Consider the following 112942-nt stretch of genomic DNA (forward strand, 5'->3'; position numbering starts at 1 on the left):
GTGGGTCATGCCTGTAATCCCAGCACTTTGGGAGGCTGAGGCGGGTAGATCACCTGAGGTCAGGAGTTGGAAACCAGGATGATGAAACCCCATCTCTATTAAAAATACAAAAGTTAGGCCAGGCACGGTGACTCACACCTATAATCCCAGCACTTTGGGAGGCCAAGGCGGGTGGATCATGAGGTCAGGAGATCAACTCCATCCTGGCCAACATGGTGAAACCCCGTCCCTACTAAAAATACAAAAATTAGCCAAGCATGGTGGCAGGTGCCTGTAGTCCCAGCTACTTGGGAGGCTGAGGCAGGAGAATAGCTTGAACCAGGGAGTCGGAGGTTGCAGTGAGCCGAGATGGTGCCACCACACTCCAGCCTGGTGACAGAGCGAGACTCCATCTCTTTTTTTTTTTTTTTTTTTTGAGGCGGAGTCTCGCTCTGTCACCCGGACTGGAGTGCAGTGGCCGGATCTCAGCTCACTGCAAGCTCCGCCTCCCGGGTTTACGCCATTCTCCTGCCTCAGCCTCCCGAGTAGCTGGGACTACAGGCGCCCGCCGCCTCGCCTGGCTAGTTTTTGTATTTTTAGTAGAGACGGGGTTTCACTGTGTTAGCCAGGATGGTCTCGATCTCCTGACCTCGTGATCCGCCCGTCTCGGCCTCCCAAAGTGCTGGGATTACAGGCTTGAGCCACCGCGCCCGGCCGAGACTCCATCTCAAAACAAAACAAAACAAAATACAGAAATTAGCTAGGCGCAGTGGTGAGTGCCTATAATCCCAGCTGCTTGGGAGGCTGAGGCAGGAGAATTGCTTGAACCCAGGAGGTGGAGGTTGCAGTGATCCTAGATGACGCCATTGCACTCCAGCCTTGGCAACAGAGTGAGACTCTGTCTCAAAAAAAAAAAAAACTCAATGAATGTTTTGCATCATCATTATTAATCACTCTACCTCCTGCCAGGCACAAAACCTGACACACAGTAGGTGCTCAATTAATGTTAGAGAATGTGGATATATTAATGAAAGAAAAGAGGAATGAAGAAAGGAAGGTATAGCGTATCTCCCTCTCTGTCTGTGACTCCCTATAGAACTCTAGGGAGTTCATCAGTAGATCATCAATAGAATTCTGTATTCGCTGAGAACAGAGGTTGTAGCTCAGATCATCAATAGAACTATGTGTTCGCTAAGAACAGAGATTGCTTCTCCCCTATCAGTCCCCATTTTTGAGGGGAGGAGAACATGTCTCCCTCTCAGACAGAGTTTATCCATGGTTTCTGGCTCTAGCAGTCATTGGATTTGTCTGTTCTCTCTGCCTCAGTTTCCTCCTTTTAAAATGGTTGTGACAAATCAAACCAATTCCCAGACTGAGCCCTGCCAAAGTCTTCCAGGGGCTCCACATTGCTTGTAAGACAAAACGCAGTCTCCCTGGCATGATGAGCTGAACATGCTTACAGCTTTTGCATATCTCGGCCCTCTGTTGAAGGAAACCTTCCCTCCTGTGTCCCATGTGGTCCTGATGGGGCTGTCCAATTTGTCCCCCTCACAATTACTCCCCAGGAGCAGAGAGGCCATGAGCTGGGTCATACACACCATTGCAAGTTCAAGGCCCAGTGATTGGTCCAGGCAGTGGTAAGTGACCTAAGTAGCCAGTCACCCCTTCTACATGATTTGACATATGTACTCTGAGATTTGGGAATATGTAGACCACGGGACTGGCACTCTGGGACTCTGGGAGGAGCACCTCTCCTTTTGGATCAGAAGACAAGCACGCAGGCTTAGCTGTCAGAAGCCATCTCCCTGCCACATGGAGAGTGCTGTTTTGACATCAAAGCCCACACACAGAGGAAAATAGCCTAGAGAGAGAGAGAGAGAGAGAGAGAGAGAGACTTAATAGTGTTTGAGTCCCTGGTTGCAGCTCTGCCTGAAACTAGAACCCCTAGACTTTCCAGACATTCAAAAAGGAAGAAATCTCCCCTTTTGCTAAGCTAAGTTGAGATGGATGTCTGCTAGTTGAGTTGAATTTCACAAATAGCAGAGCCACAAAAGAGAAGAATCCTGGGTCTCTGAGACCACTGAACTGCCATACCATCCTGAGCTGCCTGCACTGACTGTTACGTAAAAGGGAAATAAACTTTAGTCTTGTTTAAACCACTGATGTGGGACTGGGGGAGGGGGGCCAGTCTGTCATTCACAACTGAACCTAACCCTGCTTAATGCATGAAGATTTGAGAAAATGTCCTATAAACACGAAAGAAAGGTCTGAGGTAGTTAGCCTGGAGAATAAAGGCTTAACACAGCCAGCATCTCCAGATCTCCACAGGGCTGATCTGGGACAGAGAGACCAAGGCAAAAGAGAGCCAGAAAGGGGTAAAAAGCCTCACTTTCTGTGTCTCCATGCAAGGAGAACATTCTAACAGGGCTATCTCTGAGATGTAATAGGTTACTTTGGTGGCTCTGAGCTCCTTGTCACTGGAAGTGCTAGAGTGGGGGCTGGGTAATCACTGAGTATGAATCATAGAGGCACCCAGATGTAGCAAGAAGAGTTCAGGTCTTAGAGCTGGGTTCAAATTATGCTCTTATCACTTATTAGTCTCCGATAATTAATCTCTCTAAGCCTGCATTTCCTCATTTGTAAAGTATCCAGATAGCTGGGTTGGAAATGGACCAGGGAAATTTCTTAGCCTGCCACCTCATGGGGACTCCTGAGACCTAGTGCTCTAGCTGGAGCCTGTTATGGATCAGAATGTCTCAGTGAGGTTCCTTGCCCTCCTCTCCAACCTTGACATGTTCAGGGACACCTCCATCCTGCCATGAGAATGCATTACCCACTAGTTTGTTCCTGCAACTGCAGAGGAACAGTGGGGCCTAAGCCAAGAGGCCTGGGCCCTACTCTCTGTCTTCTCCCTGCCTTCCTATGTGACCTCAGGCATGCCCCTGCCTCTTCCAGGGCCTCAGTTTCCTCATCCAGCTTATGAGAAGTGTATCCCCATCACAGACAATCTGGGTCTAGAATCAGGGCTCTTAACTATTGTGCTATACCTATCACAACAATAATAATCATGTTACTGCCTGGCCTTGCCCTGCCCAGCCCCCTCAGGGTCTGCTGGAACAGGCTCCTTCTCATCCCCTGCCTAGGTCAGCCCCAAATGGTGACAACTGCTACACGAGCTGACATCACAGGCCTGGGCAACCCAGAGGTTCCCAGTCTGCCAAGGGCCTCATTTCCAGCCTTGAAGTTTGACTCCCGTTAGTTACATGAACACCTCTCACAGGGGCTCTGTGTTATCTTCCCTCATCCACGCCTTCCTTCAAAGTTGGGGCCAGTCGTATCTGGGGGACTAGAGGCGATGAAATGGGAAATCTGAAATAGTAGAGGAGCAGGTCTTACAGCATTATCCTATGGTCAGAAGAAAGGAGTCACAACTGGGGGCCCAGATGGGGAGACAGCACCATTTGGCAGGAAGCCTGAATGATGGAGGTCCAGAAAGCCAGTTCCCTACACCTGCCATGGATACCCAAGATTTGGGAGCTAAAAGGGAAAAGGAGCCATCACCCTGGATGGATTGACAGCCAGGGCACAGCATACCCCAGGGTGGGCGTGGCAAGTACCCACGCTTTCCAAATCCAGAGGCCAGGATACCTTGTGAAGGGACTCTGGTGGCACACTGATGGGAAGGCCCTGGAGAAGAAGACAGTGGGATTTGAGCAGGTGAAAATCTGACTGTTGTCACCAAGGGTCCCTTTGAGAAATAAAAGGGGACTGCTGTTGAAAGGAACCAGTGTGACCACACAGGGGGTGTGGTGCCTTGACAAAGGCTACATGGAAATCCACTTCCAGGGATTTCTCCTGCAGGTGTACCTGCACACATATGGTATGACATATGTACAAAGTCACATTGCAGTGCTGTTTGGAATGTCAAAAGGTTGGAAACAACATAAGTGTCTATCAAGGACAGGTTAAGCAAATAATGCAACATCTAAAAAAGGGACTAGTATATTGTAAAAGTAGAATATAGAAGTTCTTTATGTACTCATCTGGGGAAAGCTCGAAGATACATTGTTTGTTTGTTTTTCATTTTGTTTTTGTTTTTGAGATGGAGTCTTGCTCTGTCGCCCAGGTTGCAGTGCAGTGATGTGATTTTGACTCACTGTAACCTCCACTCCCCGCATTCAAGTGATTCTTCTGCCTCAGCCTCCCGAGTAACTGGGATTACAGGCAAGTGCCACCACACCTGGTTAATTTTGTCTTTTTTGCAGAGACTGGGTTTCACTATGTTGGCCAGTCTGGTTTCAAACTCCTGACCTCAAGTGATCCACCCATCTTGGCCTCCCAAAGTGCTGGGATTACATGCATGAGCCACTGCACCCAGCCAAGATACATTGTTGAGTGAAAAAAAAAAAAATTCAAGATGTATAGAACAGTGTAAACATCCATCCAATTGTGTTTTTCAAGGAGAAAATAATGTATACTTGTATTGGTTTTCATATGCAACAAAAATCTCTAGAAGGATGAATAAAAATCTAGTAACTGATTATCCACTACGGCAAATTGGAAACAAATGGGAGACTTCATGGACAACTTTTTTATATTTGTAAAGCCAAGTGAAGTGAATGTATTACTTATTCAACAATTAAATAATAAAACTTTATTTTATTTTATTAAATAAATAAAAATAAATAATATAAAATAAAAACTTTAAAAGAAGCAGTTGGATTATTTCAATAAATAAGACTGAGTGTGCAGAACATAAGAATAAAAACTGTTACTGTGTGCTGAACACTTTTTATGGGCTCCAACTTGAAAATATGGTTGGTGGCTATGAATGTTGGAAGCAAGGGACGTGAAGCCAGACATGTGAGGTGCCTGTGAGTGTCACCTGCCTGCCCATCAGACAGGGAAGCAGTTGAGTCTGCTAGCCAGGACCCCAGGTTTTCCACCTTTCCTCCTTCCTGTTCTGTTCCCATCCCTCTGTCTTTGGCTCCCTTCCTCTGTTGGTCCCATCTAAATTACTTTGAAAGTAGTCAGTTTTTTTCAGTCTGCCAGCTGGACAGGGGTTAGGATGGATAGAGGAAGAAGGGATTTCATAGGAACAGGAGCAGCAGGCCCTCCCCTCCCTCCTTTCAGAACTCCAACCCACCACCTTCAGAAAGCCTTCCTTTGTGAAGCCCACAAAGGAAGCCCTTTCATAACTCAAGGGAGACAGACTGATGCCCAGGGTGGGGCCTGTGTCTCCCTCAGGCAGGGTCCAGGCCTCTTGTCTCTAAGTCTCATCAACTCCCTAAACCCCAAGTCCAGCCTCCAGATAAGGGCAGTTCAAACCAAAGCTGCAGTATGCTCAGCTCTGGCCAGGCTGCCCATACAGTGGAGCAGAGAAGACACAGGCCCTGTCTGGGAAGCCCCAGTCAGGCAGGGTAGAAAATCCTCACCCATCATCACAATGCTTTAGCAGTCACAAAGGCCGTCCCTACCCAGGCAGAGAGGATAGGGCACATTCTCTATTTTCAGAGGTAGACTGAGGCTGAGTCAGGATAGAGGCGGGAATTGGTGAGTGACCAAGGAAACCTAGCAACTCCTTATCTCATAAAGCATTCTGCATACTATATTGTCATCTGCCAACATTTGAGCTCTCTGAGTGGGGATAGTGTCTGATCCATCTCTGAGTCCTCAGCTGGGAAAGAGCACAGGGCCTGGCACAATCAAGGGGCTTGGGGAGAGGCACTAATTGCTATGAAGGGCAGAGAAAGGAAAAGACTTGCCTAAGTGTTTGACCTGAGACTAGACCCCAGGTTTTCTGCCCCCAGCCCAGCCCCCCCTTTCCTCTGTCTCCCTCTTAGAGTAGATAAATTGTCTGCACCTAGGGCCACCCAACCCATTCCAATTCCATTTGCCGTGGAGCAACTACCAAAGCCTGCCAAGAGGAAGCGGGGAGGATGATTTTCCAGAGGAGGTGGGAACTGCAGTTAGTTTTCCTCTTGTGCACCAATTGATTTCCCTGCTGGAGCAAGTGCCTTTCAGCCACCAGGGGCTCCTGCCAGCCCAAAATAGCATCCAAATGGATCCTGACTTCATTCCAGTGATTTCCTGCTCAAATCAGGTGCACATGAGGTGGCCAACAGGTGGCGCTTTTATCTCCAAAAATTGATGGGAGAAAGGAGATTAGAAAGAGGGAAAGGGGAGAGAGGGGATTATAGGGGTGTGGGGAGGGGGTGGGGAGTGAAAAAGACAAAAAAAGAGGAAACCAAAGACCTGTCATCACGGCTGGAAAGGCTCTTCAAGATTTGGACTGTGGGTTTGGGTGTAGGGGAGGGGGATATTAGGGTGAACTGAAGAATTTTATTAGTGCCTGGGGCTTTTCATCCAAGTTTCCACCTTCACTTGTTTCTTCCTGAGAGAAAGGAGAATGACTTTGAAGTCAGGCCGACCTGGAAGCAAGTCCTGAATAATTTACTTTGCAGCTTGACCTGGGTAAGTCACTTAACCTTTATGAGCCCGGTTTTCATCATCTATAAAGGTGATGATGCACAGCTCCTACAATATGGAGCAAATAATTCTAAAAATGACATCTTTGCATTCCAGGAATAAACTGCACAACTGTGTGTATGTGTGGTTTTTTTTTTTTTTTTTAACTAAGTTTAATTTGCTGATACATTGCTGACAAGTTTTGCATCATCTTTCATATGTGAGATTAGGCTATATTTTGTGTATTCCTTTATCAGGTTTTGATAGCATAATTAGATAACATAGTAGGTAGAATTGGGATGACTTCCATTTTTTCTGTGTTCTGGAGCAATTTATTTAACTAGAGAAATAGGTTCCTCAGTGGTTTGACAGAATTCACAGGAAAAAACAGCTAACCTAGGTGCCCTCTGGGGGGAGCAGTGGAGGAACCATCTCTGACAATGTTGTCTGTTCCTTCTGAGCTAATAGGTCTATTGAAATTAGTTACTCCTTAAATTAGGCAAGCCAGACCAGGGGTGACTACCAGTGATATGACCACTCCAACCTTTCAGGATTGGCCTGAGGCTATGATTAAATGGGAAAGTGTTTGGCTTTGGTGGATTAGGATGATGTTAGCCAATGGCTGATTCTATAGCTTTGCATATCTACTTTTTTCCACTTGCACCTCCACCTCTACCAAACCACCACCCTTTCCTGCCTGGATGCTGCAGTAGCCTTGTAACTGGTATCCCTACCCCACCCCAGGGCTCCTCTAACTCTGTCTCCATGACATATTTGGGGCTATGAAATTCCTCTGAGCACAAATTTGACTACTTCCTTTAGATTTTAATATGTACTATTCTTACCTTTATTAATTTATAAATAGTCTGTAATGGCAACTTTCTTCTAACCAAAGAGTTATTTATTTAGATAAATGTTTTAAAATGTTTAATTGCTTAGTTTGAAGTATGGTCCAAGAATACATACTTTTTTTTTTTTTTTTTTGATACGGAATTTTACCCTTATTGCGTAGGCTGGAGTGCAATGGTGCAATCTCGGCTCACCGCAACCTCTGCCTCCTGGGTTCAAGTGATTCTCCTGTCTAGGGCTCCCGAGTAGCTGGGATTACAGGCATGCACCACCATGCCCAGCTAATTTGTATTTTTAGTAGAGACGGGGTTTCTCCATGTTGGTCAGGCTGGTCTCGAACTCCCGACCTCAGGTGATCCGCCCACCTCCGCCAAAGTTCTGGGATTAGGGGTGTGAGCCACCGTGCCTGGCCCAATAATATATTCTTATTCATGTGGGAATTTATAAAAATTTTTGAATTTTTTTTTCACGATAGTAAGCACATTCGTGTAAGCATATTCCGGATCACATAGGTGACTTCCTTGTAAGAAATACCTAATACTTGAAGTCTTTATTTCCATTTATTATCAGGTAGTGCTACTTTAATCTTGAGATGAGGCAAAAAAAAAAAATGTAGATTTCATAAATATATGCTATATTTGGGCCTGTTGGTATCATGGCCTGCTACATGAAGGAATCCCTGCAGTTCATTCAAAAGAAAAAAATGGTGTTAGCCAGGCATGGTGGTGCATGTCTATAGTCCCAGCTACTCAAGAGGCCGAGGCAGGAGGATCGATTGAACCCAGGAAGTCATGGTTGCAGTGTGGTATGATTGTACCACTGAACTCCACCCTGGGTGACAGAGTGAGACTCTGTCTCAATCAATCAATCAATAAAATTAAAAGTGGTGACTTTAGTCATCACATGGCCCAAGGAATGACAAACCCAGAAAACCTGCTATGGAGAAGTCAGAGCCATATTCGTGGTGCAAGTGATGTAGTCTCAGCAAAACTCTTTCTTTCTCTCTCTCTCTCTCTCTCTCTCTCTCTCTCTCTCTCTCCTCTCTCTCTCTCTATATATATATATATATATATATATGGTTTTGTTTTTTGGTTTTTTTTGTAGACAGAGTCTCACTCTGTCGCCCAGGCTGGAGTGCAGTGGAATGATCTAGGCTCGCTGCAACTTTTTGCCTCCTGGGTTCAAGTGATTCCCCCGCCTCAGCCTGCCGAGTAGCTGGGACTACAGGCGCATGTCACCACACCTGGCTGATTTTTTCTATTTTCAGTAGAGATGGGATTTCACCGTGTTAGCCAGGATGGTGTCGATCTCCTGACCTCGTGATCTGCCCACCTCAGCCTCCCAAAGTGCTGAGGATTATAGGCGTCAGCTACCGCGCCCAGCCACAATATATTATTTTACATTTGACTAATATTATCAACTTGAATTTTTATTTCATTGTTTGAATGTAATTTATAAACCATTTTAACAATCACATAAGAAATACAAGTCTAAGGAATTTATAACTGCAAATACTGACATTATAATAAAAAAAATTAAAGTCAATACTGAAGTCCACAGAATTCTTTCCCTTTAAGAGTAAACCACAATAACCTGTATCATGCAAAATCCCCTCAACCCCTACTTCTAGGATCTCCCAGAGAGGTAATACACTTGGGCTCAAAACCAATCCAATCACTATAGTGGAGGGCTCTCTTGAAGGAGCCTCTCTGTTGTCATGTTTGCCAGTGTCCCTGCCAAGGGTGTCACTTTCCTATGTACTCAGTTTTCCATGTGCCAGGGTAATGTTGGCTTCCTTCTTAAATGGATCCAGGAGGCCCTCAAACCAGTTCAGCACCATCCTGGGCCCAAAGCGACCCTCCCTGTGTTCCAAGTCCCCCTAAGTCAGGAAGTCACCCCTCTCAGGGCTTCTCCTCTCAGGTTTCCTTCTCCTATAAGGAAATCTCCAGAGTTCTCCTGCCCTGTCCTCCTGCCAAAACTCTAACCCCTCATTTCCATAATACTCCACCACCTTCCCTGCTTCCCTATAGGTAAAGCACACTAAGCTGAGAAACTATCTCCCATTCTCTGATTCCCTCAAAAAAAAAAAGGTCTACAGAGAAGCACAGCATTGACGCAAATATTTCATTGTCACATGCATGCTTAGCTTTTCATGCTAAAACAATTTCAGAAGTACAAAGTTGCCAAAAATTTTACCTCGACAGAAACAAGAGAATAAACTAAGAAAAAAGGGAAAATAGGGACATCAGGAAGTAGAAGATCCAAAACAGGACACAGAATTCCCAAGGTAATGGTGAAGGGAATTTTCAGATCCAGCTCTCTTCAGCTGACCCGGAGTACCATCAGTCCAGATGAGCTGAAGGATGGAGGGCTCTGGGAGAGATGCCCCAGGAAGGGAAAAGCACAACCACCAAAAGCAGTTATAGGTTTCCTGGTAAGTTTGACCTCACCTCATGAAAAGCTGTACCACAGTGTTACTGGAAGGTATGGGAAGATCTAGCTTCCCATAGATTTAGCTTTGTACTTTTTAGGTACAAAGGAAGTTGAGCAAATGAAAAAATAAGGCATTATTAAGTCCAGGTAAAATAAAAGGTTGCACACACACACAAAAGGAATTATAATCGTAGTACACTAGTAGCTTATCACAGAACAATATTTACATAGTAACAATCTAAATGCTAAAACTTTATTTAACCAAAAGTTGCTAATTTGAGGGGGAATGGAAGGAGATAAGAGATTTTAGAGGTAAATGTTCATCTATCATAATAGGAAGTTAATCATTACTGTTTCGAGAGAGGAGTATAAGCATGAAAATATGGAAGTATATTTTGAGAGAAAAATATGAACTGAAAGCGGATTCTTGTATGGAACAAAGTAGAGATCCTGAGAGTGGTGCAAGATACCACTATAAGCCTTTGATTGCTATTTGACTTGTCAAATTATGTGCTTGTTTCGATTTTTTTTTTTTTTTTTTGAGACGGAGTCTTGTTTTGTCGCCCAGGCTGGAGTGCAGTGGTGTGATCTCGGCTCACTACAACCTCCACCTCCCAGGTTCAAGCGATTCTCCTGCCTCAGCCTCCCAAGTAGCTGGGATTATAGGCATGTGCCACCACACCCGGCTACTTTCTGTATTTTTAGTAGAGACAGGGTTTTACCATGTTGACCAGGCTGGTCTCAAACTCCTGACCTCAGGTGATCCACCCGCCTCGGCCTTCCAAAGTGCTGGGATCACAGACATGAGCCACCATGCCCAGCCTGAATAAAGGAAAATTAAGGAAGCATTTAAAAAATAAAAATCTGATTTTCCAGTTCAAAGGTGACCCTCCTAGTATTTCCCTACAGATATTTTCTACCTGTCCTCAAAGTGTTCCAAGATCCGAGGACTGAGACCTGCAGGGTAGTAGCAATAATTGAATTCAGAGCTCAGGAAGCAGTTCCTGGCTTCAGGAGAGCGAGAAGAGGCCTTTCCTTCCCTGGGATTTCTTAGACTAGGAAGGAATTTATCAACAGATGCTCTGAGGCAGGGGGAGGGGCTATAATACCATTTGGAGCAAAAGCAAGTTTGCATTTTGACCTTTACAGAGCTCTGCTTCCTAGAGAACGGAGAGCTGGATCTTTCACTACCTGCTGGACCTAGGGAGGGGTAGTTTGCTAAACTTACAAGTGGGGAAAGAGCCTCTACTTTCACCTCTTTCACCCTTTCTATAGGTCACTATGAGGATTGTGAGTGAGAATGGATAAGAAGGTGCCAAAGTCAAAGTACTGTCCACTCAGTCATTGTTCTGTAAGTCAGGCACAGTATCAGACAGCAGGGATTCATGCCCTCGAGCAGTCAAAATAAGTGAAGGACTGCTGTGCATCAGGCAAATCTGATCTGACCCTCGCTCAAAGGGGCTAATAGCTGGTGGAGGGGGTTTATCCAGGTCACTTCCTACCATACTGTGTAAACCTACTCCCCTACCCTCAGAGGGCCTTCCTGGCTTTCTCAGATTTTCGTATTTTCTCCTCTATGGGCGGCCCATTGTCCACCCTCATCTTCCCTCACCACCCCAGAGCTTCAAACTCTAGTATCCAAGAGAGGCACATCCTGCGTGTCCTGCATGCAAATCACACTCACCCTGGGTTCAAGACACACTGACTCCCTCCCCTATCTTCACCTACCCCTAATTCAGTCTCAACTAGACCGGGAGCCCTGGGGTGGGGGAGCTTGCAAAAGCCTGATGCTTAGCATTTGGGTCAGCACCAGACAGCAGGACAGGGTCAAAGGCCAACTCCCTCCCTCACACCTCTGAGTCTCTGTTCAGTGCTACCCTGTCCTTGGTGCTGGGGACAGTCAGGAATCAGCTCAGGTCCCTTCTGCCCCTTATTACAATCCAGCAGGGGAGGTAAGACAGGGGGCATAGCCAATGGTGCAGTGCCTGGAAGTTCAGAGTGGGTGGGGTATGGTTCTGTGGCCTGGCCTCACTCTTTATAGTAGGGAGCTCTAATCCTTTAGGCTGAGCCTCTTGCCTGAGGCCAGTGCCTTTACTCCATAATACTATGCATACTAGTCACCTGGGAATTTTGCTAAAATGCAAAATCTGATGATTCAGTGAGTCTGAGTGGGGCCGAGATCCTGCATTTCTATTTATTTATTTATTTATTTATTTATTTAAATGAGGTCTCCCTATGTTAGGCCAGGCTGATCCTGAACTCCTGGCCTCAACCGATCCTCCTGCCTTGGCCTCCCAAAATGCCGGGACTACAGGCATGAGCCAGCACATCCTGCCAGATGCTGCATTTCTAACAAGCTCCCAGGTGGTGTTGTAGGTCTGCAGACCACACTTTGAGTGCAAGGCTGTAGAGCACTTATCATTTCTCTGGGTGTTGACAGTTGGATTAATGACTCTCCCCACTGGCCCACAACCTCCATAAAGCAGGGATTTTGCCCATTCATTCAGTAATATTTCCCCAGTGCCTAACACAGGCTCGGCACATTAACTAACTGGAACAGTGAATCAATGGCCAGTGCTCCTTTATCCATGGGAGCTGGGAATAATCCCAGACAGCAGGCAACCTGCTGCTCAGATACATTAACACAAGTGTGTACACACACATGCCCAGCCCATCTCGTCTCTACCGGGCTGAGATGCAGGAGATGGCATTTGACTAGTCCTACTATGTGCACAGCTATGGCTGAATCACTTCCTTTTTAAAACAAATTCGTGTTAGCCACTAATCCTGCTGGAGAATCACTTCCTAATCCCATTTAATGAACTTCTGATTGATGTCTCACAAGGAGGTTCACCCCATATGGCAACCCAAGATCTAGAACAAAGCTCACCCGGTCTCCCCAGACTACTCCCCCAAGTCACCAGCCAGAACACCAAGCCCAGAAAAAGGTTTCTTTCTTTTTAATTAAACCAACTTTAATTAAAAATAATAATAACCCAGTAAGTCCTAAGTTTTCCAGGGAGTGGGGCAGACCTAAAGGCCCACCAACTCTCCTTTCAGTCATGAGCCCTGGTACTGCCTGTCTCTGAAATCTCCAAGAAGTGTCCTCAGGGCGTGAAGAAGGCAGCCAGGTGTGTCTACGTGAAAGGGGTGCTCTTACCCAGGAAGAAGCTGAGGGCAGACAGGTAAGTGGAGGTGGGGGGCAAACTTGTGGGGAAATGAAGGGACTCTAGCGAGTAAGTCATGAACCCAGGAGTCTGACCTCTAACGTGTCGGCAAAACATGGGAGAAGACTGATGAAGTACAGTCGGTGGAGGAGACGGCTTGGGATCAGAGATCTGGCTTGCAAAAGCTTGGAACTCACCAGGAAACCTGGGGTAGGGGGCGCCGCAAAGCTGGGGGCACTCACAAGTGGAGGGAGAAGAAATGAGAGACTGGCAGGTCACAGGGGACGCTTCTGTCCGGTGGCGAGATGGTGGGAGCCTCCCCAGGGATGGGGGACGGAGAAGGGTGTAGCAGGAGTCTGAGTCCAGGAGGCCAAGACGAGAGGAGCTGGGTGTGCCCCAAGCCAGGGTGGGGGCAGAGGTGGGGCGCTCGCGTGCGGCGCCGCAGGCCTGGGGCGGGACAGGTCGCACAGGTGCCTTCCCGTGCGGCGCAGGCTCACAGGTAGCGCTCCAGCCCCTGCGCGAAGCCCGGCTGCCTCAGGTAGGCCTCTCCTGGGGTGAGCGGGCCCAGTGCGGCTGCCGGCCCGGCCAAGGCCAGGAGGGGCTCAGCGGGCAGCGGGCCAGGGCCGGGACGCGTCGCGGGCAGCACCAGGCGGTCGGGGGCCTGCGAGTAGAGTGGCGGGGAGGCGGCGGTCGCGCAGGGCGGGAAGGCGGCGGCGGCGTCGGGCGCGGCGCAGCAGGGCGGCTCCGGGGCGCCCAGCCCCGCCAGCTCCGGCTGCAGGCTCACCAGGCTGTCGACGCTGAACAGGCGCGCGGGCGGCGCAGGGCCCGGGCCGGCAGGGGGCGGGGGCGCCAGCAGCGCTGGGCCGGGCGCTGGCGCGTAGGGCGCGTAGGGGAAGGGTAGCGGCGGCCCCGGCGGCGCGGCCGCGTGAGCTGGCAGCTCCGCGCGCTTGAAGCGCTTGCGGCGCCGCAGGAAACTGCCGTTGTCGAACATGTCGGCTGCCGCGGGGTCCAGCGTCCAGTAGTTGCCCTTGCCCGGATTGCCCGGCTCGCGGGGCACCTTGACGAAGCAGTCGTTGAGCGTGAGGTTGTGGCGGATGCTGTTCTGCCACTTGCGCGGGCTGTCACGGTAGAAGGCAAAGCGCTCGGTGATGAAGCGGTAGATGGCGGCCAGCGTGAGGCGGCGGCCCGGGGCGTGCGCCAGGGCCATGGCGATGAGAGCGATGTACGAGTAGGGCGGCTTCCCGCGCTGTAGGGGCCGCCGCCGCCGCCGCCCCGGGCCGGGCGCGGGCGTGGGGGCCGCCTCCCCGCGGCCAGCCGCCGCCGCTTCCTCGGGCTCCCGCCCTGGCTCGGCTCCTGCGAGGGGCGACGGCGGCGGCCCCGACGGCGCGACCGCTGGCAGGGCCGGGAAGCCCGAGAACGCGGCGGGCGGATCCATGTCGCTGCGCCCCGCTATCGGCTGCGGCAGCCCCTGCCCGCGCGGCTCCGGGACGGCAGGGGCCGTCGACCCGCTTTATATGGACAGTGCCACCCCCCCACCCCCACCGCCGGGGGAGAGGGCTCAGACCTTCCCTGCTGGCCAGCGCCTCCCCTCTAATTTCCTCTCCCAGCCCCCTTACTCTGTTCACGGTACCCTCCTCCATTTCGCCCCTCCCTTTCTGCCTTTGGATCAGTTTTTCCCAGACCCAGACTCACCCCTTCCCCATCTCGGTTAGGTCAGCCCCTGGCCCTGGCCCCATCCCACTGTATTTGGTCAGTCCCCTTCCCTTTCCACCCCTCCCGCTACCCCCTCTCCTTTGGATCATTCCCAATCACAAATCCACCCATTCACTCTCCCAGCCCCCTCCCCATTTTGCTCCTCCCAGTAGTCGGTCCCCCCATCCTCCTCCTGGTCCTTCCATCCCCAGCTGGGACAGAAATGAAGGCTGCCTTGCCAGCCCTCAGTATCCTGATGGGGAGGCGTCAGGCCCACTCGCAGACATTAGGGAACCTGGGCCAAGCAAGGTAATGAAGCAGCGGGGCAGGACAGAGCCAGGCCGGTTTTGTCTGTGGGAGGATGTTTGGCTGCTTCAGATCAGGGTCACCATCTCGCCTCTCTGCGACCCTCCTCCCCTATACCCCTGTCCTGCCCTCCCTCCAGGCCTTGAGAGCATTCTCTGAAAAAACAGAATCGTGGAAAGTGGTGCAGCCGCTTTAAATCAAGAGCCCCCAGGAAATCCACAACTTGGAGTTGCCTTTCTGGCTGCCTCCTCTCCACACCCCTCCTGTTGGAGAAAACAGCTTCTACTCGCGCGCGCCCGCGCGCCCACACACGCACACACACACATACACACACACACACACACACACCCACGAGTACAAAATGTAGGCTTCCACAGGCTGGGGGTCTGAAAGAGCCGCATTCTGACCCAGAAACACCACACATCTCACTGGGGATGGGGGTCTTTGGCAGTGTTTGTTAAAAACTCAGTCTGAGAAATTCCACCCACAACTACCATCCAGAGGGATGCAGCACCCAGCCTATTTTGGGAAACCTCTTCTCCAAAGAGACAGGAGAGACCCATCCCCACCTCAGAGGGAACCACAGGGTGAAGGAGGCTTGTCTTAAAGTGCGTTGTCCTGGGGACAGGCAGATCAAGGGACTTGGACATGGAGCAGGGCTGGAAGGACAGTGAGCCCACTGAGGTACCTGACTGAGTTTAAGGGGAGTTCAGTCTCAGGGCCTTGCAAGTGCAGTCAGCACTGAGAGTCAGGGCCTCCTTACATTTGGGGTCATGGGCGTCTCACTTGCCACATCCTAATCCCCCAGCCATGGTATAGAGTGTCCCTAGGTATAGGTGACCAAAGCTAGTTACAGCAGGCCTGTAAACTCCAAACTCAAAATCCAGTTCAAAATCCAAATGCAAAGCATGGAGCTCAAGGGCCCCTCTCTCAGCTCCAATCTCAGCTGATGACATCACAGCCACCATTACTGAGCATTTTGTATTTGGTAAACACTTTATGTACATTATTGCACTTAAGTTTGGGCACCCCATGAAGTGAGTACTGTTATTATTCCTGTTTTGCAAATGAAGAAACTAAGGTTCTGAGAGGTTAAGTGGTTTCCCTGACTTCACACAGCTAGTAGTAAGTGGTAGAGCTGGAATTAAATGTGAAGTTCAAAGTTCTAGCAGCCCACTCTTCTGAGAATGCCATCCTTTAAAGCTGAGCTGAGACATTAGAAAATTTAGAGTATTTCCAGCTCCAACACCTTCAGCTACCAAAGTAAATTCTTAGCTTCTCTCCTCACCTCCTGGTCAGCATATCCAGGTGCCCATTGGGCATAACCACATGGATATTTCAAGGTATCTCAAACCCAAATGTCCTAAATGAAATGCATCTCTTCCTCTACCCAGTACATCCTCCAGCCCTGGCCGGCTCTCCTTCCAGCATTCTATATCTCAGCAAATGGACCTCTCCCGTTTCCTTCCCACCACCACCAGATCAAAGTGTGATTATCATCATCTCGGGCTCCTTCCTCCCCACTCACTCTCCACATTCAGGCAACCGCAAGTCCTGTCAATTCCACATGAATCCCGGATCCATCCCTCCTTCAGTTCTCCTGGCCTCAGTTCAGCCTTCATCACTCACCAAGTACTTCTGGACCAGTCCCTTAGCGAGTGCTCCGGGCAAGACAGAGATGAAGACAAAATCTGATGGAGAGATAAACAATTGCCAGTTACAGTAGAGGTGGTCAGAGGGGCTACAGAAGCAGAGAGGAAAGAGATGACATTTGGAGATCTAGAGACAATCCCTCACCCACAACAATGAAGAGTCAGCTCAGTTTATATTCTAGCAGGTCCTGCCTCAGAACCCTCTTCAACCTCCCCACCCTGCATTCTTTTTTCTTTTTTCTTTTTTTTTTTTGAGACGTAGTCTTGCTGTGCCACCCAGGCTGGAGTGCAGTGGGGCTATCTTGGCTCACTGCAACCTCTGACTCCCAGGTTCAAGCGATTCTCCTACCTCAGCCTTCCAAGTAGCTAGGACTACAGGCGCCCGCCACCATGCCCAGCTAATTTTTGTATTTTTAGTAGAGACGGAGTTGCGTCATGTGGCCAGGCTGCTCTTGAACTTGTGACCTCAGGTGATCCGCCTCGGCCTCCCAAAGTGCTGGGATTACAGGCATGAGCCACCGCACCTGGCCCCACCCTGCATTCTACCACCTGAAGGTAGGCCATATGGAACATAAGATGGTGCAGTCACAATGCCCAGCTCACCAAAGAAGAAAAGACAAGCCACTGCAGCATCAGGAAATCTAGCTTCAGGAGCAGAGTGACTTGGAGCCACTTCTCATTTGAGCCTCAGTGAGCCTCAGTTTCCTCAAACAGAATAATGGAAGCAATCATGCCCCCTCTCAGCATTTTGAGAGCCAAATGAGATCATGTATGAAAGTGCCTGGCCCACAATGGCACTTAGCAAGAGGTGCTTTCTTTTCCTACTACACAATTGGCATAATCAGTATTAACCCAGGGGAAGGAGAGAGGCAGGGCCAGAGAAGTTATTTCAGCGCCTGCATATTTTCAACCAGGTGCAACATAATCCTGCAGCTAGACTCAAGTGCAGACCAGAGCTGACAAGGTTCATACACCACCTTTCCCACCTTCCCTTAGGGATGAAGCCCCTCTGAAGCACCCACCACAGCCTCCATCTCACACCTCCAGGGAGTGAGGGGGTTGAGGGAAAAATGGCTTTTATTACCACCCGTAGCTACGTGCAGTTTCCTTGTACTTTCAGTTTTCTGGTCAATGTGTAGAGCCTAGGACATAGTACATGTTCAATAAATGAAACTGAATGTGTGGTTGGCTATGCTAATCCTGGGAAGGGTGGGGGTGGGGAGCTAGGCCAAAGGGGTGAGAACCCAGACTTTTCCAGTTCTTTGTGCCTGTCTGGCCCCCTCCATTGGGCCTGCTTCCCGGAGCTGGAGCCGAGCAGGCCGGTGTCAGGGGGCGGCCCAAGGGCTAATCCGTGTTTTCAGCGTGGCTGGGCCCTCTTTTCACAGGCCCTGGGCCGGACGTGATGCGGCTGAGCATCCGGGCATAAGATGGCCAGTGAAGGCGGCCCCTTTCTCATGGGCCTGGATTCCAGGCGGCCCAGCGTCTGAGTGGAGCCCCTGGGGCGGGAGGAACACAGTGGCTGGGCTGGGCAGTCCTTTGTCTGACCACACTGGGTGGATATTCGGGCTGGCAGGAGGGATTAATGGCCAGGGATTGGCCCTGGGGCCGGCCTTCCCACTGCCCTTTGGAGGCCAAAGGCCCAGGTCAGGGCACACAGCGTCGATGACTCTCTAGATAGGAGTGGAAATTCCCACCCTTGTCCAAAGCTGTTAGCACTAACCCCCAAGACTCCCTGCCCCCAGCTCCAGTTCTGCAAAGGCACCACTAGCCAAGACAGACCTTGAGGCAAGGAACATGGGGTGGGGGCCAGGGCTTCCCAACTACTCTGCCTAGGAGAAGGGGCTGAGGCAGAAAGCCCTTTCAGGTCCTTGGCCCAAGACACCCATCCTCATGATTGCCCTTCAGAGCCCTGGAAAGAAAGAGCCATGTTAACTCAGTGAGTACCCAAGGGACCAGCCTGAGGCTCCTGAAGGCTTCCTGGAATGTTCCTCAAACACTTCTAGTTTGAGGCTATCCCAGAGTCATTTATTTCTAAAGCCCTCCATCACAGCTTCCACCAGTCTCAGAGCCCAGAGGCTGCAGAAGGGGCTCTGGAGCCAAGGAAATCTCAGAGATTCCCCAACACCATCTCTTGCCACTCAGAGGTCCTGAAGGCTGCTGCAGGGCTTCCTCCCTCTTACACCCAAAACTAGAGCTGCCCAGGATACTACTTGTTCCTCAGAAGCCCGAGGCAGGCAGTTTCCCGCTGGCTGGGGGGCATCCTGAGACCACCCTCTGGCAAGGCCTTTTCTAACCAGACTGCTCCTGAACTAGGGATGACAGCCACAGCCCCATCCTTACTAGCAGGGTGTGACTCCAGAGGGCCTGAGCCAGGCTCAGGAAAGGTAGCAGGTACAGGCCTGACTCTGGAGAGAGCGTCAGGGAGTAACCCAGGAGGAGGATGCCCCCTTTGTGATTCTTTATTCTTCATGCTCTTTCATTTAGCAAATTCCAGTCATCTGTGTCCAGATCTGGGTGCTGGATCCTATGGTGAGTCAGACTGTTCTCTGCCTTCACTGTGCTCAGGAGGAAGCAGCCCCTGAACTTCCCCCATAAAAGGTAGTTGGTGTATGGTGTGGGTAGAGTAAGGACTGCAGAAAGAAGAGACCTTACCTTGTCTGGCAAAGTGGGGAATGCATCCCAGAAGGGGTAAAGCTGCAGACAGCCAAGTGAGGAAGGCCCCAGATTGGATTAGGGGCTCAATCTCTGTGGCTCCGTAACATCTCCATCACTGCGCTTACCTTATCATGTTACAATTGTTCCTTCGAGTGTCTGTCTGCCCCATTCAACTTTGTATGCGTTGAGGGCACATACTATGTCTCACTCAACTTTGGATCCCTGGTACTTAGTATAGTGCCTAGGAGAAGTTGATGAGCAATAAATATGTATCAGATGGGTGGAAGGTTGATGGCCGAATACCAGGTGGAGACAACTTTGGATGCAAAATCTGAAGGCAAGTGTGTATTGTCTATTTTGGGATGTGCAAGATTTTTTGGGAAGTATTTTTCTTAGAGTTACACAAGTTATATGTGTAAAGTTCTTAGAACACTGCCTGGTACATATCAGTGCTGTGTAACTGTTAGCTGTTGTTGCTACTGGTGTTCACTGTGGCTGGTGTAGACTGCCAAGGGACTGAGACAGGAAAGTAAACGGGCTCAGATTGGAGATGACTTTATGTGCTGGACCAAGTAGGACCTTTCTAGAGATAGGGAGTCTGAAATGTTTCCAGCCGGGGAGTGACATGATCAGATGTCTCATTTAGGTCACTCAGTCTACCAGGGGATGGGCTAGAGAGGGAAGAGGCTAGAGGCTAAGAGACCAGGTAGAAGGCTGACCATGTGATGAGGTGTGAACCAAGGCTGTGGCTCTGAGCCACATCAGACATTTGGCTCCCCTTCACTCAAGATGGGGATGGAGAGAGAACCTTCAGCCGTCCATCTCAGATGGTGGCTTAAACATCGACTTGTCACACAGTCCAGAAACTGGCCATCATCCTCTCCTTTCTCTCCCTCTCCAGCCACCTCCAGTCTCAAGACCTGCTGGTTCTCAGAAAGTTCTGTTGAATCCATTCTCTTCACTGCAGACTGCGGCAGCCTCCTGGCTGGTCTCCCTGCCTCCTCCTTGGATTCCTTCACTCAGCAGCTAGAGCGATGCTTCATCTGTGGCCCCTGCTTAAACACCTCCAGTGGCTCCCTGTTGCTCTCAGTGCTCAGGCCCCATCATCAGCATGGCTGGCAGGCACCACACAACTGGCCAGTGGACCCCTCCTTCCTCATTTATCACCGCCCTCCCCATTCCCTGATTCCCTGCAACACACAAATTCTATACTGAGCCAAATAAGTGCCAAGTCTCCTCCCACTCTGCGTTTTTGCTAATCAAAATTACAACAACCTGACTGGCCAGCTTTAGATACAAATACAGTCTCATGTATTTGTCTAACTAGCCCTTCCATCTCTAAGACCTTTATAGCAACAAGTCTCATCTTTCCCTGTGAAAAAGTCCATTTCCACATTGTCAAATAAGCAAATGAAAACCCAGAGAGTTTTCCCATCCAAAGGTAGAGAGGGAACTAATTACTTTTCCCACTGGCCGCTCTGCCAGGAGGGCCCTTTCTTCCCTGTCCTGCCTGGTGTACTCCTGCTTGTCCCTTGAGAACCACTCACAGAAGATAACCATTTCATCTGCTAGAAAACATTTCCCAATTCCTTGCTCCTTCTCCAGGCAAAAGCCCCACTGGCACCTCTGGCCTGACCGTACCCAGAGAGACTGGATCACATGCTCTATGCCTGCCTCCCCAGAGGAATGGGAGCAATTCCTCCTTGAACCCTATGATAGGCTGTAGAGGGGCACGGCTCAGTGAGCATCTGTTGAGTGCCTGACTGACTACCTTGCTGAATGAATAAGTGAATGAATGAATGACCACACCTGTCTGGAAAGGTAAAAGGTCCGTGTGCTGGCTTCCAGCTAGGAATCTGCCTCCTGCCCTCACTGCCACTGCTCAGCTCTGTGGTCCTGGGCCAAGACCCCCCATGTGGGCCTTGCTTCAGCAGGGTCCAGGCTCAGCTCTGGCTCCAACAATGCTGGCTCAGCCCTGAGGGTGTAATTCCAGCCGCTCCTAAACCACACACAAGGCATCTGAAGTATGTTCCGTGTCATTTCGAGCTGTCAGCGTTCTGACATCCACCTCACCCCCACACCCTAGGCGATCTCCGTGCTCTCAGGCCTCGCTGCTTCTCATTTCCAGGGAAGCTGAAGGGGAGTGGTGCTGTCAGCAGGCTGCCAGAGCAAAGGGAGCCCAAGGTGGAGAAGACTGAGTTTGAATCCACCATTCATGTACTGTGTGACCCAATGCAAGTTGCACACCTCCTGTGACCCACGTTAGGCACATAAGTCCCTCTTACTTGAAGGACTCTGAGATGATCTGGGCCCCTTAGCTAAAGGCATCTGGAAGCCATGTGGCACCCAGTGCTGTCTGTAAACTGCATGCACAGTGTGTCTCTCACACACAGTCTGAATGTTTTTCAAATGGATGTAGATGCTGCTGTGATTGATAAATGCAGCCACATTTAAAAGTTTGGCAGTTGTTTCTATTTTTGTCATGATTTTTGGTCCATCAATGGATACTAAAAGCATAACTACAATCACATGAGGTAGCTGGGAGGTATTTTTAAAATCCCCATTCTTAAACTATTGCTAGAATCCAATATGTCTTCTTTACAGTTTTGGACATGGAGGTCCAGAAAGGGGAGAGGCTTGTCTAAAGTCCTGAAGCAAGTCAGTTCATAGCCTAGAACTGTAACCACACTGTACTCACCCCTTCCCCCAGCCCCCACCCAGCTCCTTCTTCTCTGCACTTATTCAACAGTATTTATTCAGTACCTGATTTGTGGCAGACTCTATGTTAGGCACCAGGGAGCCAAAAATGAAGACCAAGGATTCTTACTCTTAGGAGCTGACATTTGGGGGAGGGTGGTGGTTATGCAGGGAGGGACACATTAAACAGATTTGTCCTAAGTGTTAAGAGAAGCCATTGAAGAACCTCAGTGAGAAAGTGGTGTAAAGCTCCTATTGATTGAAGAACTTGAGTGAGAAAGTGGTAATAATTTGGCAATCTGCTCATATGTGTCTGGCCTCTCCGGTTGCTCTTAGCTCCTGAGGGCAAAGCCTGGGCCTCATCCTCTTGTGGATCCAGGAGAGCAGTCGCTGAAGAGAAAGAGGAAGAAAAGGAATGGCTAGAAAAGAAAGTTTATTTCCACTGCAGGAAGCACTGCCTCTCACCTGAGAAATGTCCCAAGCAGGAATCAGGTAAATAAGACTCCGTGAAAAATCATCTGGCTGGGTGACCTGGGACAATCATCTTGACCATCATGAGCATCAGTTTCTCCTTTCGAGGACTGGGAGAGGATGTTTTTGTTCTTTAGCAACATTCACCTTCCACAAAATGTTAAGTCTCTATCACCTTAGAAAAGCCCCAGTGTGGGGGCTAAATGGGGAGGGGTTAAGAAGAGAGAGGGAGGAAAGGGAGATTTCGGTGGCTACAAAAACAGGGACTGGTGATCTGGAGCCAGTTCCAACTAGCTTGTGAGACTATGCATCTCATCCCAACACTGCTTTTGGTGACATCATGGCCGTAGTTTGAAATCGGCCACAGTGGGAGTATTTACACCACAGAAATTGATGAACACTACCAATCAGAGTGCCCCCCACCAGCCAGAAATCTAGCTGTTTAAACACTCACCAGCCCACCACTTGGCAAGACTGCAATGATTAAAATAATAAAGATCAGAGAAGACTGAGAGTTCCATCTGGCTCAGTCAGCAAGCTTCAGGAAGGGAAGGTCTAGCGGGTGGAGCCACCAGGGAGAAGGGGCATACACATTTACCTCTCCTCTCCCTGGGACCCCTTAGGCTCACACTCACAGAACTTGGTGTCTGTGCCAAGCACTAGACCAGAGTCTTACATAATTTCTTTAATCCTTTAAGCAGCTCCGTGAATCAGGCCTGACTCTCCCTATTATATCCTGACTTCTAAAGGAGACATACGATTTGATTCAGTAATTCCCCTTCTAGGAATTCATCCTGAGGAGATGTGCCGAGTGATGTATGTTCAGAGATGCTCATCACTGTGTTATTTATCACAGAGGAAAACTTGAACAATATCCTGAGGTAAGTTTGGATCCATTCCTTGGAACATTAGGAAAACATTAAAAGAGCTGTTTTTGAGGAATTTTTAATGAAGTGAGAAAATGTTCATAATATAATATTAACTATAAAAAGGATATCAGTTATACAGCATGATTCCAATGTTTATATATGTATATATACACACACATACACACATATATACATCAAAAAAGAAAATATACCAAAATATCAACAGTTTTATCTCTGGGTGATAGATTTGGGGTGATTTTTATTGTTTCTTTATCTTCTTAGGAATTTTTTTTTTTTAATCCAAAATGTGTTTATTGAGATGGTTTCCCACTCGTCTTGATTCAGAGTGCCTTTAGTGCTGCTTCCTCCTAAAGGAACATCCTTCTGTAAGCCTTGCTTTTCCTCCTGTAGGCTGGCAGAGGACAGTGGAGCAGCCAACACACAAAACTACCGTTTGTGCATGGCTAAAGACCATGGTGATTTTATAGCATCCTGGGCATTTCACATCCATGAAGTAGGAATTGGGGCTCTGCACCAGGCGTTTCTTCTTGTGTTTCCTCTTCTCCTCTTCTGGGGAGGGATGAAGGAGATCCTTTGCGAGAGGCATGTTCTCGTGTGGGTAGGTCGTCACCGCTGGAAAGGCTCTTCTTAGGAATTTAAACTATGAACATTATTCACCATGTTGTGCTCTTGCGACACATGCATTTTGCTATATATATGTTAATACTTCAACAGATTTTAAAAATATATCCATAGTTAATATACAAAAAGGCAATAACAATGGTTGCTTCAGGCGAGGCACGGTGGCTCATGCCTATAATCTCAGCACTTTGGGAGGCCGAGGAGGACAGATCATAAGGTCAGGAGTTCAAGACCAGCCTGGCCAACATAGTGAACCCTCATCTCTACTAAAAATACAAAAATTAGCCGGGCATGGTGACACGCGCCTGCAGTCCAAGCTACACGAGAGGCTGAGGCGGGAGAATCACTTGAACCCAGCAGGCACAGGTTGCAGTGAGCCGAGATCGCGCCACTGCATTCCAGCTTGGGCAACAGAGCGAGACTTTGTCTCAAAAAAAACAAAAAACAAAAAACAGTGGTTGCTTCATGAGGAGAGAACTGTGTGGCTATGAAACAGGAAGGAGAGGGAGACTTTAACTCTTTACTATTTGCGTCTTTTGAATTTGGAATCATGTGAGTTACGTAACCTACTCAAAAATTATTTAATTACGTTTTCAAAAAAAATAAGCTACAAGAATGCATATATTCTTTAGGAAAAAATGTTAATTTCAAAAACCATCCCCAATTTATGGATGAGAGAACAGAAGGTCATAACTGTGGAAGGAGCCCAGTTACCCAGCTAGAAGATGGCTCCAATGCCAGTGCACATCCAGAAATAGCAATTCCTGAGTGTGTTTGAAGAATTGAGTTTGCAAATTACTGCCTCCCTACAGACTCATTACTATTTCATAGATGCAAAAACTGAAAACACTCAAATTTAGAACCCACCTCCCTCACCACTTTCCCCACTCCCAGCCTAGCACCTCTTCTCTCACCACCCCACCAGGCCAACAGGCATAGTCTCTACAACAGTCTGTTAAGGAAAGGATAACCTAGACTGTCCCTGTGAGGCCCAGGGAGGACAGTCACTCACCCCAAGCCCCTCAGCGGGCCATATATCTCTCAAAAGACTGTAACTCTAGAAACAGTCCAGAACCTTGGGCGGGAGGAAGGAAGGGCCCTCCCAGAGCCAGGGAGCAACATCTGGAACAGTTTGTGCCTTTGGAGCAGGCATGCAGTCATTAGTAGGGCTTTGGCATGTTAGGGGCAATAACTGCATATTTTCTCTAGGGTGCATTGTGAGCCTCCTTTGCTCAAAATGTAATGAGTATGTCTCTATAAGGGGAGGAGGGATGTTTATACTCCTCCCTGGACTGCCTGGGCTGCTCTTCTGCCTTCTGGTTGGCCTTAGGCTCACCTGCCTTCCTATTTTTAGAAGCATCAGACAGCCCTAGACCAGCCGCTAGATGTCACAGCCAGCTTGGCTTCCCTGATAGGACATGGGACCAGTGGGGCACACTGATGGAGAAAGAATCATTTGCTGCAGTGCTCCTCTGTGGTCAAGATCCACTTCTTTTCATCTATCTGCACTCAAAGACTCTACCCAGGAGATTTTCCAAACTTAAAAAATGGAGAGGTATTTTGTTGTTATTGTTGTTCCCTAGAAGTTTCATGGGGGAAAAATACAAATAAGCTCAAGAAGAGTAGAGATGAACCTGTAGCCTCATCTCTTGTGTCCCCTCCCCTCCCACCCAGGCTGTTGCTTTCTGTCATTCTCTTTTGGGCCCTTACAAAGGTAGGTTCTTCCACTTGTAGTACCTTTCCTTTTCTCTCTGCGCTCACCCCTGTCTGAAAAACTCAGCCATCTTCTCCAGGAAGCCTTCCAAGCAGCGATAAGTCCTCTGATTTCCCCATAGTGCCTGTGCTTCTCTGTCACAGCCACCATCACCCATGGTACTGAATCCTTTCTTACCTTTCTCTCCAACCTAACTATATGTGTCTTGAGAACTGGAGAAGTGATTGTTTCTCTAGCAAGATTGCCAGTGTCCAGTATAGGACCAGGGACAGAATAACATGCACAGTAAATGCCAAGTAACTGATTGGCTAATTGACTGAATGAATAAGTGAATAAATACAGTAATAAAGTGTCAGAGATGAAAGAGGAGAGGATGGGACCCCATCATTTTACAGCTAAGGAAACCGAAGCTTAGGGAAAGGAAGAAGGTATCATCAGGAAGGAAGTGACAGAATACCAACTCAAACTAACTTAAGAAAAATGTTGGCTGGGCACAGTAGCTCACACCTATAATCCCAGCACTTTGGGAGGCCAAGGCGGGCAGATCACCTGAGGTCAGGAGTTCCAGACTAGCCTGACCAACATGGAGAAACCCCATCTCTACTAAAAATACAAAATTAGCTGAGCGTGGTGACATGCACCTGTAATCCCAGCTACTCGGGAGGCTGAGGCAGGAGAATCGCTTGAACCTGGGAGGCAGAGGTTGCAGTGAGCCAGGATCACGCCATTGCACTCCAGCCTGGGTGACAGAGCAAAACTCCGTCTAAAACAACAACAACAACAAAAAGAAACAAAAAAAGAAAGAAAGAAAAGAAAAGAAAAGAAAAATGTAGTGAGGAAATGTATTGGCTCATAAATCAGGGCAAGGATGAAACTGGACTTCAAAATATCTGAAACTGAATGTTCGAAAGTCCTCTTCATGTCAGGTTCACTCTCAGAGGCCACTTTCTTTACAAGGTTGGGGTCTGGCTATTGGCAGCAACATGCCCCTCTCCTTAGAGTTCTGCAAATGAAGATACAAGAGCTGCAATTGAAACAAGACCCCAGAGAAGGATTCTGAGTGGCCCAATGTGGACCCATGCTCACCCCTTGACAATTCACTGTGGAGTATGGCAGCTCCCAACTAGAGGAGAGGCAATTCTCCCAAACACGTGGGGAATCATAGCTACAACCCTTGGGGGAAACCATTGTGAGAGGGACAGCCACTCAATTTAAATCTACTAGGGTCACCAGCATTTCTTGAATAACTCTGTACTCAACCCATGTTAGATATTTTCATACCCATTGTCTTACAATAACTCTGTGAGGTAGATATCATTACTCCCATTTTACAGATGAGAAAACTGAAGTTCAGAGAGGGTAAGTAATTGGAGAGTTATGGCATCCAATAGGACGCTTAGTCTCATCCTCCTCTGTGTACAGATGAAGAAACTGCAGCCCCAAGATGGTAGAGACTTGCCTGAAGTCACAGAGTAGGTCAGTAGGATAGTCTAGGAACTAGAAGTCATATGAGCATTTTGTCACACTATATTATAGGTGTGTAATGGGCATCTTTGGGATATCAGCTCTGCTCCCTTCTTTCAGAACAGCCCACTCACCAATCCACATGACTATGAGAAATGACCCCCAGAGGTGTAGCCTAGCAGCCGTGTTTGTTTTATGTGACCCCATGCCACTACCCAAAGCTGATTGGGCCAGGGTTGGACATGTGGTTCTGTTACACCAGTCGCCTCCTCTTGGGAATTTGGAGATTGTTTTTACATCGCTGGACCTGTCAGGTACTGTCAGCAGGCATGTTTTCCTCCATGTGATCTGATTGGTGGAGAAGGTCAGTCCGGGAAGAGAAAAGAGCACAGAGGCAGGGAGAAACTCCTGAGAGCTTTCCCAAGTCTGGGCCAAGTCCTTTTCGTGTTTGGTTCCTTTAGACTTCCAGTTCCCTTGTAATCACTTCCCCTTTCTTTGTCTAAACTGACTGTAGTGGATTTCTTATGAAAATAGCATCCTAAGATAGCATATAGCAAAGTACCTTTACTAGAAAGGGTACAGTTGTGTGAAATCATCTCGGCACTTCAGCCGTTTGAGATGATCAGATGACAAGGCCAGTGTGGGCCAGAGTGCAGCACTGCTGTGTCCTTGAGGTGATGCAAGGGAGGCTGATTTGAAGGAGCTGAATGTGCGGCCAGGCAGGGAGATGAAGCAATGAAGCAGTAAACAAGAAAGAGTTCTTCTGGTCAAAACCATCCAAGGTGTCAAGTGGGTATAGGGAGGGACTGGGAGGCATTAACTCGTGGAGGGGTTTCCCAGGGGTGGTTACAAACCAAATCATTACAGTGAAAGCAGTTATGTCCCCATCCTATGCTCTAGCCTGACCCTGACATCAGAGGCTTTGTCATTTCCTGAACTTGTACCACACTATCCCACCTTTGTGCCTTTCTTCATGCAGTTCTATCTGCCTAGGAGCCCTTCCATCCTACCTCAGCCCAGCTCAAAGGCTGCCTAATCCCTACAGCCTTGCCCTAGCCCAAAGGGAAAATAAGCTCTCTTCTTGTAGGTTCCCACTTGGACCCACTACTGTGTACTTTATATTATAATTACCTGTGCAAGTACCTGTCTCCCCCACTAGAATGTGAGCCCTGAGGCCAGGACTCTGATCTGATTCATCTGCTTCTCTATTGCCTAATGCTAGGGCTGGCCCCTGCAAAGGTGAAAATTTGCTCAATGCCTGAGTGTGCCCACTGTCCATGCTAACCATGGGAAAAAGTAATATGCTTGCTGCCTCCTTATCAACCTCCTACTCCACCTACCAATAAGAGAGAAAGATTTGAGGGGCCGGGAGTCCATCCTCCCATGGTGTGGGGTGGAGTTGGGAGCTGTGTGTGGCTCTGCATATGCATTGCATGTGTGTATGTGTATGTATGGGTATGTGCAGGAGCTCTCTCTAGGTTGTAGTCAAGGAGGGCTTCCCCCAGAGGAAGGCCATGGGGAAGAACCACAGGGCCTAGCTGTGTGTGCCACCCCCTGCTCCAACTCTTCATTCTAGTGGCATGGTCTTATAGGCCAACAGGCATCAGGCCGGGAGGCTGATGGGAGATTTAGTTAATTGCAACAAAGCCAAGCATCCTGGGGCACAGTAGAGATCGGTCTAATCTGTCAAATTCTGCCCCTGAAAGATCCTGTTAACCTTTGTTAACCTGCAGTTGTACATTTATGATGATTAGATGCTTCCCTTTTTCATACAACTCTTCATGCTTACACAGGGCCAGGAGAGAGAACGGAGTGACCAGGTAAAAGGAGGCTGGATGTTAAAAGGTTTGACAAAGAAGAAGGGAGCAGAAAATGAGCTAGCATTTATTGAATATCTGCAGGTTCCAGCTCTAACAAACATTTCACTTGTACCTCCCAACCAGCCTAACAGCTAGTTATCCCATCTTCATCTTAGAGATAAGGAAGCAAGTACTCCAGCGCCAGGGTGGCTTGCTCCAGAGCACATGTCTTGGACACGGCAGAGTGGGCACTTGAACACCGTTTGCAGATGGTGCCCCCTGCCTGGAGTCCCATCACCTTTAAAGGGCCTAAAAGTGACAATCTGAGCTTCTCCAGCATCTTTTCCTCCCAGAGCTTTGTGGCTCCAAACCCTCATCACCCTGAACTCCAATCCTCTCACAAACAGCTTTTTGGAGTAACTCACAACAGTGTTCCTGGCTACAGTCAGACCACTGTCATTACACCTGCTACTTCCCTACCTAGCATTTATCCACACGCATCATTCAGTTGCTCAGTCCTGGGGGTGACTGTCTGGTATCTGCTTCTACTGTTAGACCTTAAGTTCCTTGAGGGCGTGGGCTTTATCTTTTTCACTGCTCTATCCCCATTAGTTCATTCACTGAACAAATACTTATTGCCCACTATGTGACAGGCACTGTGCTAGGTGTTTGGGATACAACAGAGAGAGAAACAGAGAGAGAGAGAGAGGATAGAAAACCCCTGCCCTCTGGAGTTTGACCCCTAGAAGAGAGAAATAGACATTAAGCAAGATAAATAAGCAAATTTTGCAGTGTATTGTTTTGGATGTTCATAAGCAATATGGACAGAAATAAAGTAGGATAGTATAATAGAGAAGGAGGGGGGTCCAATTTTATGTAAGAAAGTCAGGAAGGGCCTTGGAGGAGGCTAGAGAGGGAGCCATGTAGATACACGAAAAAAGCATTCCAGGCAGTGGGAATACAGTGGGCTAGTACTAAGGTTTGGAGGCAGGAGAGGATCTGGTGTTTTCCAGGAACAGCAAGGAGACCCGTGTGGCTTAAGCAGAGTGAGCAAAGGGCAGGACACGAGAGTCCTGCAGGGCACTGTAAGGTTGTGCCTTTACTCTGATTTGGAAAGGCACTGGAGAGTGACAGTGGAGTAACATGATCTGGTTTAGGTTTTCAAAGAATCATTCTGCCTACTGTGTTAAGAATTGATAGTCAAGCTGGGTACAGTGGCTCATGCCTATAATCCCAGCACTTTGGGAGGCTAAAACTGGAAGAGCACTTGAGCTTAGGAACAGCCTGGGCAACAGTGAAACCCCATCTCTACAAAGAATTTAAAAATTATCCGGGCATGAGAGGCTGAGGCGGGAGGATCGCTTGAGCGTAGAGGTTCAAGGCTGCAGTGAACTATGATCATGCCACTGCACTCAGCCTGGGCGACAGAGTGAGACCCCATCTCTTTTAAAAAATGGAAAAAAAAATAATTGATAGTCTCTGATGCACATTAGGTATTTAATAGTTTTGAATAAATGAAGGAATTGCACATAGGAGACTGAGAGGAAAGAAAGAAAGAAATTGCTATGGAGGGAAGATAAACCCAGAGGACACTTACAACCTTGATGCCCAGTGATCTGAGTCTAGTTATAAGGAGCTGAAAGAGGACAGATTTCTGCTGAGCAGAGTGTGAATCTTCTAGCTGTCTGTGTATCTCAGTAAATATCCCGGGAGATCTAGACTCCTCGTCATGGGAGATGTACAAGTCAGGACTGGATGGCCTCAGGAAAACCTATGAGCTATGACTTTCCACAGCTAGGAACAGCCTGTGTCCCTCAACCTCCCCTCCAGTCTTTTAGCTCAGATTATAAGTGACAGGACTCAGAGATGTTCCTGTCTCCTCCTAAAGGACCTCCACCTGACCTTCAGAATTGTGAGTCTTCTTGGTACATCATGACAGAGGAGACCCAGGAAGCAGGCCTGCAAGGACACCTTAGCTGTGGACCATTAGGAACAATATTTGGCTGGGACCAGGAGGCTATCCAGGGTAGCGGGCACTCTGTGGCCAGAGTTCTGGATTCCAGGGAGCCAAGGCCAAGGCAGGCCAGAAATTCCTTGCCTTGATTTTTGCCTCTAATTCCTCCCAGAAATGAGGCGTGTCCATCTTCAAACACTCGGGTTTTTATGAGGCGATTATGGTGATTACTATAAATCTCCTGTGTGTTGTTTTCAAAGAGGTAATTAAGTGGAGGAACCAGGCACCATTTTCATTTCTCATTAAGTGATTAGGGTTTGTTTGGTAAATCCCGGCATCTGTGGCTAGAGGCAGGCTTTGCTGAGCTTGACTTGGACCATTCACAACCTACACACAAGCTAAGCATCCAGCACCTCCCTTCTGCCTTGGCTTCTCCTAACCTGAAGGAATTAGAAGGAATCCTTTCATTGTGCAGATGAGGAAACTGAGGCACAAAATGGGAAACTGACTCAGCAATATTATACCACCCTAGAGCCAGATTCTGCCTCCCAGAGCAGAACTCTAGTCAGCACACCCTGCTATCTATCTAAAGAAGGAGCTTTCAATAGACTTGTTGCCACTGAGGCAGCTTTGCTTCTGGAAATAGGGAAGGCTCCTTCTTCAGCCTTGGATCATTTTCCCACCTGACTCTTCTTTCTCCTAGAGCCACCACATCAACAAGTATGGCAGACACTGTTGGTTGTCTACCCGACAATCATTTCCCTCTTCCTTTTCCTTTGCCCATTTCTCTCTTCGTTAGGAGAGGGTACAGCCCAATTCTGGCCAATGAGATATGCAGAGATAATACTGGGGGACTTCTGGGTTAAGATTTTCCTCCCTCTTAAAGTCACTCAAGGAGAAAGCCTTTGCTCTGTACTCACTTCTGCTTTTAGATATGGTTGTTTGAAGTGCTGCTTGGAGGCCAGGTGCAGTGGCCTATGCTTGTAATCCCAGCACTTTGGGAGGCCGAGACAGGTGGATCACCTGAGGTCAGGCATTCAAGACCAGCCTGACCAACATGGTGAAACCCCATCTCTACTAAAAATACAAAATTAGCCGGGTGTGGTGGCAGGTGCCTGTAGTCCCAGCTACTTGGGAGGCTGAGATAGGAGAATCACTTGAACCTGGGAGGTGGCGTTTGCAGTGAGCTGAGATCACACCACTGCACTCCAGCCTGGGCAACAGAGTGAGACACCGTCTCAAAAAACAAAAAAAGAAAAATAAGAATGATGCTTGGAGCTGAAGCAGTCATCTTGTAACTTGAGGCAACAGGCTAGAAGAAAGCCAGTTGCTTTAATTATCTATTACTGCTTTACAAATCACCCCCCAAATTTGGTACCTTAAAACAATTTATTATTATCTTTCACTATTCTGTAGGTTGACTGGGCTGAACTGAACAGGTCCTACATGAGGGCTCTCACATTTTTGCAGTCTGACCAAGACTCATTTAAAGACTACTGGACTGAATGTCCAAGATGGCTCACCCACATTGCTGGCAGTTGATGCTGGATATTCCCTGGGAATTCATCCGGAGCTCTTGACCTGGTCACATTCTTGACCAGGGCACCTCCTTATGGCTCAGGTGTCTCACAGCATGGCAGCTGGTTTTCAAGGGCACGTGTTTTAAGACTAAGACTTCTAAGAAGCCCAGACAGATGCTACAAGACTTATGACCTAACCTTGAAAGTTCAAAATGTCATTCCCTCCACATTGTATTGGTTAAGCTAGTCACTAAGGCTAGCCCAGATTCAAAGGGAAGAGAATTAGACTGTACCTGTTGATGAGGGAATGGCAAGATCACACTGCAGAAGAGCAAGTGGTGTGGTAGATATTGTTGTGTCCAGGTATTATATTGGGTAAGTACAATCTGCCATGCCTATACCCTTGCGATGATATAGTAAGATGGAAACAGCTGTGGTCCTTGTTATATCTAAGTTACTGTACCATCCCTAGAAGGACTTCTTGTTAAGTAAACAAATAATGTCCTAAAAGTTTAAGCCAGCCGGGCGCGGTGGCTCACGCCTGTAATCCCAGCACTTTGGGAAGCCGAGGCAAGCGGATCACGAGGTCAGGAGATCAAGACTGTCCTGGCTAACACGGTGAAACCCTATCTCTACTAAAAATACAAAAAATTAGCCGGCCGTGGCAGTGGGCACCTGTAGTCCCAGCTACTTGGGAGCCTGAGGCAGGAGAATGGCGTGAACCCGGGAGGCAGAGCTTGCAGTGAGCCGAGATCACGCCACTGTACTCCAGCCTGAGCGACAGAGTGAGACTCCACCTAAAAAAAAAAAAAAAGAAAGAAAAAGAAAAAAAGATTTAAGCCATTGGAGTTGGGTTTTCTGTGAAAGTTTGGTGCAGGGGGCAAACATGATTGGAGAAGGCCTTCTGGAGGAGGCGGGACTTAAACTGGACATTTCAAGACCATTTCACATTCTTAGACTTGGGCATCAGATACTCCTAGGTTTGAGCTCTATTTCTGCAATTATGACTATCTGTGTGGCTCTAAGTAAGTTAGCCTCTCTGAGCTTCAGTTTCCTCGTTTGTAAAATAAGGATAATAGTACCTGCCTGTGATGTCATTCAGATGATTAAATGAGGTGATACACAGTAAAAGCTTAGCATGAGGTCTGACATATAAGTGATCTGCAAATGTCATTTATCATTATTTTATAGCATTATTAATTGAGATGAGGAAGAGGAGTCCAATGAGGTCATTGTTGGAATATTGAGGGGAGGTGTCAGGAAAGCCCTTTGTGAGGGACACAGCAACCCCAGCTCCCATTTCTGGGGCTACAGGCAGAGCTGGGGGACCGGTGAAGGAGGCTGTAGAAGGGCTTGTGCCCTGGGAGAAGCTGGACTGTCCTTTACAGCTCAGTAATGGAGAAGAGGTGGGAGTGAGCCTATAATTTGGGGGTTGGGCAGAGGGGTCTAGTTGGGACCCTGGCAAGTTAGCTTAGAGCAGCCAGCAAGGCCCTAAACCTTCCTCTATGGAAACAGCCTGAAGTTGAAGGGAGGGAGAGGCCAGCAGGGAACCCCTCTGCAGGAAGGTTGCCCAACTCATCCCCATATCCCTACAACTTTCTGGGTTTAGCACTGAAGATCTTATGTCCTGGGAAACCCCTCAGTCCTGCACAAACCAGGCTGGTTGGTCAGATCCTGTCTGCTGGAGATCCTCTAGGTAGGGGCCTCTAGGAGGCCTGGTGTCTCAGTCTTGGGGATATCACCTAGGGCCATGGGTCTGCCCCATGGAGCTACCACCAGGGCAACCAGGCTTTACATCTCATTGGTCAGGGACCGCAAAAGCCCCTCAGTGATCACAGGCTGCATGTCAGGGTCTGAGGACACAGTGTAGTGCTGAGTAGAACAAGCTCTTTCCAGAAACTGTCTCAGTCCTTTGGGAGAGTCAGTCTTGTGTTATCACCAGCGAGTAACATGGTACAAATTTAGGTGCTCAAAACATATAAGGACTGCATTCATGCCTGAGATCTGTCTTCACCACACCAAGCCTAGTACTGAAATTGCACCATTCACACTTCATTTGTTAGGTTTGAACCAATACAGACGGTGTTCCCAGAAGCTTTCACCTGTCATGCATCCTCAGGATAAAGGAATCCACAGTGCTTTCCTGAGGAGGAGAGAACTTTGGGAACCCCCTAACCCTGGGGTTAAGGGAGGAAGGAGCCATAATGGGAGGCCTGAGACACTTTGAGGACCTCACAATTGGGCCGGTGTGGTACTGAGTGGGGGCAAGAGTGAGCTTGAGCTGGCATGTCATGACTGGAGATGATAAACTGATCACTTGTTTTATCCCCTTATCCTTTAAGGGCCTTCTAAAATGATTGTTAAGGAATAAAATAAATAAATAAATAAATAAACCCACAACAATAAAGATAATGGGTGAGGTAACCTCAGTTGACAAGATATTTCAACAAATTTCAGGACACTAAAAAGCAAATGGGCCAGGTGCAGTGGCTCACACCTGTAATCCCAACACTTTGGGAGGCTGAGGTGGGAGGATCACTTGAGTCCACAAGGCAGAGGCTGCAGTGAGCCAAGATTGTGCCACTAAACCCCAGCCAGACCCTATCTCAAAAAAAAAAAAAAAAAAAAGCAAATGGAGGTAACAGATGAAGCAGGCCAGAGAAAACCTCAGTAGAGTGTGTGCAGAGACGACAGAGGGAGCACCTGGGCAGAACCAGCAAGACGCAGAGCTTAAAGAGGGGATTGATTGGAAGTCTGTACATTGGACAGTCTCTCCCCACCACTGTGTGCAGAGCACTGGGAAAGTTGGCATCTGTGCTCCAGGTGGGAGATCAGGGGGTTTCTGGAGAAATCTAATGTCTCCAGAAGACATGCTCTGGCACTGGGGTGGGAGTGGAGAGAAGAAGTCCTCTGCTCTAGTGACTGACTGACTGGTTGCCACTGGCAGCCTAAGGCATACCAGCTAGTCAATGGGCTTTTTAGTTCTTCATTTCTAAATATGAATGGACAATCAAAGATGACCACACATTTGAGGAAAGTCTCCAAACTCAGAGAAAGACAAATGAATAAAATGGGCTCAGAGGAAATAGGAATAACACAAGAAACAAAAAAGAACTAAAAAATAGTTTTTTTTCCTCTATTTACACCTTCCCAGGGATTCAAGGGGGCATTGTATGCATCAAATACAACTGGATGGTATGAGGAAAAAAGAAACAGAGACCAAGAGAGCGCTTTTGAAAATTCAAGAAATATATATGCTTTTAAGTTTAATAGAATGTTGGCTGGGCACGGTGGCTCACGCCTGTAATCCTAGCATTTTGGGAGGCCAAGGTGGGCGGATCACCTGAGGTCAGGAGTTCAAGACCAGCCTGGCCAACATAGTGAAACCCAGTCTCTACTAAAAATACAAAAATTAGCTAGGCATGGTGGCACATGCCTGTAGTTCCAGCTACTCAGGAAGCTGAGGCAGGAGAATTGCTTGAACCCGGGAGGCGGGGGTGGCAGTGAGCTGAGATCGTGCCACTGTACTCCAGCTTGGGCGACAGAGCAAGACTCTGCCTCAAAACAAAACAAAAAACTTTTTTAATAGAATGTTTTAAAATTAAGGAAATTTATCAGAGTGAAATAAAAATATGAGGAGGTAGAAAACATAAGACATAAAGAATCCAAGAAATAAAAAATCCAACAAACGGGAATTCCTGCAAAAACAGAAATAGAGAAGATGAATTATTTAAAGTTACAATAAAACATTTCTCATAAAGTTCAAAGATGTCCATATTAAAAGAGCTGTGTGCCTAGAAAATGAATGAAAAAATGATCTACCCTCAGGTACAGCATCTTAACATTTTTGAACACAGGGATAAAGAGATCTAAAGCTTTCAGATGGGAGAAAAATGAAAAGAAAGAAAGAGGTCAAAAAGGAATGAGAATCAGAATGACTTCAGAATTCTCAGCAGCAATACTAGACGCTAGAGGACAATGGAGAAATGTTTCAACTGCTGAGAGAACTGAACTTTCCATCTAGAATTCTATATAGGCTGAACTATCAATTTTAAGGATATAATAAAGATATATGGAGACACATAGGAGTCAGAATACCTTCATCATCTGCGCTGTTCCTTAGGTAGTTACCTGGAGAGTGTGCCCCAGAAAAACAAGGAAATACACCATTAAAGAGGAGTTTCAAAGAGACTGGACTTCATGCAGAAAGTCATGAAAGGAAGTCAGACGACAGATGTCCAGCAGGCTTGGACACTAGCCGACCACACTGGAGTAGGACAGTAGAGGGCCTTGAAAGGAAGTCTCTGGGGAAAGGAGGAGACCAGGTGAGAGAGAGACTAGATAAACATTAGGGAAGGATAAAGGCAGTTAGAAACTTGAGGAAAAGAAAAGGTGAGGCCAGGAGTGGTGGCTCACGCCTGTAATTCCAGCACTTTGGGAGGCCACAGCGGGCGGATCACCTGAGGTCAGGAGATCAAGACCAACCTGGGCAACATGGTGAAACCCTGTCTCTACTGAAAATACAAAAATTAGCCAGGTGTGGTGGCGAGCATCTGTAACCCAGCTAACTCGGGAGGCTGAGGCAGGAGAATCGCTTGAACCTGGGAGTCAGAGGTTGTAGTGAGCTGAGATGGCACCACTGCACTCCAGCCTGGGCGACAGAGTGAGACCCTGTCAAAAAAAAAAAAAAAGAAAAAAAGAGGGAGTCCATATGTGTCACCATTGTGCAAAAAGCAAAGGAGCTGTGCTGCTCTGTCTATGGAGTAGCCTTTCTTTTCTTTCTCTACTTTCTTAATAAACTTGCTTTCACTTCACTCTATGGATTCATCCCAAATTCTTGCTTGTGCAAGATCCGAGAACTCTCTCTGGGGGTCTGGATTGGGACTCCTTTCCGGTAACATCTTCCTGGCAAACCATGAAGGGAGTAAACTGAAGAGACCCCCAATTCAAAGGAAAATTGCATGGCACCAATTGGCTGACTTTGGGACACAGTTGGAGATGCTGGTTATTTTGTCAAGGCTTTGACTGGAATGGCATGCTTTCAAATACAAACAGACTGCTTTACGGAATCAAAGTTGAGTTACAGAGCAATTAAAGCCCCTCAGGAGAGCTAGCCTCATACCTTGTCTACACAGTCACAGTACAGGGTTCCTAACATATCAGATTGCCACTGCCTTCCTCTTCTGTAACTAAAGACCCTGTACTCGACAGATCAGCTGGCACTACCCAGATTGATAAACTAGCTCATCTGGTCTTGTGGCTCCTGCCCAGAAACTGACTCAGGGCAAGAGGACAGCTTCGACTCCCTATGATCTTATCTCCAACTGGATCCATCAGCACTCCCCACTTTCCGACCACCTACCCATCATTTTATCCTTAAAACCTGCAGTCCCCAAGTTCTGGGGGAGACTGGCTTGAGTAATAATAAAACTCTGGTCTCCTGTTAAAAAAAAAAAAAAAGAAAGGAAGGAAGCAGAGAGAGAGAGAGAGACAGAAAGAGGAAAAGAAAGAAAGAAAGAAGAAAAGAAAGAGAAAGAAGCTATATATATGTATAGAATATGCTTATTTATGCATTGAGTACCTAGGGGAAAAATATACGGGAAACCTGGCATTGCTTTTTTGAGGGGGGCTTTTGAACAGAGAGAATGGCGGTTGGATGAAAACCTAATTTTCACTGTTTGAAATCTTTACTATTTATTCTGCCTACATTAAGAAAAAAAAGGCAGGAGAAGCATAATAAATATATAAAGGCAAGTGTTAGAAGAAATGGCTGAGTCTGAACTCTTTTACATCATAGAAGGTGTCAGGCAGATGGAGGCTGTTGCTTTTTAACCGTGATATGCATTACTTTGATGAGACTATTTTTTAAATTGTTTTTATTGTGGTAAAATAAACGTAACACAAAATTCACCATTTAACTTTTTTTTTTTTTGGAGATTTTTTTTTTTTTTTTTTTGAGACGAAGTCTTGCTCTGTTGCCCAGGCTGGAGTGCAATGGCACCATCTCGGCTCACTGCAACCTCTGCCTCCCAGGTTCAAGTGATCCTCCTGCCTCACCCTCCCAAGTAGCTGGGATTACAAACATGTGCCACCACACCTGGATAATTTTTGTATTTTTAGTAGAGACGGGGTTTCACCATGTTGGCCAGATTGGTCTTGAGCTCCTGACATCAAGTGATCCACCTGCTTTGGCCTCTCAAAGTGTAGGGATTACAGGCATGAGCCACTGCACCCAGCCCATTTAACCATTTTTAATTGTACAATTCAATGGCATTAAGCACATTCATGTTGTTATGCAAGCATTACCACCATTCATCTCCAGAACCTTTTACATCTTCCCAAACTGAAACTCCAAACCCATTAAGCAATCCTCCCATTCTCCAATCCTCCCAGCCCCTGGCAACCACCATTTTGCTTTCTGTCTCTATGAATCTGATTACTTATATATTTGGAATCATACAGTATTTTTATTTTTGTGACTGGCTTATTTTATGTAGCATAGTGTCTTCAGGGTTCATCCGTGTTGTAGCATGTGTCAGAATCAGCCTTTTTATGGTTGAGTAATATTCAGATGAAACTATTTTTATTTTTTATTTATTTTTATTTTTTGAGATAGAGTCTCGCTCTGTCGCCCAGGCTGGAGTGCAGTGGCCGGATCTCAGCTCACTGCAAACTCCGCCTCCCGAGTTTACGCCATTCTCCTGCCTCAGCCTCCCCAGTAGCTGGGACTACAGGCACCTGCTATCTTGCCCGGCTAGTTTTTTGTATTTTTTAGTAGAGACGGGGTTTCACCATGTTAGCCAGGATGGTCTCGATCTCCTGACCTCATGATCCACCCGTCTTGGCCTCCCAAAGTGCTGGGATTATAGGCTTGAGCCACCGCGCCCGGCCGAAACTATTTTTTAAATAGAGGAATAGGAGGAGGAGGAAAAAAGGAGGATGTAGGTAGATAATAAGAGATGTCCTTGGTCGGGCAATGATGTGCTGTTTGCCCGGCACATTAGTTTTCTATTGCTGCATAACAAATTACCACAAACAGCAGCTTAAAGCAGTTCTGTTTATTACCTCATAGTTCTGTAGTTCATGTATCTGGGTGGGTGCCACTGACTGGGATCTCTCTGCTCACACTATTACAACGTCTGAATCAAAATGTCAGTGGGGGCCGGGCGCAGTGGCTCACATCTGTAATCCCAGGACTTTGGGAGGCCGAGAGTGGCGTATCACTTGTCAGGAGTTCAAGACCAGCCTGGCCAACATGGTGAAACCCTGTCTCTACTAAAAGTACAAAAATTAGTCAAGCCTGGTGGCATGCACCTGTAGTCCCAGCTACTCAGGAGGCTGAGGCAGGAGAATCGCTTGAACCTGGGAGGTGGAGGTTGCAGTGAGCCAAGATTGTGCCAGTGCACTCCAGCCTGGGTGACAGAGTGAGACTCCATCTTAAAAAAAAAAAAAAAAAAAAAAGATGTCAGCAGGGCTGGGCTGTCATCTATGTCATCTAGAAGCTCTTCCAGCCTCTTTTACACTGTTGGCAGAATGTTCCTTCCAGCTGTGGAACTGAGGTCCTCATTTCCTTGCTGTTGGCCGGGGTGAATGGAGCTCCTGGAAGCCATTCTCCCTTCCTTGCACATGCCCCCACTCCCTTCAAAGCAAGTAACGGCAGGTCAAGTACTTCTCATGCCTTGATTCTGACTTCCTTCTCTCTTACCAGCCAGAGAAAACTCACTTTTAATGAACCCATGGGATTTGATTGGGCCCACCCAGTTCATCTGGCTTTTGCCACATACCATAACATAACCACAGGTTCAACACACACTCAAAGGGGAGGCCACTTTACAAGGGTGAGGGTCACTGGTGACACCATAGAACTCCGCCTGCCCCAATGACCTTCAACCTTGGATAATTAGCTCTTCTGTGGAATATGTTATATTACATGGCAAGAATTTTGCAGATGCAATTAAGGTTACTACCCAGTTGACCTAAGATAGGGAGATTAACCAGGTAGGCCTAAGATAATCATGTAAGCCCTTTAAAAGCAGAGTTTTGTCCAGCTGGTGACAGAAAAGAAAGTCAGAAATTCAAAGCATGAGGACTCTATCTTGAAAGTGGAGAGTGCACGTGGAAGGGACCCTAGAGCAGCCTCTAGTGCCAAGGCCACCCCATGGCCAGCAGTGACCAAGGTAATGGGGACTCGCTAGGAACTGGATTCTGCCAACAATGTGAATGAGCTTGGAAGTGATTCTTTCCCAGGGCCTCTGAAAGAGAGCCAGGCCCAGCTGAAGCCTTGATTTCAGACTTGCCATACTGTGGGCAGAGAACACAGTCAAGCCTGCGCAGACTTCTGATCTACAGAACTGTGAGGTAATAAATGGATGGTTTTTTTGTTTTTGTTTTTTGAGATAGTCTTGCTCTGTTGCCCAGGCTGGAGTGCAGGGTCACGATCTCGGCTCACTGCAACCTCTACCTCCTGGGTTCAAGTGATTCTCCTGCCTCAGCCTCCCAAGTAGCTGGGACTACAGGCAGGTGCCACCACGTGCTATTTTCAGCAGAGACGGGGTTTCACCATGTTAGCCAGGATGGTCTTGATCTCCTGACCTTGTGATTTGCCTGCCTCAGCCTCCCAACGTGCTGGGATTACAGGTGTGAGCCACCACACCTGGCGATGGATGTTGTTTTAAGTCACTAAGTTTATGGTGATTTATTATGTAGCAAAAGAAAATTTATACACCTGGCTGTCCCCCTACCAGTCTGCTCCCAAAACTCTTTATTTTGTTTGTGTCCCAAGAGGTGTTTTAGACTAGACTGCAGACAGGCAGACCTGGGTTAGAACTTTTCCTCTATAAGGATTTGCAGTCATGAGCACAGTAAACATTCACTAAACAGCAGGTGGAATGACTGTTTTTATACTCGTACTCCCTCTGTAATTGATCTCAATTCCCTGCCCCCACTTCTCTGGAAAGTTTACACACTCTCCCCTGCACTTTGCACTTATTCTACTACTGCATTATCAGAAGTTGCCACAGCCCCTGTCATGATGAAAGAGCTCTGAGAATGTGGAAGAACACAGTGGAACTTTCTGGAAGTCTGAGCTATCCAGTGAAGAGGGCTGCTCAGGGAGGGGTGAGTTATCTGTTGCTAGAGTAGCTACCTGTCAGGGATGCTGGAAGGGGTTGACTTCATGACATCCTGAGTCTGCCTCTTGCTTGTGTTTTGAAGCTGGCATTTTGTGTTGGAGGGGGACATGGGGTGGGGGGGATTTTCTTTTTTTTTTTGGATAGAGTCTCTCTCTGTTGCCCAGCCTGGAGTGCAGTGGCGTGATCTCAGATCACTGCAACCTCCACCTCCCAGGTTCAAGAGATTCTCCTTTCTCAGCCTCCCAAGTAACTGGGATTACAGGCGTGAGCCACTGCACCAAGCCTGGCATTTGTTTTATTGAAATGTAAAACAAATATATATGTGTGTGTGTGTGTATACACACACACACACACACACACACACACGCCAGGAGGCAGGTGCTAGAAGGTGAGAGACCTCTCCAGCTGGGGTTAGCAGGGAAGGCAGAGTCAGGTATTAGAGTGGGGCATTAATTCATTCACTGAATTACTTGAACATGTATTCTTGACTCTGGCAGTCTTGCACTGGGAGATTCTGAAATAGACTGAAATATAGGTGAGATTTTGACAGCTGCTCCTGTGGAAGAAGTTCCAGGTAGAAGTCACATCATGATCAAGACCTGACAGATCCACTTCTCCATGGAGCAGCCACAGGACAAGCAGGGAGTTCTGAAGCATGTGTTCTGCTAGGAGGGAGGAGGGATGGGACTTGTGGTTGTTTCGGTGGTGTGGGACAGGGAAAAGATGAGAGTGCGCACAGTGGATCCTGGAAGGTTGGGGCTGGGATCAAGGAGTCTCCTAGTTCTGTGCAGGGATCCAGAACAGGGAGATGCAGGATTGTGGGTACAGAAAAAATTGACCAGCTGGCAGAAGCCATGAAAGGTGGATGCAGGATGGATCCTGGACGCCTCTTGGTGGCCATACTGATAACTACACCTGGTAACACCCGGACAGCCAGTGCCCAGCTGATGGACTGCTTCATTTAACTCTACACTGGGAGGACACACACACCTACCCAAGTCTATCTCTCATTGCAGTAAGAATGATTTGTGTAAATGCATCTGTGCCTGAGACTGTGTGTCTGTGATGCCCAAATGCATTGGTATATACTTGTGTGTGAGTGTATGCATGTTCATTTGTGTGTCTGAGAATATGTGTATTGGTGCTGGTGACTGGGCACATATGCAAGTTGTGCATGCTTGTATGTACTAGGTGCTAGTGTGTAAGTATGCATTTGGGCATGCACTAGTGCCAAAATATGCATCTGTATGTGTGTATGTTTGTGTATCTGTTGATATGATCTCTTGTGTGCTTGTGTCTGAGTGCATGTGTGCTAATTTAAGTGTATGGGGCTTGGCTTTCTGTTACACATTGAAATAGTTAAGCTCGATAATCTTATTGTTTGTTTAAAGTTTGCTCTTGGATGCAGGCCTGTTCCAGAATAACTAGCAGATGCGAAAAGCATCCATCATGTATTTTTGCAATTAGCCGAAAACCAGAAACTTTTCTTAAATAACAGACACAATTCTGTGGGTTGCTTATTGCTGGGAGCCACCTCCTCTTGTGCCCAGCCCCAACCCTGGCCAAGCCAGAGAAGGTTTGCAAACTGTCCCTAGTGAGATGGAAAAATCATTAAGGGTTTCAGAATACAGCTCAAGGGATAGCTTACAGTGAAGAGGAGGAAGAGGAGAAAAACGGAGCAGCCTCCTAAATCTAAAAAGGCCTTGTCAAACTGACTCATCCAGCCCAGCTTTCTAGTCTGAACTCAGCTAAACAGACACTGGATAAAATTCACCTTCCTTTACCTGTTATGAAAGATTTATCACTTTCTTTGCATACTCCTATCTCCCATTATTTGGTGCATGGACCCTCACCCCCTCCAGCTAAGTGGGTCTCTCCTGTCCCTCACTGCCATCTTTTTGCTACTGCTGTTTCCTCTCTTTTCCAATGCAAACTGGACACCTCCTGCCCGCCAACAGCATTAATGCCAGTAAACTTTGTTAAGCACCTATCCCAGTCACTGGGGAGGACACCGAGGGAGGGGGTGGGAGGCAGAAACAGAGGCTTAGGGAAACTTCTCAGCATTTGGGTTCTTATGGTAAGGCACAGATCCTCATGATGCCCCTTAGCCTTTCCTCCCCACACGTATATACAGGGAACTCTTATGTGTCACAGACTATGTTGGGAATTCCAGGTGGACTTCAGACTTCGATACCTACTTGAAGATGATCCCCAAACCACAGAATCTCCAGAGTGAAAGAGTAAAGCACCCTGCCAAATAAGCATCCAGGACCTGCGTGCACACTTCCAGTGACAGTGATCATGTCCTCAGGCACTCCAATTCATTGTTGGGCGGCTCTAACCTTAGACGGTCTTCCTTATGTCGTTTCCACTGCCCTAGCTCTGCCCTCAAGCCCACATTGAATACATCTACTCCACCTCTCTTCAGAGGATTGCAGACAGTGGTGGTAGTCCCCTGGCTTCTCCTCACCATTTTGTTTTTGTTTTTGATACGGAGTCTCACTCTGTCACCAGGCTGGAGTAGAGTGGTGCAATTTTGGCTCACTGCAGCTTCCACCTCTCGGGTTCAAGCAATTCTCCTGCCTCAGCCTCCTAAGTAGGTGGGACTACAGGTGCGAGCCACCATGCCTGGTTAATGTTTTGTATTTTGAGTAGAGAAAGGGTTTCACCATGTTGGCCAGGTTGGTCTCGAACTCCTGACCTCAAGTGATCCACCTGCCTCGGCCTCCCAAAGTGCTGGGATTACAGACATGAGCCACCATGCCTGGCCTCTCCTCACCTTTAAAGACAGTGGCAGCTGCTAAGTAAGATAATAGGAAGCCCCCTATGCCACGCTGCCATCCATGTGACAACTCCCTTAGTGGGAGAACATTTGTGATACTGTTGTAGAGCTTCCCTCTCACTCTGTGAGCTCAAGAATGGCAGCAGACTAAGGAGCGGTTTAATTTGTGACCTTTCACTATGGTTTGTCACCAACTGTCAATTCAGCAAACACTAAGTACTTACTCTGTACTAGACACTGTGGATAAAAAGACCAAGACTTTTTTTTTTTTTCAACTTTTATTTTAGATTCAGGGAGTACATGTGCAGCTCTGTTAATGGTTATACTGTATGATGCTGAGGTTTGGGGTACAATTGATCCTGTCACCCAGGTAGTGAGCATAATTCCCAATAGGTAGCGCAGCCCCCAGTGTCTATTGTTCCCATCTTTGTGTCCATGTGTACCCAATGCTTAGCTCCCACTTTTAAGTGAGAACATGTATTTCCTTTTCTGTTCCTGTATTAATTCGCTTAGGATAATGGCCTCCAGCTGTATTCATGTTGCTGCAAAGGGCATACTTTTGGGGTTTTTTATGGCTGCATAGTATTCCGGGGTGTATATGTACCACATTTTCTTTATGCAGTCAACTGCTGAAGGGTACCTGACTTGATTCCATGTCTTTGCTATTGTGTATAGTGCTGTGGTGAACTTATGAGTGAATGCGTCAAAAAGACCAAGACTTGATCCCTTGCCCACAAAGATACAAGGCTGTGAGTTTTCATTATCTGCTCTGATCACTTTGTTTACTACGGTGGTTCTCAAAGTATCAATATCAGTATCACTTCACACATAAAAGAAATGCAGGGCCAGAGTGTAGCTCACGTCTATAATCCCAGCACTTTAGGAGGCAAAGCCAGGTGGATCATGAGGTCAAGAGATTGAGACCAACCTGGCCAACATGGTGAAACCCCATCTCTACTGAAAATACAAAAATTAGTTGGGTGTGGTGCTGCACGCCTGTAGTCCCAGCTACTCAGGAGGCTGAGGCAGGAGAATCACTTGAACCCAGGAGGCAGAGATGGCAGTGAGCCAAGATCGTGCCACTGCACTCCAGCCTGGCAACAAAGCGAGACTCCGTCTCAAATAAATAAATAAATAAGAGGCCAGGCGTGGTGGTTCATGCCTCCAATCCCAGCACTTTGGGAGGCCAAGGTGGGGGGATCACTTGAAGTCAGGAGTTTGAGACCAGCTTGGCCAACATGGTGAAACCCCATCTCTACTAAAAATACAAAATTTATCTGGGTGTGGTGGCATGTGCCTGTAGACCCAGCTACTGGGGAGGCTGAGGCAGAATCACTTGAACCCGGGAGGCAGAGGTAGCAGTGAACCAAGACTGCACCACTGCACTCCAGCCTGAGTGATAGAGTGAGACTCTGTCTCAAAACTAAAATAAAATAAATTAAATTAGAATTTCTGGGGGTAGGGCCTGAGGCATTGATTCTTGTTTTAAATATAGTTTAAAAGACCTTCAACAAATGCTCAGCACACTGAATGAAATCCTGTTACATAGTAATATAGTGGTTCTAGAGTATCACAGGATACTATTTTGCTTTTCCAAGTGTTTGTTAGGAATGACTGAGGTAAAAACATGTTGGTTGCCAGGCACGGGTGGCTCAGTGGCTCACACTTGTAATCCCAACATTTTGGGAGGCCAAGGCAGGCAGATCACTTGAGTTCAGGAGTTTAAGACCAGCCCGGACAACACATGTCTCTATAATTTTTTTTTTTTTTTTTAATTAGCTGGGCATGGTGGTGCATGCATGTGGTCCCACCTACTCGGAAAGCTGAGGTGGGAGGGTTGCTTGAGCCTGATCAAGGGCAGAGGTTGCAGTTGGGCAACAGAGCCAGACCCTGTCCTTTTTTTTTTTTTTTAAGAAAAAAAAAAAAAAAAGCATGTTGGCTTTGAGGAGTAAGAGCTGGGAGAAAGGAGAATTGGGTTATAGGCCTAGTTCTCCTCCTAACTGTCTGGAAGGCTTTGAAGCGGACACTTTCCTTCTTTCAATATACAAACATTTATTTATCTACTCTGTGCCAGGTTAGTAAGACAACAGAGAAATCCTACTAAGACATCTGAAATCTCTTTCCCATTTTTGAATGGACTCCATTGATTAAGAACCACAACACACAGCTATAGAGGAGAAGGCAGGCTAAAAGCATCTAACTTTATTCTTTTCTAATTTAATAAGCAGGTGTTAAAGTGCTTAGGATGTACTATAATCTTAAAAGGCTTCAAGTAGAAATTTATATTAAGTCATTTCAAATCTGTGGCGTGAACAAAAACTGTCTAAAGCCTTCGTAAACTAGAGATTTTCCATGTCCTGACATAGTAATAGTGAAACAGGTACAATAGATAAAAAAATCTATCAACATAGATTGAACTATGGATGGGTGGGTGAGATTTTTCACCCATTGTTTTCTTATCCCTTTCTTTTTTCCCTCTGAGATAGTCACACTTTTTAAGTCTTTTCATGAGTTGTGTACTGAAAACAGAGGGAAGCTCATGGGGTCCCAGTATTTTATGATTATCAGCGCCCAATCTTCGGGGGAACGAAATTAGAATCCTAAGGAGATCACAAGCAGACTCTACTGGGATCCAGAGTTCAGTGATATAACTTGTAGCTACAGCTACTGCCAAAATTATCTTTCCTTTTCAGTTTATTTTTTCAACAGACATTTATTGAGTGCCTACTACATGCAGGCACTGGTCTAGGTATTGGAAAACAGGAATAAACAAGGTAAGTGCTCTTCTAGCACTTAAAATCTAGAGGGGAAATCAACAATAAGTAAAAGTAACTTCACATGGTGATATATGCAATGAGAAAATAAACAAGGGTAATAGACTAGTGATGGGAAGCATGGTGGGGTATTAGAGGTCACGTTGCCTTATTACAGATAGGTAGCAGAGGCTACTAGAGAGACAGGAGGCAGATCTTTTTTTTTCTTTCTTTTTTTGAGACACCATCTCGCTCTCAGGCAGGAGTGCAGTGGTGTGATCTCGGCTCACTGCAACCTCTGCCTCCCAGGTTCAACCAATTCTCCTGCCTCAGCCTCCCAAGTAGCTGAGATTACAGGTGCACGCCACCATGCCCAGCTAATTTTTCTATTTTTAGTAGAGATGAGGTTTCACCATGCTGGCCAGGCTGGTCTCAAACTCCTGACCTCAGGTGATCTGCTCTCTTCAGCCTCCCAAAGTGCTAGGACTACAGGCATGAGATACCGTGCCCGGCCTGGGAGGCAGATCTTTCAGACCCAGAGGTCTGGGTTGTAGTCCCAAACCCACCACTCTCTAGCACAAAGACTGTGTCAACTGACTTGAACTCTTTGGGCCTCAGTTTAATCATCCTTGAAACCAGAAAATCACCATTCCAACTTGCCTCAGAATTGCTGGGAAAAAAAAACAAAATCACAAAGGTAAAAAAGTTTGCCAGCATTAAAAGCACTATACAGGAACACAACCAGCTAAGAAACCACTGGATTTGAGCTTATCTAGTAAGCCTGTTGAGGGCAGTGGGTGTATATTAACTGACTATTGTATCCCCAATGTCTCAAACATATTTTGAATGAATAGCCAGCCCATATCTGTAATGTGATTATTTTGGTGCTATTGTCATCCCTTGGTCCGGTGACAGACGCATGGCCTAAGGAAGATGTGGACTACCTGCAACAAATCTGATTCCAGTCACAGGGGTCAGCATCTCTGAAAATTGGCTTGCTAATGACCAGTTAGCTAAATTAAAATAACAGACCCTTGCATGAATGTGATTACAGACTGTGGTAATACCTCCTATGTGTACCTAGCTATTATTTCACCAACTAGCCATAATCTATGTCGTATAAAACAATGATTTAGCTGCTGACTATAAACAGCTACTTTCTTAAGTCAAATACATAAACAAAACTCAGAAATAGCCACAAAATTACTGAAACCACAAGTTAAAGATAAATGAAGATAGATTGTGTTAAGGAAATCACATTCCTGAATCCCATTTTCATCAACAAAATACTCGTGGAGAGAAGTGCGAGTGCGGTCTGTGAACATGAAGACTTTTGAACAGATTAAGACACAGTGTTTTGGGAGTGATTATTGATAGAATAAGAAAGTTCCAGCAAGAACCGTCATGTCCTCTCTGGCTGGTGGCTGAGCTGTGTGTCTCCTCCTCCGCTGCCACCATTTAAAAAAAAAAAAAAAGAAGAATAAAAAAGAAGCATCGTATAAAGTAGAACTGAAGCATCGTGTATAAAGTAGAACTAGATAGAACAAAATCCTGCTTCTCTATACAAATGGTTTTACTCTCATCCCATCACATCCCCTGCGTTTCAGAATTTCTATTTGCACACAGTAGCAGCAGCTGCAAGTCCAGGAGTTATCCTTTCCCCAGACAGCACTTATTCAGACCTAAGTAAAGGCCTTAAACAGAGAAAGGAAGGAATATAGATACAGTCTCTGCTCAATCATCTTTGATACTGAATATGACATGGGCATTCTGACAGTTATTTTGGAACCAGGGAGATTTTGATGGAGCTGTTTCAACTTGTTCATTTTAATGTGGGAATATTTTGACCCAATCAAAAATTAGTCTTTATTTATGTATTTATTTATTTTGAGACAGAGTCTCGATCTGTCGCCCAAGCTGCAGCGCGATGCATGATCTCAGCTCACTGCAACCTCCACCTCCCAGGCTCAAGGGATTCTCCTACCTCAGCCTCCTGAGTAGCTGGGACTACAGGCGCACACCACCACGCCCGGCTACTTTTATATATTTTTAGTAGAGACAGGGTTTCACCATGTTGGCCAGGCTGGTCTCAAACTCCTGACCTCAAGTGATCTGCAGGCTTCGGCGTACTGGGATTACAGGCGTGAGCCACCACACCCAGTCCCTAAGAAATGAGTCTTTAAACTTCAGCATTTTCCCCCTCCAAATCATGTAAATAATGTATCATTTGACGGTTATCCCAGTTGAGGACAGAACAATGGTAGTGCTTATTGTGCACCTGGTAATTAAAAAGAAAACAGTCGGCCGGGCGCGGTGGCTCAAGCCTGTAATCCCAGCACTTTGGGAGGCCGAGACGGGCGGATCACGAGGTCAGGAGATCGAGACCATCCTGGCTAACACGGTGAAACCCCGTCTCTACTAAAAATACAAAAAATTAGCCGGGTGAGGTGGCGGGCGCCTGTAGTCCCAGCTACTCGGGAGGCTGAGGCAGGAGAATGGCCTAAACCCGGGAGGCGGAGCTTGCAGTGAGCTGAGATCCGGCCACAGCACTCCAGCCTGGGCGACAGAGCGAGACTCCGTCTCAAAAAAAAAAAAAAAAAAAAAAAAAAGAAAACAGTGTGATATTTTGACAAGGACATTTTGATGCAGTCTCTTCACAATCATACCTACAAGACTGGCCCAGTGTTGGCAGCTATTTTGGAGCCATTTGTGAAAATCTTCTTTGATTAACAAACAACTTAGGGTGAGCCATGCACACACTTTGTCCTTTTAAGTACCAACTAATGAACCTATTCATTTTCTTTCCCTTCTGGAAGTTCTTGGAGCCAAGCAGCTATAAGAAGGACAGTTCAACTCACAGTCCTCAAAGGGCTGCAAAGGCTTAGACACTAGCAAGGGAACTTACTCACTTCAGGTTTTTTCTTGGAAGCTCATCTTGAGACCACATATCCCTTTTTTTTTTTCTTAATGTCATAGAAGTAGCTACTGGGAGTACATTTCTTCCAGAAAGCCTTCAAAACAGTAGTGTAAGAACATTCCCAAAGCTCACATTCATGGTTTTTTAAAAATTTTGCTCTCTCTTTTAATATGTGGTTCTTCAATTAAATGAGGATGCATATGTGGTATGCTGCTTAACTGCTTGATTTCATTGTGTGGAAGACAATTCTTAGAGTGTATCTGTGCTTATCTAACATTAGGGCTGGGATGTGGGAAAGTGGTAACTTGTCTCTGCAGATGCTTTTACTCTGGATGGTGTCAAAGGCCAGTGTTCACAAGTTACATACAAGTTACTTCGAAATGTATCATAAATAAAAAATTATATTCTGTAGCTGAAAGAACCTCACCTAGAGAAATGTTCTGATGTACTACCCTTGTCTCCCTAAATAAGACAAAATAATTAAAATCTCTTCTCTTACCCTCTTTGTTTCAGGAGGACAAAGCCATGAAGGAAAAGCCTCATTGAAGAAGAGGAACCTAAGAGAAGCAGAAAGAACTCTAAAGAACTCCCATAGGCCGGGCGCAGTGGATCAAGCCTGTAATCACAGCACTTTGGGAGGCTGAGACGGGCGGATCGCGAGGTCAGGAGATCGAGACCATCCTGGCAAACATGGTGAAACCTCGTCTCTACTAAAAATACAAAAAAATTAGACAGGCATGGTGGCAGGTGCCTGTAGTTCCAGCTTCTAGGGACGCTGAGGCAGGAGAATGGCGTGAACCCGGGAGGCAGCGGAGCTTGCAGTGAGCAGAGATCGTGCCACTGCACTCCAACCTGGGCAACAGAGCGAGACTCCGTCTCAAAAAAAAAAAAGAACTCCCATAAAGGCATTCCCATAAAGGTGTGAACCTGAGTGATAATCTAGATATGGTATGGCTGACATCAGGTATATGGCAGCAGCCAGAAATTCAACTTTGTCCTTCAACTCTCTCACAACAGGAAAGATGGTGACCTTCCAGGTTTATCTGAGGTCCAAGAGTAACATCACAAACACAGTAACTACACCCAGCCAAAGAAAAGCATACCTGAATCCAAGAGAGTATTTACATTGGCCTCAGGGATGAGGAAATAAAGGAGTAAGTGATTAGGACCATTGTTTTCCTTTCTCTTTGGTACAAAATTAATGAGCTTCCTTTCTTTCATTAAAAATAAATGTTTACAATTAAGGAACACTTAATTTAGCTGAAGTATACAGGTGGGTTAGGGAGAACTGAAATAGAATACATAAGAATGATTAAAGTTAACCAACAGAAGACATTGGAAGGTCTATCTATATCAAATGTTTCAGAAACAAACAAACAAAAAACAAAAACAAAACCTCCTGGAAGGCAAAGTATTTTTTGTTTGTTTGTTTGTTTTTTGAGACGGAGTCTCGCTCTGTCGCCCAGCCTGGAGTGCAGTGGCCGGATCTCAGCTCACTGCAAGCTCCGCCTTCCGGGTTTACGCCATTCTCCTGCCTCAGCCTCCCGGGTAGCTGGGACTACAGGCGCCCACCACCACGCCCGGCTAGTTTTTTGTATTTTTTTTAGTAGAGACGGGGTTTCACTGTGTTAGCCAGGATGGTCTCGATCTCCTGACCTCGTGATTCGCCCGTCTCGGCCTCCCAAAGTGCTGGGATTACAGGCTTGAGCCACCGCGCCCGGCCTTTTTGGTTTATTTGAGACGGATTCTCATTCTGTCACCCATGCTGGCGTGCAGTGGCGCAATCTTGGCTCACTGCAAGCTCTGCCTCCCGGGTTCACGCCATTCTCCTGCCTCAGCCTCCCGAGTAGCTGGGACTACAGGTGCCTGCCACCACACCTGGCTAATTTTTTTTATTTTTAGTAGAGACAGGGTTTCACCATGGTGGTCAGGCTGGTCTCAAACTCCTGACCTTGTGATCCACCTGCCTCGGCCTCCCAAAGTGCTGGGATTACAGGCGTGAGCCACCACGCCCGGCCAGAAAAAGTGTTTTTAGCACTATTTGCTTGTGCAATTAGTAGTTGTTTGAAGATGACAACCAAACCTCCAGGGAGAAGATGCTAACCTCATCTGCCCAGTACTTTCAGCCACTATTATCTCCAGGGACCACTGGAATGTTTGTGAACCACTTAAATTACAAGAGTAAAGCCGAAAGTCCACAAAAAGCCCACATCCTAATATACATTGCTTACTGTCATCTTCCCCTAAAAGGGATAAGTGATTGATGCTGCTGGTAGGTAATGAAATAGGCTGCTTGTGTCTCAGTGGAGATTACTTCTTGAAGGAATGGGATAAAATCATGCTTTCTGCTTAAGCCAAAACACAAAAACAGGATGAAAAATTTTCCTGGATCCTGTAAAGCAAAAATAAAATTCTAAGCGCCCCCACAACCATCTGAATGGACCCTTCCTCTAGGCCAAGGGCATTCCAGAGTTCATCTGAAAAACTAGTTTCAGGCCATAATGGGAAGGGAGAGCCAGACATGCCTCATTATACCTTACCTCCTTTTGAAATTACTAATAGAACAGACTCTTAATAAGAAGCATTTACAATCTATTTTCTCTGAAGCCTGCTACCTGAAGTTTTCATCTGCATGATAAAACCCTGGTCTCCAACAAACCCTGTATCAACCTAGACATGTCTTTCTATTTACTAACTCTTTCAACCAATTGCCAATCAGAAAATCTTTGAATCTGCCTAAGGCTTGGAAGCTTTCCCCACTCCTGCTTCCAGTTGTCCCACCTTTCTGGACTGAACCATGTATATATCTTACCTGTATTGACTGATGTCTCATGCCTCCCTAAAATGTATAAAAACAAGCTGCACACTGACCACCGTACGCACATGTTCTCAGGATCTCCTGAGGACTGTGTCACAAGCCACTCATCACTCATATTTGGCTTAGAATAAATATCTTCAAATATTTTACAGAATTTGACTCTTTGCATCGACAGTCCTGAACTCTGCTTTTGTAGTGTGAGAACCCACATATTAAATAGGATCCTTCTTGATCTTCAATATGCTTAGAGAACAGAAATCTGAACCAACAAATAGCAAAGGCCACAGCACAAAATTTATTGAGATTATTTACTAAATAATTCATATACATCCAACATCACTGAATGGAAATAACTTAATTTTTAAAAATAAGCAAGGCTTAAATTGGGGTCTTTCAAAAAACTCAAAAAATTCTTGGTGACTGTATCTTTAACAAATGGAATGACAAAACTAGTTAAGTCCGATTATCTCAATCAACTCCAAAACTCAATGCTGCCAACATGTTTTTCTACTTAAAAGCAAACAAAAAGCAAAGCCTCATAATTTAGTAATTACCATGTTTCTTGGTTTCTGTTCTCAAATGCTACGGAAAGATATCTGAGGAAAGGAAGCAAAGCACCTAGTCTCAACAGTCCTTCAAAACTTTAAGGTTGCTTTCACAATCTCACTATAAATACTCAGATTCCGATCTGACAGATTTCTTGACTTATGTGAGTAGGAATGCTCTCGAAACCTTAGTCTTTACTCTTGCTTCACACTAGAGTTGTTTGATTAAACCACCTCTGTATTTGCTGGACTGCAACACTAGATAAGAACTCATTCCTATCTCTTCCAAGAAACCAAGATAATCTCAATACGAATTTTGGTGGCCAGTATGTTACAGTACTTAGCAATACTTTGTTTTCTAATGGCAAGTATGTTGAAAAATTTATTAATAAGTGAATTTCATAACACATAGAAATGATTCTATTAAAATATAAAAACATCCATTAACTTGTCCTATTTCCAGTGACTTTAAATATCAAATCTAATTATACAAAGACAAAATTATTTGTCCTATTTGACCCTGTGTACCAAATGACGTAAGTGCTGAAAATAAGAAACATTTTAAGATTTTAAATCTCATGTTAAGAATCTTGGATACCACTTAGCATTGGTGACAGAGGAAAAAAAAAGTAAGGCGAAAACAAATTTCTCAGAGATTTTTAAAGGAAGAATTGATGTAAAAGAATATTCCTTTGGACTCTATAATAGCCTTTTAAAAATCATTTATCTTTTGGTGCTTCAACATGATGCCAAACAAGAATCTGATGAATAAAAATAGCAAGGAAGGGAATCAAACATTTATAAGATATATTTATTAATTTTCTGACCAAAGTGCAATGATTTTTATCTTTTTAAACAAATAACTATGAAAAAATATTCAAGAAAATAAAACACAAATGGGAAATTTAACTAGATTGCTTCTTCTAATTAATCCTAACCTTTTATTAAGTCTAGAAAACAAAGAAAAAAAACTTTTGAAGTGTTACTAAAATGCTAACTGAATCATTTTAGCATAAATCTAGCCACATGCATTTCAAGGTTCCACTGCTAGGAATTTTGTTAAGATCAGCTGAATCATGAATAATACTATATAACAGAGTATAAGGAACACAAGCATTAGATGTGATCCTTGCCCCATACCCTTAGATTATGTCAGAATAAAGCTGACAATTCTGTCAGGCTCTGAACCCCTAGTGCCCCCAACCCAAATCTTGGAAGCAAAGAATATGCCCTGTCATACAACTTTGTACAAGTTGTAGTAAAACAAAGCTTAAGTTTTTTCACCTTTCTATAGTAAATGGTCAGTTATTTGATAAATACTAAAACGCTGCTAAGAATCCATTTTGACTTTGTTTACCAAACACATTGTGCAAGAACTGACTACACAAAAAGTTCCTTTGAAATTTGGTCCACAAATTCACTTAAGGTTGGAAATTTAAAACTTGCAAGAAAAAGAGGAAGCGGGTATCCCTAAATCCTAACATGTTGTGATTACTAAAGGGATATATATGCGTACTAAAAAGTTTTGCTCACAGAAGGCACAAACTATAAAAGGGATATTCTTTTTGAATTAAAAAAAAACTAGCTGATACCCTTCTTTGTTTAGTGAGCACCATAACTAAGATGAAGTTAAACCTGAATTCACTGTCTACTCCTGTGACCAGAAAAAAGAACATAAAAAATTAACTTTGTTTTACCATGTACTTTCCAGCCACTAATTGAGATGTAGTTATGAAAGATTAAAATTGCCTTAAAAAGGGGTCATGATAGCAGCTATCAAAGCAATATTCAAGCATGATTTCAAGGATGCTTTCAGGTTGAGAATTAGCCTTCCTTGTCAAAAATCTGCACAACTTCATCAAAAACCTGTAAAGGAAAAAGATGATAATAATTTTAAAAGCAGGCACTGTTAAAATACCATACAGTTAAGTTCTTATTAAAAACAATCAAATTTGGCTGGGCGTGGTGGCTCACATCTGTAATCCCAGCACTTTGGGAGGTCAAGGCGGGCAGATCACTTGAGGTCAGGAGTTCAAGACCAGCCTGGCCAACATGGTGAAACCCCGTCTCTACTAAAAATACAAAAATCAGCCGGGTGTGGTGGCAGGCGCCTGTAATCCCAGCTACCCAGGGGGCTGAGGCAGGAGAATTACTTGAATCCAGGAGACGGAGGTTGCAGTGAGCTGAGATCACACCACTGCACTCCAGCCTGGGCAACAGAGCAAGACACTGTCTCAAAAAATATATATAAATAAAATAAAATAAAAAATAAAGACTCCATCTCCAAACAAGATCACATAAAAAAAAATCAAATTTACATTAATTTTCAAAATGAATCATTTTTTAAAATCACATACTTAATCTATTTTACTTTAGACAGTAATATTATATAAATAACACATATAAAATTATGACTATATTACATTTAATTAGTGCTTTTAGGACAAAATATTCTTGATAGGCTACCAATAATTTGATAAAATATACACTGAAGTGGCTTATCTTCTTAGTTCTGATTCTAAAACACAGTTTTCTCATGTATTACATCACGTCTATACAAAGTGTGAATGGATTAAAAAAAGATTCCCTGAATCTTCTTCCCCGGGCCATTCTTTTTTATCTTATGACTATAAGAGGATGAAGATTCAGGGAATCGGGGAAAGGGAGGTTAGGTTCATTAAGAGACACTAGAAATTTTGTTGGGCTTGCAAACCACAATTCAGAGATCACTATTTATGAAAAAAGAGAGAAGTGGTAAGTCATGGAAACCTTCCACCTGTGGTGCTATTTGTTCTGTGGCAGAAGAAAGAAGCCTGGAGCTCTAGAGCTAGATGACTTGCCATTCATGTGATCCAACTCACATTTCTTAAAATACCAGTTTTCTAGTGCTTGGGAGCAAGTTCAGAATTCATAAACCACCCATTTCTTATGAAGAACAAGTGTGAAGTTGTAAACCTCATTTTAGGTTTTACTCAGATAGGAAAAAAACCCCTAATTTTTCATTTAGTCCCCAATGTCTTCTTTTCATTTTTTTTTTTTTTTTTAAGAGACAGAGTCCCAGTATGTTGCCCAGGCTGGTCTCGAACTCCCGTGCTGGGATTACAGGCATGAGCCACCATGCCCGGCTTCCAGTGTCTTGAAAAACTAATCTGTGATAGTATTTCTTTTTCTCCTGCCTACCTCAAAACAAATAATCACGTTTTTATTTGACATATTTTTTTAAAGACAGGCTAGGAGCACTTACTTCATCAACAGATTTAGAAGCATCTATTTTCTTGACTTTCCCCATTTCTTCATATAAGTCAATAATTGGCTTTGTTGACTGAAGGTATGTCTGAATTCTGCAAAAGTAAATATTGCAAGGTTCTAAGTATCTATCCTTTCTTCTATATGTTATAGACGAGCTCACAGAACACTGGATCTGCCCCAACCGATTGACTTAACATCTTAAGCCATTTTACTTGTTTAAATGTGACTCTTTTTTTCCTATACCAAATAGGGCAGGTCTGGGATTGAAGTGGTTGTATGTAAAAACTGCAAAGTACCTCTTTTCCAAGCTCTCTCTGTTGTCATCACTCCTACCACTACTCTTTCCCCTCTCAAGACATCGTTCAATGCAGATCTAAAAAGAGATATAAAGTTATCAAAAACATAAAGATACGAATTTGCCATTCTTTTAACCTGAAAAGAATACAAGAGTTTAAAGAGATGACCAAAAAAACCCCTGCAATAAACCCAGTGTGTCTAATTCATTAATCAACATGCAAAGTCCTTTTAAAATTAAACATGTGGTTCAATTTATATAAACTAGGTTAAATAAGTACAGAGCATAATAAGAATTCATTCATGACTCAGTTTTTCCTGTGTATTTCTTTTCAAACTGCAATAAAAAGATCTGTATGTGTATGGTCCCATCTCAGATATATTATTAACTTATTAGGTATGAATTACATACCTCAAATTTTGTTTCATTTTTGCCTGCTTTTTGATAATTCCATAAATTTGCAAATATTTGAGTCAACATATTTGCATTTGAGTAAAGCATCCCTTGTTAATTGTGAATAAACATTCCTTAGTTATAAAGCTGTGGTAACATTCTAAAGTTAACTTTGAAGGGTAAATGAAAACATATTTTTGGGGGTTGGAAGAAGAGAGTTGCGTTTTAAAACAATGCAAAAGGCCAGGCATGGTGGCTCATGCCTGCAATCCCTGGGAGGCTCTGCACTCTGGGAGGCTAAGGCAGGTGGATCACCTGAGGTCAGGAGTTCGAGACAAGCCTGGCCAACATTGCAAAACACCGTCTCTACTAAAAATACAAAAATTAACTAGGCGTGGTGTGCACGCCTGTAATTCCAGCTACTTGGGAGGCTGAGGCAGGAGAACTGCTTGAACCTGGGAGGTTGCAGTGAGCCGAGATCGTGCCACTGCACTCCAGCCTGGGCAAGAAAGTAAGACTCCATCTCAAATAAAATAGGAAAGGAGAGAGGGAAGGAGAGAGGGAAGGAAAGGAAAGGGAAAAGGAAAGGGAGAGGGAAAAGGAAAGGGAGAGGGAAAGGGAAAGGAAAGGGAAAGGACACAAAGGCCGCAGCAAGTCTCTCCACCAGAGGCACATTTACAGTTCAACCTAAGAACAGTCAACTTCCTTCAAGGTACTAACTACTTCAGGCTTCTTTTTTTTTTTTTTTTTTTTTTGAGACGGAGTCTCGCAGTCGCCCAGGCTGGAGTGCAGTGGCCGGATCTCAGCTCACTGCAAGCTCCGCCTCCCGGGTTTACGCCATTCTCCTGCCTCAGCCTCCCGAGTAGCTGGGACTACAGGCGCCCGCCAACTCGCCCGGCTAGTTTTTCTATTTTTCAGTAGAGACGGGGTTTCGCCGTGTTAGCCAGGATGGTCTCGATCTCCTGACCTCGCGATCCACCCGTCTCGGCCTCCCAAAGTGCTGGGATTACAGGCTTGAGCCACCACGCCCGGCCTACTTCAGGCTTCTTAATTAAATGATTCTGAAAAATGTATTTAGTTATTCAAAAGTATGTCTGACTTCGTTATTAGAACTACCAGAAAGAAAAGTACATTTTTTTGCTTTTTTCAAGATCATTTCACTCTTAAGACAAATCAGGCTATCCTGTACGTTTCTTTTTTTTTTCTTTTTTTGAGACAGTCTTGCTCTGTCGCCCAGGGTGGAGTGCAGTGGCGCAATCTTGGCTCACTGCAACCTCCACCTCCCAAGTTCAAGCAATTCTCCTGCCTCAGCCTCCCAAGTAGCTGGGATTATAGGCGTGTGCCACCACGCCAGGCTAATTTTTGTATTTTTAGTAGAGACGGGGTTCCACTATGTTGGCCAGGCTGGTCTTGAACTCCTAACCTAAGGTGATTGCCTGCCTTGGCTTCCCAAAGTGCTAGGATTACAGGCGTGAGCCACCGTACCTGGCCCCGTATGTTTCTTTAAAACAGAAAGTTTTCCCAACTTCTCAGAAACGTGTTTCTCTTCCAGTAAACAACACCCTAAGGCAAGATACTCTTTGATAATAATGTCTACCTAAGAAAGTAGTTCAGCTTCTTACCTAATATTATTATGTATGTCAATTCTTATTTTTTAAAAATCAAAACTGATTCTTTTTATTTTGAAAATAAAGGAAAATTTAGCTCCCCAAGGCTGCTAATGCCAAATAGTTTTTAATACTCCAACAGCAAGACAGTGCTGTTCTGTCCATCCAATCCACCAATTCAAAAAACACTGCTGCCAATATAAAATGTAAGTTAAAAAATCCTTTGTTTTTTTCCAATAGTTGACTAACAGTTGCTTAAAGCCTATGTGGGCAGATGAAGATTTTCATTACCTCATTATTACAATCAAAAAACAGAACGAAAGATACATCTGCCTTCCCATCCATGGTCTTGTTCCAACCTTGAAGGTTGTCTTGATTTCTTGGAAACCCATCAATCAAGAATTTATTCTTCTGAGCATTGGCAGCCATTGTCTGATCCATTTCCTAAAGGAAAAAGAAGATGTAGGTTCAATACTACATTAACAAAATGAAATTTCTCAAGCATGGTAGTTTTGTTTTATTATTATTATTTAAACCCTAAGTAAAGGGTGGAGGGTACATAGCAAAAAAAGACTAGAAGGAAATCTATCAATGTATTAACATGGTTGCCTCAAGCTGGCGTGGTTATGGGTATGTGCTCCTCTCACAACCATCTCATTTTTACACACAATTTTTTTCTGTGGTTTCCAAATTTTCTACAGTTAAGTATATGTTACTTTCACATACACATTCACAAAGTTATAAATAAACAATAAAAGCAGCAATAAGAGGAAAATAACCATTAACCATTATCTTTGCTCCAGCAACTGGAGACCCTGTCTTGTGTTCCCTTTGCTCTTCCCAAGTCGTTTTGCTGTAGTTGAAAGTATATTACTTCTACAGGTGCTCAACTCTGCTATTCATGTAATTCAAGTCCAACAACACAAAGCTTTGGACAAATATAAAAGACCATTAGCATTAATTATTAATGTAGGATAAAATACTTTTTAATGGAAGCTAATTAAACCCAAATGTCACTGGCTGCCCCAAAACAAAGGGAACAAAAGAACACATTCAGAAAGATAGGAAGAACAACCCATTTCACCATCCTCTTCCAAAGCGTGAATTTAGGTAGAATGTGGGAATATGTAAATAGGAGACAGAAATCTCTAATCTCCAAATCCTTGCCACTTCAATCACCACAGGATAAGCGCAAATACATGACTGTAATAAACCTTAGAGGAGCCTCTATTCCAAAGCGAACTGACATTCAGTACTGTCCATGTTCAAACTTCTCTGGTTTCTCAAGAACAATGGCTGTCAGGACCCATGATCCCTTTATCTGAGAATTGGTTTTAACCTATAATCTAGCTTCTTTGATATTTGCAAAACTTCAGCAGAATGCTTTTGAGCCTCTGCTATAGCCTTTCTACCACAACTATGGTAGTGGAAGATATCTGAAAAACGCACATCAATATCATACTCATTCAGCATACATTCATTGGAGGTCTACAATCAAGGAACATGAAGAGCAAGGTCATGACTCTTGTCCCTGGGGGGGGGGAGTCACAGTTGAGTGCATGACAAACATGTATACATACATGTGCTAAGTTCTATAATCAAGTATGCAAAGGATGCTATAGTAAAACAAAGAAGTCAGCACAAACTGCAAGGAAACTGCCAAAGAAAGCTTTTCCAAAGAAGTGGCAGTAGAACTGAATCCTGAATAATGAAATGGCACATGTAGGCAGACAGGGATCAGTGTCCTCCAGATAGTGGAAACTGGAAATATAAATGAGAAAGCAAAACTGCTTAAATGAATCTATTAGCCGGCACAACTGACTCTTAGGATATGTGTGGAGAGTGATGGGATATATGACTGGAAAGTAAGCAAGGAGTAAGACTAATGAAGAACTTTGTATGGGACACTAAAGAGTTTGAGTTTTATTCTGGAAGCAATACAGGAACATTTAAGAATTTTAAGCAGTAAAATAACAGGTTCATATTGCCTTTTAGAAAAAAAATCACTCTGACTGCACTGAAGAGGATGAATCAGAAGGGGACAAAGATGGATTAAAAGCAAAAAGACTAATTAGGAGTCTCTACTGATAGTCCAGATAAGAAAAAAAGAGGATGTGGCCGGGTGTGGTGGCTCATGCCTGTAATCCCAGTACTTTGAGAGGCCAAGGCGGGTAGATCATGAGGTCAGAAGTCCAAGACCAGCCTGGCCAAGATGGTGAAACCCCATCTCTACTAAAAATACAAAAATTAGCTGGGCATGGTGGCTGGTACCTGTAATCCCAGCTACTCAGGAGGCTGAGGCAGAGAATTACTCGAACCCAGAAGGTGCAGGTTGCAGTGAGCCGAGATTGTGCCACTGCACTCCAGCCTGGGTGACAGAGCAAGACTCTGCCTCAAAAAAAAAAAAAAAAAGAAAGAAAAAAAGATGTGAACTAAGGTGATAGTAATGACAGAGAAGAGACTAACAGAAGAGGATTAAAAGAAAGATAATTGGAAAGATATGCTCACTGAATGGATTTGGGAAAGTGAGGAAGAGGCAGGAGATATAGATTGATTCCCAGATTTCTGCCTTGAGTAGCTAGGTAGATGGTAGAACCATTAAGCAAGACAAGAAGCAAAGGAAGATCACATTTTAGAGAATACACTCAGCCTCTGACATGCTGATTTTGAGGCACTTGTGAGACATTCAGATAGAGGCCTAGTAGTTAGGTAATTAAAAATATATGTCTGGAATTCAAAACAAACATTTTGTTTTAGAGCTATAGACTTTAGCAACATTAGCATAGTGAAAGCTTTGGGTATGGCTAAAACCATCCAGAAAGAAACATATAAAATGAGAGCTGAAGAAGACCAAGTATAAAACCCTGAGAAGCATCATGGTTTTGGAAACTTGCAAAAGAATAACTATTAAAGAGGACTGAGAAATAGCAGTCACTCAGTAGGGAGAAGAAAAAGAGATGCTGTCATAAAGAACAAAAGAGGAATGATTTTCAAACACACTGATCAGAGTTAAATACTACAAGAAAAATAATGACTAAAAGTATTATTTGATAGAGATCATCATTGGTAACATGCAAGAGCAGCTGCAATGGAGATGGAAACAGAATCTGACTGCAAAGGGTTAAAAAGTAGAGAGTGAAAAAGTAAAAACCATATAGTCTGCTCTTTCATAATGCTTTCTCTGCTTTATAGAGCAGAGAAAGGACATTAGAGAGAGGGAATGGGGAGAGAGGATTTGTTTATTTTACAATGGAAGCAGGTTACTTCAACCTCTGAGACAAGACTAAGAAAGTGTTTATGAGCCACTTTTCATCCCCATTGTCTTTAGTTCCAACCAGATGCTTATATAGTTCTTTTCCATCAGGCTTCAGCTATTTTTTATTGTTCCCAATATTGCACTTCTTTTTCTCCCTCACTGTTCTTATATGTGAAAATACCTGTTAATGATTATAGTTTTAGGAATCTAGAATGAAAAGTTACCTAGTAAATACAAGGTGTCTGTTTTTCAGATGTGACATACATACATTCATTCATTCATTCATTCATTCATTCATTCGAGACGGAATCTCACTCTGTTGCCCAGGCTGGAGTACAGTGGCTTGATCCCGGCTCACTGCAACCTCCACTCCTGAGTTCAAGTGATTCTTCTGCCTCAGCCTCCCAAGTAGCTGGGATTACAGATGCCTGCCACCACTCCTGGCTAAATTTTTTTTTTTTTTTTTTTGTATTTTTAGTAGAGATGGGGTTTCACCATGTTGGCCAGGTTGGTCTTGAACTTCTGACCTCGTGATTCACCCACCTTGGCCTCCTAAAGTGCTGGGATTACAGGTGTGAGCCACCATGCCTGGACTTTTTTTAAAGAGACAGAGTTTCACTCTGTCACCCAGCTTGGAGTGCAGGAGCATGATCTCAGCTCACCAAAATCTCTGCCTCCCAGGTTCATGCGATTCTTCTGCCTCAGCCTCCCAAGTAACTAGGATTACAGGTGTGTGCCACCACACTTGGCTAATTTTTTATATTTTTTGGTAGAGACGGGGTTTCACCATGTTGGCCAGACTGGTCTCGAACTCCTGACCTCAAGTGATCCCCCTGCCTCGGCCTCCCAACGTGCTAGGATTACAGGCATCAGCCACTGCACCCAGCCTCAGATGTGACATATTTTAGTTTTGAAAGCTATTAAGTCTTAGCATTTCACATTGAAGCTGGTAATGCACCAGAAAAGTAGACACCATGGCTGAGCGAACATCAATGATGAGAAGGACGTGGGTTAAAAAAGAGAAAGGGCCGTGCGCGGTGGCTCACGCTGTAATCCCAGCACTTTGGGAGGCCGAGGAGGGCGGATTATGAAGTCAGGAGAGCGAGACCATCCTGGCTAACACGGTGAAACTCCATCTCTACTAAAAAATTTTTAAAAAATATTCGCCGGGCGTGGTGGCGGGCGCCTGTAGTCCCAGCTACTCGGAAGGCTGAGGCAGGAGAATGGCGTGAGCCCGGGAGACGGAGCTTGCAGTGAGTCGAGTTTGTGCCACTGCACTCCAGCTTGGGCGACAGAGCGAAACTCTATCTCCAAAAAACAAAAACACGAGAAAGAAGAAAGAAAGAGGTTTAGGGGCCAGGCACGGTGGCTCACGCCTGTAATCCCAGCACTCTGGGAGGCTGAGGCAGGCAGATCACCAAGTCAAGAGATCGAGACCATCCTGGCCAAAATGGTGAAACCCCGTCTCTACTAAAAATACAAAAATTAGCTGGGCGTGGTAGTGTACACCTGTAGTCCCAGCTACTCTGGAGGCTGAGACAGGAGAATCTCTTGAACCCGGGAGGCAGAGGTTGCAGTGAGCCGAGATTGCGCCACTGTACTCTAGCCTGGCGACAGAGTGAGACTCTAACTCAAAACAAAACAAAGAAACAAAAAAGAACAAAAGAAAGCAAAAAAGAAAAGGGAGCAGGGGAGGGAGGATAAAAGAAGAAACAGAAATGGAAGAGAGTAACTGTCTGAATGTTGGGAAGAAAGGACCAAGTGCACATAAATGGATGTTAAGTTGAGCTACAGGTGATCCTAAATCAAAGTAGAGAATCCTTGCCACGGTCCAATTTCTTCCCAGGTGAAAGCAAAGTTTCTAGTTCTGCCATTCTCAAGCATAACCACCTTCCACAAGCAAGAAATTCAATACTCTGAGCCACGTGTGGTGGCTCTCTCCTGTAATCCCAGCACTTTGGGAGGTCGAGGTGAGAGGATCACTTGAGCCCAGGAGTTCCAGCCTAGCCTAGGCAACATAGTGAGACCCTGTCTCCACAAAACATAGAAAAAAATTAGTTGGGTGTGGTGGCATGCACCTGTAGTCCCAGCTATTCAGGTGGTTGAGGTGGGAAGATGGCTTAAGCCTGGAGGGTTGAGGCTGCAGTGAGCTGTGATCAGGACACTGCACACTAGCCTGGGTGACAAAGACACTGTCTCAAAACAAAACAAAACTTTTGATACTTTTCATTACACATATGAAAGGTGGATTTATTTTTATTATTAATGTTGTTTGTTTATTTATTTTGAGAGGAGGTCTCACTATGTTTCCCAGGCTGGACTTGAACTTCTGGGGTCAAGCAATCCTTCTGCCTCAGTCTCACAAGCAGCTGGGACTAAAGGCATATGCCACCATGCCTGGCTTTTTAAAAAAATTTTTTGTAGAGATGGGGTTTCACTAGGTTGTTCAGGCTGGTCTTGAATTCCCAGTCTCAAGTGATCCTCTTGCCTTGGCTTCCCAAAGTGCTGGGATTACAAGTATGAGCAACTGCCTGGCCAAAAGGTAAATTTAATTTCTTGTTTCTTCACTGGTTTGAACTGGTTGGCATTCATTCACACTCCTTACCCTCTTTAATAAACTGATGGTTATCTCAACTGGTACAATCTTTCCTTCTTTAATGTACTTTTCAATAAGTTCACCATACTGTGAATCTGGGTTCTTCCTTTCATCACGCAGCAGCTCTCCTGCAGAAAGGTGTGTGTAGCCATATTTCTGGAAGAAGCACACATGGGAAAAATATCAGAATTCATTCAACGCAGTGGTGGGACTATACTTTTTTTCTTTTGTATTAATTTTTAATTAATATAAAAATATTCTAATTTTTCTACAATAAAGAAGTTTTGCTTGTATATTAAATAATAAAGAAAAATTTAAGATATTTCACATAATCCAGTTTCTTAATGGGTATCTTTATTCTTCATAGCTATAATGTTCATGTAAATATATCCTGGCTGGGCACAGGGGCTCATGCCTGTAATTCCAACATTTTGGGAGGACGAGGTGGGTGGATCATGAGGTCAGGAGTTCGAGACCAGCCTGAACAACATGGTGAAACCCTGTTTCTATTAAAAATACAAAAAATTAACCAGGTGTGGTTGCGGGTGCCTGTAATCCCAGCTACTCGGGAGGCTGAGGCAGAAGAATGGTTTGAATCTGGGAGGCAGAACTTGCAGTAAGCCGATATCGCACCATGGCACTCCAGCCTGGGTGACAGAGCAAGACCCCGTCTCAAAAAGAAAAAAAAAAGAAGAAGAAATGATCAAAAGTGTATTTTATTAAAGTTTTTTTTTAAAAAACTCCCATCATTTACAGAAAATAGAAATAAGTACAAAATTGTTTAACTCCTTAAACTCAATTTAAAATTATTCCCACACCATTTATAAATGCCTACTTTAATCACTGAGTATACACAAACTTCTGAAAGTTGGGTGCAGAAAGAACTTTATAAAAAATGAGGTGTGACCTATTTTCCCACTTACTATAGACCCTTTTTGAAAAGCATTTTTCAACTACTATCCACAAAATTTTACGGCAACTTTATTTCCCAGTTTATTTTGACTCCTACTTGGAACTCTTTGCGTGACAAATGCTCTACTCTGGTCTAGTGATTATAGCATGTGGTAATATTGAATAAATGCAAAGACAAACAGTACTAAACAATGGCAAACACTCAGTGAAACACCAACAATATACAGAACACTCTGTAATGCTCTACTGTACGAACATATACATTTAGAAGCCCAGTTAGTAATTTAGAAATTAGAACACAGTTTGCTTCCTGACATGGGAGAGTTCAATTTTGCAAGCTTTATATTGCATTAAAATGGATGTTGGGTCTGGTATCACTTTAGGTGATGGCTCACGCCTGTAATCCCAACAGCTGGTGAGGCCAAGGAGTGAGGATCACGTGAAGCGAAGGAAGGAGGATTGCTTGAGACCAGGAGTTCAAGTCCGGCCTGGGCAACACAGGGAGACTCCATCTCTATGAATAATTTTTTAAAAATTAGCTGGGCGTGGTAGTGCATGCCTATGGTTCCAGCTACTCAGAAGGCTGAGGCAGGAGGATTGCCTGAGCCTGGGAGATTCAGGCTGCAGTGAGCCGTGATCATACCACCGCACTCCAGCCCAGGCAACAGAGTGAGACTGTGTCTCAAATAAATAAATAAATAAATGAGAAACTAGTTAGAAATTGTAGATATATACAAATAATCTTTTAAAAAATAATTTAGCTGGCATGGTGGCTCATGCCTATAATCCTAGGGCTTTGGGAGGCCAAGGCAGAAGGACTGCTCGAGGCCAGGAGTTCAAGACCAGCCTGGGCAACACAGCAAGACCTCGTCTCTACAAAAAATTTTATTTTTTGTTGTATTTTATTACTGATTGATTGACTGAGATGGGGTCTTGCTCTTTCACTCAGAGTGGAGTGCAGCAGCACAATCACCATTCACTGCAATCTCAACCTCCTGGGCTCAAGCGATCCTCCCACTTCAGCCTCCTGAGTAGCTGGGACTACAGGAATGTGCCACTACACCCGGCTAATTTTTATTTTAATTTTTTTTATAGAGATGGGGTCTCACTATGTTGCCCAGAATGGTCTCAAACTCCTGGTCTCAAGCAATCCCTTAACCTCTGCCTCCCAAAGTGCTGGAATTATAGGCAAGAGCCACAGCACATGGCCTCTACAAAAAAATTTTTTTAATTTAAAAAATAATAATTAGGGGCCAGGTGTGGTGGCTCATGCCTGTAATCTCAGCTACTCAGGAGGCTGAGGCAGGAGAATCACTTGAACCCAGGCAGCAGAAGTTACAGTGAGCCAAGATCACGCCACTGTACGCCAGCCTGGGCGACAGAGTGAGACTCCATCTCAAATAATAATAATAATTATTATTATACAGTTTGTCAAAAAGAAGAAACAACCTGACTTGCAAAGTCCAAGGAAACAAAGAATTCAAATGAATATAAAGATGTCAAACCTATACACAGGTGTTTCATGTTTTCATCCACATTCCATTTTTGTAAATTATCTATTTACCAGCTTTTTATATTATATTTTTCTTAAGGATTTTGCTAATAATGTTTTCCTCTTACCACAGTTACAGCAACAACAAAAAAGCAACTATCACTTACATATAAGTTATTATGGTATTTTAATGATAGCTAGACTTTAAAGAGCATATTTTCAAAACATTCTGCTGTCACTAAGTAATCACTGAAGCCAATTTTGAGGAAAGCAAGAATAGGTATTTTCCAGCCTTAACCAAAACTTTTTCACATTCTCTGAAATTTCCTTGCAATTAAAACTTGGTGGGTAACTAACAACAGTCTTAAGAGCAACATTCAAAACCACAGCAACTTACAAATACTGTAGCTACAATTATAAGCTACTATTGAACTAAAAATAGTAACTTTTTTTGTTGTTGTTCAGACAGGGTCTTGCTCTGTCGCCTAGGCCGGAGCACCATCTCTATTCACTGCAACCTCCGCTTCCCGGGTTCAAGCAATTCTCGCATCTCAGCCTCCTGAGTAGCTGGGATTACAGGCGCCACCATGCCTGGCTAATTTTTGTATTTTCAGTAGAGACAGGTTTACCATGTTGGCCAGGATGGTCTCCATCTCCTAACCTCAGGTGATCTGCCCACCTCGGCCTCCCAAAGTGCTGGGATTACAGGCACGAGCCACCACGCCTGGCCTAAAGATAGTAATTTTCTAGTGACAAATATATACACTCAATTCACTTGTAATAAGTGCCTAAAATTTTAACTGAAATTTCTCCTTTAAGAAGTTGAAAAACAACTCAATAACCTTTACGGATCATGCACTAAGATTTGGAGGGAGAAAAAAACACCATGTTCACAACAAGTACAAAATGGTATTCTATTTTACTACAACTAGGCAAATGTTGACAACTTTATGGGGTCAAATCTCAAACTATATCTTGTTCAATTTCTCTTTTTTTTTTTTTGTTTTTGGAGACAGGGTCTCACTATGTCACCCAGGTTGGCGTGCAGTGGCACGATCTCAGCTCCCTATAACCTCCATATATATATATATGTGTGTGTGTGTATAGTGTGTTTGTTTGAGACTGTCGCCCAGGCTGGCATGCAGTGGCACAGTCTTGGCTCACTGCAAGCTCTGCCTCCTGGGTTCACACCATTCTCCTGCCACAGCCTCCCGAATAGCTGGGACTACAGGCGCCCGCCACCACACCCGGCTAATTTTTTTATTTTTAGTAGAGACAGGGTTTCACCATGTTAGCCAGGATGGTCTTGATCTCCTGACCTGGTGATTCGCCCACCTCAGCCTCCCAAAGTGCTGGGATTACAGGCGTGAGCCACCACACCCAGCCATATATTTATATTTTTAATATACGATATTATAAATTCTATACTATATTACAAATTTTATATATTATATATCATAAGTTATATGATATAAATTGTATAATATATAATATATGAAAATGTAATTTACATATTATACATTATATGAACTTCTATATGTTTTTTAGAGTCTTGGTGTCTCTAATATATATATAATATATGAATATATAAAACTGTATATATACACACACACATAGTTTTTTTTATATATATATAAAAAACTATTAGGTGTCCTTCAGATTTACCTCTGTGAAGCATTGAAGACTAAGGTTATGTTGCATTCTCCATAAGACTACTAAACCTTAAAATCTTTTTTTTTTTTTTTTTTGCCATGAACCCATATCTAAAGAGAGAGCCTTAAAATCTAAATGCTGGTTACATGCTGTCAACAATCTACCTTCACCCAAACACCCCAAAATGCTGCAGCTACTATGGTGCGGGGCGGAGACAGTCATCCAGATGCACCAGTCTGGTGCCTGCTGCAAACAACAGCTTTAGAGCCCACAACATCCCGGCAACACTTTATGTAAGTCTATTATCTGTTTCAAAACATTTCTTTTTTTTTTTTTTCTTTTTTTTTTAGACGGCATCTTGGTCCATCACCTAGGCTGGAGTGCAGTGATGCAATCTCGGCTCACTGCAACCTCTGCCTCCTGGGTTCAAGCAATTCTCCTGTCTCAGCCTCCCAAGTAGCTGGGACTATAGGCACCCGCCACCATGTCCAGCTAATATTTGTATTTTTAGTAGAGATGGGGTTTCATCATATTGTCCAGGCTGGTCTTGAACTCCTGACCTCATGATCAGCCAGCCTCGGCCTCCCAAAGTGTTGAGATTACAGGTGTGGGCCATCGTGCCTGACTGGTTTTTTTGTTTGTTTTTGAGGTGGAGTCTCACTTTGTTGCCCAAGCTGGAGTGCAGTGGCGCAATCTGGGCTCACTGCAACCTCCGCCTCCAGGGTTCAAGCGATTCTCCTGCCTCAGCCTCCCAAGTAGCTGGTACTACAGGTGCCCACCACTGCACCTGCCACCATGCCCAGCAAATTTTTTAATGTTTAGTAGAGACAGAGTTTCACCATGTTGGTCAGGCTGGTCTTGAACTCCTGACCTCAAATGATCTGCCCGCCTTGGCCTCCCAAAGTGCTGGGATTACAGGCCTGAGGCACCACACCCGACCTCAAAACAGTTCTAATAGTACTTTTACCAATTACAGACAATCTCTGACTTAAGATGGTTCAATTTAGGATTTTTCGACTTTACAACAGTGTGAAAGCATACACATTCAGTATGCTCCTCATTTATGATGGGGGTTACCTCCAAATCCATCGTAAACTGAAAATACTGTATTGTAAGTTTAAAACACACTTTGACTTACTACACAGCCACATTCTAAGTTGAGGAACATCTGTAATGTAAATAAGACATCTGATAAGGATTTTCCAGAAAAAAAAAAAATACCTGCCATCCCTGCGGAATTTACTTTCCTTTGACTATAAGAATACACTGCCCAGATATTTACTGGCCAACTTTTTAGAATTCCTTCCAGGCCCACCCATAGAGATTAGAAAAAAGGGTTTTTCCTATAATCACAAAGGAGCTTATCATTAAGAAAAAAATTATGTCTAGTGGGAGAAAGCTGAGTATAACATCTGACTTAAATTGCTAGTAGATTCCTAATCTCATTTTTAGTTTGCTCTCACAGTATCTGTAAATGTGTGCATTGCATTTGACCATGCATATTTCGTCGCAAATCCACATATCAAAGTATGGAAGTTCTCAATGAAGCTAAATATTTTCTTAAGTAGAAAGCTTTTGCAGAAAACCTCCAAATTAGTGTGAAGCATGTTTCTTTTTCTAATTAAACAGTAATATTTTAAATTAGCCAGGCATGGTTGCACGCACCTGTAATCTCAGCTACTCGGGAGGCTGAGGCAGGAGAATGGCTTGAACCCGGGAGGCGGAGCTTGCAGTGAGCTGAGATCGCGCCACTGCACTCCAGCTTGAGCAACAAGAGTGAAACTCTATCTCCAGGCCAGGTGCAGTGGTTCCGGTGGTTCACGCCTGTAATCCCAACACTCTGGGAGGCCAAGGCGGGCGAATCACCTGAGGTCCGGAGTTCAAGACCAGCCTGGTCATGGTCAAACCTCGTCTCTACTAAAATTACAAAAAATTAGCCGGGCGTGGTGGTGTTTGCCTGCAATCCCAGCTACTCTGAAGGCTGAGGCAGGAGAATCACTTGAACTGGGATGCAGAGGTTGCAGTGAGCCGAGACTGAGCCACTGCACTCTAGCCTGGGCAACAAGAGGAAACTCTGTCTCCAAAAAAAAAAAGGCCGGGTGCTGTGGCTCACACCTGTAATCTCAGCACCTTGGGAGGCCAAGGCAGGCGAATCACCTCAGGTCAGGAGTTCAAGACCAGCCTGCCCAACATGGAGAAACCCTGTTTCGACTAAAAATACAAAATTAGCCGGGCATGGTGGTGCATGCCTGTAATCTCAGCCACTCAGGGGGCTAAGGCAGGAGAATGGCTTGAACCTGGGAGGCGGAGGTTGCGGTGAGGCAAGATCGCACCATTGCACTCCAGCCTGGGCAACAAGAGCAAAACTCGGTCAAAAAAAACACAAAAAACAAAAAAGTAATATTTTAAAAGCTTATATACTGGAAAGGAGAAAAAGGAAGGATATAATCCATTCAACTGCAGACAATTACAACATTTTCCTCATTTCATTTTCCTCAATGTTTTTTCCCTTGTGATCTGAAAGACCAAAACAGACATCTCTTTATCAACTAAGATGGACCCTAAGGTGAAGGAAACAACAGTTGTTTACAGGTCCGGGATTCAGGGCCTGGCTGGCAAGGCCAATTTCTTTTTTTTTTTTTGAGACGGAGTCTTGCTCTGTCGCCCAGGTTGGAGTGCAGTGGCCGGATCTCAGCTCATTGCAAGCTCCGCCTCCCGGGTTCACGCCATTCTCCTGCCTCAGCCTCCCGTGTAGCTGGGACTATAGGCGCCCGCCACCTCGCCCGGCTAGTTTTTTGTATTTTTTAGTAGAGATGGGGTTTCACCGTGTTAGCCAGGATGGTCTCGATCTCCTGACCTCGTGATCCGCCCGTCTCGGCCTCCCAAAGTGCTGGGATTACAGGCTTGAGCCACTGCGCCCGGCCTGGCAAGGCAAATTTCTAAATGCCTACAGCTACAAGAAAAAATCACACTCTTGCAATTTATCAGGCCCCTCCTAACTCTGATTTACAACCAAGACCACTATAACTGTGATTGGACAGAGGACCAGCCTCAGAAACATTATTTTCTGATATGCAGCTGCAGATCTTAAGCCAGTTTCAGCCACTTTACAGAGGTTGCACACAAACTTCTCTTTGTGTCCTATAGTTTGCCCTTTGACATAAAGAGCCAAATTCCACCTTATTTTATTTATGTATTTATTTTTGAGATGGAGTCTTGCTCTGTCGCCCAGGCTGGAGTGCAGTGGCGCAATCTCGGCTCACTGCAACCTCCACCTCCTGGGTTCAAGCGATTCTCCTGCCTCAGCCTCCAGAGTAGCTGGGATTACAGGCGTGCGCCACCATGCCCAGCTAAGTTTTGTATTTTTATTTTTTATTTTTTATTTTTATTTATTTATTTTTTTGAGACGGAGTCTCGCTCTGTTGCCCAGGCTGGAGTGCCCTGGCCGCATCTCAGCTCACAGCAAGCTCCGCCTCCCGGGTTTATGCCATTCTCCCGCCTCAGCCTCCCGAGTAGCTGGGACTACAGGCGCCTGCCATCTCGCCCGGCTAGTTTTTTTGTATTTTTTTTTTTAGTAGAGACGGGGTTTCACCGTCTTCGCCAGGATGGTCTCCATCTCCTGACCTCGTGATCCGCCCGTCTCGGCCTCCCAAAGTGCTGGGATTACAGGATTGAGCCACCGCGCCCGGCCAAGTTTTGTATTTTTAGTAGAGACAGGATGGTCTTGATCACCTGACCTCATGATCCGCTGGCCTTGGCCCCCCAAAGTGCTGGGATTACAGGTGTGAGCCACTGTACCCAGCAATTCCACCTTATTTTAATGCTAAAAGCCCACCCCAAAGTAAACATGGGATGAATGTTACATATGTTTATCCATTGCACATGTGCCCAATTCCCCTCGTAAATATGTATAGCCTTTCTCCCAAACCGGCTTCATATTTAAGACTACTATATAATATTAGACCACGTGAAGCGTAAAACCCAACCTGCCCGTCTCCTCCTCAAAGATGGAGCACAATCTATGCCAGAGACTCTCTACCCAGTATGCAAACTGGTATCACCAATAAAGCTCTTCTTTCTACTACGTAGCCATCCTGGTGGTCTTTTGGATGACAACATCCATGTAAGAAAACCTTAATTCAGGCAACACTTCAACTTACTGTAAATCCGTATTTGCTGTCTACAAAGTGCCAAGCAATGTGCTGATACAGAGGATGTAAAATGGTTATATTAACAAAGAATGCAATAGTGACTTGCATCTATAAAATGACTTGAGCCTCACTACTAATTAATAAATGCAATTCTTTATATTTGAATAACTTAAAGTCTTTAATGACTTGATGACTGTCTGCTTGGGGAAGTTGCTTCTTCAGAAGCAATGGCAAGAAAATAGAATAAATAAAACTTAAGAGTGAGTTAGAAGTCACTAAAGAGATTGTTTCCTCATCTGTGTAAGGCCTAGATGTCCCTCTAACATTTTACGGATGGCTTCTCAGATAATAGAGGATTACAGTATCTGACTTACATGCCAAATGGACCCTATAGAAAAAGTACACTGGAATTTTCACCCTCTAATTTTATTCTGTAATTGCTCAATTCCAGTATTTTTATTTATTTTAATTCATCTCAGCCATTTTGAATCAATTTGCATGCCCTACATTAGAAGGAATGGAAAATGATCAAAGATGAAGACCAGGCTTAGAAATCTTCAGGAAGTCCAGGAGCTCAGAGGCAATAATTTGAAAACTTCCAGAATTAATGGATAGGCACAGAGGTCTTGTTACTCTTAGGAAACGCTCACTTAGTCTTGTTAATTAAATGATAAATTCTTAATGTCACTGGAGAATATACAAGTTACATACTCATCTTATTTCTAGGAAGCAGCAGTATCTTAAGTCTCTCATGTATCACTACAACCCAGATATTGTTGCAGGTGGTCTAAAAGCCTAGGAATCAGTTAATTCAGTTCTTAAGAGAATACTTGGAGAAAGGCACACAGCAAAGGTAACATGAATCTTTATATACATCAAATCACTCAGATGAAGCCCTAACCTCTTCTATTTCTCCTTATAAAAGAAGGGTTTCAGGCTGGGTGCGGTGGCTCATGCCTATAATCCCAGCACTTTGGGAGGCTGAGGCGGGTGGACTACTTGAGGTCAGGAGTTTGAGACCAGGCTGGTCAACATGGTGAAACCCCATCTATACAAAAATACAAAAAAATTAGCTGGGCGTGGTGGCAGGTGCCTGTAATCCCGGCTACTCAGGAGGCTGAGATAGGAGAATCGCTTGAACCCAGGAGGCAGAGGTTGCAGTGAGCTGAGATCATGCCTTTGCACTCTAGCCTGGGTGATGAAGAACGACTTCATCTCAAAAAAAAAAAAAAAAAAAGAAAGAAAGGTTTCTTAATAACCACTAAACAGGCCAAATTGTACTTCTTTCTTATTTTTTATTTTTATTATTTAGAGACAGAGTCTCACTCTGTCGCCCAGGCTGGAGTGCGGTGGCACGATCTCAGCTTACTGCAAGCTCTGCCTCCTGGGTTCACGCCATTCTCCTGCCTCAGTCTCCCAAGTAGCTGGGACTACAGGTGTCCACTACCACGCCCGGCTAATTTCTGTATTTTTAGTAGAGGCGGGGTTTCACCGTGTTAGCCAGTATGGTCTCGATCTCCTGACCTTGTGATCTGCCCGCCTCAGGCTCCCAAAGTGCTGAGATTACAGGCGTGAGCCACAGCACCCAGCCTGTACTTCTTTCTTATTATAAAAAGGTAAATAACATTAAAATGAGGATATCATTCACCTAGGGAATTTCAAAAAAAAGAAAGTTGGCCAAAAAGATTCAACTGCTTGAAAATGCAACGTGTAAAGAACCTCATCATGAAATAATCACATTTTAGTATCTCAGGTGCTCTTTAGGAACTAGAATTTATTTGAATTTAAGAATCAACACCAGAAAAATGTACAAAGGAGACAAAATTCCAAATAATAGTATTAAGCAAACATAACATTTGAGCATTCGCAAAATTATCAACCAAATGGGGAAATACATTTAGGGAAACACAAAGAACTCAGCAAAGATCACAAGAACCTGAACCTTACATGAAATCACACACTCAGAACACTGAACTAGAGTGCTTAAGATTTTATAACTAAAACTAAAGTTTTATACCTCTGTCACAACCCAGGGTGACAGTGGGTAATTTAATCTTTCTTAGATCTGTTTGTTTATAAAACAGAAATATGCATGTTACCAAAAATGACATCTACACATACTATACTATACTATCAGCCACAGCAAAATATCATTATTAGATGTCACAACTAGAAGCATCTCTTGAAGAACAAACTCCTAAAAACAGGGACTACACTACTACATTTAAGACCTCCTAAGAGTGACTGGGCACCATGGCTCATGCCTGTAATCTCAGCACTTTGGAAGGTCAAGACTAGAGGGTTGCTCGAGGCCAGGAGTCTGAGATCAGCCTGGGCTAAATAGCAAGATGTCATCTCTACAAAAAATGAAAAAATTAGCCTGGCATGGTGACGCGCACCTGTAGTCCTAGCTATTCGGAAGGCTCAGCCAGGTGGGTAGCTTGGGCCCCAGGAGTTTGAGGTGGCAGTAAGCTATAACTGTGCCACTGCACTCTAGCCTGGGAAACAGAATGAGACGCTGTCCTTTAAAAAAAAAAAAAAAAAAGAAACCTACTATGACAGCACTGAAGATAGGTCAGAGAAGAGATAGACAAACTCATACAGGTTACTCCTAGACCAAAGTCCAAAATAATCAGTGGTTTAACTACAAATCACACACCAATAAAGGAACAGAAATACCAAACTGGCTCAATATCAATATTATGTGCTATGGTTTGAATGTGCCCCAAGTTCCTCCCTAATGTGGCAGTGTTGGGACGTGGGGCTTAATGAGAGGTGTTTGGATCACGGAAGCCCCACCCTCAAGAATGGATTTCTGCTTGGATTCTATTTGACATAAAAAAGAATGGACTGGCTGGCATGGTGGCTCATGCCTTTAATCCCAGCACTTTGGGAGGCTGAGGCAGGTGGATCATTTGAGGTCAGAAATTGAAGATCAGCCTGACGAACATGGCGAAACTCTGTCTCTAATAAAAATACAAAAATCAGCCAGGCATGGCGGCAGGTGCCTGTAGTCCTAGCTACTTAGGAGACTGAGGCAGAAGAATCACTTGAACCTGGGAGGCGGAGGTTGCAGTGAGCTGAGATCACACCACTGCACTTCAGTCTCCGCGACAGAGCGGAACTCAGTCTCAAAAGAAAAACAAAGAATGCATTAATGCCATTATCACGGAGTGGGTTCCTGTAAAAGGATGAGTTTGGCTGCCATCATGGGATGACACAGTGAGAAGGCCCTCACCAGATGCTGGTGGTGTTTAGGAATAAATGTAAAACTAAATGTGTAAGAATTATATGAAGAAACTAAAAACACTTTAGTGTAGGACAAATAAAATCAATATTATAAAAAGAAGGCAGACCAGGCACGGTGGCTCACGCCTGTAATCCCAGCACTTTTGGAGGTGAAGGCATGCGGATCACTTGAGGCCAGGAGTTAGAGAACAGCCTGGCCAACGTGGTGAAACCCCATCTCTATTAAAAATACAAGAATTAGCCTGGCATGGTGGCACACATCTTTAATCCCAGCTAATTAGGAGGCTGAGGCACGAGAATTGCTTGAACCTGGGAGGTGGAGGCTGCTGGGAGCCTTGATTGCACCACTGCACTTCAGTCCAGGTGACAGAGCAAGACCCTGTCTCAAATAAATAAATAAATAAATAGAAGGCATTCTGTATTACTAGATAGAAAAATTCATGCTGTAATTATTCAGTTCTCCACAAATTAATCAATAAACTTATGGCAACTTCAAGCAAACTTTGATTGGGATTTGTCTTTTTGTATTAAATGAAACTTGGTAAGTTGATTCTCAAACTTTTCAGAAAGAGTAAATGTGAGTAAATGGCCAAAACTGAAATAATATTAACAACAACAAATGAGGACTTGTCCCACCAGGTGACATAAGATTTTATAAAACTACAGCAAGTAAAACAGGGTGGTACTGGTATAAAAATAGACAAATAGAACAATGAAACTCAAGAGAGTCCAGAAATAGACCCAAGTATAAATAAGAATTCAACAAGTAATAAAAGCACCTACAATAGGTGGAGAAAAATGAACTATTTAATAAATGATACTTGTGCAACTGGCTATCCATCTGGGAAAAAATAAAATTAGATCTCTGCATTACACTATAACAAAACTAAACTCCAGGTGAATTAAAGTTCTAAAACACACAAGTAAAAACCCTATGACAGTACTAGGGAAAAATAAACTGAGACAGGAAAAGACATCTTGCTTGGCACTAAACGAGAACCAAAACAGCTAGGATTTATGTTTGACCACATTAATAATAAAAACTTTTGAACAAAGAAAGGCATGACAAGTATAATTAGATAATAAGTAACAGCCTGGAGGAAAATATTTTCACTAGACAAAGGTGATGGGATACTATATATTGCATATGAAGAGATTCTGGCTGGGCGCTGTGGCTCATGTCTGTAATCCCAGCACTTTAAGAGGCTGGGATTACCACTACACTCCAGCCTGGGCAACAGAGCGAGATTCCATCACAAAAAAAAAAAAAAAAAGGCCGGGCACAATGGCTCACACCTGTAATCCCAGCACTTTGGGAGGCCAAAGTGGGTGGATTACGAGGTCAGGAGTTTGAGACCAGCCTGGCCAATATGCTAAAACCCCGTCTCCACTAAAAATACAAAAATTAGCTGGGCATAGTGGCACACACCTGTAGTCCCAGCTGCTTGGGAGGCTGAGGGAGAAGAATCGCTTGAACCCGGGAGGCAGAGGTTGCAGTGAGCCAAGATCGCACCACTGACTCCAGCCTGGGTGACAGAGCAAGACTCCCTCTCAAAAAAAAAAAAAAATTAATTAATTAGTTAATTAATTTTGAAAAAGGCCGGGCATGGTGGCTCATGCACCCAACACTTTGAGCCACTAGGCATGGTGGTTCATGCTCCCAACACTTTGGGAGGCCAAGGTGGGCGGATCACCTGAGGTCAGGAGTTCAAGACCAGCCTGGCCAACATAGCAAAACCCTGTCTCCACAAAAATACAACATTAGCTGGGCATGATGGTGTGTGCCTGTAATCCCAGCTACTTGGGAGGCTGAGGTGGCAGAATCACTTGAATCTGGCAGGCGGAGGTTGCAGTGAGCCGAGATCATGCCATTGCACTCCAGCCTGGGTGACAAAGACTCCATCTTAAAAAAAAAAAAAAAGACAATGTGATTCCATTTTCCACTGGATTAAAAGTAAAAATTTTCTAAAACTAATTGTTCATAAAATTAATATAAAATAAAATGTTGGCCGGGCACGGTGGCTCATGCCTGTAATCCCAGCACTTTGGGAGGCCGAGATGGGCGGATCACGAGGTCAGGAGATCGAGACCATCCTGGCTAACACGGTGAAACCCCGTCTCTACTAAAAATACAAAAAAACTAGCCGGGCGAGGTGGCGGGCGCTTGTAGTTCCAGCTACTTGGGAGGCTGAGGCAGGAGAATGGCGTGAACCTGGGAGGCGGAGCTTGCAGTGAGCCGAGATTGCGCCACTGCACTCCAGTCTGGGCGACAGAGCGAGACTCCCCCTCAAAAAAAAAAATAAATAAATAAAATAAAATAAAATAAAATGTTATATTCAGCAATGATAAGAATACAAAGAAACCAGTATCTTCATACTTCATAGAAGTATAAATCAGTTCAGTCTTTCAAAGGGCAATTTATTTAAGTTCATTCAATCGAAGTTTAAGTTTGCTCAAACTTTGACTCAGTAATTCCATTTCTAGGAGTTATGCTACTGTTGCACATGTGCACAAAGACATATGTACATGAATGCTCACAGCAGTGTCATTTGTAAACAAATGTCTATGTCCACCAAAACAAATCTAAACTTCCACCAATATAGGAATGGCTAAATAAACTATTGTGTACATTATGAAGTAGAACAATCTGTATGTGCCCATATGGAATGCTCTCCAAGTTATACTGTTAAGCAAAAAAAAAAAAAAAAAAGCAAGTCACAAAACAATAAGCAATGTGTATGTGCATACACGTGTGCATTACATCTGAGTATAAACACATCCAAAAAGGACCAGAAAGGCACGCACACAAAAACCTGACAAATGACTACAGAAGGAGAGTAGGATGAGATTAAAGAGAACTTTCATTTTTTACTTTGTGTACTTTCAAAATTGTTTGAAATTTTTTACAATATACACATATACATAAAAACTTCTAACATTTTAGTTTTAAAACAGCATGCACTATCCATACATCTTTGTTTATTTATTGAGGCAGGGTCTTACTCTGCTGCCCAGGCTGGAATGCAGTGGCACAATCACAGCTCACTGCAGCTTTTACCTCCTGGGCTCAAGTGATCCTCTTGCCTCAGCCCCCCACGTAGCTAGGACTACGGGCATGCCATCATGCCTGGCTAATTTTTTTACTTTTTTATTTTTTGTAGAGATGGGGTTCACCATGTTGTCCAGGCTGGTCTCAAACTCTGGGCTCAAGCAATCCTTCCACCTTAGTCTCCCAAAGTGCTGGGATTACAAGACTGAGCCACCATGCCCAACCTATACCTCTTTAAAAGGTAAATATCAGGCCGGGCGCGGTGGCTCAAGCCTGTAATCCCAGCACTTTGGGAGGCCGAGACGGGCGGATCACGAGGTCAGGAGATCGAGACCATCCTGGCTAACACGGTGAAACCCCATCTCTACTAAAAATACAAAAAACACTAGCCGGGCGAGGTGGCGGGCGCCTGTAGTCCCAGCTACTCCGGAGGCTGAGGCAGGAGAATGGCGTAAACCCGGGAGGCGGAGCTTGCAGTGAGCTGAGATCTGGCCACTGCACTCTAGCTCAGGCAACAGAGCAAGTCTCCGTCTCAAAAAAATAAAAAAATTAAAAAAATAAAAATAAAAGGTAAATATCAGGCCAGGCGCAGTGGCTCACGCCTGTAATCCCAGCACTCTGGGAGGCGAAGGCGAGCGAATCACTTGAGGTCAGGAATTCGAGATCAGCCTGGACAACACGGTGAAACCCCGTCTCTACTAAAAATACAAAAATTAGACAGGCATGGGGGCGGGTGCCTGTAATCCCAGCTACTTGGAAGGCTGAGGCAGGAGAATTGCTTGATCCTAGGAGGCCGAGGTTGAAGTGAGCCAAGATCGTGCCACAGCATTCCAGCCTGGGTGACACAGTGAGACTCCATCTCACACAAAAAAAGGTAAATATCACAAGGAAAGATTGATAATTTAAATGTTTTATTAACATCAAATCCTAAAAGCACAGCAAAATAAAATTCAGTCGTCTCACATTAGGTAAGGATAAGAATCCCAATATAAAAACCACCATTTGATATTAAGAAAAAAGGGAAACAGGACCTGCACAATCAAAAACTTATTTAAAATTTAAAACCAAGTCATGATAGAGAATAGCAGCTCTGGAGACATATTGGTGAACTGCTCTAAATCCAAAAATCAATTCAAGTGTTTAGATAAAAATTTTTCTGGAAAGTGATCCACTCCTTAAACAAAGGAGAAAAAAAGTATAATATAGTAACACAGAAACATACTGCATGGGCATGAAGTCAAGAGTTACAGAAGGAGACAGAAAACAGTCCAGTTTTATAGCCTAGAAACAGATGGAAATTTAGAGACATACTCAGTTGAGAGGATCCATAAGGTATAGCAGCAAAAGTTTAAAAGGAAACATATTTCAATGAAGCTCTCCTCCAGACATTAGAGTTCAAAATTACAAGCAAGATATTCTGGAAATGCCACTTCTATGGCATAGACAATATAAGCATACTACCCTTAGTCTCCAAAATAACCCATTGGAGCACTTTCAGAACTTTATTGTGCCAAGTAACCTCTCTTAATTGACTTTTTAGAAAAAAATCAGCCACTGCTTAGATAACAAAGAATCACCTTCATTGTTACTCCAATAATCTGTGCTAATAGAAGTGTGAGAAAAATCATTATTTGGCTTTAAAAAGTAGTATCTTTTTAAAATTCTGGTGTAAAATTTACCTTCATAAGTATATTTTGCTCAATCTAAAATTAAAGTCAGTTTAGTGATATACGTTTTTCAACAATACTGCAATCAAACCACAGCCCAGCACGGGATTTAATGAAGACCATAAATAACTGTACCCATTTCTATGATGTAGAGCAGACTACATGAGCCTCTTGATTCTTGATTAGGGCCTAACTTCATCAAGGAAAATGACCTAAGAAGTGGTAATCTTATGGAAAAATTTTCCATATTTTCTTTCCTGTCACGACTACACAATAGAAAAAGCACTGAAAAACACTTACAAAATAGGCAACTTTTTGCTTAATGGGCATCCCACTAATCTGATTTAATTAACTTGAACTCAATTATGCCCTGGAGCTGGTCAAAGAAGTAATGAGAACCTGTGACCCCCTCATCCCTCCCCACCTTCCTTTCCATTTACCGCTACCCCCTTTTCCACTCCCAACTCGTGGCACTATATAGATACTAGTTACATCTTTATTTTTGTAGTTTTGGACTAGCTTATCAGCCTTTTTAATCTCTACACCATAGGCAATAGAAAGCATACTATCTGTTCTCTTGTATAAGATATAAGATCTCCTCAAAATTTAAAATATTTTAAAGGACACTACCAAGAAAATAAAAGACAATCCACAGGATGGGAGAAAATATTTGTAAATCATATATCTGGATAAAGGACTTATCTTTAAAATATATAAACTCTTACAGCTTGATAAGATATATAACCCAATTAAAAGACAATGTTTTATTTTTATTTATTTACTTTTTTGAGATGAAATCTCATTCTGTTGCCCAGGCTGGAGTGCAGTGGTGCAATCTCAGTTCACTGCAACCTCCGCCTCCCGGGTTCAAGTGACTCTCCTGCCTCAGCCTCTCTAGTAGCTGGGATTACAGGCGTGCAACACCATGCCCAGCTAATTTTTTGTATTTTTAGTAAAGACGGGGTTTCACCATATTGGTCAGGCTGGTCATCAACTCCTGACCTCAAATGATCCACCTGCCTAGGCCTCCCAAAGTGCTGGGATTACAGGTGTAAGCCACCGCACCCAGCCAAAGACAATTTTTTAAATGCACTATTCTGAGGGGAAAAAAAAGTCCTTCATACCTACTAGAATGGCTATAATTTTAAAAACAACAACCAAAACAAAAAAATAAGCATTGATGAATATGTGGAGAAACTGGAATCTTTGTACACTGCTGGTGGGTATGTAAAATGGTGCAGCTGTGGAAAATAACTTAGTGGTTCCTTAACAAGTTAAACACAGAATTACCATGTGACTCAGCAATTCCATTTCTATGTACATCCCAAAGAACTGAAAACAGACACAAACAGATACTTGTACACCAATGTTCACTGCAGCATTATTCACAGTAACCAAAGGTGGAAACAACCTAAGTGTCCATCAGCAGTTGAATGGTTAAGCACAATGTGCTGCATACATATAATGGAACATTATTCAGCCATAAAAAGGAAGGAAGTTCTGATACATGCTAACATGGAGAAAGCTTAAAAACATTATGGGCTGGGTGCAGTGGCTCACGCCTATAATCCTAGCAGTTTGGGAGGTCGAGGCAGGTGGATCATAAGGTCAGGAGATTGAGACCACCCTGGCTAACACAGTGAAACTCCTTATCTACTAAAAATACAAAAATTTAGCCGGGCGTGGTGACATGCACCTGTAGTCCCAGCTACTTGGGAGGCTGAGGCAGAATCACTTGAACCTGGGAGGCAGAGGTTGCAGTGAGCTGAGATCGTGCCACTGAACTCCAGCCTGGGCAACAAAGCAAGACTCTGTCTCAAACAAACAAACGAAAATTCATGTTATGACCTACCTAAATCATACATAATTATACAGGTAAAGCTTGTGTGTTAAATTAAACATGTAACATTTTCTAATACCAATTAATGACTAACACATTCTGGAAGCTCCAAACAGAAAATGGATACGGAAACAGACTTTTGTGTAGTCCCAAATTAGGCATATTCAATTGCTTGTTAATATAGGATACATTCCAATGGAGAATGGAACCAGCTTATAGGTCTTCTGGAGAAGACTGATGGAAACCAGGTATGGAAGAACATGTTTCACGGGACCCAGTCCCTCAAAGCAAAGGCCTCTGAGACTTGTAAATAACAACTGCTGCTTTTTCCTTTACCAAAGTGATGGTTTGTTAACTTTACGCACCAGGCAGCATAAAACTGTCAACTAACAGTATGTCTGTTACACCTGTTCCCTATTAAAGTTCTAAATGCTCTTATCACGTTTAGTCTGTAAAAATGTTCTTAATTTGTCAGGTTAAAGCAACTAAAATGTAAGAGCAAACACATTTTCATATAGCAATTGGGCTAAAAGTATTAGCTTTAAGGTAGTAAGAATCAGTGTGACTAGGCCAACATGACACAAAAAATAAGACATCAAAATATATGTGCTGTCTCCATACTCCCAGCAGAGTCCCCACCCTTTCTCTCTGTAACCTGGACAAAAAGTCCCACTACTAGATTGATTTCTCTAATCCTCTGGATTTCAATTCAGAAAGCTACCCATTAAAATACTGCACTCCTATGTGACTTTTGGAGGACTTCAGTGATTACAATCCTTTTGCATTAGCATCTAAACTGGAATGTGGTACAGCAGATTCACAATAGTGCCCTGGGTTTAATTTTTTAAGGGAAACACAGCAATAGTCAATGTGACACTATGTGAACTATCAGCTCAAGATAGTTAATTTTCAACTTAAGATCACAGACCGGGCACGATGGCTCACACCTGTAATCCCAGGACTGTGGGAGGCTGAGACAGCCAGATCACTTGAGGTCAGGTGCTCAAGACCACCCTGGCCAACATGGTGAAACGCTGTCTCTACTAATAATCCAAAAATTAGCCAGGAATGGTGATGGCGCATGCCTGTAGTCCTAGCTACTCGAGAGGCTGAGGCAGGAGAATTGCTTGAACCTGGGAAATGGAGGTTGCAGTGAGCTGAGATTGCACCACTGCACTCCAGCCTGGATGACAGAGTGAGACTCTGTCTCAACAACAACAAAAACCAACAACAACAAAAACAAAAAGATCATAGTACATTCCTTTCAAAGACATCATATCTTTGTGAGGTTGATTCTTTTATGGGTTGTTGCTGTCATAAAAACAAGTACCACAGGAAAATTAATGTAGGACAGGCACAGCAGCTCATGCCTGTAATCTCAGCATTTGGGGAGGCCGAGACAGGAGGACTGCTTGAGGCCAGGAGTTCAAGACCAGCCTGGGCAACATAATGAGACATCTACAAAAATTTTAAACATTAGAGAGGTATGGTGCGATGTGCCTGTAGTCCCAGCTACTCATGAGGCTGAGGTGGGAGGATTGCCTGACTCCAGGAGTTGGCGGCTGCAATGAGCTATGATTGTGCCACTGCACTCCAGCCTGGGCAACAGAGCGAATGAATGAGAGAATGAATGAATGGAACGAAGGAAAAAAGGAAAGAAGGAAAGAAGGAAGGGAGGAAGGGAAGGAGGGAGGGAAGTAGGGAGGGAGGGAGGGAAGGAGGAAGGGAGGGAGGGAGGAAGGGAGGGAGGAAGGGAGGGAGGGAGGAAGGGAAGGAGGAAAGGAAAGAAAGAAAATAAAAAAAAAATAGGCTGGGCATAGTGGCTCATGCCTATAATTCCAAGAATTTGGGAGGCTGAGGCAGGTGGATCATCTAAGGTCAGGAGTTCAAGACCAGCCTGGCCAACGTGGTGAAACCCATCTCTACTAAAAATACAAATATTAGCCGGGTATGGTGGCAGGCGCCTGTAATCCCAGTTGTTTGGGAGGCTGAGGCAAGAGAATCACTTGGGGAGGGAAAGGGAAGGGGAGGGGAGGGGAGGGGAGGGGAGGGGAGGGGAGGGGGAGGCAAACAAACAGGGGCCGGGCACGGTGGCTCATACCTGTAATCCCAGCATTTTGGGAGACCAAGGCAGGCAGATCACCTGAGGTCTGAGGTTCGAGAGCAGCCTGGCCAACATGGCGAAACTCTGTCTCTACTAAAAATATAAAAAGTAGCTGGGCATGGTGGTGTGCACCTGTAGCACCAGTTACTTGGGAGGATGAGGCAGGAGAATCACTTGAACCCAGGAGATGGAGGTTGCAGTGAGCTGAGATAGCGCCACTGCACTTAAGCCTGGGTGCCAGAGTGAGACTCCAACTCAAAAAAAAAAAAGAGAGAAAGAAAAGAGACAGGGAGAGAGAAAGAAAGAAAATTAGTAAGAAATGCAGGTGGAAGTGTTCAATCTGATTCCAATGTATGAGAAACAGTGCCCAACAGGCATATACATTTCATTAGTAAGTGTGGTTACTTAAGAATGAAATTAGGCCGGACGCAGTGGCTCATATCTGTAATCCCAGCACTTTGGGAGGCCGAGGCTGGCAGATCCCAAGGTCAGGAATTCCAGACCAGCCTGGCCAACATGGTGAAACCCCATCTTTACTAATACAAAAATTAGCCAGGCGTGGTGGTGGGCACCTGTAGTCCCACCTACTCCGGAGGTTGAGGCAGAATCATTTGAACCCAGGAGGCAGAGGTTGCAGTGAGCCAAGATGGCGCCACTGCGCTCCAGCCTGGGCGACACAGTGAGACTCTGTCTCAAAAAAAAAAAAAAAAAAAAAGGCCGGGTGTGGTGGCTCACACCTCCACACCTCTAATCCCAGCACTTTGGTAGGCCAAGGTGGGCAGATCGCCTGAGGTCAGGAGTTTGAGACCAGCCTGACCAACATGGTGAATCCCCATTTCTACTAAAAATACAAAATTAGCCGGCATGGTGGCACATGCCTGTAATCCCAGCTACTTAGGAGGCTGAGGCAGGAGAATTGCTTGAACCTGGGAGGTGGAGGTTGCAGTGAGCCAAGATCACGCCATTGCACTCTAGCTTGGGCAACAAGAGCAAAACTCCACCTCAAAAGAAAAAAAAAAATGAAATGAAATTGCTATTTTTTTCCTCCTAATTTCTATGTATCATTTCTTCAAACAGCTACTTATTTGTTAAAAAATACTTACTAAGTATTGTTTGGAACTCATTACTTACTTAATATAGCTGTTAGGTATTTCTTTTTGCACTAGGGTTTTTATGAAAAAAAAAACAAAAACAAAAAACTGAGACACTAAGGGCATCATAAACTGAGACCATTTGGGAGTCTTTAAGCTAAGATCTAAAGGATGACTAGGCATTTCAAAAACCATGTAGTAGAATGAAGGCCAGGCGTGGTGGCTCATGCCTGTTAGCCCAGCACTTTGGGAGGCCGAGGCAGGCAGATCACCTGAGGTCGGAGTTCAAGACCAGCCTGGGCAACACAGTGAAACCCCATCTCTGCTAAAAATACAAAAAATTAGCTGGGCATGGTGGTACACGCTTGTAATCCCACCTACTCGGGAGGCTGAGGCAGAAGAATCGCTTGAACCTGGGAGCCAAAGATTGCAATAAGCCGATATTATACCACTGCACTCCAGCCTGAGCAACAGAGCCAGAGTCTGTGAAAAAAAAACAAATAAATAAATGAAAAACATGTAGTGAAATGAGAGGGAAAAGACAGGGTCCCCACCCTTAAAGACATTACACTCTAGTTAGGGAGGCAAAACTAAAAGATAAAGTTTCGAAATAATTTACAGTTAGGCCGGGCATGGTGGTTCACACCTGTAATCCCAGCACTTTGGAAGGCTGAGGTGGGTAGATCACCTGAGGTCAGGAGTTTGAGACCAGACTGGCCAACATGGTAAAACCCCACCTCTACTAAAAATACAAAAATTAGCCAGGTGTGGTAGTGGGCACCTGTAATCTCAGCTACTTGGGAGGCTGAGGCAGGAGAATCACTTGAACCCAGGGAGTGGAGGTTGCAGTGAGCCGTGACTGTGCCACTGCACTCCAGCCTAGATGACAGAGACTCCATCTCAAAAAATAAAAAAAGGAAAAGAAAAAAAAATTACAGTTAAACTTTAATATCTGCAAAGTTCTTTCATATCTGTTTGCATTCAAGGGAGTGTTTTTTGTGTCAGCCTCACTTATGTCAGTTTACTCTCTCACACTTTACTCAGAATTAAATCCTCCAGTAACCCTATACAAGGATAACTGCTTTGAGCGTTTTCCATCTCCCAGCTGCTTCTTTCCCACTGTCCTTCAAAATTGAGCTCATACACATCACCTCCTCTGGGAAGCCCTCCCTGACTCATTAAACTGAAATTTAGATGTCCCCTCCCTTACCTAAATGGTATATTTGGTATATTTATATCATAGGATTTATCATTCTATCCTGTAGCCATTACCAATTAATTTCCTTGTTTCCTCACTACATTGTAAACTTTTGGCAGCAGGGTCTATCGTCTTTTTTTTTTTTTTAAGACATGGTCATGCCCAGGCTGAAGCACAGTGGCATGATCATGACTTATTGCAGCCTTGACTTCTCATGCTCAGGTGATTCTCCCACCTAAGCCTCCCAAGTAACTGGGACCACAGGCACGCACCACCAGGCCTGCTAATTTTTTGTAGAGATGGGCTTTTCATATGTTTCCCAGGCTGGTCTTGAACCCCTTGGCTCAAGTGATTCTTGCACCTTGGCTTCCCAAAGTGCTGGGATTACAGGCATGAGCCACTGCCACTGGTCAATCTGTGCCTTCTTACTCAGTTCAACAACCAATATCACAGTGCCTGGCTCTCAAAAAAATGTTTTCTGAATAAATGACAAGTACAGGGAAGTTTATATGTATGTATGTGTGTGTGTGTATATATATATATATACTTTTTTCTTTGAGACGGAGTCTCACTGTTGCCCAGGCTGGAGTGCAATGGCATGTGGTCTCAGCTCACTACAACATCCTCCTCCCAGGTTCAAGCGATTCTCCTGCCTCAGCCTCCAGAGTAGCTGGGATTACAGCCTCCTGATCCACCCGCCTTGGCCTCCCAAAGTGCTGGGATTACAGGCATTAGCCACCGTGCCAGGCCAGGAAAATATTTTTTAAAAATATACACAGGATAGGGCATGGTGGCTCACACCTGTAATCCCAGCACTTTGGAAGGCCGGGGCAGGCGGATCACTTGAGGTCTGGAGTTCAAGACCAGCCTGGCCAACATGGTGAAACCCCATCTCTACTAAAAATACAAAAATTAACCGGGTGTGGTGGCACGCGCCTGTAATCTCAGCTACTTGGGAAGTGGAGGCACAGGAATCTTCTGAATCTGGGAGGCGGAGGTTGTAGTGGGCCGAGATCACCACATTGCACTCCAGCCTGGGTGACAGAGCGAGACTCTGTCTCAAAAAAAAAAAAAAATACACACAGGTAATTATGCCATTTCACTTTAAAAAAAGAATTGCCAGGCACAGTGGCTCATGCCCGTAATCCTAGCACTTTGAGAGGCTCAGGCGGGTGAATCACAAAGCCAGGAGTTTGAGACCAACCTGACCAATATGGTGAAACCCTGTCTCTACTAAAAATACAAAAATTAGCTGGGCATGGTGGTGAATGCCAGTAATCCCAGCTACTTGGGAGGCTGAGGCAGGAGAATCTCTTGAACCGGGGAGGCGGCGGTTGCAGTGAGCTGATATGGTACCACTGCACTCCAGCCTGGGCAACACAGTGAGATCCTGTCTCAAAAAAAAAAAAAAAAAAAAGGAAAGAACAGGAAAAAATAAAGGAATTTATTCTCAAAAACCTTAGAAAACAGATTAACAAATTTGTAAAAATTAAAATAATCATCCAAGCTGATATTCATATACTTTTGATAGAAATATAATAAGTATAATGTTTGTGATGGTTAATTTTTGGTGCCAACTGGACTGGATTAAGGGATACCCAGAGAGCTGGTAAACATCATCTGTGAGGGTGTTTCTGGAAGAGATTACCATTTGAAGCAGTTGAGTGAGTACCAGCCTGGGCAACACAGTGAGACCTTGTCTTTACAAAAAATAATTAGCTAGGCCAGGCTAATTGGGAGGTCGAGGTGGGCAGATCACCTGAGGTCAAGAGTTCAAGACCAGCCTGGCCAACATGGTGAAACCCTGTCTCTACTAAAAATACAAAAATTAGCCAGGTGTGGTGGTGGGTGCTAATATTATCCCAGCTACTTGGGAGGCTGAGACAGGAGAATCGCTTAAACCCGGGAGGCGGAGGTTGCAGTAAGCCGAGATCACACCACTGCACTCTAGCCTGGGTGGCAGAGCAAGACTCCATCTCAAAAAAATAAAATAGGCCGGGCGCGGTGGCTCAAGCCTGTAATCCCAGCACTTTGGGAGGCCGAGATGGGCGGATCACGAGGTCAGGAGATCAAGACCATCCTGGCTAACACGGTGAAACCCCGTCTCTACTAAAAAATACAAAAAACTAGCCGGGCAAGGTGGCGGGTGCCTGTAGTCCCAGCTACTCGGGAGGCTGAGGCAGGAGAATGGCGTAAACCCGGGAGGCGGAGCTTGCAGTGAGCTGAGATCTGGCCACTGCAGTCCAGCCTGGGAGACAGAGCGAGACTCCGTCTCAAAAAAATAAAAAATAAAAAATAAAAAAAAATAAAAAATAATTAGCCAGGTCTGGTGGTGTGAGCCTGTAATCCCAACTACTCTGAAGGATAAGGCAGGAGGATTGCTTGAGCCAAGTGGCTGCAGTAAATGGTGACGGAGCCACTATACTCCAGCCTGGGGGACTGTCCCAAAAAAATAAAAATTGGCCAGGATCAGTTGTTCACGCCTGTAATCCCAGCACTTTGGGAGACTGAGGTGGGTGGATCACGAGGTCAGGAGATCGAGACCATCCTGGCTAACGCGATGAAACCCTGTCTCTACTAAAAATACAAAAAAATTAGCTGGGCGTAATCCCAGCTACTCGGGAAGCTGAGGCATTAGAATTGCTTGAACCTGGGAGGCGAAGGTTGCAGTGAGCTGAGATCACACCAGTGCACTCCAACCCAGGCAACACAGCAAGGCTCTATCTAAATAAATAAATAAATTATAATATATAAAAATAAAAATCTTAAAGTAGACTGTATTAGTCCATCCTCACACTGCTATAAAGAAATACCTAATAAAACACTGTCGCTACTAAAAACACAAAAATTAGCCAGGTGTAGTAGCACACACCTGTAATCTCAGCTACTTGGGAAGCTGAGGCAAGAGAATCTCTTGAACCTGGAAGACAGAGGTTGCAGTGAGACAAGATCGTGCCAAGGTTCTCTAGCCTGGGTGACAGACTGAGTGAGCCTCTGTCTCAAAAAATAAACAAACAAAAACACAAAGGAATTAAATCTATAGGTAAAGAACTGAAAGGATATCCATGATACAGTCAGCAAAAAATACAATAATCTCACTTGAAGATAAAAAATATAAATATTTGCATTTTGTTCACAAGAACATTGAGAAAGAGATGGGGAGGCAGTGCATAACAAGCAGTTACTACTAGTGACCTCAGAATTAGAAAAGATGTAACTTTTCCCAATGGGCATGTATTACTCTTATAACTTAAAATGGAAAGGCAAAAAACAAAAGTTTTCAAAATTAAGGGCAGTAAAGAATCTGAAGATCTTCTCCCCTCCTCCAAGTTCTTAACAAAAATCCCATGTCACAAGCACCCTTAATGAAACAGTGGTGCTTCTGAAGAGTCAAGTATTCCGTGGACCACCTCTTTTACAGATAAACTTTCTTAAAAAAGAAAAATTTCCCGGGCACGGTGGCTCACGTCTGTAATCCCAACACTTTGGGAGGCTGAGGAAGGCGGATCATCTGAGGTCAGGAGTTTGAGACCAGCCTGACCAACATGGAGAAACCCTGTCTCTACTAAAAATAAAAAATTAGCCAGGCATGGTGGCACATGCCTGTATCCCAACTACTCAGGAGGCTGAGGCAGGAGAACCGCTTGAACCCAGGAGGCGGAGGTTGAGGTGAGCCAAGATCGTGCCACTGCACTCTAGCCCGGGCAACAAGAGCGAGTGAAACGCTGCCTCAAAAGAAAAAAAATTATTATTCCACCAAAAGGAAAGAAGCCTATTCTTAAATACTGGACCTTAATAACCAGTGGATTTTCCTATCTACTAGTTTCTTCTAAATGCTGCTCTGTTTGAGAATTTGTAATGAGGAGCTTGGAAATCTCAGCAGATTTTCACAACCATATCATTTATTCATTCATTGAGAGTAAACAAAAGTGATACATGAGAAATATGAGGAAAACAGGCTGGGTACGGTGGCTCATGCCTGCAATCCCAGTACTTTGCAGACTGAGGTGAGAGGATCGTTTGAACCCAGGAGTTTGAGACTAGCCTGTGCAACATAGGGAGACCCCATCTCTACAAAATAAAAAAAAATTAGCTAGGCATGGTGGCATGCACCTGTAGACCTAGTAACTTGGGAGGCTGAGGTAGAAAGATCAGTTGAGCCTGGGAGGTGGAGGCTGCAGTGAGAATGGGCCGCGATTGTGCCACTGCACTGCAGCCTGGGCAACAGAGGGAGAGCTAGTTGCAAACAAATAAATAAGAAGGAAGGAAGGAAGGAAGGAAGGAAGGAGGGAGGGAGGGAAGAAGGAAGGAAATCAGCCAGGTGCAGTGGCTCACGCTTGTAATCCCAGCACTTTGGGAGGCCGAGGTAGGCAGAATACCTGAAGTCAGGAGTTTGAGACCAGCCTGGCCATTATGGTGAAACCCCATCTCTACTAAAAATACAAAAATTATCCGGGCATTGTGGTGGGCGCCTGTAATTCCAGCTACTCAGGAGGCTGAGGCAGGAGAATCGCTTGAACCCAGGAGGCGGAGGTTGCAGTGAGCCGAGATCACGCCACTGCACTCCAGTCTAGGCGACAGAGTAATGCTCCGTCTAAAAAAAAAAAAAAAAAAAAAGAAAAAGAAAAAGAAAAGGAAGAAAAAAAAAGAAATCAGAGGAAGACATTCAAACACTTCTGGTCCTGAAAATGGGAGAGCCAACTGCCACTGGAGCGCCCTCTGGGGATCAAATTTTTTAAAATTTTACATCTTCAGGACAAACAATACAAATACACTCTATGAATTCAATCTATTCAACTTATAATTCAGTAAGTGCTTAATAGGCAGTTACTATGTGTCAGGCACAATGTTCAACACTGGGGACACAAAGATAAATGAAATCAAGTTTCTGATTTATATATGCTTAAAGTCAATTATCATCCAAAACTTTTTCTAAGTGCAGTAAGTAGGATGGCCAGGAAAAGTTAAGAGTTACCCACACAGGCCTTGGAGGAAGTTGACACAGATGATAAAATGCTTTCTAGGTGAGGCCAGGCGCAACGGCTCCTGCCTGTAATCTGAGCACTTTAGGAAGCTGAGGCAGGTGGATCACCTGAGGTCAGAAGATCGAGGCCAGCCTGGCCAACATGGCGAAACCCCATCTCTACTAAAAATACAAAAATTAGCCGGGCATGCTGGCATGTGTCTGTAGTCCCAGCTACTCTGGAGGCTGAGACAGGAGAATCTCTTGAACCTAGGAGGCAGAGGTTACAGTGAGCCAGGGTCACACCACTGTACTTCAGTCTGGGCAACAGAGTGAGACCCTCTCTTAAAAAAAAAAAAATTTTTCTGGGCGCCACAGAAAGCCATTTGGCATGGTTATAAGCTTTAGTCATAATTTGTTTATGTAAGCAAAATGTTCACAATCTTTAAAAGAGAAGTTTAAATATTTCTTCCAACTAATGCATGTAAAATTGTGGTTATTTTCAAATATAAATTTAGGTTACATTGACGTAATTTCATTTGGGCCAAAACAACAAATATAAATAAACCTTAATTTTAAAAATTCAAGAATAATACAGTATTCCCATCATGATTTTATAAATAAATTACTGCACAATAATTCCACTCTGGAAACTTAACTCTAAGTATCACATTGATTTAGAAAATAGCTCACTTTCAAAAACAAATTAGGTATTAGAGGATACAGATTTACAAACAATCAGAAAATAAATTCTCCTTCAAGTCTGGGTATTTGGTGAAAAAGAAAGAAAAAGAAAGAACGGGAGGGAGGGAGGGAGGGAGGGAAGGAAGGAAGGAAGGAAGGAAGGAAGGAAGGAAGGAAGGAAGGCAGGCAGGCAGGCAGGCAGGCAGGCAGGCAGGCAAAACTGAAAAATATCAGTACAAATAAATGTGCAAAATCAATCCCAAAACCTCTCTCCAATCTTTCCTTCCCAGTACAGAACACTTTCAGAGGATACTGTATCAGACTTGCCTTTACCTTTTCTAGGTCTCCAGCAGCAATCTGCAGAGCAGAAGTCACCTCCAGAGAAAAAATACCAGATTCCCTCTAACAACACCCACTTCACTAATTTCAGTGCCTTAGAGAGCAAGATATCCTAAGGGTTTTTGGTTTTCTCTTTTTCTTCTCTTCCTGTTAACTGAATATCCTAAGATTCTGTAGCTAGGACTCAAATATGTACTTATGGCAGGCTGAGTTGGAAATCAACATACTAAAGTAACAATTTCAGGTGCCCTGTGAGCTACATTAGCTTCGACCAGATTAATTGGAGAATTTACCATGGATTTATATAATTTTTTCCCTACAGGAAAAAAGCTCCAAAAATTGCATTATTTTGGAATTTAGTTTATAATTGCCTGTATAATAAAATATTGAGTCAAAACAAAGAGATTCACAAAGGAAAAAAACAACATACCACTGACTTCACTAACAATAGATATTCCAGTGTCTGTCTAGCCAGCTAGAGAATAGCAACTGCTAAATTATAAACTATTTGGAATTAGTTGACTGACAGCTTGATAAAGTTTATGGCAACTAGACTCAAGAGAAGACATTTTCATTAAAGAAGATAACGGTTGAAAACAGTTTAAGGTCATATAATTGTTGAAATCTTAATAATATAACACATTACAGAACATATCTCCTCATGGAATCTTGTAACTGATAATTAACAAGCTTAAAATATTATTTGCCATTACCGAACAGAATAAAGAATAATTGTAGAATGTACAGATTATTATTATTATTATTATTTTGAGACAGAGTCTCACTCTTTCGCCCAGGCTGGAGTGCAGCGGTGCGATCTCGGCTCACTGCAAGCTCCGCCTCCTGGGTTCAGGTCATTCTCCTGCCTCAGCCTCCCGAGTAGTTGGGACTACAGGTGCCCCCCACCACGCCCAGCTAATTTTTGTATTTTCAATAGAGACGGGGTTTCACCTTGTTAGCCAGGATGGTCTCGATCTCCTGACCTTGTGATCCGCCTGCTTCAGCCTCTCAAAGTGCTGAGATTACAGGCATGAATCACCACGCCTGGCCCAGAATGTGTAGATTATTTTTTAACCGGTATAGTAGTATGAGTATTATTCATATAGGTATAGACATTTTAAAGGCATGATTCAGAAATAGCATACTGTATTTAAATGCATTCAAATACAACATGCATAAAGTAATTTAAAAGAAAAATACCACTTTGCAATAAAAATAACCAGTCCAGGCATAGTGGCTCATGCCTATAATGCCAACACTTTGAGAAGCCAAGGCAGTAGGATCCCTTGAGTCTGGGAGTTCGAGACCGGCCTGGGCAATATAGTGAGACCTCGTTTCTACAAAACCCTAAAAAAAAAAGTTAGCAGAGAGTGGTGGTGCACACCTGTCATCCCAGCTACACGGGAGACTGAGGTGAGAGGATGGTTTGAGCCCAGGAGGCAGAGGTTGGAGTGGGTCAAGATGGCGCCACCGCACTCCGGCCTGGGTGACAGAGAGAGACGTGATCTCAAAACAAACAACAACAACAAAACCCACCAATAAAAATAACCAATATAATAACATCAGGAAGTTTAAAGTGGAGGTAATAAGATCAGAAGTTTAATGGAGAAAAAAAAATTTGCATCTGTCTCTGTGTGCCAGATATTTTACCTCATTTAATATTCACAAATACCACACAAAATAGGCATTTCTATTTTTTCCCTTTTCACAGAGGAACTCAAACTAAAGGTAACAACATCTCTGGGCCTAGAGAAACAGTAAATGGCAGAGTCAGGGTTTGAACCCATACCTCGTTGATGCTAAAGTCTTTGCCCCTTCCCGTATCATGCTATTTAAGAGAGATCACATATATTAAACAAAAATTTGAAATCACTCCCATTTTTCACTTCTTTTATTTATTTATTTATTTCTAAGACGGAGTCTCGCTCTGTCGCCCAGGCTGGAGTGCAGTCGCCAGGCTCTTTACTTTTTAAAAGACAACTGACAAGGCCGGGCATGGTGGCTCAAGCCTGTAATCCCAGCACTTTGGGAGACCGAGGTGGATCACCTGAGGTCAGGAGTTCGAGACTAGCCTGACCAACATGGTGAAACCTTGTCTCTACTAAAAATGCAAAAAAAATATTAGCAGAGCATGGTGGCTGTGCCTGTAATCCCAGCTACTCAGGAGGCTGAGGCAGGAAAATCGCTTGAACCTGGGAGGTGGAAGTTGCAGTGAGCCGAGATCTCACTACTGCACTCCAGCCTGGTGACAGGGTGAGACTCTGTCTCAAAAACAAAAACAAAACAAAACAGAAAAAACAACAAAAGAAAGTAAAGAGAACAAACAAAAAAAATTTTTTTAAAGAGGATGTAAATGTTACGTATTTTTTTAGTTGGACTAGTTCCACTTTGACACCTAAAAATGATCAATTTTTTTTTTTTTGAGACGGAGTTTCGCTTTGTCGCCCAGATTGGAGTTCAGTGGCCCCATCTCTGCTTACTGCAACCTCCGCCTTCCGGTTTCAAGCGATTCTCCTGCCTCAGCCTAAGGAGTAGTTCGGATTACACGCGCCTGCCACCACGTCAGGCTAATTTTTGTAGTTTTAGTAGAGATGAGGTTTCGCCATGTTAGCCAGGCTGGTCTCGAACTCCTGACCTCGTGATCCGCCAGCCTCGGCCTCCCAAAGTGCTGGGATTACAGGAGTGAGTCACCGCGCCCGGCAAAATGATTAATATTTATAAATACATCTGTACAACACATAATGACTTGTTGAACTCATCTAACTTTCTCTGGATGCTATTTAGGGAATAAAATACAGGACAGGAGTTGATTGTTATGAACATATAAGGAGAGAAGCAAAAGCCCAATGCTAATATTGGCCATATCCTAGAAGAGGAGAAAATTAGAAGTTCTAGGTCAAAAAAACCTTTGTTGGTTACAGAGTTTCAGGGCGATTTCACTAGAGGCCACCAATGGTCGCCTCTTCTGTTCCTAGATATGTTGTTTTCCTTCTTTTGCAAGCATTCCCCAGATTGTCCACGAAGGCTTTTTTTTTTTTTTTCACAGTGTCAATGCAGCTAACCAACCATATATCAGGCCCAAAAATTGTTAAAAGAATTGAACTGGTAACCTGTCTTAAAGCAAAAGAAAAAAAAGTAACAGGATTTTACAGTTGGCAGGTGTTTTACATCCTGAGAAAATCTGGGTTCAGAGACTCTTTTTACTGCATTACAAGGGCTAAATGAGGCTGGGAGAGAGGAAGTGACCGAGGGCCGAGCGTGAGCTGGCAGCAGGGCCAAAGGTTTAAGCTTGATATCAGAACTGCACTCTCGGCTTTCCCCATCCCCGTCCCGGGCCGAGCCTCAGGGCTGGCCCCGCCCTAAAGCTTGTGGGGACTGGGCTCGAGAGCGCCAGCCGCAGCCCACAGCACGCCTAAAATAACACCTCGCCCCACGGGGCTCCTTTCTACGGTAAAGACAGGTTAGGTGACAGTGCGGAGTTTAGAGAACCAGAAGGAAGGCACGGAGAAGAAAAATAGGTCTCCCCTTCCGGCAACTGCGGGCGCACACGGCCTCTAACCCAAATCCGCGCTCCTGCTGCCTTCACTCACCACACGATCAGCTACGTGCTAACCTCTGCGCGCTGGGGGATCCCCAAAGGTTGGCCTCCGGGATCCCTCTCCCAGCCCACTCTAGAGACGAATCTGGTCCCCAAAATGTAAAAAAAGAATGGGCGCAGGAACAAAGCGACCCCAAACGGCGCCCCCCAAGGCTGGCGGACGCGGACTACGAGTCCCGGCATGCCGCGCGCCGGCGGCCCTCGGCCACCGCCACGCGGGCAGCGCGGTGGCCGCCGGGACTCGTAGTCTGCGGCCCGGCGACTCCGGGGGAGCGGACCAGGGGCGGCGGGACAGGCCGGCCCGCGTCGCGTCATGCCCCAAGGAGCCCGCCGGCTGCCCGAGCCTCACCTCGACGATGCGGGCGCACTGGGTCCCCTTGCCGGCGCCGGGGCCGCCGAGGACGAACACTACCAGCGGCTTCATGAGAGGGGGAGGGCAGAAGAGAATCGGCCGGCGGGTCTGCAGCAGGAAGCTAAGGCCCAGGACGTGGAGCAGTCGGCTGCGGCAGCGGCTCAGCATACACGGCTCCTCGGCCGGACGCTGAGGGAGCTGACAGCGGCCGGCGAGGCGCGGGGCGGGGCGGGGAGGGGCGGCGGTGGGAGAAAGGGGCGGGCTGAGCCGGCGCCCGCCGCGGCCCCGCCGCCCGTGGCCGCCCAGGCGTCCGCGGCGCGGTCGGAAGGGGAGGAGCTTCGCGCGGCAGCTGCGTCTCGGAGACACTCTTGCAGTTCGCGCCAGCTTTCCTCCACCCCTTAGGTGGTTATTAGCGCTTTCTGACCGCAGATATTTTATCCTGCGCCCCCAAGTGTCTGTTGCTGACCTGGAGGCTGGGACGTGATCCGCGGGAGAGCAAAACCCATTGTCTCTGCTCGCAAGGAGTTTCCATTCCAGCCAGTGAGGTACGCGAAGGTAGCCGGTGTGAATGAGTAAGCACCAGTACATACAAACGGCAGTACGATTTTGAAGAAATAACAAGTAGGACATAAGATGGCCAGGGTCGCCAGAGAAGGCTTCAGAAGAGGTGACATTCAAGCCAAGACAAAAGGATAGAAAAGAGCGAAACCAGGCAAACACACCAGGATAGACTGTCCCACAGAGAAAAGCATGTGCAAAAAATCTAAGTTGGCTTCGTATGTTAGAGCAGCTGAAGGAAGGCCTGGCTGGGCGCGGTGGCTCACTCCTGTAATCCCAGCACTTTGGGGGACTGAGGCAGGAGGATCGCTTGAGCCCAGGAGTTCGAAACCAGCCTGGACAAAATGACGAGACCCTGCCTCGACCAAAAATTTAAAAGCCGGGCTCCGTGACCCGTGCCTGTGATCGCACCACTGCACTAGGTGAAAGTGAGACTGCTTCAAAAAAAAAAGAAAGAAAAAGAAAAAAGGCAGTGACAGTGAGACCAGGGCTGAGTTAAATGAGGGGAGAATGGAAGGCGAAAAGTTGAGAAAGTGAGGTCGGTGGCAGATCAGGACTTTTGGTTATGGAAAGGAATTCGGGCTGTATTCTAACTGCAATGGAAGCCCTTCAACTCCGTTCGCCTGCCCCCTTCATTAGGGAAAAATCTTGAGGGAGAGAAGAAAATAAGAAGTTCAAGAACTGAGCCTTGGTGAATAGAGGCCTTTAAAAGGCCCTCTGGCCAACGTTAAGAGCTCATTTGATATTTGAGGTAATGGATTTAAAATAATTGAAGATGTTTGGCCATTTCAGGCACAGGCAGAGAAGGCAGCTTGTTGCATTTATTGAGGGTTGGAGTTTTTCCTGGCAAGTACAACAGAGAGAGAGGGCCAAGTGATGAGAGTGTTTGCAAGATTATGATGCTGTCTGTAGAATCAAAACCTTACAGGAAAGCAAATAATGGCACATGAAGCCTGGTAGTGGAGGGGTTGGAGGGTGGTAGGGAAAGGGACCAAGGTCTTAGAGCATTGACCCAAGAAAGGTTGCAGTGGGTTATATGAGCAAGTGCGCTGGCAGTATAGATGCTGCTGGTCTGAGTGGGATATTTGGAATTGAAATGTCCCAACTTGTGAGTTTCTGATGATGCCAAGGTCCAGGGTGAGACCGTGGGAATGGAAGGCTGAGGCAGAATGCATGCCCTGTTTATAGAACTAAGAGTCCAGGGTATTAGATTTGTCGTACAGGTACAAATTCAAGTCAGGTAGTACTGGAGTGAACAGAGACTATGGGAAGAGAACTAAGCTGTTGAGAGCAAAGTGACCAGGACGTTAGTAAATGAAAGCAAACAGGAGAGGAAGATGGTGGTATAGCTCTCTGACCACCCCCATTCTCCTTTTTCTTTTGGTGCTCCTTTCTTAGCTCACTCAGCGGTTTCTGACTCTTCCCCATCGCCACTGTCTCTCCTTGCTTTCTTTTTGTTGTTGTTTTTACTTATTCCCATCCTTCCTTCCCTTCTTTTCCCATTTATAAGTCCCTCCCTTCTCCCTCTTTTCCTGTGGTTCTCCTCACCTACTTGCCTTTGTTTGCCCTTCTTTTCCGTTCTCCCTTTAATTTTTACCTGTTTCCTCTCCACAACTTCTACCTTTTCCTTCCTACCATAGAAAGGAAAATGGGATGTTTTGGATTATCACAGCTGGAAAAAAATACTTTTTTTTGGGGGGGATGGAGAGTCTCACTCTTTTGCCCAAGCTGGAGTGCAGTGCTGTGATCTTGGCTCACTGCAACCTCCACCTCCCAGGTTCAAGTGATTCTTGTGCCTCAGCCTCCCAAGTAGCTAGGATTACAGGCACCTGCTACCACACCTGGTTAATTTTTGTATTTTTAGTAGAGACAGGGTTTTACCATGTTGTCCAGTTTGGTCTTGAACTCCTGAGCTCAAGCGATCCTCCTGCCTCAGCCTCCCTAAATGCTGGGATTACAGGCATGAGCCACCGTGCCCAACCAGGCCTACACTACACTACAGGTGGTGGTGTGCACCTGTAGTCCCAGCTGCTCGGAAGGCTGAGATGGGAGACTGAGGTGGAGGATTAGGTGGGAGGATCTCTTGAGCCCAGGAGGTGGAGGCTGAGGTGGGAGGAGCCCTTGAGCCCAGGAGGTGCAAACTCCAGTGAGCCAAGATCGTGCTACTGCATTCTAGCCTGGGCAACAGAGCCAGACCCTGTTTCAAAACAAAAACAAAACATTTTCTATGGATACTGAAATTTGAATTTATATAATTTGCATGTGTCCCAAAATATTATTTCTTTTGTTTTTAAAATCCATTTTAAAATGTGAAAATTATTTTGAGCTTGAAGGCTATACAAAAACAGGGACCCACGTTTAGATATGTGAATTTTCACATTTAAAAAACATGGCCGGGTGCTGTGGCTTATGCCTGTAATCCCAGCACTTTGGGAGGCCGAGGCGGGCAGATCACCTGAGGTTGGAAGTTCGAAACCAGCCTGGTTAACATGGTGAAACCCTGTTTCTACTAAAAATACAAAATTAGCTGGGTGTGGTGGTGTGCGCCTGTAATCCCAGCTACTTGGGAGGCTGAGGCAGGAGAATCTCTTGAACTCAGGAGGCGGAGGTTGCAGTGAGCCGAGATCGGGAGGTGGAGGTTGCAGTGAGCTGAGATCGCACCACTGCACTCCAGTGTGGTGACAGAGCGAGACGCTGTCTCAAAAAAAAGAAGAAGGCTCCAAACCCTTCAGCTTCTGGAGAGGAGGAGCTAGGACATGGGCAGCCAAGAACAAGGACAATTGGTCATATTGGGAATGGGTAGCAGGAGTATGAAAAAAGCCATATCAAAACAAATGTGCCTTCTTTTCCTTTGTTCACACAGTTAGAGTTAAAAGATCTTAAGGATATGGTGTCTGTGAGAAAAAGGGCTAGGGAGCTATTGGCATGCTTTTAGTGAAAGCCTTAGGACAGAGACAAAAAGACAATCTTTGTTATTTCCATGATGGAACACCAGAACTATGGATTCCACGCAGGGGTTTGGGTCTGAAACTTCCTTGTATGCCTACTTAAAGCAGTATGTAGTGATTTTTTTTTCACAGAGAAAAAAATCTTTCTGGATAATTACGACCACAGGTGGTTGGGTACTTAATGTCCTGTTCCTTGCCTGTCTCCTTCTGCCAGTTAGGCAACTAAGGAAAATACTAGTGTGGAAAGATTTCTAAAAACTGAAACCCAGACACCCATCCCTGCCAAGGGTTTTCTAGGGAATCATTTCCAGGAATGACAAGGTGAGGCAAAAAAACACTTTATGGACTGGGCGCGGTGGTTCACACCTGTAATCTCAGCATTTTGGGAGGCTGAGGTGGGTGGATCACGAGGTCCAGAAATAAAGACCATCCTGGCTAACACGGTGAAACCCCATCTCTACTGAAAATACAAAAAAAATTAGCTGGGCATGGTGGCACGTGCCTGTAGTCCCAGCTACTCGGGAGGCTGAGGCAGGAGAATGGTGTGAACTCGGGAGGCAGAGCTTGCAGTGAGCCAAGATTGTGCCACTGCACTCTAGCCTGAGCTACAGGGCAAGACTCCATCTAAAAAAAAAAAAAAAACCACTTTATGACTAGTTGGCCCTCTGAGTTTGTTCCGGTTATCTATTGCTACAAAAAACAGCCATTCCCAAAACAATGGCTTAAAACAAGAAACATTCTTTTTTTGTTTGTTTGTTTTGAGACAGAGTTTCACTCTTGTTGCCCAGGCTGGAGTGCAATGGCACAATCTCGGCTTACCACAACCTCTGCCTTCCAGGTTCAAGCAATTCTCTTGCCTTAACCTCCCAAGTAGCTGGGATTACAGGCATACACCACCACTCCTGGCTAATTTTTTTGTATTTTTAGTAGAGACAGGGTTTCTCCATGTTAATCAGACTGGTCGCAAACTCCCGACCTCAGGTCATCCGCCTGCCTTGGCCTCGCAAAGTGCTGGGATTACAGGCATGAGCCACCAAGCCCTGCCTTTTTGTTGTTGTTGTTGTTATTGAGACGGAGTCTTGCTCTGTCTCCTGGGCTTGAATTGCAGTGGCACAATCTCAGCTCACTGCAACTTCCACCTCCCAGGTTCAAGCAATTCTCCTGCCTCAGCCTCCTGGGTAGCTGGGATTACAGGCACCTGCCACCATGCCTGTCTTATTTTTGTATTTTTAATAGAGACGGGGTTTCACCATGTGGGCCAGGCTGGTCTCAAACTCCTGACCTCAAGTGATCCACCTGCCCCAGCCTCCCAAGTGCTGAGATTACAGGCGTGAGCCACAGTGCCCGGCCAAAACAAGAAACATTTATTTTCCTTATGACCTGAAAATTGGGCTGGGCTCAGTGGGGACAGCTCATCTTCATCCCACATGGCATCAGCTGGGGCAGCTCAGCTGAGGGCTGGAGAATCCATATCCAAGAAGGCTCATTCACATGGCTGACAGAGGATATTTTTTTTTTTCCTCTTGTGAGTGCCAATACTTAATTTTGGTGTAAAGACGGGAAGCTGGAAAATACACTATTTAAATTTTACTTGGCTCCCCCTAACATTGTGGAAACGCTCTTTCCCTAAAGACCATGGAGTTTACCACAAGTTGCTTAGGTTTCTTTTTATAGCATGATGGCTGAATGTTACTCTTCAAGAGTAAACATTCCAGGAGATGGGGAGGAGAGACTGCCAGTTTTTAAAACCTGGGTTTAGAAACTGCCACAGTACCTCTTCTTTCACCATATTCTTTCAGTCAACCACACACACAGCCCAGATTCAAGGAGAGGGTACATAGGCCCTACTTCTCAATAAGAGGAGTGTCAGAGAATTTTGGTGCCATGTTTTAAAGTTGCTACAGGGTCCAAAAGCCCTCTGTGGAACCTTAGATTTAGTAAGCTGAGATGGATTTTACAGAGCTTAGAGAAAACTCTTGTATAATCAAGACATGCCTAGATGACCTTCCTTCTCTTAGACTCCTCCCTGGCAAGCTAGACCAGATCAACAGGAGCACTCAAAAAGAGAAATAAGCCAAAGAAGTTAGGCTCTCCAAGTAGCTTTGGGCCTCTTTTATCACACTGGCAGTCCCATGGAGCCAAGCCCAGGACATGGAATTAATAAAAGACACAATACTACACTGATGCTTGAAAATTCAACCCTGCTGCTTGTCCACAGTGAAAGGTCTACCGCTTAGCATCTTGATCCTAATCTGTCTCCAAGGAATCCATTTTGTCTTAGCCATATATTATTGCTCCTTGGAGGTGGCGGAGAAGCACTGAATTCCACCTAGGGGTAAACCACCAGATATGCAATAATAGTATGCCCCAATAAATATATATAGAATAAGTGTATGTCACCCGGTAAAGGGGCATTTCCTAACTATATCTATAGACTGAATCTGTAGGCTAAATAAATTTGATTATATCTATTAAATGTCTACTATGGTGGCTCACGCCTGTAATCCCAGCACTTTGGGAGGCCAAGACGGGTGGATCACCTGACCTCAGGAGTTTGAGACCAGCCTGGCCAACATGATGAAACCCCATCTCTACTAAAATACAAATTAGCTGGGCATAGTGGCAGGTGCCTATAATCCCAGCTGCTTGGGAGGCTGAGGCAGGAGAATCACTTGAACCTGGGAGGTAGAGTTGCAGTGAGCCGAGATCACACCACTGCACTCCAGCCTGGGCCACAGAGCGAGACTCCATCTCAGAAAAAAAAAAGTCTATGTGCCAGGCATTTTTTGGATAATATTCCAACTTTTAAAATAAACCAATCAGAATACCTATGAAGATTCCTGTGCCACCTTTTGTGTGTGTGTTTTTTTTTTTTTTGAGACGTACTTTCACTCTTGTTGCCCAGGCTGGAGTGCAATGCGCAGTCTTGGCTCACTGCAACCTCCACCTCCTGGGTTCAAGCAATTCTCCTGCCTCAGCCTCCTGAGTAGCTGGGATTACAGGCATGCGCCACCACACCTGGCTAATTTTGCATTTTTAGTAGAGACAGGGTTTTGCCATGTTGGTCAGGCTGGTCTTGAACTCCTGACCTCAAGTGATCTGCCCTCCTCGGCCTCACAAAGTGCTGGGATTACAGGCGTGAGCTGTCACACCTGGCCTCAGATATATTCTAATTGCTAGATTGTGAGGAGGTCCAGTGTGTCCCAGGGGAGAGTTAGAGGCCACTGGAAGTGCTTAGGGAAGTAGCTTCTCGTATGTAAATGTTTCAATATTTCTTTTTGTTTGTTTATTTTTGAAACAGGGTCTCTGTTGCCCAGGATAGAGTGTAGTGGCACATCACAGCTCACTTTAGCCTTGACCTCCTGAGTAGTTGGGACTACAGGTGTGTACCACCATGCCTTGCTTATTTTTCTATTCTTTGTAGAGACAGGATTTTGCCATGTTGCCCAGGCTGGTCTCAAACTCTTGGGCTCAAGTGACCCACCCAGCTCAGCCTCCTAAAGTGCTAGGATTTCAGGCATGAGCCACCGCGCCCAGCGTGTTTCAATATTTTAATCACTAATACAGCCTTTCCAGTTGGGTATTAGCTAAATATCAGCCTTGCCTTGCCTATGAAATTCTTATAATGCTGTGAAGTTAGTACTATCATTTTACAGATGGAGAAATAGAGCCAGGAAGTAGAAGTACTTTGCTCAAGACCACAAGGCAATGCTGGGCACAGTGGCTCACACCTGTAATCCCAGCACTTTGGGAGGCTGAAGTGGGCGGATCACCTGAGGTCGGGAGTTTGAGACCAGCCTGACCAACTTGGAGAAACCTCGTCTTTACTAAAAATACAAAATTAGCCAGGTGTGGTGCTGGGTGCCTGTAATCCCAGCTACTCGGGAGGCTAAGGCAGGAGAACCACCTGAACCTGGGAGGTGGAGGTTGCAGTGAGCCAAGATCACGCCAATACACTTCAGCCTGGGCATCAAGAGTGAAACTCCATCTCAAACGAAAACAAACAAAAACAAAAACAAAACAAAACAAAAACACCAACAACAACAAAAAAACCCCACAACGCAAATAGATGACAAAGTCAAATTCAAATTCAGCATGTATGACTTTAAAATGTGCATTTCTATACAACACTGACTCCATGAAAAGTTCCATACTCACAAAAATCCCGTCAAAATATGTTGTATTACAGACCAGAAGACTGATCTCAGAAAGATGTATAGCAAGAGCTATCCTTAAAACCCACCCTTACCTGTAGGTGTTTATCATGGAGTACATTAGGTCTTTTCACATATATTCAGTACCTGTATACTATTCCCAGGGTATATCTATGTTCCTAGTGCCCTTTGTAGGGGATTAGGAAATAGGCTTTGTCACCATTCATCAATCTTATTTATCATAATTGCCTCTTAGAGATAGATATCTGTTCCCATACTTTCATTTTCCCAGCCTTGACTACTCCCCTTTGCTGCCTATGTTATATTCATGTTTCAGAATTCAGCTTGAGCCTGGGCAATCTAGTGAGACCCTGTCTTTACAAAAAATTAGAAAAGTTAGACAGATGTGGTGGCCCGTGCGTGTGATCCCAGCTACTCAGGAAGCTGAAGCGGGAGGATTGCTTGAGCCCAGGAGGTTGAGGCTGCAGTGAGCTGTGATCATGCCGCTCCAGCATGGTCGACAGAGAGAGACCTTGTCTCAAAAAAAAAAAAAAAGAAAAAAAGTTGGGCATGTTGGCTCATGTCGGTAATCCCAGCACTTTAGGAGGCCAAGGCAGGAGGATCACTTGAGCCCAGGTGTTCAAGACAAGCCTGGGCAAAATGGTGAGACCCCATCTCTTTTGAAAAATTGATTGATTGATTGATTGAGACAGAATCTGGCTCTGTCGCCCAGACTGGAGTGCAGTGGCATGATCTCGGCTCACTGCAACCTCCGCCTCCTGGGTTCAAGCAATTCTCCTGCCTCAGCCTCCTAAGTAGCTGAGATTACAGGCACATGCCACGATGCCTGGCTAATTTTTTGTATTTTTTTTGTAGAGACAGGGTTTCACCATGCTTGCCAGGCTGGTCTTGAACTCCTGACCTCGTGATCCACCCGCCTCGGCCTGCCAAAGTGCTGGGATTACAGGCGTGAGCCACCGCGCCCGGCTCACATCACATCACTTTGGGAGGCCGAGGTGGTTGGATCACCTTAGGTCAGGAGTTCAAGACCAGCCTGGCCAACACGGTGAAACCCCGTCTTTACTAAAAATACAAACATTAACTGGGAGTGGTGGTACACACCTGTAATCTCAGCCACTTGGGAGGCTGAGACAGGAGAATCGCTTAAACGTGGGATGTGGAGGTTGCAGCGAGACGAGATTGTGCCACTGCTCTCCAGCCTGGGTGACAGAGTGAGACTCCATCTCTGAGCCACTGTGCCCGGCCCATCTCAAAAAAAAAAAAAAGTCATGTGACAGATCTGGCAGCAGACAATATGACTGCTCTCCTGGGAGTGACTTTCTCAGCTGAGCTTAGCTTCATACTGCAGAACTGCAGGCAGACCAGTGAAGGGAGACTGACTGTCTTTAGCTAAATTTGCAACATCTTTGCTAACTTCGCAAGCTTAGGTAGGTTGGTTATACCTGCAGTTTCTTTGTCTGCAAAATCAGGATGATGGTACATTAGCTCAGTTTAGTAAATACTTTTAGAGAATTTACCAGTATGTGATATTTGATCATTCCAGTATTCATTCCAAATAATCCAAGCTTTAAAAAATAAGTAAAATAAGTCAATGTGACTTGAGACATAAATTGTAATTGTTGCCTCTCCTAAGTTTTAAGTGTCTAAAAGGAATTTTGCATAAGTTGACAGATTGGCAATCTTCTTTAAAAATATGTTTCTTAAGGCTGGGTGCAGTGGCTCATGCCTGTAATCCCAGCACTCCTTGGGAGGCCAAGGCAGGTAGATCTCCTGAACTCAGGAGTCTGAGACCAGCTTGGGCAACATGGTGAAACCCCATCTCTACAAAAAACACAAAAATTAGCCTGGTGTGGTGGCGCATGCCTGTAGTCCCGGCTACTTGGGGTGGAGAGGGGGCTGAAGTGAGAGGATCACTTGAGCCCAGGAGGTTGAAGCTGCAGTGAGCTGAGATCTTGCCACTGCACTCCCACCTGGGTGACAGAGACCCCGTCTTTTAAAAAAAATAGACATAAAAATATGTTTCTTAAAAGCAAACCTGTAGTTGTTTTTAAAAATCAGTAGTACAATTTAGCTTAAAAGTGTAAGTTGAGAAAGGGAAAGTTGGGTGTTTGGAGAAACTTAGTACAGTAATAAGTAACAGAACCAGGAAGAGGAGAAATAACCGATTCCAACTTCCCTGTTCCTGGTGATAACAATAGTTCTTTAATCCCCACAGCCAGTCTGTTAGCAGGCACCATCAGGGTTTATAGCACTGAAAATTTACTTGGTCTAATCATAAAGACCATGTCACGTGGACAGGGACTGAAAAGGAATAAGGAAAAACAATTGATGTCTTTGGGTTGCTATAACAGAATACCATAAACAGGTAGCTTATAAACAGCAGAAATTTATTTTTCACAGCTCTTGAAGCTAGGAAGTTAGAGATCAAGGACCTGGCATATTTGGTATCTAGGGAGGGCCTGCTATCTTGGTTCATAGACAGCCATTTTCTCCGTGTGACTTCACAGGGCAGAAAGGAGAAGGGAGCTCTCTGGAGGTTTCTTTTATAAGGTACTAATCCCATTCATGAAGGCTCTGCCATCATGACTTCATCAACTCCCAAAGGCTCCCCCTACTTACTATCATATTAGGGGTTAGGATTTTAACATGAATTTTGTGGGGAACACAAATACTCAGTCTACAGCAGTTAGAATATAGAATTCTGGATGAATTTTTCCTTTTATAATTTTTTTCTTATTATAACATTGTTTATGCAACAAATTTATACTTAAAAAAATGACACACTGGAAATGGTTATCTGTGAAGCAAACTAAACAACTTGGAAATTTAAAAAATAAAATCAGTACCTTTTCTCTGTAAGGACCAAAAGTAGTAGCAATTCCACAGTGTCTTGAAATGATACATAAATGGCCAGGTGCAGTGTGGCTCACGCCTGTAATCCCAGCACTTTGGGAGGCCAAGGCAGGTGGATCACCTGAGGTCAGGAGTTTGAGACCAGCCTGACCAACATGGTGAAACCCCATCTTTACTGAAAATACAAAAATTAGCTGGGCATGGTGGTGGGTGCCTGTAATCCCAGCTACTCAGGAGGCTGAGGCAGGAGAACTGCTTGAACCCCGGAGGTGAACGTTGCAGTGAGCCAAGATGATGCCATTGCATTCCAGCCTGGGTGACAGAGCAAGACTCCATCTCAAAAAAAAAAAAAAAAATGAAATGACACATAAATATATATAAACAGGGATCAAAGACTAGCATGGTATATCTTCAGTCTATTTAAACTGGCCTGTCATCTAACAATTATTCATATTTGCTTTGGATAATTACCTCTTATTACACAGCCTATAAAATTGTGCCTTCCCTGTTCTATGCTTATCATGTCCTTTCAACTCCCTATACCAGCTAGCACAAAACTTAGTGTATAGTAGGTCCTTGGTATAGTATTTGTAGATTTTATTCCATTAAACTTATTCTCTTTCTTTTTTTTTTGAGATGGAGTCTCGCTCTGTCGCCAGGCTGGAGTGTAGTGGCACAATCTCGGCTCACTGCAACCTCAGCCTCCCGGGTTCAAGCAATTCTTCTGCCTCAGCCTCCCAAGTAGCTGGGATGACAGACATGCGCCACCACGCCTGGCTAATTTTTTTTTTTTTTTTTTGAGACGGAGTCTCGCTCTGTCGCCAGGCTGGAGTGCAGTGGCACAGTCTTGGCTCACTGCAACCTCCCCTCCTGGGTTCAAGAGATTCTCCTGCTTCAGCCTTCCGAATAGCTGGGACTACAGGTGCCTGCCACCACGCCTGGCTAATTTTTGTGTATATTTAGTAGAGACAGGGTTTCACCGTGTTGGCCAGGCTGGTCTCAAACTCCGGACCTCAGGTGATCCCAGCACTTTGGGAAGCCGAGGCAGGTGGATTACAAGGTCAGGAGTTCAAGACCAGCCTGGCCAATATGGTGAAAACCCGTCTCTACTAAAAATTCAAAAATTAGCTGGGTGTGGTGGCAGGTGCCTATAATCCCAGCTACTTGGGAGGCTGAGGCAGGGAGAATCGCTTGAACCGAGATCGTACCACTGCACTCCAGCCTGGGAGACAGAGCGAGACTCCATAAAAAAAAAAATCCCATGTTAATAAAATGTTTAATTGAAATCTCATTGGTATGTGAGTTATTACTAAGCAAAAAGGAAGACATGCTGTTTTAGTTGTTCAAAAGATTAGCATATGCCTCAGCTCTCTCCTTGTACTTTCCTTTTTTCTTTGTAATAGACTCTACTTAATTTTTTTACCCCTAAGAATTTGCCTCAGTCAGGCACGGTGGCTCACACCTGTAATCCCAGCACTTTGGGGGGCCGAGGTGGGCGGATCACCTGAGGTTAGGAGTTCGAGACCAGCCTGGCCAACATCCTGAAACCCTGTCTCTACTGAAAATACAAAAATTAGCCAGGCATATTGGCAGGCACCTGTAATCCCAGCTACTTGGGAGGCTGAGGCAGGGAGAATTGCTTGAACCCGGGAGGCGGAGGTTGCAGTGAGCTCAGGTTGAGCCACTGCACTCCAGCCTGGGCGACAGAGCGAGATTCCGTTTAAAAAAAAAAAAAAAATTGCCTCTTAAACACTTTTTTTTGGCTATTGTCTCTTACTGGAGAATAATTTTTTGTTTTTAAAAGTTATTTTATATTTTATAATGAACAGAGATGGGTTCTCACTATGTTTCCCAGGCTGGCCTTGATCTTCTGGGCTCAGGCAATCCTCCCACCTCAGCTTCCCAAAGTGTTGGGACTGCAGGTGCAAGCGAGTGTACTGGGCAATACTTTATTTTTTTAGAAGTTTTATATTTATAGAAAAATTGAGAACATGGTACAGAAGTTCGATACCCTACACTCAGTTTTTCATATTATTAACATCTTATATTAGTATGTTAGGTACATTTGTTACAATATTTGAACAAATATTGGTACATTATTATTAACTAAAGTCTATATTTAGACTTTCTTAGTTTTTACCTAATGAGGTTTTTTCGGTCCGTGATCCCATCCATGGTATCACGTTACATTTAGTTGTCATATCTCTTTAAGCTTCTCTTGACTCTGGCAGTTTCTCAGGATTTCCTTGTTTTTGATGAGTTTAACAGTTTTGAGGAGTACAGGTCAGGCATTTTACAGGATTTGTCACTATTGGAATTTGTCTTTCTCAGGATAATACAAGGTGTAGGTTAATGGGAGGAAGACCACAGAGATAAAGTGCCCCCTGCTTTTTTCTTGTGATGGAATCTCACTCTGTCGCCCAGGCTGGAGTGCAGTGGTATGATCTCGCCCCACTGCAACATCTGCCTCCCGGGTTCAACCAATTCTCCCACCTCAGCCTCCTGAGTAGCTGGGACTACAGGCCACCACACCTGGCTGATTTTTATATTTTTTGGTAGAGATGGGGTTTCCCCGTTGGCCAGGCTGGTCTTGAACTCCTGATCTGAAGTAATTCACCTGCCTCAGCCTCCCCAAGTGCTGGGATTATAGGCATGAGCCACTGCCCCTGGCCTAAAGTGCCTTTTTTTTTTTTTTTTTTTTTTTGAGACGGAGTTTTGCTCTTGTTGCCCAGGCTGGAGTACAATGGCACAATCTCAGCTCACCGCAACCTCTGCCTCCTGGGTTCAAGCGATTCTCCTGCCTCAGCCTCCCGAGTAGCTGGGATTACAGGCATGTGCCACCACGCCCAGCTAATTTTTTGTATTTTTAGTAGAGACGGGGTTTCTCCATGTTGGTCAGGCTGATCTCGAACTCCCAACCTCAGGTGATCCGCCCGCCTCGGCCTCCCAAAGTGCTGCGATTACAGGCGTGAGCCACTGTGCCCGGCCTAAAATGCCATTTTAATCACATCATATCAAGTGTACATAGTAGTCTGGGTGCTATGGCTCACGCCTGCAATCCCAGCACTTTGGAAATCCGAGCACTTTGGAGGCCCAGTACTTGCGGCTAGGAGTTCAATACCAGACTGGACAATATAGAGAGAGTACTTCTCTACTGAGAAAAAAAAAAAAAAAAAAAGCTGGGCATGGTAGCACCCTCCTGTAGTCCCAGCTACTTGGAGGCTGAGGTGGGTAGATTATTTGAGACCAGGAGGTTGAGATTGCAGTGAGCTATGATTGTGCCACTGCACTCCAGTCTGGGCAACAGAGCAAGGCACTGTCTCTAAAAAACAAAAAAAGGAAAGAAGGAAGTGTACCTACTATCACCTTGACTATTGCGATTGGCTTGATGACCCGTCAGAAGTAGTGTTTGTCAGGTTTTCCCGTTGTAAAGTCACTTTCCTCCCTCTGCCTTTCTCCCTCAACCCAATACTATACACTTTGAAGAAATGTCATTACGTGCAGCCCACACCTAAGGAGTGGGGGTTATGTGTTATGCTCACCCCTTCCCTTTTGTCCAACTCATACTACATTTCTCTTTCTAATATCAAAGTGCTTTTAAATAAAATCGTAAATCATGAGAAGCTGACACAGAATTTCTTTCTTTTACATGCTAAATTCAATCTGGAATCAAATCATATTGATTATTCCTTCAAAATATATCCAGAATACAATAACCTCTCACCACCTCCATTGCTACCATTCTGGTCCAAGTCACCATCTATCTCCTAAGTTATTGCAGCAGTTTTTGAACTGGTCTCCTTGCATCTCTGCCCTTGCCCCATACAGTTTATTCTCAATATAGCAATCAATGGTCCTTTTAAAACCTAAAATCATAGCCTCAGCCAGGTGCAGTGGCTCACGCCTGTAATCCCAGCACTTTGGGAGGCCGAGGCAGACAATATCACAAGGTCAGAAGTTCAAGACGAGCCTGGCCAACATGGTGAAACCCTGTCTCTACTAAAAATACAAAAAATTAGCTGGGCATAGTGGCGGGCGCCTGTAATCCCAGCTACTCGGGAGGCTGAGGCAGGGTTCATCGCTTGAACCTGCTAGTCATAGGTTGCAGTGAGCTGAGATCACACCACTGTACTCCAGGCCTGGCGCCAGAGTGAGACTCCGTCTCAAAAAAAATCGTCCAAAAGCGTCCCATGTAACTCAGGGCCTTTGCACTTCATGTGCCTAATGGCAATCATTGAGATGTATAACTTTTCTTTCCAGAAAGAACTTTTCAGTCAGCTGCAAAGACTGCAGTTGCCTGACAGCCTCCCGCTGTGGCCTTTGGAATCTGCCTTAGCTTTGGTGCTTGTTCTTTCTTGGAAGCCTCAGGCAATGACTAGGCACAGCAAGTATTGTAGGGCCTAGCCATTTCTGCCTAATGTGGGACTCCTCTAATGGATAATCTTTGCTCTGGAGCTCCTCACTGGGCTGGCCAGCAGTTTGTCGACATGCATGGCTGTCCGAGGCCCTTCCTGTTCTCACACTAGAGCTCAGGAACTGACCATCATTCCCCTTAAAATGTGTGCCCTAGATGCCAAGAATTTTTTCAGGAAAGCAGAGAATGATGCTCTATAGAGCATATATTTCTTTCTTTCTTTTTTTTTTCTGCAGATGTAGTCTCACTCTGTTGCCTAGGCTGGAGGGCGGTGTTGTGATTTCGGCTCACTGCAAACTCTGCCTCCCAGATTCAAGCGATTCTCCTGCCTCAGCCTCCCTAGTAGTTGGGATTACAAGTGCCCACCCCCTATGCCCAGCTAATTTTTGTATTTTTAGTAGAGACGGCATTTCACCATGTTGGGCAGGCTGGTCTTGAACTCCTGACTTCAAGTGATCCACCCACTTTAGCCTCCCAAAGTGCTGGGATTACAGGCATGAGCCACTGCACCTGGCCTTAGAGCACATATTTCTTTGCTAGTTTGATACATTTTTTAGAATAGTGTTTTCACTCTCTTAAAAGGGTAGATGCTTATTCTGACTAGGGCAGCCTACAAATACAGCTCAGACTTTAAGACATTTCCATATTGCTCAGGAAACTAACAAAAGTGGAGTGTTGAGCAAAGTAAGTGACATTTCAAACCCTGACTCTGCACCAACTAGCTGTGGGATCGTAACACATTTCATCTCTTGTTAAATAGGGATAACACTTCTGTACTTTGGCTGTTAGGAGAATAATATCAGATACTGGTGGAGAAAGCACTAATACCACATTAGCTGTGGAAATAATTATAAATTATCAAAGGAATATTAATACAATATATACAGTCTTCCCTCTGTATCCATGGGGGATTGGTTCCAGGAACCCCAGGGATACCAAATTTGGCTCACAGATACTCAAGTCTTTTATATAAAATGCC

General features: G+C 44.8%; 3 protein-coding genes and 1 long non-coding RNA gene across 4 annotated transcripts; 1 reads left to right on the forward strand and 3 right to left on the reverse strand.

The window, feature by feature from the left end:
- Nucleotides 1–12667: 12667 nt before the first annotated feature.
- On the reverse strand, nt 12668–14451 carry FOXE3 (forkhead box E3). Its single transcript, XM_033226473.1, has one exon. The coding sequence runs from the start codon at nt 14329–14331 to the stop codon at nt 13390–13392; it is 942 nt and encodes a 313-aa protein (XP_033082364.1). The 5' UTR covers nt 14332–14451; the 3' UTR covers nt 12668–13389.
- A 7648-nt stretch (nt 14452–22099) lies between these two features.
- LOC117092631 lies at nt 22100–50543 on the forward strand. Its single transcript, XR_004440863.1, has 3 exons — nt 22100–22390; nt 23155–23250; nt 50428–50543. It is a non-coding gene; the product is annotated as an uncharacterized LOC117092631 (long non-coding RNA).
- LOC117092630 (40S ribosomal protein S27-like) lies at nt 23524–23875 on the reverse strand. The gene has a single exon (XM_033226475.1). The coding sequence runs from the start codon at nt 23843–23845 to the stop codon at nt 23591–23593; it is 255 nt and encodes an 84-aa protein (XP_033082366.1). The 5' UTR covers nt 23846–23875; the 3' UTR covers nt 23524–23590.
- A 2461-nt stretch (nt 50544–53004) lies between the features above and the next one.
- On the reverse strand, nt 53005–97343 carry CMPK1 (cytidine/uridine monophosphate kinase 1). The gene is made up of 6 exons (XM_033226476.1): nt 97013–97343; nt 64683–64829; nt 59113–59265; nt 56823–56899; nt 56522–56618; nt 53005–55143 (listed from the first exon to the last, which is right to left on the reverse strand). Exons 1-6 carry the CDS (start codon nt 97181–97183, stop codon nt 55102–55104), a joined length of 687 nt encoding a protein of 228 aa, XP_033082367.1. The 5' UTR covers nt 97184–97343; the 3' UTR covers nt 53005–55101.
- Nucleotides 97344–112942: the final 15599 nt, after the last annotated feature.

This window comes from Trachypithecus francoisi, unplaced genomic scaffold (genome assembly GCF_009764315.1).
Source record: "Trachypithecus francoisi isolate TF-2019V2 unplaced genomic scaffold, Tfra_2.0 Lachesis_group12, whole genome shotgun sequence".
Classification (NCBI taxonomy): Eukaryota; Metazoa; Chordata; class Mammalia; order Primates; family Cercopithecidae; genus Trachypithecus; species Trachypithecus francoisi.

Bases quoted from the DNA above. Each gene is read 5' to 3' on its own strand.
- FOXE3 (XM_033226473.1), bottom strand. From the start codon at position 14,331: ATGGATCCGCCCGCCGCGTTCTCGGGCTTCCCGGCCCTGCCAGCGGTC.
- LOC117092630 (XM_033226475.1), bottom strand. From the start codon at position 23,845: ATGCCTCTCGCAAAGGATCTCCTTCATCCCTCCCCAGAAGAGGAGAAG.
- CMPK1 (XM_033226476.1), bottom strand. From the start codon at position 97,183: ATGCTGAGCCGCTGCCGCAGCCGACTGCTCCACGTCCTGGGCCTTAGC. The intron at 64,830-97,012 runs GTGAGGCTCGGG...TGCTTCTTCCAG, and splicing joins AGTGCGCCCGCATCGTCGAG to AAATATGGCTACACACACCT. The intron at 56,900-59,112 runs GTAATGAAAATC...ATCTCTTTTTAG, and splicing joins TTTTTGATTGTAATAATGAG to ATCTGCATTGAACGATGTCT.